We start from the raw sequence: 139,644 nt of genomic DNA on the forward strand, positions 1-139,644 counted from the left end.
GGTCCCGAGCAAGCTTGGTTAATAAGAGATTTATTATACGACTGAAGTTCAAAGGGACACAAGTGCGGTATCGTTCGGGACCATTCGGGACAGTGCCTGGTCCAATACTTAGAGAATATTGGACCGGCAATAGAGCATTTTGATTGGTTGATTTTAGTTATTGGCCTTCTGACTGCCCGAGTCGTGTAATAATGACCCTCACTGGTTATTTGTAAAAAGATGTTTGGCAGACGACGAACGACCTCTAGCTCACCAACATGTTTGAACTTAATGTTCCTCACGCTGTGTGGAAACGTAGTGTCTATCTTGTTGATTTACATCAGCATGGTCCTAAAATGCATAATAATCACTATCACTTTGCATTTAAATAGGTGTATGCTAGCTGTAAATATGACGAGTTTGAAATCGAAGATGTGTTTCGCAATGTTTCCTGCGGAAAGTGCCCATCTTGTCCTCCTGGAATGGGTCTAACACCACAATGTGGCACTTTTGTTAATTATGGTGAAAAAATTGAATGCAAACCATGTGAACTTGGAAAATCCTTTTCTCCTACTCATGATATTCGTTCATGCCTGCCATGTGGAATTTGCTCTGATCATGAAAACATCAAGAGGAACTGTTCCCTGATGAGGAATTCACAGTGTGAACATGGCTGTGGCAAAGGATTTTACTTTGAAGAATTAACTGGAGATTGTCAGCCCTGTTCCTTTTGCTTTTCGTATCTTCCCTCTTGTAACGTAAAAAATAGTGAGCAGGAAGGTTGCAAAGACATGCCGTTTTATCAACAATGCGATGCCAATGCGATTGGCTGTCAATTACTAAAATGTAGAGAAGATCAATACCTTGTTGTAACCCAAGAAAAAGGCAGTGCACACTGCGTGAATTGTAAAACCTGCCCAGCGGGAACATCACCCTTTCCTCCATGTGGCAAAGGAACTATAATAAATAGCATAGATGACATAAAATGTATCAACTGCTCTCGTGGCAAAACGTTTTCTAACGAGCAAAGTAAACAAACTTGCAAGGCATGCTCTACTTGTTCAGTTGGACAGAAAGAACTGACACCCTGCAACCTGACACATGATAGGGTTTGTGGTCAATGCGAAAAAGGATTCTATGGTAGTGGCGAAACAGGATGCAAGCCATGTTCTGCCTGTTGCAATGATAAAGACGACGTGCGAATTCCAGAATGTAAAATGATGACAAAAAACAAACAATGTAGTTATACTGACCGATCCATCACTGTGTGTCGGGAACAAAATAGTCACAGGAAAATTCCACAAGAGAAGTCCTCTATCATTGTAATACTTTCGACTGTGATGGCAGTACTTTTTACTATAATCTCGACGCTGGTGATGATAAAACTCGTAAAATACCGCAGAAGTAATAGGTATCAAAGATCCGACTCATGTGCTGCGTTGCTGACATCTGTAGAGGGAGGTAAAGTTTTAATCATCACCTCATAATTTATGAAAATGTAATGTGTTATTGAAAAGGTTAGTTGACAAAAATGATCACAAAGAAGTACGCAAAACTCTTCACGGCTGCTTGTAAGGTATGAAAAAAGGGGGCCTTTCATCACAGAAAACTACATACTGGAAGACTATAAGGTGACCCCTGGGTACTTTTACCTTTGGAATCAATTTTTTCAAATAAAGGAAATTTTAGAGTACCATTATAACTATTCCATATTTAAAAACCTAACCCTTTCCTTTCTTTAGCACTACAAGGTGAATCAATAACATTGGAAGATCCAACAACTCATTGTTCACAAAGGACATTACATTTTGATAAATCAGGTGTCATGATCCAATTCAATGATGCAAGCTGTTTCTTCAATGATTCTCAAGGAATAAGACTAGAAATATGTTGTGATGAAAGTTCTATGCATCGTGAGTCAGATGAAGTACAACTAAGTCCTGTGATAAAATTTCATCCATTTGGGAAGCAATTATCCGAGCCCGTGCAAGTCAGAATACCTCATAGTGCTTTGGTATATTTAAGTAATGGCTGGGACATCAAGCTAAAAAGCTCTATACCACACAAAGACTCAATTGCATGGAAGGAAGAAAACAAGTTTCAAGTCCACAATAGTGAAGTCAGCTTTCAAGTTGATAACCTTACCTCCTATGTTATCATCGGTACATCACGTGATAAAAACAAACCAACAAAGAAGCGCTTTCAATGTGCTGTTTTTGGTGGAGTGGGCACAGTTGGTGTGGACTACACAGTATACTTATATGTTTTTGATGACAGTGAGTCATCATTTGAGGTATCTAGATATCAAAAGTTTTTATAAATGGAGCAGGTTTAGATTTTCTAAGCTTCTTCTCCCCTTACCCTTCCATTGGGTAAAAACCCTCTGTTATTTGGAAGATGCAAACAACAACACCTAGGTAAAAAAATGGTCATTTTCTTAAACTTCAATACTGTATCAATACATGCGAAAGAAAATATGCAGTAACATTAACACTGAATCTTAGGGTTAGGATAAGGATATAATTTTTACAATGAAACGATTCTTTAAAAAAAATCCTTCCAGAAAATCATGCAAGCAGAGAAATCAACCGGTAGAACCTTGCTTGGTTCTCCTCAGTCCCTTTATATCGAGATTATCAGGATTAACACCAAAGTAAATATCTCAGTCAAACAACCAGTGGATGGATGGATTGTTGGAGAGAGAAGACCAGAGGTATTTCTCACTGGAGCAGTTTATAAGTTAATACTTGTTGTAGCAATGCGTTATCAATAAGGCATTTATGTAGCTGCACAAAAGAAGTGTATTTTGTTGCATGTACTAAGCTGAATTTGTTCATTCATTCAATCCTCCCAGCTTCACTTCTCTTTTCAGAGCCTTTAAAAGTGTGCCAATAAAAAATTGGTCTAAAAGAGAATTTTAAAATTCTTTATGAAAGAAAAATCACGGCTTCAGTTGCATTGAAAGAAATTCCTCCTATATATAGGAGACCTCCTGGCAAAAGGGATTGAAAATAGAATGATATTAAATTTACAAAAAATAGCAAACAATTGTAGTAATAAGTAATCATAGTTTAATGTCTTTACGTGGGGCATGGTTACCCATATTGCTCGAGCCAGAGGCTCATGAATGAAACGCAAGATAACAACCCACCCATCCCACCCATCCCACCCATCCCACCCATCCCACCCCAGGGGAGGACATCCATCACACAGTAATCTCGTGCGTGGGAAATTAATGTCTTCTACCCCTAACTCTGCAGGAGACGGGACCTCCATTTATTCGTCCCTATCCGAGAATACTAGAATATCTAAACCATTTCTTGGTATTATAGAAAGGCAGCATATTCTTCTCAATTATTTAAGACCTTGAGTGTTGGTCCGGCCGGGGCTTGAACCCTCGACCTCCCGCACATCAGTTCAGCGCCCTATCCATTGAGCTAACCGGCAGGCGGTAATGATGGTGATAATATAAATAAAAATAATAATAGTCACTGTGATATTATAATTTACATTAAGTCAAGCAAAACTGGTTTGCTTTAAAGGTGAATTAACTTTGTTGATTTGCCCATGCAGTTCACAGCATAGAATCAACCATGTATCCCATTACGGTTCCTCAAATTGTATTATTCTACACTCTCAATTCTTTCAATAATCTTTAAATGAAGTCAGAGGGAACTTACTTTTTCATGTCAGTGCAAATTATCCAGTAAATGTCAGTCATTTTTTGAGTAACTGTCTCAGTTCATAGCGAGACTATAAGTCCTCCTTGGTTGTTAAGCAATCTGATGTGATATTCATGTCATCTGTATGCTTTTGTTTAATCACACAGTTCATTACACAAGCAAGTTTAAAGGAATCTTATCAAACAATTCCCAGAGCAACGATACAGTTTAAACATGACAATGGCCGCAACAGAGACTTCCTTTGTATATTGGAACTTACTGCTGAAGATACAACAACAACAATTTGCGCAGTTGCCTCAATTAGAGAGGTAAATGCTTTTTTTCAAAAGACAGTCTAATTGAATTGAAATTATCAAAATAATGTTTGAAAAAAACTATATTATATAAATTTAGTCAATAGATTTATTAGCTAGCATGATATTATGCATATTAGCAGTGAAATTTGTGGCAATTGATTTTCGCAACTCTGAAGATCTTAAGTCTAATGTGACTTTCGTAGATTTTTTATTAAAAGGGTTAAGATACAATCATGTCACATATGATATATGTGTGATAAACTAAATACATGGCTCAATTGCACAATTCTAAATTTATGTTTCCTTCTTTGCAGGATCCATTTGGAAAGTTTCAAGGGCGCCAACCAGGATGTGGTAATGACAGTTATCCAATGGTGACTGGGAGAAACTTGTGTGGTAAGACCACAATGATTTTAGGACTGAGTTATTGGTACTCAACATCACAATTTAGCTACCCTGGGAAGCCAATAATAGTTATCCACCTCTTGTTTGATCAAAAAATTGAAATTTTGAAATGAAGTTTTATTTTCTAAAACTTAGTATTTCTGAAGTACAGATTTTACATTTTAACTCCAATAGCCATAATGTAGCCCTGTATTCTTCACAGAGAACCTGAGTGTACAGAATACAGCATAACATAAGCCGTACTGAGGTTATGAGTCGATATATGTGCGTAGTCATGAAATATGATTTGTACAAAAGTTATAATTCTGAGTTATCAGCTAATCAAGGGAAAACCGTATGAAGTGGTATATTATGGGTGGAATCGTTTTCACATACATCTTGATAGTGTATCAATCACGTACTAGTGTTAGAAAGCTCCCCTTCTTAATGATTTTCATTGTCATTCCTGTTATACTTTCTATAGTAGTGGCTTTCATTCTCAAGAGTAAAACCATGTTCAACCAAGATTTGTTTTTGAAAAAGAAATTGTGATAGAAAGATATAAAATTTAAAAATGCCAAAAGTTTCAATATTGATTAATTAGGTATATCTAGTTTTTTTTATGCTGTTAAGAAACTGGTCTTACTGGTGGAAGAAAACCAACACAAGTATCTCTGTACCTTTGACCGTCTGCCAATTAGACTACCCAGGGTTTCACGTCGGATGTTAGAAAAAAGTCTTCCTTTCCACTACCAGAAGGGAGAATTCCCTAAAATTCAAATGTAGACAAGTGAGAAACTCGGAGAGAAAGTTCAGTTTATTTAAAGATTTTGAGGATGTATTTCACTTTTTTTCTTAATTTAAATTTTGCAATTTACATTATTCCAAAACAAGCTCATTTATTGCAATGTAACCTACTTGCAATAAGTTGCTTAACTCAGCTGATTGATGCCATTCTAATGTCTTAAAGATCCACTGATCATCAACCAAGACAAACCATCACCCTGCCTGAAAGATCTTCCAAAAGAGGCGATTAAAGCTCTTTGTGAGAAACTCGATATGCCCCTCAAGGGAGTTGGCAATTGGAGGCATGTTGCAACAAGCCTTGGATTCACTGAGGAAGAGATTCAGATTTTCCGAAATGAAATGTTGACTTCGGATGGAAGTCCTTGCACTGTTTTGTTAGAAGCACTAATGGTGAAGTCGCCTCAGTTCACTGTGGCAGAATTTGTGCAAATTCTACAAGCAAGGAAAATTCAGCGCTTTGATGCTGTGGAGGTTCTTGAACCCCATTTACACAGCTATAGAGAATGATCTTCAAAACAATGAAGAGATATTCTCATCACTTCACTTTTAGACGGACCTGTCGAACTTTCTGGCTTATGTATTGACAACACGGATTGACCACAAAATTGAAAGAAATAAAAAAAATATAAAAAAATAAAAGACTCCTTAGAGCTCTAGCTTAAACAAAATAATTGTCTAAAAAATGAGTTTATGTCACAATTTGAAAGAGGACTGTTCGAAAATCAACGAAATATTACTTTATAAAATAATTCAAACAAGCCTCCTGTAAAAGCTTAAATTTCTGGCAAATTTATTCTTTTTACAGTCAATATCAAGTATGCTAACTCTCTCAGATTATTCGGTAGTCTCCATAAAAAAAAAAAAAAAAAACAAACAAAAAACAAAAAAAAAGAAAAAAAAGGAAAATCTCCTGGTCTCCATTACGGGTTAACAAATATCTGCTATTAAAGCGAACTCAGATCCGTTCCTCGCTGAAACCTAACATTTTATCTCAAAGTTTCAAATATTATCTGGTTTTGTGTTTAATCTTACAGCTCTTGTCTTTGTTGCATATTGCACGCACGCATCTTGCTTCTTCCTACGATCCAGTTCTTTGCAAAATCCAGTATTAGCAAAAATCCATATCTGGTTTCATCAATCGACTCGCTCAGACATCTCTGAAGATTCAAAACAAATGCAACTTTAACAATAATCTCAACTTCCCCTTATTGTTCCCAAAATCAATTCTTGGTTTGGGGCGTGCAGGATTACCGGGCTAGAGTTAATTATTGGCACCTGTGTCGTGGGAAACAAGCAGCAAAATTCTGTAAAACAATTATGTTCAAGAACAAAAGAACGTAATTTAGAATAGAAAAGAACAGCTCATGCATATTTTTTTGAACGTGCAACCACACGTCATAAAAGGTATTAGTATATACTAAAACAGTGGATAGCGTTGAAGGCGCGCTCTGATTGGCTAGTCAAACTCTGAATATCCTTTGCTATTTACCTCCGAGCAACTCGGGAAAAAATGGCGTCCCGGTTTGCATCCGTGACAAGCAAAGAAATCACTCAAATTAACGACGGTGGTGTATAATATCTCACTGTTTTAGTATATACTAAAATAACTATTCACCTCAGTGTCGGTGGTTAACGGTGGATATTTACCTTACCGCTTCGCGGCTCGGTAAATATCCACCACTAACCACCTCCACTTTGGTGAATAGTTGTTAACTATCGAAAAAAAAATGCGCGCGTGATCTTAGACCAGCGGTCACGGATTTGTGTCCATGACTGGTGGACTTTGGCTCATACGTAATTGTAATGTATGGGGACAACATTGCCCGCATGTCTTTTTCAAATAGTTCATTCTCCTATGTATCCCAGAGTCCCTTGGTTCAAAAGTAACTCTTTCCAATTCTAAAAATAAAAAAGTTAAAGAAAAAACCTTAAGGAACAAGAGGGCCCGAAGTAAATTTAGCTCCTGAATGTCTAGATATGTCGCTACACAAAACCTGACATACATAACTTATCTACGTGGATTCATGTAATTCTCTTATAATACCTTATTCTTCAAGATGTGATTTTAGTCTTGGAGCACAAACAGAAGGATTACAGAAACAATAAGTAATAACCGTACAAAATATTGGTAATCTTGCCTCTTGAGGCTATTTACGCGCTTTTTCGTTCATAACGGGTTACGCAGTGGAATATTAGGTATCATATTTCTCATGGCTCCTTTCCAGTCTCATGGAGTCCAAAGTACAAGAAGTTGTATTAAATCGCTTTCGAGGAGAAAGATTCGACACAACTCAGAAACTACTGAAGCTTCACAATATCTTCTGCTGCTAGTTGATTAACTAGACGAAACATGCAAGAATTGCAATACCATTTTCTCCAAGGAATCACCGACAGCTATCGTCAATATCAGCGCCTGTCAGAGCAAGAGGGTCAGTTCTACTCTTCCATTATCTCGCTCGATCTCTGGCTCTGTATTGAGAGAGATTTTTTGTAGCAAACCATGAGCGTGCTGGTGAATAATGTGTAAACATTTGTGTGATTTATTCATTTCGTATTCGTTTATATCAAGCGCCTCGAGGAATTTGACGTGAAGTTGAAGAATGCCTGTCCATTCCGAAGAAGACGTAGAGAATTCATTGCCATTCAACGGGTTCATAAGAATCTATAATCATTCTCATCAGCCGGGAATTTTCCCGCCAAATTCCTATCGATCACAAGCAATTCATGTGACTGGCCGTGCGCCCTTGGATGAACTTGGGATCAAAATAAGACACGTTTTTTGACTGGACGGCCAAAGAAAAACAAAGTCAAAGAATCAATCAAAGTGAGCGTAACATAATGTAAACAAACTTTAAATACCACTATTCGTTTCATTGACGTTATCTCGCTCTTACACCGCGGGGTTTGACGTTTTAGATTTTTCTAAGGCTATTTTTCTCTACTTCTTCGAACTTTTGGATTGAGTTAAGAATCATCTGAGGGAATAATGCAAGATGGATTTGTCACGAGCTTTACGCTTGATGACTTCTTCATAGCAGTTACTTCGGTAGAGATCTCGAACTCATTGAAAAACCACGATGCACTTAGGGAAAATGGTAAGAATCTCGTTGTATCTGTCATTATTCAAAAATAAGTTTTAATTCTTGCGGGAAATTTATTTAGCAAATCTCACAAAAACGCAGTACCCTTGATTCTAACGACGACTTCCTCGTTTGTTCATTATCAGGTGGTTAGGAGAAAAATTTACTACGCAATATCACAAAGACCATGGCAGTTCGCTAAACGCAGCTTTATTTCGCCTTTTTACTTAAAGGTAAGAAAATTACTCAAGATGCAATGGTTATAAGTTGTCTTTCCGTCGTCAAACACTATCAAAACTCTTTCTGCGCGTGCCATTCTAACTACTTCAACACAGGTTTCTAAAAGCTGTATTTTGTGAAAAATGTGCTGCATAATCATATCGATTGACAAATTACGTTTCTCAACCAGCTAACGGAATACAAGAATTCTGCATGATTGTGAATAAGTTTTCATTATGAGGGAGTCGTGGTAAACTTTATCCCATTTCATTTTAAGAGTATTCTTTTTCAAGACCTGCGTGAAACACGGTTTTATCGATTACAGGTTTACGCCACAACTGTCAAAACAGTTGATTTGGGTACAGTTCTATACCATATCTAACTTTTTTTTCCTTGGCAATTCACACACTTCTAGCTTGGCGAATACGTCATTCCTTTCCAATACAAGTCATCAAAACCGTGCGTTTGTTTCATCAAAACGATCGTGTTTAAAACGGTTCATGAAAATGAATATTGCATCAGCTTTGACCGCATATAAATGTAAACAAAAAAATTAATATTCATTGTCTGAGTTTGGGAAAACAAAAGAGTATTCAATAACGTAGGTGAACCTTAGCACGTATGTTTAAACGTTAACAATCATTCATGCTAACTTGTTTTGGCAGTTAGTTGGGATAATAGCCGTGGTCTTCTATCTTCTTCCCGTGGTTTCTACAAAGGTAAGATTTTTGTAGTTGGAATTTCATGAACATTTCTCCTTGTGAGGGCTGACAAAATTTACTATGCTCTTTTTACAGCATCTTATACCCTTAATATATTACATAACAAACTTCAACCAATGTCACTAAGATAGGAATCTACCTACTACACCTTTAGAAACAAGAACGTTTTCATTCTAAGCTATAACCGAAAATCGAGGGTAAAAGGAACAATTCTGCCTCTTATGTTCAAATTTCTTGACGTATGAAAAGAAGAGTAAACTAAAATAGTCAGTTTGGAAGGGGAAAATACAACAATACAGCTCCTTTGGAAAGAAAATTTGTCCTCACTCAACTTGACAATTCCGTGGCGCATTAATTCGCAGAAGAAACGTAGAAATATTTCAGTGGAAAGTCCGTAAAACACAGCTACCACAAATTTTTGGTACATTTAAAATTTTCCTTGTTTTACGAGAAAAGTATAGCCTGAAAAACCCATGGAAATTAGCCAAACCTACAATATCAACGAGACTTATATAAGAACGATCCTTCGCAGTAAGGATCCTTCGAAGGATCGTTCTTATATACGTCTCATAACCGCAGTTCACTCATATGTTTCATATGTTTGTTGTTGTTCAATATCAACGAGGTTGTCAATGGAAGCGGATGTTTAAATTACTCATACCTACTCCGCTCTTTTGCTCGAACAAAATTACCATAATTTTCATTCATTGGGCTCCGAGCTCTCCTATAGACTAAGGACAAACTTCTTATTAATAGAAAAACAAATTCTTAACATGAAAACAGCGACAAGGAAAGCATCGAACTGCACTTGTTTACATTTTGTCAGCAGACGCAAACACGCGCGTCAAGCCTCATAAAGATTGTTTACCTCAATTCTTTGCTTTCGGTTTCAAGTTACGAGTCCAAATTACCTTTCCAATCAATTGAAAACCCTTTTGGCTTGTTATCCTCCACAAAAGTCATGTTAAAAAACTTTGCTGTCGGTATAGGTCTGTTCGATGGTGATCAGCCATATTGAACCGTAATAGATAATGTTGCAACTTTACGTATGCTATATTGGAGTGTCCAAGCTCAAAAGATGTATTCCGTATTTGACTTTAAGGAGGTCGGAGATAATAAGGATAACAAGGACACAGAGACCTTTTTGTCTCTTATGGTAGCTAAAAGAATAAATTTTCCAGAGGAGTGATTAGGTATTCATTTACTGAATTGATACCTAGCTTGAATTTGAAAGGATAACGCGAAGAAGATGCATGAACAATAATCAATTTTCTTTTCTAATGTGTTGAAGATAATAATAATCTTTATTGAGGATATCAATTTCACTGATAAGTGATTTGCAAAAGCGACAGACAACCTTGACAACCTTGATAGTAATAAAAGCTATGCAGCTTAAGATGAATAAAGAATTAAAAATGATGCTTATTGAGCAAATGTGTTGTCCAATACAAAACAGTCATGCGGAACCGGATATTCTGCAGTTAAATGAGATTTCAATGACAGTTGAAAGTGGCCTTCATAACATACGAAGTAAACTACGCATCTCATTTCAAAACGGCGGAACTTTACCGTGTGATCCTCCTTTGATTCTTCCAAAGCCGTTATGATACCGAGAGGAACTTTTTTTAATTGCATTTACAGAATCATGCACAACCCTGTTCCTGTATAATCTCATATATTATGAATACAATTAATTGATAAAGAAAATAATGTTGAAAATAACAGCTTACATTTCAGATCAAGTCTCTTCTTCAAAATAGTACAGAATTAGCCCGACATCTTTCCTTGTGCTCACAAAGAGTACGTGTATTACTTTACTTTAAACTTTTTTTTGCGGATCCTTTTTCTAGCCGACACCAAGTCAGCCAAGTCCTTGCAAACTAACCCAGCACTGGGTTGAAGATGAAGATAGGTCACAGTTGTGCATTGATTGTAGAACTTGCCCGCCAGGACAGGGTCTGTCAACAGAGTGTGGCAGTTCTCAAATGTTGCCTTTTAATACCATGGTGACCTGTGTGCCATGCATCTCTGGAGTTTCATTCTCCAGATATGAAGATTCGTCCACATGCATCCCTTGTACATCCTGCTCCCAAGGTCAGGTGGTGGAACAAAGCTGTTCCCCCAAAATGGATGTCAAGTGCGCAAATAAATGCTCCAGCAAAGACAGGTAAAGCTATTCAAACAATTATTCATAGATTGTCTTGGAATTGATTATGGAAATTGTTGTCATCCTTATAATTAAAGGTTTTGGAAATTATTTTGTTCAAGCAAAGTATCTAGTTCTAATGATGAAATAGGTACAGACTCTGGAATTGGTTTTAAAAGCTGATCTACCGCCAATAATTTTCTTCAATATAAAAGCCATTGCAGTTTCTATAGAAAATTTCTTTTTGTTAGATGGCATGCAAGCAATGCTTTTAAAGTTATTAAAATATTACTTGTTCTAGATATTATGATGTGGACATGGGAGACTGTTTGAGATGTTCAACATGCTGTGGTAATGATGCAGATGTAGTGGTGGATGAGTGTAAAGAGAAGATTGGAGCTGATTCAAACACCGTCTGTTCATTTGACAGCAGTGTAAACCGCTGTGACCAAACAACACCTCAACCCACACCCACTAACAGCTCTGTTAGTCCCAAACATGATGTTCCTTATACCACGCAAAAGAGCGATCATTCCACCCAAGCAAAGGATCTGTGCTACTTGGCAGCAATTGTTATCCCGGTGGTGATAGTGGTTGTTTTGTTTTTTTGTACTTGTTTATGCTTCAAGAAAAAACTGGCTAAGATGTTGAGTTGCTGTAATCATAATATTGAAGAGGAAGACCATCATGATTTGCAGGACCGATCATCAAGTGACAGAAAGAGTGGTAAGGGTGTGCAGCTTTCCTTTTGCGTTCGTACTGATGGTGACTACTTTTGAAATATTGAGCTGATTTAGACACATGAAAATAATTATAAGAAGCTTGTCCAATCAGCTGTAACCAATTGCAGACTCTTTTTAACCCCATATAATTCTCTTCCCAAAAGTGATTTTTTAATGGAGTAGTTTCGTCAAAGACCTTGTCAGTTGGTCGCCTTACAATATTCGAACGAATGCATAATTCATGTAGCAACATAGGAAAAGTAAACACTTGATTCTAAGTCCTGAAGAAAGAAACACAGACCGAAAAATAGTTTTTTTCCTCTGTCGTTAACTGCAACGTGACGATTTTCCTAAAGTCTGTAGAGCTTCCTCCATGTTTGTCATACAGATACAATTTTTGTGTATATTTTGATATTTCCAGTAGACGACTCACAAGTAATGTTAGCAGAGAGTGGTAAATCAAATAAGTCTGGAAAATTTCATTCATGTTCAAAGGTACTCTTGTTGGCAGAGGTAAACAAAATAATATTTTCCCACCCATTAAAAGCTGCAAGTGGTATATTTATGATGAAAGAAAAGACTAACTCGTTATCCCTAACTAACTGTTCCTTTTAAATGCATAGCTGTGGTACAATTGTAAAGAAGCCAAGATTTTTAAAATATCAAGGTACAACTGAGGTACAATACAAAAGGTGCAGACATCAAAACTGAATTAAGATGAGCTAAAACATACGAAATGAATTTTTCAATTTTTCGGAGTGAGGTTTGTCCATAAAAGAGTCATAAAATTTCCCTTCATGGCTGTACACACTTAAATGGTCTACTTAAATCATAGTATTTGTTAATACTTATTAATTTATTTATAATTTCTTTTTTATTTAAGGGTACTCCTGAGAACTTGGACGACTCTGAACCCGCCAGAAAGAAAGGTGTGATAGACCTTCAGTAGGAATAATACTTTGGCGTTTATTAGTGTTTTTTTAGAATGAATTAGGACAATTCTTTTAGGCCACCATACCACTATAGTATACTAGTAGATATTATTAGGTCTAAGATTTCTTATCTAGTTTCTTACAGTTGAACTAATCAAAATTCGACGAATGAATCCAGGATAAAAGAGAAATCTCTTTGAGACGGTCTTATTTGTGACATATCTGCGTCACCCATGTAAGACTTCAGAGGAAAAAATGTTAGCTTAAAGCAATATCAAGTGAAGCTGTGTAATAAACTTAAAATGATATTTGGACAGAGAGGAGCCTAGGAAGTAAATTTGTTATGAATAAACTACTAGTATGGCCATTGTAATGTTGTCTGTTCTTATTCCTTGTTGCAGATTCGAAGCTACTTAGCAGCTTGTTGGAGAGTGCATCCTACCAGTACTTAAAGAAAATCTGTGAGCGATTGGACACAGCTATGGCAGGCGTAGGTGACTATCGTGATGTCTGTTCACACTATGATATTGATCATTATGAGAAGGCAGCAGTTTATGAGAGGCACAAGGATGGACCATCCAGAGCCCTAATTGACCACTTAGCAGCTACAAATGATCAGCTAACAGTGGCTGAGTTTGTAACTGTGGTGAGGAAAGTAGCAAAGAGAGGTGATGTTGCGAAGCTTTTAGAGGAATATGATTTGTTGTAAGAAAAAAAATGGCATGATTTTTCTTTACTGATACTTTCATTTTCATGTATAGATATAATCATTATTTCCAATGAGTGTAATTCTAAATAGTTGTACCTACTAGTGTAAAAACTTTATGTAGCTTTGTTTAATGAATAGGACCCAATTTTTAAAGAGATATCTTGATTGGCATGAATTCAATGTTATCTTCAATTTACTATTAATTTGGATGGTAGAGCTGTGTATATACCTGTAAACGAAAATTGCTGATTGTCTTATTGTTTTTGCCTTGAATCACCATTAAGGGGAAAAGAGGGCAAACACCTTTTCTACCATAGCCCTTCCAAGTAATTTTTAGATTCTACCGATTAAAGAGTAGTCTTTCATTCAGCGTCGCAAATCCAAAACCATGGCTACCTCACTGGCCAAACAAAACAGAGGTTATCAGCAGCCAATGAGAATTTAAGCTGGCAAGCTTCTTTAAGTGCAGGAATTCGCGAGTGTCCAACTTGCAATTGGCTATAGCTTTACATTTGATTGATTAACATGGTGGCGTACAGAACGAAGTTAAGCAGAAAAACAAATGCAATCGCAGTATTTTTTTTGAAACTCAATTATAAAACCGAAGATAATTCTTTAAACAGGGTTATCGAGGGTTATCTAGATCCTAGCACTATAAAGTCACTTAATTAAATACAGATGTTTTTCCTCATTTTTTTACCTATTTAATAGTTTTTCATAATTTTTTTAATTTTTCATACTGGTAAATTTATTTTTTTAGTTTACTGTTGTCTATCAATGATAGAGTTAATTATCTAAATATGAGAGCTAATTTACAGCCTCTCTGATAGTGACTGTATCTGCTTTGCAAATGTTACCTACTTATTCAAATGTTTTCATAATTAATTTGATTTTTACTGAAATATAAGAGCTAAAGATGTACTTGCAGCCTCTCTGATAGTGACTGCATCTGCTTCGCAAATATTACCTACTTATTCAAAATTTTTCATAATCAGTTTGATTTTAGAAGTTCGAAGGGCTCAAAACCTCATCAAAAGTCTCATGCATTAAGATTTGCTTTCCTTTAATTTCTATTCTTAATCTTATTAGCTTTTCTGCTTTCTAACTGCTGTAACTTTGCTCCATAATTTTCACCATTCGTTCTGGGAAATGTGTTGAAACTGTGATGAAAAGTTCCAAGATGTTTATAGACGAAATATGTTCTCCTTTAGGGTAAATTTCTTAAAGACCACTTAATTAACTTATTTTCTGCGGCAAAGTAGATAGATACTCTTAGATTGATATACTAGTTATACCAATGGTATATACTTCGTATTTACTTGTTACCAAACGGATGTCGACTGCTGTATTTTGTAATACAATTTTAACCTTAAATAACTATTTCATTAATCAATAGCAATTTACATTTAAGTCGTACAATAAACACATTTCATTTTTCTAAATGTTATTATGCATATTTCAGAATCTATTTTCCAACTTCCCTTTTGTTCTATACAACATTATTGGATGACGACGTCACATTTCCAAGTATTCCATTTGTTTAGACAATTCCAAATCGACAAATTTAGAGCACACGAGATAGCGGATTTGTATTATGATGTACAATGATTAGAATCGTACTTCGACGAAATGCTGAATTCGTCACAGGACATTGAGAATATTTGAGCTATGGCTCGCTTTCCGGAGCCATTTTTAATTTATGCTGCCTTCTTGCTAATTGCGATCGCGACGTAAAGTTGTTTCTCGCTATTTCCCTTGCAACACATTCGAAGAACCTGAGAATGTCGGCAGCATTGTCGATCCAAGCTTATGGCGGCACTATCAGCCCAAACTATGCCATTTTATAGCCCTTTCATAACCGATCATCCGTTTCATCTTCTTTGAATTCAAAGTACTCCGAGCACTTGGACATTTGAGACCGTGAGTTTTTAAGTAATAAGTTAAGAAGTCAGGCGGTGTGCGCACTCTGATTGCGTTACATCATAGTCGTTAAACAAAAATTGAGTCACTTGCATCTTGACGCGTTGGAGTGAACATCTTTGGTGGCAGCGAGATAAGGCGTGAATATACGTGGATTGTAATGGAGATTCACTATCTGTTGCCATTCCTTCGAAAGTTAAAACGTTTGACGGGCCTGCACTACTCCTGTCATTCCTGCGTGACGAATTCGTTCTTAGGAGGCAACTGACGTTATTTAAAAAGATTCGAAATTGCAATCTGCCTAAGAATCTCGACACAAATGGCAACAGTTACACTCAGAACCGATGGCGGGATGAATAATTTCAAAGTCAGTAATTATTTTCCTAGACGCAAGTTATTCAACTGCGAATTGACTTGCAAACGCATATTAGAGAGACAGAGACTTTGTAAAACACGAACTTTTTCCAACAAGCGTAAATACGGGATCTGTAAGAGGAGAAGTCCCACCCCTCCTAAGAACGAATTTGTCGCACTCCACGTTTAGTAAAAACGTACAGAGTTTCAAAATACCCTTCGAGAGTAGAGGAAACCTATATATAAAGGTTTTGAGAAACGTATCTCTGGAGATATTACCTCAGGAGAGAAGTATACTCTGAAACAAAAAAGATAGCGTGCGCACAGAAGAAAGTATTGCCTTTTGTAACTCAATCTCATCCGGCTTTGCCAAACCTCAAGAACATACAGATGGAGAATTATGACAGCTCAAAACTGACCCTTATCATCACATCGGCAAGGAAAGTCATTAAGAGATATCCTAATAAGAGCGAATGGTAGGAGACGCACAGGCCTATCAACACCTTTCAACAGTCGACTGCCTTTTGCTTTCCGGCTGTCCGGGGTGTCGCCTCGCGCAAGGTAGAGGCTTTCATGGAACAAGTGACTCTTTTCATTGCTCTAATTAAACTGTCCTTCATTCATTTATCAAGATAGAAGATTTACCTCACAACCTTCGCAATTATTTAATTTTCCTTCACTTAGGAAAGTAGATTTACAACACGATTGGTAGATGCCCTTGCAATAGTAACCCTATGTAACGCAACACACTAAACACAAAAATGGGCCTTTTCGCTCCACAAAAGGTTCTCAAACACTATCACTTAAAATGCATAGAACATTTGTACCATTGGAGTGCGTTTGAGCGCGTTTGGTAAGAGCTGTTGAAGAAGGATCAAAGTGGTCATACAAATCTTTGAAAGGCTTCAAACTACGACGTACAACGAATTTGACCTGCTCGATAACCGTTCTCAAATCACATGCCAAGATACAGTGCTTGCGTTTGTCCTTGAGAACGATATAATACGTGACAAATATGTACGAAAAATACTTCTACACATTCAGAATATATCAAATTATATTTACCTGTAGTGAAAGGAAAAAGAAACGGCCTAACTTTTACGGAATATTCAGTCAAACGCTACCCATTTCCACCGCTTTTACCGCCATATTGAAAATAACGCTAACACAACGCAATGCAATCGGAGTGCGCACACCGCCTGTTAAGAAGTATTGCCCTCCTCAGTAGCGGTCCCTTGTCTCGTTAATCTTGTACGGCGAATTTCCTTTCACTTTTAGCCTATATTGTAACGTTCTCTTTATCGCCTTCAAAGGGAAGTCCTTTCTCCACTTCTATTTCAGCTGTACAGGTTAACCTGGATCAGGATGTATGCTTGACCCCTCTGCTTTGGATGTCATTCCTGTATACGTCCACTGCATTCGGCCTTTGCAGTTCGAAATCGTTATCGTCGTCTTATTTTATGTCATTTCTCTACTTTCTACTCTGCAAGAGGTATATCTTCTTCTTGAAAACCAGAATTTACAGAATTTGCATTGCAAATATGTTTTGTTTTTCTGTTGAGATAACGATACAACCCAGACATTCGATGTCTGACCGAAACTAATTTTAATTGATCCTCTCTAATGCTCGTATCAAATTATGAGGATTATAATTAATGTCTACTTTATAGGTAGTTGAATCGATTGATGATGGAATTATGAATAAAAACGACGAGGGTTCTTTGAATTCTACATTTTGTTTTCTTTATAAAAAAATCTCTAATACTACGCTGCGAAGTGTTTGAGCATTCCGTGTGTGAATTTACGGTTGGTATCTGTGAAGCTTGGAAGTTTTAGAGTTTTGGTTATTTTGGATTTTCCGGTTGTCGTTAATCTCGCCATATGTTCCCACAGGGAAAGGAAAAATCCCAAAAAAAGTACATTACTTTCAGTCAAATCAGATCAAGTGACATTTTAAAGTCGGAATCGCTTGGAAGGTTCATTCACAAATAATCTACCATGTAGCTTCTCTCATTAGAACTCAACAGGTTAAAAAATTAAAATGTAAGGGTTCTTTCCTTGTTCATGTTATACTCACAATTAGTTTCCAGAAATTCTGCGATCTCGAACTACAATAAGTTGTTTCCATAAATAAATACGTGTTAATGGTTGTTCCCGTGTAGACATGAAAGCGATACTGGGTGCCACAACTTCCTGCTTTATTTCTTCACTTGCCTAAGGCCAAGCTTGGGCATGCAAATGTTTGAACAGCTGATTACAGAGTAATTTGAAATAATTTTTTACGTAAATAGATTGACTTCACATGTAGTCTAAGCTCCTGAAGATGTTTCGATCAGAGATTAGAAATTGAAGGAGGGTGAGAAATTGTATAAGACCTGGGTCAAAAGAAAGCTCGTGAGGGCGATTGTGATCGCTTTCAATAGAGTCATACGATACTGTTTTAACTCGCTTAAATTCTGATTATTTTTTCGATTGACTGATACCACCCTCCTCCCCTTTCTGTTTTACTCTGTGTATTTAATTTAATTTAGTCCATTTTCACTGCATTAAGTTTTGCAGTGGGGAAGGTCTAGAAAGGAACATAGGAACCATTCGTGCTAGTCCACCCTCCCACCCATCCCAACCCAGGGGAGGACATCCATCACACAGTAATCTCGTGTGTGGGAAATTAACGTCTCCTACCCCAACCCTGCAGGAGACGGGACCTCCATTTATTCGTCCCTATCCGAGAAGACTAGAATATCTAACCATTTCTTGATGTTATAGAAAGGCAGCAAATTCTTCTCAATTATTTTAAGACCCTGAGTGTTGGTCCGGCCGGGGCTCGAACCCTCGACCTCCCGCACAACAGTCCAGCGCTCTATCCATTGAGCTATCCTTTGGGATGTCTTTGGGATGACGTCAACTAGCTTTTTTTGGCAGTGTGAGATTACCCACATGGTCTAATCCAGTATCAACCAGTTGGCATTTTGCGTGTCAGCACATTTTTTTTAACAACTCGCTACTGTGCCAAAAGAATAAGCTTCTACTGATTCTTTTTATTGTAAGATATTATTTATGTTTCAAAAGTCACAGCCTATTCAGCAGGATTTGAAAACAAAGTGAATGAAGACTCAACCGTCGGTATATATAAGGTTACTGTTCTTTCAAAAATCTCAGTTTTCATCATTATACGATTTGAAACATACTTTGACCTGTCGTGTCATACTGTATCTTTTCATATCTCAAGCTTTGTAAATGAATAATTTGCTTCACTTGCAAGGACATTGCCGTTTTGGAGGTAAATATACTTCTAAACCTTACCCGAGTCAAGTGGACTAAAGACGTACTCCTGAACCATGAGCTCCGTCCGAATGTTAACAAAGACCGTAATTATAGCAGCCGTGGTAAGTTCGCATTTAGTTTATTTCAGGCTGGCAAAATTCAGGCGATAGGTGGTTTAATATATCATGGTCAACTGAATTTAGATAGTTTGTTTTACAACCAGTAGAGAACTGGGAAATCACTATTCCTCAATATTTCTTCCAATGACCTGTGAAGAAACTAAATGACACACACCGGTAGTATTGAGCATGTGAAATGAACTTCCCTTTTCCTCCTTTTTTATCCCTCTAGGAAACTAACTGGTTACTGTTGGATAACGAAAAATGCTGATCTGACGGTTGCAGCTGGGTGGAAGATAGTGTTTCAATAAAGAAAATTAATTTTCCTTCTTTTTCAGCTCCAAACACATGGAAGAAGTTGCTTGGGCTGCAGAGGTGATGAGATCACCTGGCGAAGCGATAAACCAGGACAGAAAAGCATGTGTATGCCATGTATTGACTGCCCAGACGGAATGGAACCCTCGATTCCTTGCGGCGGGACGGCCATATATGGAACACACCTACATTGTGTACCATGCAGGCAGGGAACCTATTCGGACAATTACGGGAAAGGGCCCTGTAGGCCTTGCTCCCTATGCTCCGTTGGTCGCACAGTGAAAAGGAACTGTTCTGCGGCTACGAACACTCGATGTGGCTCTTGTAAGTTTGGTTATTACCGGAAAGTTGTCATCATAAACATGGTTTACCATTGCCTTCCGTGTTCTGTCTGCTGTGAGGACGGTAAAGATCAGTTAGAGAAGCAGTGCAAAGACCAAGGGCTGCCAAGGCAGCGACTTTGCAAACTTAGAGCCGCGCCCAGCTGTCAACTGGTTTGGACAGCTCCAAAGACCACGTGGAGTACACCATTTTTAGGCGCAAATCACACGGTAAAGGAAGGGGCAAGCCAAAAGGGACAAGCAGAGGAAGCTACTTTGGCTCCTTTACGAAGAACACCGGAGCCGTTTGCAAGAACCACTGCCACGACCACAAGTGCGACATTTTCTTCTCAGGAAACGTTACCTACCTCTCAGTATCAAAGAACTTCAGCTTCAGAAGGATCCCACGGAAATAAATCAAAGGGATCTTATTCTGATAGAAGCGTCGATAGTAATAATCAAACTGTTATTGTTGTATATACCATGTGTGGTATTTCCACTATTTTCATTGTAATCATTATAATTGTTTTTACACGAGACAAGCTTGCGCGCTTCTTTGAAAGGATGAAGTGTAGTCCCATCCTGAGGTGTAGAGACTCTGAACTCGGTAAACAAACAGAGAGAACTCCGTTAGATGACATCAAACAATCGATAAACGCTGTGCCACTAGGAGGTGAGTGAATTTGCACTATTTTGAACAAGATCGAAGGATATAAAATACTCAGACCCTCCGTTATGGGATTAAACATTCAGGACGAAAACGCTGAGGAGGACGTCGATTAAAAATTGAATTTATACTTTTAGATAGAATTTTGCAGATGACTAGATGTGTTCACCGTCCCTTTCGGAGCCAAGCCTTAACTTAAGCATAATGTATGTGAGCAGTGCTAACTGAAGTTCCAAATGGTAACTTGAATATTTTGTCGTGGAGGCTTCCGTTCTTAGACTACGAAAGTTTGGTTTTGTTTTGCGGAGGACGGCGACGAAATTTCGAGAGTTTTAAATGCACGTGCTGAACTATTGTTTTGTACAGCAGATCTTTTGTTTTGCCTCGTTCTTGTTGCGCGTCCTTTTTGTCCCGCCAGCCAGAATCATTGGCGGAGGTCCTTAATATCAATTTATAGGTACAGTTGTTTCATGTTTGAGACAAAGATAATAATAGATATTTCTAAAAGCGAGGAATGACAGACATGTACCTCATGTAAGACTTGACAACACAGGTTTCAATTTTATTTTATTATTAATTAAATGGCAACACTGTGATATTTTCGTGATGGGTTTTGTTTCGAAGTTAATTATTGAAAAGTATATTTATTATAAATATTTAAAGAAGTATGGTTATACTAGGATCAGAACTTCAAAATTTGGTCTAACATTTTACGGGTACTCGAACCATGACGCTTCTTCGTGACCAGTATCCCTTTGTTTGCCCACGTAACGTTTTTTAACGTAGTTCTTCAGTTAGGCTAACAACATTATGACAAGTGATTTTCCTTTCGGTTTTTTAGTTCTGATCTCCTTAAAAGATTTGAAGTCCCTTTCATTTGACACATATACCAAAGTGTGGAAAAGACTAGACAAACAGGCGGAAGGAATGAGCAAAGGTGACTTTAGAGATGTGGCTTTACGGTTCTTGTATTTAGAAGAAGACGTTTGGGAACTGGAGAAAGAATTTAGATCTTCTGGTTCAGGAAGTCCTTCAAGACAGCTTTTAGAAGGTCTAGAAACTAGACGACCTGATCTTACTGTGTTAGAGTTTATCAAAGTTCTTCTGGAACCAAATATACTGAGGAACGATGTAGTTGAAATTTTGAAAGACTATCTTCATAGATAAGTGAAATTATTCGGTTTCAGACAGAGAAAGCTCGTAGGTGGCGAAAGAATTGGTGACGAAAGGCGTAGAATCGGACTTGGCAACAATTCCATGCCGGTTTAGTTTACTACTTATACTGGATTTACAACATGAGCGAAATTAAATGGAATCGGGTCACGACTACGTTCATTTCTCACATTTACACTTCCCGGGTGGCCAAAGCTGATGACACGAAACAAGAGTGAGCGACACTCTCGCTGTTGCGAGATGAGTTGTGTTGCATGTAGCTTTGTAGATTTTCCATAAGGACAGTTGTCATAAGGATGGTTTTTTCTGAATTTGATGCGATGTTTTTGCGATGTTTTGTTAATAAAACTGACTTTTGTTTTGCTACGTCTAAGGCCGTGTCCCTTCATGATAGATATCTGAGGGACAGACGTAGGGTGTCTCCTGCTCGACAACGAAAAACTGATGCTGTTTTAAAATGACCACAGGCCCCCATTCCTCCGTAAAACTAAAGAAAAGATGATGCAGTTTCTCATTGATGACTCCCTACGCAATTGATTTTCGCTTCCTGCACTTCGAAGCGATTGCTTTTGAGTTCGCTTGGTTCCTGAAACTCGAAAGAGGCTCGTCTAAACCATTCTTGAACCCTCCGATGTTCGAAAACATGTAACGCTACAATTGTGATGTAACGCGGTCTTCACGAACACGGGAGCTAAAAGGTTTCGATTCGTGACGACACTAAGATGCTGGTTACCCCCCGTCAGATTAATTTTAGTTAAAGGACACTCAATACAAAACGTATACGAGTCAATTGGTATGGTGGTTGTTTGAAAAAAAGAGAGAATTTTTTCTTAATCCCCTAACTGCTATGATGTTGGCATTTCGTTAAAAATGGGTGAACTTATCATAGATTAAATTCATTTACTTCTGTACGAGGCGAACTTTAAAATTCTTGTTAAACAAAATTCCTTCAGCCTCCCTTGATTTGATAAACATCTCGGGCAAAAAAAGAAAACATTTTTTTAACTTTGTCGTGAAACTTAGAAAGTGGTTAAGTATCACAAATCACTGGTAAAACTTACCTCTCTCATTTCTTTGTGAGTAAATAAGGTCAACTTAGTCCCAATTGCAATTTTCGACAGCCGGATAATGCTACAAAAGTAGACAGGACAGATTTGACAAGATTTATTTAAGGTAAATATTTAACTTTGAACTGCGCTACTCTCTATATATTTCACAAAGATAACTCCTAACAGTCAGCGGTGTTTAGGATTCAAAGGTAGGTGTGGACAAGGCGTCTGAAACAGATTGAGAAGACTGACCAATCTTTTGTTTTCGATTTTCTAACGGTTCTATTTTTGTTCTCTGGCCGAAGTCTAATAGTCAAGGCTTCAATGGGACTAATTAACTGAATTCTTATAGATAATTATGGCTACAAGATGTCAAAATTCCAGACGGTTTAACGCGTGGAGGTCAAGTAGTAGCTTCCCATAAACTGTAAAACTAACCACATATCTACATCGTTTGCATACTTTACACTGCCTCTTTAGGCTTTGCACGAAATGCATATGGTCAACCCGGTTTATATAACGTTCCTAAATATATCACCTAGTCGAGAACAGGTTACAGATAGGGGAATCCCCCAATAATGCTCGAAAACGCTGAAGGTCTCGTGTAGTCTACCATCGAATGGTAGTCGTTCAAAGAGTGAAAGAGTTTTAGTTTTTCTTCTCAAAGAAAATTAAATCAGCTGGTGTTTGAGAAAGGAGAAAACGTTTCACGCTTCTTCAATACGATGTCGATGAGATCGTGGACCAGATACAGCGGTGCTAAGATGAAACGTTTGTTGATTGTTTTCAATTTTGGAATGCTGGTAAGCAACAACATCTTGTATTAACAAGAATTCGTCGTTAGGAAAACCATTTAACTAATCACGCGATCACTGTTCTGACTTTTCAGTGCTTCTTTAGCAATTTTCCTTTAATTTGGATAAGTTCATGTATTGTTAGTCATTTTCACGATAAGCGGTGAAGGATTTAGTTGAATGTGCTTACGTGTCAGTTTTGAAGAATGATGACTCATTCTATTCTCAAGTTTGATACATGATCTCAACGGTTCTAATTCATGATTTTCCATTCTATAGTAATCTCTATGCACAAGGAAAGTTCTTGCTTTTTATAGTTGCTACCAGTTTACTGAGCAACAAAGTGTGGAATGGTGGAATTGTTTCGGGGTATACATTTCTGTTTTTTTTTTTCACCCGTATGGAAAAGTCTTACGTTGCAATAATCTACGCAACGAGCGCCAGTGCCACAGCAGAGGTTCAAATAATTTTTCTATCCCATCACATATCTACGCGGACTGGAACACAATGTTATTTTTCTTTCTTTTGTATTCATATACGTTCTTCGTTACCCTATTTTCTTGACTGACTCGATTCGTCAACATTCCTGTTCACATTGGTCGTATTGTTTTTCCATGGGAGTCAAAAACTTAATACATATCCGACGTAGAAGAAAAACAAAGTCCAAATTTGGATTTTATGGCTTACATTCATCAAGTTAGACGGCAGCGCACAGTCAAAAGGTAATTTGGCTCAGCTACTGATCCTCACGATCAGGAAGACTGCATGGTCACTTTCGATTATCGTGATAACTCGATGAACAACGCAATTGAAATACATTGCAACTCATTCATGTGACAAAAATGAAAAAAATATTTATATTTCCCTTCTTTTACAAAGATTCTGTATCCAAATTATTCAGTCAACATAGATTTCAGCGATCATTCCATTGCAAGGCTTGTAAATCTTAAAATACCCTCGATTACTCAGCCGATAGCAATGTTGGTGTCATATGTATAAACTGTCACGAGGTGGTCATAAGACTCAAGCTTAACTGCGCCTTGTCCTTTTATGGTGATGAGGTTTATTTCGTACATGTAACATGGTAGCAAATTGGACTTGAGCAAGAGAGCTAAGCGCACACGGCAACAAAGTTTTACCCAAGTCTCGGCGCTAGATTTGAATAGATCGTTGCTTGTTCATAAGTAGACTTCTTAACTAAAGTTGCCAATGAAGCCAACGAAAATACAGAATTAAAGCATTTCGACCAAGTAAAGCTCCTTGATGAAGGATAAAATCGTATTTTTCATCAGGTCATATGTCGGTGAGTCATATTGAGGGACGTGCCAACTGACGATTCTCGCTGAGCGGCCCTTGACGTCCATAAGTGAATTTCGAATCACGCAATCTTTCCAAGAACGGAGAGGTCGGTTACATTTGCGAAGGAGTCGCGCTCAATGTATATTTTAAGGGGACAAAGGGGGGTTAAAAAAAGTCCCCAAAGAAAACACTGCAAAACAAACTGAATGAGCGCAATGTGGGCTTGAATCGCTTTTGCAACCAGGTTCCTAACAAAATACTGTGACAATCATTTGACATTTACCTGAATAAATTCAGTTATATTCAGATGGATTTCAGCGGTTTCACAACACCGACAGATGAATATGGTGATGTATTTTTGTTTTGTTATCTCATTACAGATCTGCTGCGTCAGAGGAGGCTTTCCGTGTAAATCACATCAGATACACTGGAATGGCACAACTCAGAAAAAATTCAAATGTATAGATTGTCCTGACTGTCCGGTGGGATCAGAGATTTCTGTGCCATGTGGTACATCCGTAAAGTACGGGACACCTGTTCATTGCATCTCGTGCAAACTGGGAGAAACATATTCAGAAAAATACGATAAAGCACAGTGCAAGGCATGCACTATATGCTCTGTAGGGAAAGCTATGGTCAAGAACTGCACCCTGTTCTCGAACACTCAGTGCAGCAAAGAGTGCAAGCCAGGATTTTACTCGTTTCCGTTTAGTTTTTCCTGTTGGCCTTGCTCGGATTGTTGCCATGATGGTAAAGACGAGCTTTCAGAAGAGTGCAGCGGAAATTATTTGAAGAAGTGCAAAATGCGTCCATCGCCCTGTAGCTATGTACGCACTACAAATACCCCGACGCAAGCCGCAACGATGATTCACCGGGCTCCCACACAGTTGTCATCGAAAAGGAATACACAGACACCCACTCCAACAAAGGAGAAAGAAAAGTTTACATCACCAGCATTGTCCACCAACTCAGACGAGGCTCTTAAGTCTCGGATCAACCAATCCATTAGCACGTCCAAATCAGTGGAGTCTCCTAAAAAGGAGAGTGGAAATAAAGTACTCCTGGTTCTTTCCGGAGTAGGCGGAGTGTTAGGAATCGCAGGTCTGTTTGTTGTAATAACCGCGATGATTCGTCATGGTGTGTTCTGCCGGCCTTTTTGCCTCAGGGGGGGAAATTCAAAGAATTCAGTCGATATTCCGTTGGACGAACTGGAGATGAAGCCAACTTTGTCACAAGAGGAACTCAGGCCCGGTAAGTCGCTGTACTAAGCGAGACTGACTGCCTCAATTAACTTCTTAGATTTGATTTGTTTACTATATCACGAATCTATCCGATGATTGTTTGTATCAATCTTTCGTTCTTGCTTTGCCCTGTTTTAAACACTGGACTAGCCGGCGAACGCAGTCTTGAATAAAAATTGTGTAAAGAAATCACTTTGATGATTTTTTTCATCTGTTATTTGTAGATGATGTAACCCTTGAGGAACTGGAAAGAAACAGTATGGATTTGTTTGATTGGGTTTGCACACGGCTTGATAACGGAAGATTAGGTTTCCGGCGTGACTACGAGCGCTTGGCTGCCAAATACAGACTATTTTCTCTAGATTTTCGAAACTCCTTAAAAAATGAGTTAAAAATCGATGGTGGAAGCCCCTCAAAGGTGCTGATGAGCCAGCTGCAAACTATGTACCCCAACCATCCAGTTCGATGTCTTGTAAGAAAGCTGAAAGAGATTAGAAGAAATGATATAGCACAAAAACTAACACCCTACGCACTGAAAAATGTCAAAAACTAGTATAAGTGAATTGACGATCACTAGTTAGCCCTTGAAAAATGGACTTTCCGTGGCCCGATAGAAAAAGCTTTTCATAGGTTTTCTCAATCGAAAATTAATTGGCAATGACGCTAGACCTACTGTATGACATAAATTATTTTACGAATATGTGGTATTCATAGCTGATTATCAGCAATTTGTTACACACGCGGACATTAACATAATCGTGCAAAAGGACATAAACAACAATCCTCCGCCATTGTCAAACATTATAAGAACATGCACGGGACAATGCCCCAGGACCTGCTAAAGCGTTTCGAAGTGCTTAAGAAATGCAGAAACAAATTTGACTGCTTAGTGTACGAAATGCTTTTTAGAAGAGCGTTAAAGCCAAATCTCAACGTGCAATTAGACTCCATTCGTGCGAAAGTATTTTTATAATATTTTTATGATCTTCGCACCCTCTTATGTTAAAATTATTCGCGCCAAAAACGCTTTTTGTGTTGCAATTTGCACGATCTTTCATATTTTCCTTGATAATGGAGTCAGGACTACTCCGAAACGTAGGATTTTATCGTTCGTTTTTACAATCTTATGTGAGGTGGTTGATTTGTATTTCAGAGTGAGTGCGCGAGTCAGTCACTATAATTATGCTTCTCTCAAAAAAGAAACGAAAACTTTGAGTTTCAATTTACACGACATGTTTCGACATTCTCATGTCATCTTCAGTTGCAAATGAGCATTTAACGGTTGTACATTTGAATTGATATTAAGGTACGTTACAAATTATGTGTCAGAGCTTACGTTACATTTGAATGTTAAAAACGCGAAAAATGTAAATAGCGCGCGCTTGACTAGATCAAAAAAAATAATAAATAAAAGAAAATAATAATAATAACAATAATAATAATAGTAATAATAATAATAATAATAAAATAAAAGACCAAGGAACAACATAATTAAAAGGAAAGAGACAATTCTAGATGTTTCAATTGCTGATTAAGAAGGGTTTTTCCCACTGAATTTGCAATGCCTCTTTGATCTTAATTTGGTATTTTGAAGCGGCAGAATCTAACATCGTGAAACATTCAGTATCACAAGAGTCAAGACAGGCCCTTGATGATTGCAGGCGCTTGTAAATATGCGAAATTTTGTCCGACAAGAGGTGCTCACGAACTCGTGTACAAATGTGGCAAGTGGTCTCACCAATATAACTGACATTACAGCCAGCACACGAAAATTTATATACGACACGCGAACGTAGACCCAGCGGTACTGAATCTTTCACACTGAGCATGTTTCTGACTTTAAACGTATTGAAGACCAACTTAACATCTAAATCAGCTCTACAATAACGTTTGAGTAGTTGTCTTAACTTAGTCTGAGCGATGTTCGAAAACCGACCAACATAGGGAAGTTTATAATAGTGCGAAGAAGATTTACCGGAGTTAGAAGAGGCGTTCTGCCCAGTACGTAGGAGAAGGATCATTTTCCTAGCTAGATACCTGTAAATGATCTAGTCTATGACCCAAGATGGAAAACAATTTTTCCGTAGCAAGAAAATAAGTTTCTTGACATCCAGATGAAAACCAACCTAGGAATTATTAATCTTATATGCTCTGTCAATCGATGTTCTGACTAAACCTAATTTGTAAATGAAAGGGGCGAAGCTGAAATAATTAGTAAGAAGACCAGTAAACGTATTCTTGCGATATACACTAGTGACGATGGATGTATGACTGTTGTCTAACAATATGTCTAGAAACGATAATTTCTTATCAATTTCCTTTTCCATTGTGAAACGAATACTAGGATGCCTGGCGTTGATATAATGAAAGAACACGAGCGCGTCCTCCTCGCTATTGAACAAACAAAAGCTGTCATCAACATAGCGTCTGTAGAACAGAACTTTAGAAAATGAATAGTTATTCTAGCCAGGTTTTTTCATGATGTCCCATAAAGAGGTTTGCAATTACTGGAGCAAGTGGGGACCCCATGGCAAACCCATGGCAACCCCATCTATTTGATCATAAAACACACCCTTAAACAAGAAACCAGTCTCAGCTGTTGCGAAGGGAAAAAGCGTTTTCAGGTCAGCGGCGTTTATCTAAAGACCAGGTTTACCTTGATAAATGTATCTGATCGCCAGATCAATGCATTCATCAAGAGGTATACTACTGAACAAACTCTCAACATCGAAAGATACCATGAACTTCCCTGAGGTTGATAACTGGTTGATTTCATGTACAAAAGAAAACGTGTCGCGGACGTTGTATTCACGCGGGACATGTAGCTCTAGAAGATAACAAAGGAACTTAGCTAGATAAATTGTAATTGTAGGTACCTATTGAAGATACTATGGGTCGAAAAGGAAAAAAACTGTTTAAAAAACTGTCTCAAAAACTGTTTATCCTTCAATGTGTTTCCGAAGTTCATCAGTTTTCAACTGCCTAACACAAGTAGACATGATGTACATGCTATTCGAAAACGTCTATTAAGAAGTGCTATCGCCAAACGAAGAAAGGAACTCTGTAAGTTAACCATAGTAAGAGACAGATTAGCGGTGCATATCAATGGCATTGTCAGCAACATCGATGGATACATCCTCCATGGAACTATTAAATATAATGTCAAGAAGGCTGTGAAACGTGTTATCGCCACTCATGAGAAGAAACTTATAGGTTTCACGCGAAACGTGGTTCTACCGTTTGCTTGAACGGAAACAGTCACCAACCTTTCGTCGCACAATCTCACGTCCGAACAATTGGAAATACTTAAATATGGTCCTTCACATTCTATTTGTACTCCGACCATTAGCAAAACGGATGTCTTCTCTTGCTTTGAGCTTATTAATCGCACCATGGTCAGAAATCTACTCGACAGGAAGTTAAAGGGAAAACTGGTCGAAGACCTTTCTCATCTTGCCCATTCGTGACCGTCGTTCGAAATAACAGAGGAGAAACTATCTTCATTGATTGATCGGGGTTTTAAAAGAACCAGTGTTTCTTCGAGAACAATTGAGAGAAGAATGTCGACATGTGGATTGTCAACCACAGGTGAGAAGACTAGGCTTGCACCTACAATGGGAGTTCCCAGTTTTTTTTAAATAATAAACAAGACTTTGAACTTCGTGGTGGTAAAATTGAATGTTGAGAATTATTTATTTACAAAACTTTGTACCCCTTACACTCCTTTCTTTGCTAGGCGGAGAAGAGGTTATAGGGCTCAATCAGGGGTAACATGACACTTTCAGGAATCACCCTCCTGGCTCTCAGTAGAAGTTTTTACTGACTAATATGAAGCCACAACATCAAATTTGCTACTCTACTAACTAGTAACCATGGAAACCATGATGATGCCAGTCAGTCATAATTATGACATAAAGCCATACTTACCGTAAATCCTCTATTAAGTCCCCCAGGGGGCGTTTTTTTTAATCACTTTTGAGGGGGGGGGCTTAATAGAGGTGGGGGGGGGGGCTTAAAACTGAGAGGGGGGCTTATTTAATTTAGCCAAATGCATCACCTGTAGCAAAAATACCTTGGTATGAGACAGAGTAGACTTACGCGTTGTACAATTAAAGTCACTGTCAAAAGTATCTAATTCATTTGTGGGAGCTTAAAAGTAACAAAAACAAAATCCTTATTCTTCCAAAATGTGCTTTCGGTCTAATGTTCTTCGGTAATTTTTATGAGAATGTTTACTTGTATTGATTTGTTATACACAACTTACAAACGAAAATCTCTGGAGAACCCCTCTTAAATTTACATTTTTTTATCTCTTACATTTAATTAAATATTGGGGGAGGGGGGCTTATTAACTTTCTCCCTCTGAAAAGGAGGGGCTTATTAGAGAGGGGGGCTTATTAGAGAGGGGGCTTATTAGAGAGGGGGGATTATTAGAGAAGGGGGCTTATTAAAGAGGGGGGCTTATTAACTTTCTTCCTCTGAAAAGGAGGGGCTTATTAGAGAGGGGGGCTTATTAACTTTCTTCCTCTGAAAAGGAGGGGCTTATTAGAGAGGGGGGCTTATTTGAGAGGCGGGAGGCTTAATAGTGGATTTACGGTATATAATCCATTAACTTGTTTTTATGATTAACAAACAGTTTCAATTTGAAATTTTCACTTCAGGTTCATAGAGTAGGATTCCTAATTCTGATTTGGACAATCTAACGAGACAAGCACAGAGAGTACATCCTGGGATTGGCTTGCGGATGCTGAAGGGCTATTTCAGAGGAAAAGGATTGAGAGTACAATGGGAAAGAGTTCGACAGTCACTGCTAAGGACTGATCCTACTGGTGTTTATCAGACATGGACCAAGTCTATTCATAGGAGGAAGTATTGGGTTCCTGGGCCTCTTGCACTTTGGCATATAGATGATTATCATAAACTTATCAGGTACTAAAATGTACAATTTACAGTTTATCAGCTTACAGTTTATCAGTTTACAGCTGGACACGAAGGCAGGAGACTTTTGGACGCCAGGAGTAACAGCATTTTTCGACGTACGTGTAACGCATGTTAACTCCAGGTCCAACCAGGGCAAGTCTACAGCTACGATCTTCAAAGAACAAGAAAACGAGAATAAGAGGAAATACAACCAGAGAGTGATGGATGTGGAAATGGGAACTTTTACACCGTTGGTGCTTGGTACAAACGGAGGCATGGGACTTGACTGTCAGAACTTTTTAAGAACCCTCGCAAATAAGCTTTCGAACAAGAATGAACCCTATGACAGCTTCCTTTCCTGGCTACGAATACAACTTTCATTTGCCATATCAAGAACTGTACACAGATGCGTAAGAGGTTCTAGAGTTCCGTTTAAATCACTTCTGGTCGCAGAAGACTTCACCCTCGCTGTAGCTGGTCTACATCTGCACTCATAATTTTTAGGTCTTAATTATTTTAATAGTTTTTCCTATTTAGTAATGCTAATTTTTTTCTATTCTTTTAAAAATTTGTAAATAATTAGATATATGGTTTAAAATTGTAAATAATTGCTATCATTATTATTAAACGAAGCGGGCCAATTTTTATCATAATTTTTGTAAATACTTTTAGTGATTATAGTGAATAAAGGTTTTTCTTAGAAAATTGATTACTATTATCATCATTATTATTATTATTTAGTTCTTATTAACCGAGCGGTCTAACCAAGTCTACTTTGGTAAGCACTACGTAAAATCGGTTCAAATACGTAGAGAAAGCCGTTCACGGGGAAGAGAACTCTATTATGTAATGTCAATTTCAGAACTGAGTGGATGTTTTACTTTGAGTGCAATGCCTTTTAGGAGTTTTGTTACAAGTAGGACACGATGGGTTTCATTGCAGAATACTATAATAACGTCTGTCATGTTAGCTACATATTATGGTCCGTTCGTACATCAATCGTTACTTTCCCTAAGTGTATTTCAATATGGTCAAATTATCTTCGCCGAGTCTTTTAGAAAAAGGCAATATTTATGCTACAGCTATAGACCTAGATTAGTAACATCTGATGCGATCATGTGATTGTGAAGGTTTTTTTCTTCCTACGGCTGGGTTACAGAAGACTGCAGAAGACTGTTAAAAGTCGATAGAGGGCTTCAGTTTGTTTTACATTTTTACTCAACAAATGTAATCACTCGCTAAAACTTGCAACTACATATTCATTGCCAGAAATTTGGGTCAAAATGCCGGACGCGCGTGCGTATTGAGAAGTTAATGGCGGCGAAATCGTGTAAGGAAATGTATGGGATTTCCAGAAAAATACAAAATACCACAAATACGAGTAAGATTACTCCTTAGCTCTGACTCGAAACATGTTCAGTAGAGATTAAGCTGTACTTCTAACATAAAAATAATTCAAAAGCTGTTTGTCTACTTAATTCCAGCAAAGTCAGCAATGTTCGATATTCGAGGCTAGCCATTACCTCTAGTCTGTTTCAAATAAAGCGTAATCCATGGCAAAGGATCGCCGATTTGAGAAGCAACCCTCCAGGGAGTCAACTAGCTCCGACTCGCATTAAATAAAGGGAAGTTCGAAGTAAGCAAATCGTCCACAAAAAGAGACATTTCTTGACAATAAGATACTTCCAAAAGAGCTTGAAAATTGCTATTTTTGCTCTGTGGAGTCTGTGATCTGAGATCATCCTTGAGGACGCACCAGAAAGGAAAGAGTTAAAAGAAAAACCCTCCGCGAAACCTTCAAAACTGTCGCCATATTTGTTTTTCTAATTCAGCAATGTTTGACGGGAAATAAACTCAATTCAGACCCCCTCATACTAAAGTAGAGCCTTGAATAAAAATTTTCTCGCGCGAAAATTAAGAAGCAGATCAGAGAGATCTGTATTAGTACGTTCGTTGAACTGTGTTTTCAACTGGGAGAAAAAGCTTTTTTCAAGTACGATTTGCCTAGATCTTCCATTATTTAATGCAAGTGGCTTAAGCTACAATTTCCAAAATGACTGACATCTTAGACGATTACAAAAAAAAGCCAGTTTGAGTGGACATTGAAGCTTGGTACAGAGTGTCCCTTGCATTACATCAGACAGCAAATTGCTATAAGTCGCTTTGCCTTAAAAGTACCAAGAGATCAGTTCAAAATTGTTTTTCTTTTGCTTTTTTCTCAATAAAGAAGGTCCACAGAACTTAAATCGTTCAATATTTTATATTGAATTTGTCTTGACCGCCATCTTTGTTTTCATCCGACTGCAATCCGCTGACCAATGAATGCGGGAGCAAAATGTCCTCGATTTCTGGCGATGTGTTCGTAGGATTGTTTTCTGATGACTGAACTTTGGCAGGATGAGAAGAGAAACAACTCTCTCCAATTCCGAAGAAGGTAATTAACAATATTTTTGTAATTAATCTAGTAAGGCTTAGAAATATTGCCCCATGCAGTAGACATAGGACATTTTCTAACTTTTTATGTATTGCAGTTTTTTTTTTATCTTTTTCTCAGGTCCCCATTTAAATAAGTCCTAAGCTGAACTGGGCCAGCATGTTTTAATATTTACATATAGAAACATAGTAATCACAACGACGTTTGATAGCATATCTATAAGGGAAACGTGTCAAGTGTTGAGAGGGAAGGTAGAATAAGTGAAGGCGAGAAAGTCGTAGAGTATCTTTCTCAGTCGAATTTCAATATAAAGCGCCCTTTTTGGCTTATTAAACTGCTAAGTTATTTTTCAGTCATTATGAGCAGCAAAAGGAAAACGACAGGCGCTGGTGACGAGGCCTGGAGCTCTGAAGAGGATGAAGGTGTCAAAGAAAATGTGAGGAAAAAACTTTCAAAGAAAAAGAAAAAGTCAAAAGTAACACAGGGGTTTAGAATTCATTACAGTGGACTTCTAACAAGTGATAATATAAATGAAACCAGTCGCTAGACATTTTAATTTACCTAATCATTCTAAGCAACATATGGCAATCTGCGGTCTTTCCTTGCACTTAGGTGGCACGGAAAGCCGTAAAAATCTTGAACAAAAGCTCATCTTTCAAACCGGCAGTCTAAATCCCACAGGGATCAATGAACGCTTTTCATTCCACTAATTTATTCATGTTTTTCTCGTTGCCATGCACCCACCAATAACGTAGCTCCATTTTCTGCCTTTAAAAGCACACACAACCCACAATTCCTCTATTCGCTCCGACGAAGGGCTAACGCTCGAAACGTCAGTTTTTGTAATCATTACGGTGGCCAATTTACCATTTCAACTTTGTTGATATATCCAAATTATTTCGTTACTCCCACCGACGCAGCCCCAAACAGTTTCTTTCGAAACTATCAGCCTTTATTCATCGATAATATAAATGAACGAGGTACTGGCAAGACATCTACAACACTGGAACTGGATATGGACACAAGCGAGGGGGAAATAAGAAATTCAGGCTTATTTCAGAGTTGTTGCAGCTAAGAGAAAAAAGTGATTATCCAACAATTTCTTATTCCAAGAACATAGAGGGCTAATAAACTTTAACCACCTATATTTTGCTGAGGCACTCTTTGAATTTTTAATAGAATAATGTGCACTTTTGTCCCATGTGATCTCTTCTATGTGGAGTCAGTCTGTTTTACTCTACGCTTGCGAAAATTGAATTCCAGGTAATTCCTCACTTCCGCATTAACGACTTTTACCTTAAAAATGTTATAATCACCTTACATGCCCATGTCATTGTCATTGCTAATGCTACTTTCATTCGCTTTGTTTAGGATTTTTTGTGAGATCATAATGTAAATTCGATGCCACCAGGTGGGCTATTATCAAGTTCATTTTGTCACTCTATCGTGTCTAACACGATCCTTTTCTATTTGACTACTATAGCTTTAGATTCTTTACAAAGGATAGTCATGGGAAAGGGTATCCCTGGCCATGTTCACAAATGTGTGAAGCAAAAGATCATTCTCCAGCAGAGTGGAATGCAAGCAACATTGCCGTCGCGGCAAATGGGAACAGAACTGCGTATATCAAAACCGAGGTAGTAAGTGTAATGTTCAGGAGTTCGCTTACACAGTTCGCTCACAGTTCGCGTAGTTTGTTCGTTATCGTCAATTTTCTCACCACCGTTCTCACTCACAGTGCATAATAAGTACTCGAGTCTACGTCTCCTGGGGCCTTGGGCATGGAATTGGAGGCCTGGTTCCAGTTGTTCGAAGGCCGATTAGCGCTAACCCAGGGTTAAATTTTAATCCAGGTTTCTATATTTCTCTGTTCACGAGCCGTTTTGGGAAAAAATTTCCAATACTTTTCAGAGTATTCAATCATCAAATTGTAGACAAGTGGAATTAAACTAAATTTTCTTTTAAAGCTTTCAGATCTAAAATTAAATTTTACACTAACCCTGGGTTATCTTAACCCACCTTTGAACAACCCGGTCCTGGACACTACAGTAAGTACGTTTCGTTTATAACGACTTTTGTGTAATGTATAGATATAAGATTAAACATTGGTCAAACGAACGTGTAGAGTCCAATTCTATCTGCTTTTGTACGTTTTGAATCGGAGGACCGCGGAGCGAAAGTCCCATTCGTCAATCACGGGTACGATGTAAAGAAACAGAACTGAACCTTGAGAACTAAACCTTGATATGGCAATGAGATCTCAAAATTAAAATATTGTAAACCACCATAGGCGCGAGAAAACGCGAGTCAGCAAGTCACGTTTAGCTTAAGTTTTAATCTGATTGGTTAGGAGTGTGCCGAGAGCTTTTAGACCATCACAGAGGAAAGTAAAACGAAACCAAAGCAATCTCGGATTAGTTTTCAATACTCATTTGGAAATTGCTCTGAACCACTTGCACTGTAAGAAACGAACAGTAATTATGACCAGTGCTAATTCGAGGAGGACTACAACAAATAAAAAGCTCAACATCTGATTGCTGACCTAATGACCTACATGTAAAAATTTCATTGCGTTCATCGGCTGAGAACACGTCATTAATTAAATTGATTGACAGGTAAGTCGCAAAAGCAAAACAAAACAAAATGGTGGCTAGGTGAAGAGAAAGCATCAACGTTTTAATTTGGGATATTGAAAACAAAAACACCAGACAAAGGACAATCAACTAGCTAAGCCTCCATTCTGAACCGGAGGTCCTGAACAAAATTATCGTGAGGAGTTTTACGCAACAGCTCGTACAAAATATGGAGAAGATGACGAGCGTGATAGCTTTAATTTGTGTGAGCCATACACCTTATTCATAATTGGTGGACGCGCGGTTGATGCCTCATAAGCCTCGTTTCCGGCCTACCATTGCAATGGTTATCATAAACAATTCTGTGATTGGTGCATTCATTTGAAAGTTCACAATAAGATTGGTCGTTGTAACGGTCCGATTACAGATGACTGATTAGAATTAGGGGCCGACCTTTTAACTCATGAGAGGGGGGTGGGGGGGGGGGGGGGTGGGTGATTTTGAAAAAAACTTTCCTGCAAGCGCTTTTTGGAAGAAAAAATTTGCATGCAGCCCAAATGTATTAGAGAAAAAAAGCATTTAGAACGGGAAAAAAATCCTGCACAGCAGATTGCTAGAAAAAAATTCTTGATGATCAGAAATTACCCACCCCCTCCCCTCAAAAGTTAAATGGTCGGCCCCTTAGTAGTGAAAAATAAGGCAGCTTATCCACCATCACATTCAAGAGCTTAAATGGTTATATATAGCCTCCATTTGGCGCGTAAATATGCACTGATGCCTGTCCGCAAACACTATGAAACAATTGTTAAATATAAATTTTTCACTCTAAGCATAGCTGGTAATGAAGCCTAAATGCAGAAGAGGGTGGCTGAGCATTTTTGACCAAAATTGCTTTACCTATGATTCTGTTTTAGGACGTCCGGAATCTGCATGAATCTACAAGTGGTTATGAGACGACAGGCTTATCTGGTAAAAAGTGTTGTGTTTTAAAACCATCACCGAGACCCAGACGTTGTTATTTTAAAACCTCTTTCGCACAAATAACTCATTTCACTTTTGCGCTTTTCATTTCCCTATGCTTTTCCTTAAAGAACCCGCTCTTACCTCAATAAAAAAGCTCTTTTTCGGTTCCTTAACCGCTTAAATTATTCTACTCCTAGAAAACGAAGGACCACTTGACCTTTTGGAAGCTGAGGTAATGTTATTTTCCATGATTAGTTTTTGTTCAGTTCGATCGCGTGAAGCAAATTCGGCGATCGAGTGTAAAAAGGGCAAAACAATCGCAAATCCGTTCTGAGTTACAACCAAGTCGTGCCTTTCCAGCCCATATACCTTCTTAGGGCATATTTTAGTTTTTCAATTCCCATAACATCGTTAGTCGTGTCATACGACAAAATGCTAAACCACGTTATCACTTTGCGAGGAGGTTAATTGGTAAATGATATATCCAAGGTCAGATGTTTAGAATTTTAGTGAGCTGTAAAGGAAGAGTTTGACTAATAGTGCGGACCAGGGGCAGCGTGTTTAATTTGCTCAGTCCATATATACCAGGTAATCCACCTTGGGTGAAGTTAAAACTGAATATTGAAAAACATATGAAACGAGAGGAAGAATGTGTTTCGTGAGACAAGTATTCCGTAGACGAAGACCAAAACAAAAAATAATTCGCATTTTCCTTTTTTACACGTCTCTGATCTATTTTAATGCATATTAGTTATTGGGACGTGATATGGACCTAACATGAACGCTTTACCCAGATCTCGGCGCCAAAACAGTTGAAAATCGTTGAACATGACCTTACTTTTGAAACAGCTGAGGCTCATCACACCCCAGAGGCATCTGGAAGCTAGAAAACCTCGTTCTGAGCATGCGTCAATGATGGCGCGAAACATGATGTTGGCTTACCAGCGTAGCTTTCTTGTCTTGTTTGGTTTCTGCAATCAACAGTTTATTTCAATTTTAGACGCTCTTTGATCTGGGGAAAGTAGTGTCGTAGCTCGTCTGCATCTTCAGCAATATCTAGGAGATCTTGAAGACAGTGATGACTGGAACATAACGAATGGAGCTGATTTTGCACGTGTTGTTACATGTAATTCGCTTACTTACCTATCCTTTCAGAAGTTTCCGAAGAAAATCGATTTGCACGAAGCCAAGAAACCACCTCGTTTGATGAAAAAGCACGACTGTAATCCATGGTATTCAACTGAGGTCAAGGTTTGATCGCTTGGATATGAAATTCGCTTCCGAACACTAGATGTTAAGACAGCAACACCAGCAAGAGAGGACGAATTTTGGAGGGAAGTCGTTTTTATACCAAACTTTCAATCAGGAACGAAAGATTTAACGTTTAAGTCGAGTGACGAATCAAAAGGCTAAACAGGCCTCGCCCAAGTGAATGTTTTACGCCTCGGCCAGTTTCAGAGTATGGCAAGTGCACGCACGAGTTCCTTTTGTAAACGTCCATTTTACACGCATGAATCGCTGCATTTCACGCGGTAGCTGTAAAACTAAGATATGCGAAACGTTTGAAGAAAACTTGTTTTTCTCATTTATGGAGCAAATCTGCTACAAAAGGCGATCAGTCTCAGCCTCAGTGTCTCTTACTTACACTGTTACTCAAAGATGCATCAAAATCGCTGGGTTGCACGCGTGAGTTTTCGGTCACATTGCACGCGATGCACGCAGCAAAAAATGGCTCTGCAAACTGGCGCATCGGTATACACACTGTTAACTTTGTTTAATCACTAAGGTACTGTGCACGTGCTCAAAACCACAAGTCATGGGACTTTCGTGTAACATGTGCAATGCTGTCCTTGGCAAGTTTTCGTTACTAATCAGTCATTTCAAACGAGTGCACAGGGAAGATCCGAACTTTTTTGTTTTATGTGGCATTAATGGATGTGGAAAAACCTATAAGACATTTCATGGCTACAGAAGCCACTTAAACAGAACAGTCAAAGAACTTTTACAAATTGCACGTGAAGTTAAACAGCCACAGGATTTAGTACAAGATATAGAGATTGAAGAACCAGCTGGTGACGTATTTGGTGAGGAACCACTGTCAGATGAAGATGAAGACAATCCACCGGGTGTACAGCTCAGGTGTACTAGTGTAGCATAACTCGTGTGAGTTAGGGAAACACACAATCTCTCCCAAAAAGCACTAGATGACATTGTGCAGGGTGACAATACTTTGGTGTCTGCTGCTTTCAAGTTTATAGGTGTTAACTTTGCAAATCAGCTTCAGAATAATGCACAAGAGGAAAATGATGAGGAAGATGATGGGCTGCAAAACATCACATGGCAAACTCTATTTTAGCAAAATTCTGAAGAGGCAAGCCCATTTCAAAACCTGGAAACAGAAAACAGACAGAGACAAGCATTTAAAGAAATGTTTGGTCTTGTTGTATGAAAAATTGCCTAAATTGCAGAACACAGTAGTGGCTTGTCAAGGAAGTCGGTGATTAGTTTGAAATCCAGTGTAAACGAACACCTTACTTTGCTGTTGTGCAATTATGTAACCTGTCTTTTAAAGGAACCTGTTAAACGTGTCCTTGGCAATTTCCATGGTCAATGACAAAAAGGTGCAAAAAGGAGAAGGGTTCGACTAAATGATGAAGTCATGGAGATTCCTTTCCTTGAAAGCTTAGAGCAATGGTTAAACAACCCTTCAATTCTGAAACAGGTGAACAGAAATCTTACTGTATTTTATTATTATAAATCTTTGCTGTGTTACTGTAATTGATTGTTTTAACACAGGGTGAAGCTAAAGTTTGTTCCAACCCCATTCACAGCCAATGCCTGGTCCTCTCTGATAATGACGCTTAATATTTTAATTCATTTGATCTTGAATCCCTCTATTGCATGATTACAGTAAAATCACAGTAACTTTTGTCTTGAATATTAATTCTTTTCATTCGTGAAACTGGGCATGGCTGTCATTAGTAGCCAGCAACTGGCTTTTACTATGGGATACTAATAACAATAAAATCAGCTGGGTATCCCCACTTTGAAAAAATAAATACTATCAGTTAGAGGAAGATTTGTGTGAATTATGTTTGGCTACTTACTCTGATTGACTGGCTTTGCAAAAGTTTAATGACAGCCTTGCTGGGAGTGAACAGTCTGACTGGTCAGTGGGTTTTATTTCTAGGTAAAATATGTGAGTGACTTCTTTGTAGGTTATACAAGATTTTGAGATAAATGAAGATAGACAGTCATTTATATAATCATTTTTATTAATATTTCAATAAAGGTAGAAAATTCACATCAGCGCCGTGATTGGATGATTGCTGATTACTGTGATGGTCAGGTTTTCCGGCAGCACCCACTCTTCTCCAGGGACCCCTGTGCTTTACATATTATATTGTATCATGATGAGGTTGAAGTTGTGAATCCACTGAGCAGCAAAACTTCCAAACATAAAGTTGGTAATAAGATTTTGTTGTATTTTATTGTGTTAAGTCAATTAAATCTCCATATCCCAGGAATTAAGCAAGATACCAAGAAGCTGGAAATGCCATTCTTAATACTTTTACAAGGGTTTTCTCCAGTTTATTTCATCTCATAACGGTCAATAATCAAACCCTACTGAGCTTACTATTGAGTCTTACAACATTTGTGAGTATTATCATTTTCATTTTTAGGTGTTTTCTACCACACACTTGGGAACATCGACCCTAAGCACCGCTCTCAGCTGAAGGCAATGCAGCTGCTTGCAATAGCAAAAAGGCCTGTGATCAAGAAGTATGGATGCAATGAAATTCTTCGAACATTCATGACACAGCTTGATCAAATAGAACAGGTGAGACTCATTATTTATGATAATATTATTGACTACAATAAGTATATTATTTTAGTCAATTTATTAAAACTTGTAGCAGGGTAACCCATGAGTAGGATAACACCTTCAATGCTATGACTATTATTATCTATTTATTTGGCATTTTTTACTTTTTACATGTATTTCTTTTGCACTTATGTTTCGAGCAGAAAGTTACAGACCACAGCTCGACCAGTGATAGCCATTGTGGTAATTTATATGTATTTATTTTTATTTTTACAAACTTTGCACTTTGGTAATTGCATGGGGCTAGTCAATTGTGCTGGGTCAGGTGCTGGGTGCTTGAAAATTGTCTCCGTTTTGAATCATACTATATTTAATGACGATAGCTGTCTAAGTTCATTATCCTATAGTTAAAATTATAATACGGCAATCACTCTTACAGTATATATTGATGTAACGTTATACTTGTACAACAGCCACCACAAAGCTCCCATGCACACTTGTATTCGTCCTTCGACATTAAAAAAGTTAATTAATTAAATATAATTAGTTACAGAGATGCGTGTTTTGCTATGAAATACGAAATTATTTTGATGTAAAACATCACATCATAATAAACGGGCATCCTGTAACCATGGCAACCTTAATCAAACATCTCCTTGTCTTAGCGCTTCTATTCTCAGAAGTGATTGACATGTAACTTCTCCCCATAGTATCCATACATTATTTTGCAAACAAGTAATGAGAATACCCAAACTTATCAGGTAGAAGTTTTTATCCTGATCTAACAACAAATTCTCGTAACTTATTTACAAGGAAATGTCTAGGAGCTTGAGGGGAAAATAAATAATCAGATTTTGGGAGTCAAAGGGTTAATCATAGGACAGAGAGCACATTGCCTAAGGCACCAAACTTGCCAATTTTTATACAACACAAGTATAACATTACATCAATATATACTGTAAGAGTGATTGCCGTATTATAATTTTAATTATTAAAAACTGGATCATTGGATAATGCAATTCAAGACTTTTTATTGGCTCAGCCATTATGGTATATGAGCCAATATACCATAATCTAATTTCTGTACATTGTTAAATCCGGTTTCTTCTCACAAAATAATGTCGAGAAGATTTGTCTAATATATTGGGGGCGTTTTTTTAATAAAACAATTATTCCACTCTCGCTTGTTGGATATGAGATAATTATAGCCAACTCGGCGCTACGCGCCTCGTTGGCTATCTATCATCTCATATCCAACGTGCGCTCGTGGAATAATTGTTAAATATATGATAATGAACTTAGCCAGCTATAGTCATTAAATATAGTATGATTCAAAACGGAGAAAATTTTCAAACACCCAGCACCTGACCCAGCACAATTGACTAGCCTCATGCAATTACCAAAGTGCAAAGTTTGTAGGTCATGGATTGAAAAGTATTTACTTTAATTTCGCAAGATAAACAAGCAAATTTTGATGTACCTGTTAGAAACATTTCGAACACATAGCTGGAGTGGGATCGAACATTAGCCAAAGAATCGTTTTTCTCAGTCCTCCAAGGTCAATTATAGCTTGTGCACAAAATAGTGCTGAAATAATGATACAGAACATTAAATAGTAAATAGTAAATAAATAGTAAATAGTCTTTATTTCACCGATAAATTACATATCAAGTGTTACATATAAAGTCTAATGAGCTAAAATATGTATTAAGTACTTACAGCTAAGTTATGCTTAAAACTAAGTCTATTAATAAAAGAATTTTTAAAACGCTCAGTATTGCGAAGTGGATACATTGCCTTAACTTGCCTAAGGTAGCAGAGTTAATCCTGGGAAGGGAGTGGTGCAGTGGATGATGTTCCCACGCGCTTAATTTTTTGAAGATACCCATATCAGACTTATCTAAGCAATTGATAATAGAAACCGGAGAAGACGTGTATCTACGTTTGTAACAACGATTCAGGAAGCATTTTATGGTAGTAAGCTCTGGTGGAGATGAACCATATACTGATATTCCGTACGTAAGTTTAGGCAGAACCAGAGAGCTGAATAATTTATCCAACTCTGCCTGACAATAACCCTCCCTCATAAGAGTTCTAAGAATATATAGAGATTACTCCATGGAAAATGCGCGCGTACGATTTTTATTCACGAGTTGAGGAGTGTCAGAAAACGAACGAGTGAGCGCTGGGAACGAGTGAGTTTTCTGATACTCCTCAACGAGTGAATAAAATCGTACAAAGCATTTTCCATGGTGTAAATTGTTTATTTTATAGATATAGAGATTTATTAAAAGAAAAGTTGCTGGTTAATTTTATCACTTTAGTCGCGCATGTTTAGAAAACCCATTCAATTGCTATTATAAACTAAAATATAAAGTTCTCTTTGTCTTTTGAAATGTTTAATGAAGATAACAAATCCAAACATGTAGACGTAAATGACAACTCTTAGAGAAAAAAATTTGATTTAGATTTACAAGTCATAAATGTCGTAAATCAGAATGTCACTAAATCATGAAAACACGCAGCGTCATACGCTTTTACGCTGAATAACACAATGCAAACCTTAACCGATATCAGTCAAAAACAGTCTGCAACTTTCATGAAAATTCAAGGCAAACTTACAGTGGACATAACTTAGTCATCATCGGAGTCGCTGGATACTCTGATTCTCTTCCACTGATGCTTTTTCGTAATCTTGTCCTTCTTTTAGCTCTTTTAGCTCGGCGGGAGGAATTTTAACTATTTCACTTCGTGCTTCTCCTTTTGTTTGAAGGAACTCTGTAAAGAAAGCAGCGTCTCGTTTCGTTTTCTTCACTGTGTTGTGGTTTTCTTGTTCTTCAATAAAAGTCTCAATGGAACCTTCCAAAGAAGCAAATTTTGAACTAGCCATGTTGGATTCAAGAGTCGGAGTGAAACTCGCGGGCCACGATTGTGCATTAGTGAATTTTCGTCGTTGGCGTTTGTGATCGGGCGAACGACGTTTTTTCACTAGTGAAAATTCATCGTTCGCGTTTCCAATTGGCTAATGGATTTAACGTACTAGTTTTACGCGGGCTTTCTGTCGTGTGTAAATCTCAGTATCTATGAAATAAATAGGCATTTATTAGCTGTGGCCAATTTATTCTTGATGTGAATAGAGAACCTACTATTTTCTTGAAATGTAACTCCCAAAATACATAGATGTGAATATTGAGGGATATTCACATCTATTCATATTAAAATAAGAGCAATCCACCACAGAACTGAAACAATTGAGACGGTGAAAAGGGTTATGAAAACATTGACTGCCCTAAGCTTGTTCTCTCACGATTTTTTTTGTTTTTTGTTTTTTTTTTCAAGTAAGTTATAAAATATTGTAGAGCTGTAAGGTTCAGTTATCATAAACTCAAGACATATACAGAAAAAGTGTAAGTAAAAATATTTAATGTAATGAGTTGAACTGTATGGAATTTGCAGACCTTCATCTGGTGGAGATGAACCATATACTGATATTCCGTACGTAAGTTTAGGCAGAACCAGAGAGCTGAACAAAAAGGCATTGCGGTCTCTTTTCCTTGTTATATTCTGTATCTCATCCAAGTCCCCCCTGTCGAAAATCTTGTGTTGATAAAGGTGATCAGAGATTGGATTCCCAATATTCTCCAGAAGAGAAACATGGGAAGAACGCAACACTTCCCTTTCTTCGTCGAGCATGAGAGTGACTGCATTGAGATTAAGAGGTTGGGAAATTAAAGGAGTTTTAAAGAGAAGTCTGTAGATATCCATTCAGAGAACCCAACCTTCTTTTAGTTTATAAGTTTATACTTGCATACTTTTCTAAAATGCTTAGAATTTGGCACAAATAGTCTCGCTAATAGTTTTAATACTTCCTGGCGAAAAAACACACGTTGGTTTGCAAACTGCAAAAGAAGAATTTTTCGGTGCACAGTGCGTTATGAAGGTCCCAGTTATAGAGGGGTTAGAAGCCCTCTATAATTGGAATGTCTCAAACACCAAGCACTTCCCTTTTTCAGAGACTTCTAGAGTTTTAAGTTTTACTCAGCGAATTCAAAACCTTTTAGCTACCGACGTCATAAATTGGTCACTTTGTCTACGGTGGGTAAACGCGCGCATATTTTTTAGAGCCCGCGGAGGTGTTGAAACAGTTTTAGAAATGGTTCATTATTGTTGTTTGTACGACTGTCAAAATAGCTCTTTAGATGAGGGACTTTCTTTTCACTCGTTTCCCAAGGAAAAAGCTTCCAGAGGTAAGTAAATATCGCTTTTCTTCTATTGTCTGGACAGTGTTTTGCTCTTGAACTTTGACATCGTATAATTGTCTCAATTTGCTGCTTTGCAACTTTTGCTTTTTGTTTGACCCCTTATTAATTGTTCGATGATTAGGTATGGATATTGAGAATACGTAGAGATCCAAAGAAAGACTTCAAGATAACAGCCAGCACAAAAGTTTGCTCTTCTAATTTCTTAGAGACGGATTTTAAATTCTTGGATAGCAAGTGCAGACGACTAAAGGAATATGCACGTCCCTTGGTACTTTCGTGGTCAAAAACGTAAGATTTGCGGTAATAATTCAATAATTTAACAAATTTAGCTATCTAGTGATTCGTGAGTTTTATTTCGCTGATATGTAGGCGAAGAGAGAGGTCTTTGGCGGGAAAATTACACCAAATCCGAAGAGAAAGGGAAATTCTTGAAAATGAAGAGACTGAGTCAGCTTCTGAAGGCGAGGGATTTTATGACATGGCCTCAGATCCGCACAGCAGGCCGTGGAAATCAAACTGAACTTGAAATCCCATGCTGTCATCAACTATCAGTTAACATGATAAAGAAATATACTTCCAAGAAACAGGATAAGTTTTTTGCACATTACACATCATTCAGAAACTCCTCTCAGTTTAAAGAATTTCCTGAATTTGTACTGCCAAATTCAAATAGAGCGAACATAATATATAGACTTAGCCAAGCCTAAAAGCGGAGCTCCCAATAAGTAAAAATTTGCAATAAAATTTATTTACATATGTTAAAAATTTTTAGCCAAAAATTCATTCAGTATAGATTAAACCCATTGACACTTACGTGTAACACGTGCCCGTGAAAAGTCAAAATTTTGGAGAAACCAAGAAAGGAAACACAATGCACAGTAAATTTTTAAAAATCATCTTTTCTAAAAAACAAGCTCTACTGAAAGAAGACTATTTAAAGAACTTATTTCCGACGAAAAAAAGCGATAGGTGCATATAACGTTTTAACTAAAAAATCAAGATGAAAGATAAAAATCGTTAAATATTTTCGCGTGTGTGCAAATGGGCAGGTGGAGGGTGTGGACAAAACCCGGCCTAGGCCATGGCCTACCCTGTGGCCTACCCTATGGCCTACCCTATGGCCTACCCTGTGGCCTACCCTATGGCCTATCCTGTGGCCTACCCTGTGGCCTACCCTGTGGCCTACCCTATGGCCTATCCTGTGGCCTACTCTATGGCCTATCCTGTGGCCTACCCTGTGGCCTACCCTATGGCCTACCCTATGGCCTACCCTATGGCCTACCGGTGGTCAGATGTGTAAGAACATAAAAATATAATCAGTGAGAGTCGAACAAATACGCTGGTGTACAATTATCTGTCTCTGAAAGGGGTATACTAAGAGGTCGCTAACACGATTTTCAACGTTCGAGGGAACGAAACACTGCAAATATCACAGCACTCATCCGTAACGGTAGGTTAAGGGGGAGGGGAGAGGAGGGGCCAATATTGCGTGGTCGCAGAGGATATACAAAATGGCTTTATGATGCAGGCCGTCAGTTGGTAACGTATAGTGGAGTGCTTGTGTAAAATGTAATGAAGGGCGTTATATTGGAGAGCATACATATCCAGGTAAGAAAACGCAAACATTACGTTGCAGGCCAATTTTTTAGTGCCCTCAAGTGCTGTAAAGTATTGAATTTGCAACGAGCACCCCGGGACACGCACGCATCGCCGTCGTAAACATTTCGCAAACTTTACTTGCTTTTCCAAAGAAAAGGCCAGTATTGCACTAATTTGAGAGGAAAGCTGATATGATGATGTTTGTCCAAAAGTTGCGTTGAACCGGCTTCTTTTCCTCGATTTCCTTATTCTATCAGAAGGTTAAGAAATTTTGATCGGAATCTGGCCGCCAAAACAGCAGAAGAAAGTCGTTGGTAAGACAGTACTCAGGAAAACGTTGAAAGGTTTCCAGCAAAGCTATCCTTTTAAAAATCTGACCACCGGTAGGCCATAGGGTAGGCCACAGGGTAGGCCACAGGGTAGGCCAGGTTTTGTCCACACCCCATGTGGATCATATTTCAAACTGGAATATGCGACTTTGTCCGTGAGTGAAGAGATCTCAAGTTCTGTGGAATCTATCAATAGGAAGCAAGACTAAAATGGCCCAGAAATATTTCGGGACGACATATTAATTCAAAACAGTTTTGATTTGCTGCTATAAGCGAAAAACGTACGAGTGTCTTACGTGTACAAAGCCCACGCGGGAAAATTCATCATGCTCAGATCGTTGTTTACTTGCCTTCAAGGCCAGAAATTGTGCAGCGTTGTGGTGAAAATTCTGAAAAAACTTCGATTTGACGCAAAATCTTCTATTAAACAAAACTTTTTCAACACATTGTTACTCAAACATAATATTTACCGGGCCATTGAATCGTCGAATTGTCGCTAGGCCCTGCTTGAAGTCCGAAAGTTCGGTTTTCACTTTACGTCCATAATTCGCATCTTCTTAGAGAATCGTAGTGTCGTTGACTCCAGAGCTTATTCTGTCACCTTTTAAGACCTTGATATCCATTCTTTTCCAAGCAGAGTATTCTGTAGCATTGTTACTTTACATTCTGAGTTCCACAAGGTCTAACTCCATCGCAAATGAACGAAATATCCGACCTGAAAATTTTGAGGGTCGGCCGCGCGGACGCCATATTTTCAAATTTGATCATATAGTATTTTCGTGATAGCATACATGATAGAGGGCACGTACGTACGCTCGGTCAGTCACGTGACAACCAGACGAAAATAGGTTGACCACATTCCATGGGAATGGGGCTCTGCTCCATGCGCGCGAAGCGCGCGTGGCAGCCCCGCTAATATATTGGAGAACAGTTCAAGCCAAAAAAATTTACATAGACACTTCATCTTTATTCCATGATAACAGTCATGATAGTGATGATGAAGATGATGTAGATGATGTTGTAGAAAGTGATGATGATGATGATGATGATGATGATGATGATGATGTACTAAATACACAAAGTCAGAAGCAAGAAAGAAAACACAAGCTAGGTATTGAAGATGAATTCTTATTGTTTATGAGAATAAAGTTAGGTCTAACGGCAATAGATCTCAGTTTTCGTTTTGGTATCTCTGAGGGGACTGTAAGTACTATTATAACAACATGGTTGAACGTCTTGTACATTCGTTTAGGACAACTTAAAATATGGCCGCACAGAAATATCCTACTAAATAATATGCCATCTGACTTTAAGGAAAAGTTCCCAAATAATATTCTTATAATCGATTGTACTGAACTAAAGATAGAAACCCCATCATATTTAATAAGACAGTCACAGAGTTATTCATCTTATAAAAGTACCAATACACTCAAGAGCCTTGTAGGTGTTGATGCTAAAGGAGGGTTTATATTTGTATCCCAGCTTTATACAGGGTCCATGTCGGATAAGCAAATTGTAACAAGATCTGGTTTTTTGAATGTTTTAGAGCAGAAAATATCAACAGGAGAAATATTAACTAATGACTCAATAATGGAAGATAAAGGCTTTGATATTCAGTGCGAATTACAAGAACTTGGTATAGAATTGAACATACCTCCTTTTCTAGGTTCAGAAACTCGATTTGAAGAGGCAGATGTCCTAAAAACGCAAACTATTGCTCAACATCGCATACATGTAGAGAGGGCCATAGGTAAGTTAGGTTCAGTATTTTCTTCAAGCCATTACCTATCTCCCTCCTTGGTTGTGCTAATCGACTTTGGACAGTGTGCTGTATAATAAGTAACTTTATGGATCCTATTTTAGAGTAGTATACCTCATTAGAGCTGTAAAATTTAATTTGTGATATAGGTAAGTTAACACTTTGTAATAGCGTTATAGGCTATTTAAGGCAATTCCCAGGTTTATGGTTAAGGGTGTTCAACAGATGAACCTGCACCAAAGCTCAAACATTTTGAAAATCATGAGAAGTTATACATTAGACTATATACCATATGTTGGCTTTTGGAGTTCCAAATTAGGTTGAAGATAACAAAATTTAAGCTTTCAGTGAAAATGAGAAAATTGCAAACTTATTTTATACTAGTTTAAATTGATCATTGAATATGAAAGAAAGTATGCAATCAGTGCCTTCCATTTTGTCCTCTTTGTTACTTTAAGTTTAAACATGTACTGCAAATAGAAACACAGAAGCAGGATTAAACACAAGAAATGAAACTTTTTCCACCTCATTCATAATTCCATTGCTCTTCTTAACGAGGCTTAAAGTACATCCTCATCCCCAGCAAGAAACCGAATGCCATACTTGAAATAAAAGTCCTTCAACTTTGGCAACACAACTTCATTCCAGTATGGTCTATCAAAATATATTCTTTTGGCACTCATTTGTTTTGAAGCTGTAAGGTAGACTATGAATTCACACCACTGTAGTCTAGACAAAGCCAACTGTCCCTGTACCTGTGAGTAATATCCAGATTTGTGTTCTTTCTTTAAGCTACAATGCCCATCAACAGCTGTACATGTACACATGAAATTTGGATCCTTACAGGTATCTTCAAAGGTATGATTCCTCCATGCAAAAGGACACTTGATCTCTATAAGCCCAAATGGCTCTTTCTCAGTTGGGTCAAATACCTTTCCATCTGGGCTTGCTCCAAGGTAAGGCAGCGAGGGGTTTACACAGAGTCCCGCCTCATACACAGTAAATTTTCTGTTTTTCCTCTGCATTTCTCTTGAGTAAATGCTCCATGCCTTTAATTCATTTTGGCGATCATGCCGTATAGAGGCCATATTTGAAAGATCTTTACGATTAAAAATGTTTTGAAGGAATGGTTCTGAAGGTTGCTTTTTACCATACTGCACCAATTAAACCAAAGTTTGATGCTGTTAGCCTTTTCCTCCTAGCTTCAGCTTCAAACCATGAAGTAGCAGTTGATTGTCCAACAGTTGTATCAAAAAGTTTCTGAGCCTCACTTGGATGAATTTGAATAGATGATATGAGTCTGACTTCATCTGGAGCGAGATTATATGGAGGAATAAAGGGAGCACTATTGATTGAACTTAGTGGTAAGCTAGGATATGATTTGATATGCTTCAATATTTCACCCCCTTTTCTGATGTTTACTTGATTTCTGCTAAAAGAGAATTGTATTTCATCATTGTTTACATCAAAAATTTGATATGCCAGATACGAACCAACTGGTACATTGCCAACAACAGTCTTAGTAACAAGATTTGGCTCTTGATCTAGCAAAAGGTAAGATGCAGGAGGTTTCTTTTCTCGATTACCAAGTCGAGTGCATTCATTGAACAGAGCTTCAATCTTTTCTCCAACCTTCCATTTCAGTTCAGCAGATCTAGCATCATAAAACTTACAATGAACAGGTAGTTTCTTTCGTTGGAATTTCTTATCTGTCTCTGCAGAAGCAAAAGTGCAGTTCATCAGGGGTTCAGGCTGAATTTGTTCGCCTCTAGGTACATGCCAGGACTGTGTCATGCTTGTACAAGTCTTGTCAGCTGGTGTCTCAGTGAGTTGTAGCATAAACCAGTGATTCAGAGTGAATAAAACGCTAAACAAGGGATTACAATGTCCTCCATCCTTAAAGAAAAATCTATTTTAACAGTGAATCCCTCAAACTAGCACTGAAATTGAGTAATACTATCTAACTAAAGGACAAAAGTACTTAAAGATAAATGTTTGTGGTTTCCTTTCTTACCCTGATTTGCAAGTGCATTCAGATTGGATTATTTTAGCTTTATTTTCTTCAGGCCTGACCTCAAACTCGATTGAATGAGGAGAATCATTCTCTTTTTGGCTTCAATGGCATCACGCCTTTACTTTGGTACTTGAAGATCCAGGTTTTTTCGCAACATGCACATCCGACGAAGAATTTCTAATCTTTCTCGCCAATATCTTTCTTGGCACAGCCTTTTTAGTACTCATCTATGGTATCATAAGTTATCCTGGGTAAAATAGTAAGAGATTTTATTCAAACAACACCAGAAACCGGCGAACTACTTTTGGGCGCGTTTGGGCCTCCGCCATATTTGTTTACCCAACACAGACCACGTGACCGAATGGCTGACTTGGTCTATTGCAAATGGACTGTAATATCATTACCTGCATGTGAATTATAAAGCCAAGGTGATATATTTGCTTCGTAGTACTGAACAAATAATAAATAGAATCAGGTAAAACATAAATATTTCTGTTCATAGGTGTATAAGTTAAATGATCAGTATTCTCCTCAAAGACAAAACAAAACAAATAGACAAAACAAAACATGTTTTCTTTTCAATATATGCGAGGTAATCCATAATAGAATAAGCTAGGTCGGTCAGCACAGGAGAATCTTAACCTCGATCGCTGGTACAGACCGAACGCAGTGAGGTCTGTACTGGCGGCCGAGGTCAAGATTCTTCCATACAGACCTTCCGCTCGGCTAATAAGAATTAACTATTTGTTAGAAATGTCGGAAGCGCGGCAAAGTAAATTTACATGCGGTCTCTTTTCCGTTGGAAGTTTAACTGGCCGTATCAAACGAGAAACGGAACAAAAGGTGTAGCATTCACAACGATGGATAAAACAACAATTTTTTTCACTTCAATTACATATAAAAACATTGTAAACCCATACAATAGACCCATTTGACCTTTACTCACCAGATAATCGTTGTATATCGTCACCATTGGGTCGTCGTGTGGTCGACAAGAATTTCGCCGCGTTGACCCCAAATTTCGTGTTGGGGAATATTTTTATCCTGCTGTGGAGAACTAGTTGATATCTGTAAAGATGTATTTCGGATAGGCCGTGCGAATGGATCTCTAGACCTTGAATGTACATCAGGCTGACTGTGGGTTCTCATGGGAAGCTCGTCTAAATTTTCTAGACTTACGGGATGAATCAAAGACTCCTCCATACGATCAAGGTATGAACATCGCTTTTGATGCGAATGCTCCCACTCATGAAGTAAACCTTCTTCCCTGTCATTACTACTTCGCCAGACTTGTACGTGGTGTGAATTACTATAAAGTCTAGAGAAACGGCCGGTCGCCTCAGCTGGCGATTGATCTATACCCAAGGACAATGACCGTAAATTCATCACTGAGGTTGCTTCTTCCACGGTTTGTAGTCCATTCTTACCAGTTACAGTACCAGTGTTATACTGAGGATTCTCTTTATTGTCCATGCGTCTAGCTCAAGGAAACGAAAGGATGATCAAACTGCCACGATATAGTTTTTAAGTTATTTTTTAACCCAATGCTCCGAAGATCTATTCCTTACACAAACAAACTCAGTTCCAGAATGAATTTTCCTAGCATTTGCACTCGTATGTAAAAAACGCTTTGCAGAGCAACATTTGGTTTTTGTAAAGGAGTGCCATTTTTGACCATTCACAGCTTGAATTGCTACCCACGTGAATGGAATTTGCTTGGAACAAGACTAAGTGATTGGTCTACGAGTGCTGTGTTTGGTGGTCATGTGAGGGGGAAGCCCCTTCTCTCATCTTATGAGAACTTTCGCTAACTAAAGGTGTTTCAGTAAAGTTGGGGTTCGTCGTTGCTTAAGGGATCCTGCTCCTGAATCTCTTACTAATCCTGTCATGCGAAAGAGTCGTAGGTACATATGAGCAGTATGTGCTTTTAAGTAAGTAAGTAAGCAATTTATTTCAACACGTAAGCACCAAAGAGTCAACAAAAACTCGTCATAACGCCACGTATATACTTCCCATTATTCGATGCCTTCCAAAGCAACAAATACATGTTCCAAAAGTTCGACAACGTATACGATTTCAGTTGAAATGATTAACAGTGGAAGCAGAAGCGGTGAATACTCTCGAATTCTCTAACAATGAACTTTGTTATTGCTAGCTGAGATTATGCATCAGCAATCAATTTCGGATATATTTCATTTTCACCTTTGCCCCCACATGTATAGGTTTTACTGATCATGGGATTAAGTGATACGTTATCGTTCAAGTACTGCCGAACTTGTCTCCACAGTGATTTCTTTTTTTTACAGATTTGAGGGAACAGGATGTCTATTCTACACCTTTATTTACAGATTATTTGACGTTAACTATTGCACTACACTTTCAATTGACCACATGTGTAAGCATATGTGAAAAATGTTAATCAATACAAATAACTATAGAAAAGCTATCTCGAGGAAAGGTTGCAACCTATGTCAGTATAGAACCCAACATTTATTTTGGGCTTTCAAAATCCGCAAAACACCACTGTTTGTAACTGAAACTTATAACCTATACCGACGAACATTATAAGATAGTAGTGAAAGTTAGAGAAAGCACCAATCCTTTTTGTTAAGCACAGTTAAGTGAGCGTAAACCAATCACGTAGATTGTTGCCGGTAAGCATCAGTATTTAAGAGAGAGAGAGGCAATACTGACCCTCACTGGTTATTTATAAAGGGGTGTTTGGCAGACCGGTACCACCTCTAGCTCACTAACATGCTTGAAAAAGCTGAATGTTCCTCATGCTAAGCTTTGGAACGTAGTTGTTATATAGCTCCTATAAAGAAGTATTTCTTATTTGTTTACATCAGCATGGTCCTAAAATACATAATAATCACAGTGACTTTGCATTTAAATAGGTGTATTCTAGCTGTAACGATGACGAGTTTGAAATCGAAGATGTGTTTCACAACGTTTCTTGTTGAAAGTGCCCATCTTGTCCTCCTGGAATGGGTCTTACACCAAAATGTGGCAGTGTTGTTAATTACGGTGAAAAAATCGAATGCGAACCATGTAAGCTTGGAAAATTCTTCTCCCCTACTCATGATATCAGTTCATGCCTGCCATGTGGAATTTTCTCTGATCATGAAAACATCAAGAGGAACTATTCCCTGACGAGAAATTCACAGTGTGAAATGGCTGCGGCAAAGGGTTTTACTTTGAAAAACTAACTGGAGATTGTAAGCCTTGCTCGTTTAATTTTGCTATTCGTATCTTCCCAATTGTAATGTAAAAAATAACTTGGAGGAAGGTTGCAAAAAGGCATGCCGTTTTACAAAAAATGCGATGCCAATGCGATTGGCTGTCAATTACCAAAATGTGGAGAGGATCAATATCTTGTTGTAACCCAAGTACAAGGCAGTGCACACTGTGTGGATTGTAAAACCTTCCGAGCGGGAACATCACCCTTTCCACCATGTGGATATGGAACTAGAATAAAAAGCAAGTGCTCTCGCGGCAAAACGTTTTCTAACAAGCAAGGTAAACAAACTTGCAAGGCATGCTCTACTTGTTCAGTTGGACAGAAAGAACTAACACCCTTCAATCTGACACATGATAGGATTTGTGGTCAATGTGAAAAAGGATTCTACGGTAGTAAAGAAACAGGATGCAAGCCATGTTCTGCCTGCTGCAATGATAAAGACGACGTGCGAATTTCCGAGTGTCAAAATATGGCAAAAAAACAAACAATGTAGTTATACTGACCGATCCATCACTATCTGTCGAGAAAAAAATAGACACAGGAAAATTCCTCAAGTGAATTCCCCTATCGTTATGCTTTCGACTGTGGCCGGAGCACTTCTTATTATAATCTTGACATTGGTGATCAGAAAACGCGTAAAATGCCGCAGAAGTAATAGGCATCAAATAACTGATTCATCTGCTGCGTTGCTGTCATTTGTAGAGGAAGGTAAAGTTTTAATCATCACTTCTTTATAATTTATTGATGTAATGTTTTATTGAAAAGGTCAGTTGACAAAAATTTATCACAAAGGAGTATGCAAAATTCTTCACGGCTGCTTGTAAGCTATGAAAAAAAGGGGGCCTTTCATCACAAAAAAGTGCATACTGGAAGACTACAAGGTGACTCCAGGGTACTTTAAACTTTGGAATCAATTTTTCAAATAAAGGAAATTCCAGAGTACCTTTGTAACTCTACCATATTTAAAACTCATCCCTTTCCTTTCTTTAGCACCTTAGAGTGAATCAATAACATTGGAAGATCCAACAACTCATAGTTCATAAAAGACATTACATTTTGATATATCAGTGTTGGAAACTGTACGTTACATTTATTAATCTTAAACATAAGTGATTTCGTTTACCTATTACATAACCAAACCGCATGTATGCAGCACGTGTCTTATCGCCCCATATATGGTGCTGTTCCACGTGCTTACAATGAGATGTGTGTGTGTTTTCGTGAGAGTTGTGAGTGGGAGTTAATTGGAGTGTAATAGCAAAATCGAACCAAGAAAATAAATCGTGAGTACGCTAGCATTTGCACGTTTTCGACATCAAGTGTCTTGATCCAATTCAATGATGCAAGCTGTTTCTTCAATGATTCTCAAGGAATAAGACTAGAAATATGTTGCGATGAAAGTTTTATGCATCGTCAGTCAGATTAAGTACAACTAAGTCCTGTGATAAAATTTCATCCATTTGGGATGCAATTATCTGAACCAGTGCAAGTCAGAATACTTCATAGCGCTTTCGTATATTTAAGCAATAGCTGGGACATCAGGCTAAAAAGTTCTCTACCACACAAATAATCAATTGTATGGAAGCTAGAAAACAAGTTTCAAGTCCACAATAATGAAGTCAGCTCTCAAGTTGATAACCTTACCTCCTATGTAATCATCGGTACGTCACGTGATAACAACAAACCAACAAAGAAGCGCTTTCAATGTGCTGTTTTTGGTGGAGTGGGCACAGTTGGTGTGGACTGCACAGTATACTTATATGTTTTTGACGACAGTGAGTCATCATTTGAGGTATCTAGACATGAAAATTTTTTATAAACTGAGCAGGTTAGATTTTCCAAGCTTCTTCTCTCCTTAACCTTCCATTGGCTAAACGCGCTCTGTTATTAGGAAGATGCAAACAACAACAGCTTGGTAAAAAATGGTTACTTTCTTAAAACTGCAATGGGTGCAGATACATGCCAAGGGAAATATGCATTAACAATAACATTGAATCTTAAGGTTAGGATAAGGATTTAATTATTACAATCAATCGATTAAAAAAAATCTTCCAGAAAATCATGCAAGCAGAGAAATCAACCGGTAGAACCTTACTTGGTTACCCCCATGATCGAGATTATCAGGACTAACACCAAAGTAAAGATCTCAGTCAAACAACTACTAGAGAGATGGATTGTAGGAGAGACAAGACCAGAGGTACTCCTCAATGGTGCAGTGTATTAGTTAATACATTCTCATCCATTCAAGGCTCCTAGCCTCACTTCTCTTTTCAGAGCCTTTTAAAAGTGTGCTAACAAAAAAATGGTCTAAAGGAGAATTTTAAAATTCTTTATGGAAAGAAAAATCAATGCTTGTTTGCATTGAAAGAACTTCCTCCTATGTACAGGACACCTGCTGGATAAACTGATTGAAAATAGAATGATATTAAATTCACAATAGTTAGAAAAATGATAGTAATGTTATAAATAATTACAATAGTCACTGTGATATTTCATTTTGCACTAGGTCAAACAAATCTGGTTTAATTGCTTGAAAGGTGAATTTTATTACATTACGTTACATTACATAGGTTAATTGACCACTCCCCATAGGGGCATTTCAGGGTCAATGCCGAGCAACACCCGCCCATCCCACCCAGGGGAGGACATCCACCACACTGCCCCTGCAGTTCGCAACATGGATATGAATCAACCATGTATCCCATTAGTTCCTCAAATTGTATTATTTTACACACAATTTTTTCAATAATCCTTAAATGAAGTCAGAGGGAACTTACTTTTTCATGACAGTGGCAAATTGTCCTGCAGACGTCAGTCATTTTTGAAGTAACTGTCTCAGTTCACAAAGAGACTATAAGTCCTCCTCGGTTGTTAAGCAGTCTGATGTAATAATATTCACATGTCATCTGTATGCTTTTGTTTAATCACACAGTTCAAAACTCAAGAAAGTTTAAAGGAGTCTTACCAAATAGTTCCCGGAGCAACAATAGTTTAAACATGACAATGGCCGCATCAGAGACTTTCTTTGTATATTGGAACTTACTGCTGAAGATACAACAACAACAATTTGCACAGTTGCCTTAGTCAATAGATTTATTAGCTAACATGATATCTTTTATTATTATAATAATAATAATGATAATAAAGTCTTTATTAAGCATTCTAAACAACAAACGTGTTTAGTTACAGATATGAACTCAGCAAGTATAAAACTAATGAACTAACTAAATTACTAACTGACTAACTAATAAGAGAACAAACATCTATCAACAAAAGTCCTCTTGAAACGTTCAGTTCTGACAAGCGGGAGAATATAATTATGGCGCCTCTTACGTAGCGTAACCATTGGTCGCTTAGGTGGCAAAAGGTCGTCTAAAGCTGTTGTAAAATCGCTGTCGGTGATCTTGGCCCACAACTTCTTATCTTTTAGAATAATAATATTTTCAATCGAAAAAAGCTCTTTACAGTAGCCAAGCTTAAAAGCTCTCTTGAACAGCCTGTCTATGCGACTCAGATACTTATGATAATACGCGCAGCCCCATACTTCTACAGCATATGTTAATATAGGTAGAATAAGACTGATAAAAAGAAGATGAAGATTATCCAGCGGCAGTCCATAGAATTTACAAACACGTAAGATGTACAGGCGACTACTGGCTTTCGATATAATATTATCAAAATGTAAAGCCCAGTTACACAGTTACATTATGTATCTTAGCAATGACATTTGTGGGAATTGATTTTTGCAACTCTGAAGATCTTAAATCCAATGTGTCTTTCGTAGATTTTATATGAAAAGGCCTAGGATACAATCATGTCATATATGATACCTACGTGATAAACTAAATACTTTGCTCAATTGCACAGTTTTCACTTTCTGTTTCCTTCTTTGCAGAATCCATATGGAAAGTTTCAAGGGCACCAACCAGGATGTGGTAATGACAGTTATCCAATAGTGACTGGGAGAAACTTGTATGGTAAGACCACAATGACTTTAGAACTGAGTTATTAGTACTTAACATCACAATTTAGCTACCTTGGGAAGCCAATGATAGTTATCCACCTCTTGCTTGATCAAAAAATTGAAATTTTGAAATGAAGTGCTATTTTTCTAAAACTTAGTATTTCTGGACTACAGATTTTACATTTTAACTCCAATAGCCACAATGTGAACATAGCATAACATAAGCATAAGCCGTTCTGAAGTTATAAGTCGATATGTGTGTATTCATGAAATCTGATTCCTACAAAAGTTATAACTCTTAGTTATCAGCTCATCAAGGGAAACCCGTATGAGGTGGTATATTATGGGTGTATTCATATTCACATATATCCTGATAGTGCATGTATCAATCATGTACTAGTGTTAGAAAGCTCCCCTTCTTAATAATTTCCTTCCTCTTTCCTAAGTTATACTTTCTATAGTAGAGGCTTTCATTCTCAACTGAGTAAACCATGTTCAACGAAGATTTATTAAAAAAAGTTGTGAAAGAAAGATGTAAAAATTAAAAATGCCAAAAGTTCGAACATTGATTAATTAGGTACATCTAGTCTTTTAATGTCGTTGAAAAACTGGTCTTACTGGTGGAAGAAATCCAACACAAGTATCTGTGTACATTTGACCATCTCCCAATTAGACCACCCAGGGTTTCACATTGGATGTTAGAAAGAAGTCTTCCTTTCCACTACGAAAAGGGAGAATTCGCTAAAATGGCATGTAGACAAGTGAGAAACTTGGAGAGAAAATTAAGTTTTCAAAAGTGTTTATTTAAGATTTTGAGGATGTAGCTCACTTGTTTTTTTTTTAATTGAAATTTTTGCAATTTACATCATTCCGAGACAAATTCATTCATTGCAATGTAACTTACTTCCAATAAGTTGCCTTAAGTCAGCTGATTGATGCCATTTTACTCCCTTAAAGATCCATTCATCAACCAAGACAAAACCATCACCTTGCCTGAAAGATCTCCCAGAAGAGGCAATTGACGCTTTTTGTGAGAAACTCGATATGCCCCTGAAGGGAGTTGGCAATTGGAGGCATGTTGCAACATGCCTTGGATTCACTGAGGAAGAGATTCAGATTTTCCGAAATGAAATGTTGACTCCGGATGGAAGTCCTTGCACCCTTATGTTGAAAGCACTGATGGTGAAGTCACCTTAGTTCACTGTGGCAGAATTTGTGCAAATTCTGCAAGGCAGGAGAATTCTGCGCTTTGATGCTGTGGAGGTTCTTGAGCCCTATTTACACAGCTATAGAGAATGATCTTTACAACAATGAAGAGATATTCCGTAACTTCACTTTTAGACGGACCTGTCGAACTTTCTGGCTTATGTATTGCAAACACGGATTGACAAAAAAAGTGAAAGAAATAATAAAATATATAAGAAAATAAGGATTTCCCAAGAGCACTAGCGTAAACAAACTATTTGTCTGAAAATAAGCTTATGACACAATTTGAAAGAGAACTTTTTGAAAATGAACGAAATATTTATTTTATAAAAAAATTCCAAAAAAACTCCTATGAAAGCTTAAATTTTCTGGCAAGTTTATCGTTTTCGCAGCCAATATCACGTATGCTGACTCTCTCAAATTATTCGGTAGTCTCCTGGAAAAAACAAAAGCAAAAATAAAAAAAGAAGCAAATCTTCTGGTCTCCGTTACGGGTTATCAACTATCCCCTATAAAAGCGAACTCAGATCATCAGTTCCTCATTGAAACCTAATATCTGGTTTTACGTCAAATCTTATTGCTCTTGTCTTTATTGCATATTGCACGCACTCACCTTGCTTCTTCCTACAATCCAATTCTTTGCAAAATCCAGTATTAGCAATAATCCAGATCAGGTTTTCTCAATGGACTCGCTCAGACAGGATTCAAACAAATGTAAGTTTAAAAATAATCTCAAAATCCTCTTATTGTTCTCGAAAACAACTCTTGGTTTGGGGTGTGCAGGATAGAATTAAAAGGCGCCACGCTCGTTGAAGATATTTACCTGGCTGGAATTAACCACTGGCACCTATGTCGTAGGAAACAAGCAGCAAAATTCTGTAAAACAATTTCAAGAATAAAGGAACGAAATGTAGAATAGAAAAGAACAGTTTATCCGTATTATTTTGATTATGCAGCCACACGTTATAAAAGGTGCTATCGAAAATAATAATAATAATAAAAAAAAAAAACGTGCGCGTGATGTCAAACCAGCGGTTACGGATTTTGTGGTTAGTACTTGGTGTAATCCTTAATGTAAGTTAATGAATACAAATGACCTTGTATTCCCATATGTTCTTCTGCATTGATGCATATTTGAAGGATTTCAGCGATCGAGTACCTACAATTTTGTGTCCATGACTGCTGGACTTTGGCTCATACGTAATTGTTATGTATGGGAACATAATATATCCCGCCATGTCTTTTTCCAAAAGTTCATTCTCCTATATATCCCGAGTTCCTTGGTTCAAAGTAACTCTTTCCAATTTTAAAGAAGTTAAAGAAAAAACCTCAAGGAACAAGAGTTCCCAATTGAAAGCAAATTTAGCTCCTGAACGTCTAGATATGTCACTGCATAACACCTGACATACATAACTTATCTACGTGGATTCATGTTATTCTCTTACAATACCATATTCCCCAAGAAATGTTTTTAGTCCTGAAGCCCAAACAGAAGGATTACAGAAACAATGATAAATAACCGTACAAAGTATTGGTAATATTGCCTCTTGAGGCTATTTGCGCGCTCTTCTGCCCTTTAGAGGTTAAGCAGTGCAGTGATACGAATCATATTTCTCATGGCTCTTTTCCAATCCCGAGGAGTCCAAAGTACAAAAAGTCATATTAAACCGCTTTCGAGGACAAAGATTCAACACATTTCAGAAACTACGGGAGCTTCACAACATCTAGTGCTGTTGATTCACACCGATTTTTTTCCGGGCAAGACTTGCAAGAGTTGCAATACCATTTCCCCACGGAATCAGCGCCAGCTGTTGTAAATATTAGCGCCTGTCAGAGCAAGAGTGTTTCTACTATTCCTTTTATCTCATTAGATGTCTGGGCCTGTACCGAGAAAGAGCGTGCTGGTGAATAACGTGTAAATATTTGTGTGGTTTATTCACTTCGTATTTCTTTATGTCAAAGCACCTCGAAGAATTTTACGCGACCTTGAAGAATGCCTGTCCATTCCGACGAAGGCGAAGAGAATTCACTGCGATTCAACGGGTTTCTAAGGATCTATAATCATTCTCACCAGCCGGGAATTTTCCCGCCAAATTCCTCATCGGTCACAAGCAATTCATGTGACCGGCTATGCGCCCTTGGATGAACTTGGGATCAAAATAAGACACGTTATTTGACTGGACGGTCAATATAAACAGATTCAAAGAACCAATAAGGTAAGCGTACCATAATGTAAACAAACTTTAAAGACTGCAATTCGTTTCATTCACTATCTCGCTCTTACGCCGCGGGATTTGACAATTTAGATTTTTCTAAAAGACTATTTTTTCTCCGCTTCTTCAACTTTTGGATCGAGTTAAAAATCATCTCACAGAATAATGCAAAATGGATTTGTCACGAGCTTTGCGCTTGATGACTTCTTCATAGCAATCACTTCGGTGGAGACTTCGAACTCATTGAAAAATCATGATGCACTCAGGGAAAATGGTGAGAAATTTGCTGCATGTTTCATTATTAAAGGATAAGTTCTAATTCCTGCGGGAAATTTAGTCGGCAAATCTCAGAAAAACGTAGTACAATTGTTCTGATAGCGACTTCCTCGTTCGTTTAGGGGGTTAGGAGAAAGAGTCACTACGCAATACCACAAAGACCACGACAGTTCGCTAAACGCAGATATGTTTCGCGTTCTTACTTAAAGGTAAGAAAATTCTTTAAGATGTTATGGCTATGTTGTTCTTCCGTCGTTAAACACTATCAAACACTTTTTCTGTGTGTCAAATCTTAATTACGTCAAAGTAGGTTTATAAAAGCTGTATTTTGTCGCCGAATGTTACAAAAAATGTGCTGCGTAATCACATCGATTAACAAAATGCGTTTCTCAACCAGCCAACCAGGTTTGCTAGAGTAGAAGAAATCTTCATAATTATGAACAAATTTTCATTTTAAGAGGTCTTGGTAAACTTCACCCCATTTGAATTTAAGAGAAAATTTTTTCAAGACCTGCCTCAAACACGGTTTTATCAATTACAGGCTAACACCACAACTGTCATAAGAGTTGATTTAGGTACAATTCGAGACCAAATCTAATCCAATTTTTCCTCGCCAACTCACACAATACTAGCTTAGCGAATACGACATTCCTTTCCGATATAAATGATCAAAATCGTACGTTTGTTTCATCAAAACCATCGTATCAAAAATGGTTCATAAAATTGAATATTGCATCAGCTATGATCGCATTTGAATAACTTCACGACACAACCAAAACATAATTAACATTCATTGTTTGAGTTTGGGAAAACAAAAGAGTATTCAATAAGGTACGTCAACCTTAGCACATACGTTAAAACATCTTCAGTCATTTATAACTTATTTTGGCAGTTACTTGGGATAATAGCTGCGGTCTTCTGTCTTCTTCCTGTGGTTTCTCCAAAGGTAAGATTTTTGTAGTTAGAATTTCATGGACATTTATTCGTGTGCGGGCTGTAAAAATTACCATCACCTTTGAACAGCATCGTATCGTTAAATAGATTACATAACAAACTTCAACTCATACCACTAGGGCAGGATTTTAAAAACTACACTTCTAGAAACGAGAAAGTTTTTCACACTAAGCAATAACCGAAAATCGAAAGTAAAAGAACAGTTCAAACTCTTATGTTCTAATTTCCTTAAGTATAAACAGCACAGCAAACTAAAATATTCAGTTTGGAAGGGAGAAATACAAAACTGTAGCTCCTTTGGGAAAGAAAATTGTCCACATTGAACTTCATAATTTCGTAGCACATTTATTCGGTAGATTTAGGCGAAATAATTTGGAAAAATATTAAGTCCGTAAAGCACAGCGACCTCAAATTTTTCGTAAATTTAAGAGTTTTGCCTCTTTCTTTTCACGGCGAAAATATAGCCTGAAAACCCCTCGGAAATTGAATCTACAATAACAACGAGGCTGTAAATAGAACCGGATAGTTAAGTTACTCGTGTCTACTTCCCTCGCTTTTGCTCGAAAAAAAACCACCATAATTTGAACAAGTACGGTTCCAAGCTCTCTAAATAGACTAAGGATGAACTTCTTATTAATAGAATTCTTAATTAAACATAATGGTGATTAAATGAAAACTGATGAAAAAGCATCGATTCACATTTGTTTACACTTTTTCAGTAGACGCAAACACGTGCGAATCCTCATAAAAGATCGTTTACCTTAAATTCTTTGCTTTCAATTTTAAGCTTCGAGTCCAAATAACCTTTTCAATCAATTGAAAACCCTCTTAGGTTGTTATTCTCCTCAAAAACCATCTTCAGATCTTTGAGGCTAGGAGAGGCCTATCTGATTGTGATCCGCCATATTGAAATGTCATGCGAGATGATATTGTGTGTTCACGTAGGCTACACTTAACTGTTCAAGCTCAAATATGACCAAGCAACTTCCTGTGTAAACATTTGCATTTAGGGTCGGAGGTAAAAAAACGTTTGAGTTGTTTTTCCTCCCATGGAAGCTAAAATAATCCCTTTGCCCTAGCGGCGGTTACTTATTCATTTATTGGATTGATACACACCTTGAAAATTGACAGGATCATGAGCAGGTAGAACAGGCTAACAATATGATCATAATTCTATTCAAATGCATTGTACGTCAAGTGCCTCGAAATAAAATGAAGTGATTCCTGTTCTGCAGAAGTATGGTTTCACAAAACGGGAAAACGGCACATGTTTGCTTCATAGGTGTCTCCAGATGACAGTTAGATGTGGCCTACATGGCATATGAGGTGATCTACTTCGATTACAAATGGCAGAACTCGAGTGAAAATCCGATGAACTTCTTCCGATTTTCAAAAGAAACTCTTATGATGCATTTGCAGAATCGTACACAACAACATATCCGCATAAACCCATTTCTCAAATTATGCATAAGGCTATTTGATCAAGAAAATAGTGAAGAAAACAATAGCTCACCTTTATGACTCAAGCTTTTTTTCACAATGGAATGGAATTATGTGAATCTTTCCTCGTACTCAAAGAGACTACTTTACCCTCCGCCACTTAGTGTCATACCTTTTTCTTAGTTTTTTTTAATTATTTTCCCAGCCAACGCCAAATCAGCCTTGCAAACCAACCCAGCACTGGGTTGAAAAGGAAGATGGCTCACGCCATTGTATAGATTGTGGAACCTGCCCAGAAGGGCAAGGTCTCTCAACAGAGTGTGGTACTTCTGAACTGCTGCGTTTTAATACCATGGTTACCTGTGTGCCATGCACCGGAGGAGTTTCATTTTCCAGATATAAAGATTCGTCACAATGCATTCCTTGTGCATCCTGCTCCAATGGTCAGGTGGTGGATCAAATCTGCTCGCCAGAGCAAGATATTAAGTGTGCAAATAACTGCTCTAGCAAGGACAGGTACAGTTGTCATTATTGGGATTATAATTGTTTAGTGAACAAACCCGAACTGAGTTGTTTGTAATAATTTTGTTTACCTAAGTCTTTAGTTTCATTGCTGAAATAGGTGAGACTGTGGGAATTATTAAAGCAAATCTACCGTTAGTACTTATCTTAAAGCCAGCGAAGATTTTATATAATTTTTTTTACGTTAGTTGGTATGCAAGCGATGCAATGTTAAAGTTATTATTTATACTGGTTAGGTATTATGACGAGGACATGGGAGACTGTTTAAAGTGTTCAAGATGCTGTGGCCGTGATGATACAGATGTGGTCGTAAATGAGTGCCAAGAGAAGTTGGGAGCTGGCTCAAACATGGTCTGTTCATTTGATAGCAGTGTGAACCGCTGTGATGACACAACACCTCAACCAACACCCAGTACAAGCTATGTCAGCCCTGAACATGACGGTCCTTATAGCACTCAAAAGAATGATCCTTCCACCCAAAAGAGTGATCATTCCACTGAAGCGAAGCCTCAGGACAACCTAGTAGTAATCGTTATTCGTGCTGTGGTGATAACGGTTGTTTTAGTTGTTTGTTTATACTTTTTCAAGAAGAGACTGGCAAAGATGTTAAGTTGGTGTAATCGTGCTGTTGAAAACGAAGACCATCACAATTCTTTAGTAATGAAGGGAAAGTTAACCTCTCAACCTAAAGAAACTGCTGGTAAGGATACAAAGCTATCATCGTTTGCGTTCCCACTGATGATATTTACTTTTGAAATGTTGAGCTTTCTTACAAGCTCAAGAATAGAATAAGTAGAACATGGTGACTGAATTGCACTGAAGTGTATATGTCAGAATCTCTTAAGAATTATTTGCTCCGGGTAAATCGTAATCGTGTTAACTTGGTTATTTTAAAAGTGACCAAAAACAAAGATCATTCAAATCCTTGATAATTAACTTCCATACAATGTCTACGTCTTTGCAATCATTTCTGGTCGTTTTATTCAACAAAGCTGCATTTTATCAAATTTAATACATTCTGGAGAGAAATGGGAATATAACGCCTCCAGTCAAGTAGTTTCTCTGTCTTATGTTGATATCAAGTAACTAAAGAATGATGCAATTATTCAATTCAATTGTTCTGTTTTTTCATTTAGAAAACTCATGCCGAAACGCAAGGGAGAAGGACAAATCAAATAAGCTTGGAAAAGCTCTTACAGATTCTAATGAACCCTTACTGCATTTAGAGGAGGTATATTAAAAAGATCATTGTTTTACCCCTAAATACGTAGATTAACTTTATAACTGGTACATGTAGGATATGTGACAAGCTTGGATCGTTACAGGTATTCATATGTTACATGTATATATGTGTATGTGTGTGTGTGTGTGTGTGTGTGTGTGTGTGTGTGTGTGTGACCATTTCATATTTGACGAGACTTAGCAATTGTTAAATCAGTCAAATCACCGCATATGTCCAGACCTTTAAACGTTGCTTTGATACAGAAGTAAAGACTTTATTAAAGTATCACATCACCAAAGATGAGTATGTAGATGTCAAAACTGGATCAAGGTAAATTTAAACATGCACACTAAAGAGAACATCATGCTTGAAAAACTAGTTACGAAAATTGTCCTGCACAATAGCAGCACTCTTTAATGCCCTATCTGAATGAAACTTATATAAAAATACTTGGTAGTCGATTGTTTTCTTTCTTTATTACCTTAGGGTATTGTGGAAGACTTGGAAGACGCTCAAACCAGTGAAAAAAAAGGTGTGATTGACATTAAGTTTAATTCGTAGTCTTAAAGGTTAACCCTCGATTGTTTTTGATAACTGGAATATCTCTTGACTGTCACCACACCGTCATACCACAAAGTTACCGAAGCCATCAGGGACGAGGCAGTGTTATCCTAAGTTATTATTTGTCGAGTTACAGGTGCGAGTTTTCTCATCGTTATTATTTGTATAAGCTAATAGTTTGAAATAATTCAAAGTTGAGACAAAGTCAATCCAGAGGACGAGAGAAATTCCTGGAAACCGTTTACTATTTTAAGAGTGTTATCACTTGACACTTGACACTAAAACGATTAAGTTATTTTCTCTCTTGTTCTATGCGTGATGGAAATCTAGGGCTTATAAACAAATTAATAGATTGAAGAGTGGAAAGCTTTCTGTTCGGTTGGAAGTACATGTGAGATGATAATTTTTTTGAGAGGGGGAGGGGGGAAGGGGAGAGCCAAGAAGACGAATCTTCTATATACTGCTATCGTGGTAGTTGTCTGTAATGTCGTCTTTGTTTGATTGTTTCTCCTTGGTTTAGATTCGAAGCTTCTTAGCAGTTTGTTGGAGTGTGATTCTTACCAGTTCTTAAAGAAAATCTGTGAGTGTTTGGATACAGCTATGGCAGGCCGAGACTATCGTGATGTCTGTTTTCACTATGGCATCAATCGTTATGAGATTGCCTCAGTTTTGGAGAAGGAGAGGGATGGGCCATCTAGAGCCCTTATTGACAAATTGGCAACCTCACATTTACAGCTAACAATAGCTGACTTTGTAAGTGTGGTTAGGAATGTAGCAAAGAGAGGTGATGTTGCTAAACTGCTAGAGGAATATGATTCGCAGAGGGAATGAGTGGCAAGGCTTTGTTTTGTTTTGTTTTTTTTGTAATTATTGGTCAGCCTACTTCGCTCTTACTGAGGGCTAAGACTTGCGACCCAAGTCTGCTTTGGATTATAATACTCTTTACTTTGGCCAATATACTTTATCAATTCAGTCGATAAAGCAAATTATCTTGTGGTAGCCCCACTTACGCAGCACTTCAGTTTCGTGAGAAACTTACCCCAATATTCTAAATAGTTGTCTAGTATTTTGTAGAATCTTTTCGATGTTGATCAATCTTTAAGACATGTTTTAATCAGCATGACGTAAGTTTCATACATGTGTCGCATAAAATTTGAACGTGATAGCTGTCTCTATACCTAAGCCCCAAATGCAAAATTTTAGTAAACCAACTGTTAAAAACCATAAAAAATCAAATTTTTCTAGAAGACTTTCTTAATTTATGTTTCAACGGTCATATCTATAGTCACTATGTTGCATTTTTTGTATTTTTTTTATATCGAAAATATTTTTAAAATGTTCGTTTTGTATTATGGACAATGTTTCTTTAACAATCTTAAAATTTGAGATTTAATTTTAGTTTTTTTTTTGCTGTGCAATATTAAAGTACATATATGTTCATTTATTAATAGTTAATTCAATTTAAAAAACCAACATTCCAAGTTGTGTCCCCAATTAGCTTCAAGCTAAATACCCCTGATACATTATAAAGTTTATTATCATTATTATTTTAAAAGGCAGCGAAAGCTGAAAATTCACTTAAGATATTTTGAAGTGTGATGGCTTTTCCTTCGACTTTCATGATCAAGGTTTTTTTTATTCACATTTCTAGTGCAATACATTTTCTTATTGATTTAAGAAGAGAGTTTGTGGCAAACATTTGTTTTTTACTCTTCGTAAAATTGTCAGTATTTTGCCTAACAGCAAATAAATTCCCATGTTGTGCTAATTAGGAGAAGCAAAAAAAGCAATAAAATGTTCATAAAATATTACTTTTATGTAGTTTTCTATTCTTCTTTGCTCATCATTTATCTTTTTAATATAACCCACATGTTTACAGCATTGCATTCTTTCATTCCCTTCCTTTCGGTCTTTACTTTCAATCTCTCATATGTCTCCTTTGATCTTATCTATTCACATTTTTTTCAGTCTTGCCAAATATCAACTTAAATTCGCTGAAGAAGACACTCAGTCAAAATAAACCTCATCAATCACTGATTTTCACTAAACGTCTTTGATAAAATAACAGTCAACAAATAATTGCGGCAGTAAATTCTGTTTAGAAACTTATTATATGCCAGAAGTGCTATAGGCTAAAAATGCTAATAAGATACCAGGTAACCACGGTATTCTGTCTATTGAGAGAGTAAAAAAGCAATTACTGAAGACACAAAAAGTGATAACTGTTTACAGTAGATTTCCAACGAATTTTGTATTTAGTTACCCTTTGCTACTTTTTTCTCCCAGTTTCGAATTCTGGAACCATAACAATATTGATGACACTTCTTCTTGGCTTTGAACACAAATCGCTCAGATTCACAGGAAGACTTAATGGTTTTGTCGGCAAGACTGAAACAAGACAAATAAATTAAAAGGGAAAAGATAATTAAAAGAAGTTTGGTCTTTATGGTTAGGACTCAAACTAGCAACTATTTAGGATAGGGATTTGGTCCTACATCTGACCGCTAGAAGTATGAACTGAGGCTAATTAAATTGTGAGGAAAAATGAATCGAGCTCTCTTCACACCGCATGAGGAAGACTGGTTCAACAATAGCAGATTTGAACAATTTAATTTGATTGATATTTTTACATATTATGATCGTGTAGTTAAATGCCCTTGTTTTGGTATGGAAAACATAATACCAATCATCATTTTGTCAGTAGCTCAATAATTATTATTATCGTTATCAATGCCATTGTCACTTTTATCGTTACCATTAGAATCTTGATCACATTATCACTATTATTGGTAGTACTATTATTAATTTCATTATGTTTGTTTTTACTTCAGGAGTATTATATTTGTTGAGCATTAAATTACCAATATTGGGAGAAGCATGTTTTGAGTTATTTCCCCATATTCCGTGGTAATCCTTATGTGTCCTTCGCATAATTTGCCCACCGGACCAATGAACTCCACATCCAATCGTGCTTCAGCCCCAGGTGACTGCAAATATGGCTGACTCATACGCCGTATCTGATGCACAGTTATAACCTAAAACGAAGGTTGTAAATAATTTGAAAAAACTCCTGAGTAACCAGGAGCAGTAACAGTATAGCATTACTGTATTTCGGGTTTTTTCGGCAGTTAACATTGTATATCCATCGTGACAAGACTAAATGGATTAAAATGAATACAGCGAAATAGGACATGTTGTAGCCTCCTCTATCGCTAGAAAGAAACATGACTGGAGACATTATTAGCTTGTGAAAAACTACCCAGAACATCGAAAAAAGAATCACCCGAGACTTACTTGTTCCACCATATCTGGGTTAATTATTCTCAAGTTCTGTTGTGCTTGCCCCAACATTTGGAACTTAATTTTCACTTGGTCTTCTATAAATGCATGATTGAACCAGCGAGCACTTCCTTGCAGGCCGTTGTATTCTACACAAAAGGGTAGATGCTTAGCAGTCAACTGTGCTTCTATTCTGTTGACCAGGGCATAGATTTCTCCCTGAAAAGGTTAGACAGTGAGATAACAAAATTCTTTCTGGAGCCCGCCAGCATGGTGAGAAAGTGCAAATTGTTATTTATAAAGTGTAAATGTTATAAGGAGACATCCTAATCTGTGAAACGCGATTGACATATCAAGAACACTTGTGACAGAATCTTGATTTAATTCATAAATAATATCTTAGAAAAAATATTGACTGATGCTTCAAATATCCTACAATTTAAGGTTCCATCCCATAGGTTTTATTTACATCAATTTTTCAAAATCAAATACGAATTTACAAGCAGCAGTTTTGCTCGATAGAAACTCAATGATCTATCTGAACAGTCAGTTGAAATAAATCCCCATAACTTCAGGGGGAGGGGGCTGAAATGTTAGACTAGTTTTTCATTCTTTTGATGGTAGTTTTTCAAACTGCAGAGGAACGCTATGTAATAATATTTTGATGGGGTCAGACTTAAAAAAAACGTGTAATCATAATCATCGGAGACGCCTTTATAAGTGCTGATGTCTTTGGCTAGAAAGTCAAATAATATTTTTAGGTCGTTTCTTAATTGGTAGTGACTACCCTTCAGTTTATTGTCTAGTACATAATAATTATGTGACTTCTATTTAGGAAAAAAATAGATATGCCTCCCATTCAAATGAAGGAGACTATATAGTAATATTACCTGAGTGAATTGTTCGGAAGCTAATAAGTGAATTGAAACAAGCACTTCATCTGCAAAACCACGCTGTCTTGCTAAGAAAAACAGGGCTGTATTTATTCCCTGGAACGGATCTTGCATAGACAATCCCGCAAAGTCTGTGTGAAAACAAGCAAACACATCATTGCTAATCGAAGAAATCAAGAAAATACAACTTAACCTTTAAATAATAAATCTTCGTCACTATTGCCGCTGTTAGCTGTGTCGTCCAGCAAATCGTTATGACAGCCTAGCATAACACGCAGCACTCTTTAAAGCTATGCGACTGATCGTATTAATGAAAAAACTGAACTCATGGCTTGCATGTTAATTCGATGCTAGTAAAAGGGGTAGTATTTTGTACATCTACGGATGAGACTGATCAACTCAGAAATCTTTACAATGCGCATGCAAGAGCACAAATACATGTAATTAAACACGACCAAAACTAAAACATACCCTAACGTGTCTTTGGAATTACTAAGCCATCGAGCTGAAATATGCAGCTCGTGGTGTTGACGAGAACAACACGGATGAACTCGGGTTTTTCAGGAAATTAGAAATGTTAGACTCACCGTGAACAGGACCTCTTCTTTTCCATTTTCTTCCGTCGCTTCGGCCTGTCACAAGAGCTGTGCTTTTCCAAGAACTGGTGGTCTCCTCGGTAGAAATATTTTCTCCGATTGTTAATATGGGGATATCATCCTCCACCTTACTGTGAAACGTTCGATTCCATTCACTAACTGAACGTGACTGCATTGGTGTGAAAGGAATTTTCTGACGAACTCCATCGTCAGTCCTGTCGATCCGAACTTGTTGAAACCTATTAGCATGAACTTTTGCCGTTTTCTCGCCTGTAAATAACTTGGCTCCCATTTCTCTTCTATTGAAAGCACTTTGTAGTTGACCCTCTCGTTCCTGGGGAAATGGGCTTCGTTGCACCAAATCCAAGGATGCAAAATCTCTTCCCCTGTGGCTTTTATGTCCTCCGCTGCTGATCCGACCTTGTACCAAAGCGTTCTCTTGCCTACCTGTGATGATTTTGATGCTATTGTTTGCTCCTTCTTCTTGAAAAGAATAATCCATCGCTCCAATACCATCTGCTTGATTCGGGCGAACTCGCGGCCTGACAGATTCATCCAACGTTCCATCGCTTCGATCATGACCGTCTCCTTTACCGAAGGTACTCTGTATTTGATTCCCGCGTGTTTGGGGTAGTGAAATTTGTTGCTCTAAATCCAACGACCCTGAATATTTTCTCTGGTGGTTTTCATGGCTTCGACCGTGGATCTGAACTTGTTTTGAAGCATTCTCTTGCCTAGTAGAGGCTAATTTAACTGCTCTTTCTACATGACCCTCTTTTACACTGAAGCTACTCTGTATTTGAGCATTTAATACCCTGGGCTGTGAACTTCGTTGAAGTATATCTAAAAACATTCCTGCTCTTCTCTGTTGATTAACATGACTTTCTTCATCAGCAGTGGCTATTTGAATGATGCTGTGGCCTTTTCCTTCCAGAACGGAATTCTTCGCCGCTTGAATCTCGACACTCAGGGGGAAGGAGCTTTCTTTGGTACATTTTGAGAGCAACTCTTTGCTTCTGTTATGACCCTCCTCGCCTTCATCATCTCTTTCAGAGAGTTTACTTACACAATTTTCTCTACTTGCGTGGATCTTCTTGTCGTCTATACGGGAACGCTCCTTCTTCACTTCATCTAAGAATTCAACAGGCTCGTTTGATTCCGATTTAGGTCGGTTGAAAGGGCTTATTAGCGGTTCTGCAGCAGAAACTTTTAGTTTTACCTCTCCATCTTTTTGCTCTCGACGAGATTCTTCATCCATTTGAATGTGTCCGTCATCTTCTTCTTCTCCTGTCTTAAAAATGTAGAGAGGAGGCTCATTTCAGAATAGTGACAGCCGTCAAATGAGAAAATGGTCGCTTAAATTGGCGACAGACATGTTTCGTTTTGAAACTTGTTTTGATTTACTTACTGAATTGGTTCTTTCGTCAGAGGTTGCCATTACCACGAGGCTTACGATCACAAACTAAACCTTTGCACTCTCGATTGAATATAATTGTGTTATTTTTAGACTTTGGACTAGAATCATTTGAGTTGTCAAAAAAAAAAAAAACGTGAGTGATTGGGTATGATAAATACAGCATTCTCGTTATATTATTTGGACCTTATTCTCAATTTGTGTCGAAATCGTCGACCGTGTCCCTGAGTCCTTCCCTGACAGAAAAAAATAAGCGGATAGCGTAGCCCAGGCGACCCTTATTATATGTTTTAGACAACGTTTGAAGGAATTCAGAGACGTGTGCAACCTATTGTCTGTATGTCGTCGAAAAATTTGTCTTAAAGTGTGATGTGACACAATTTAGAAAATTGGTTTCTCTTACGTATGTATCGCTGGGTTCCTAGGTCTAATAATAAGCCTACAGGCTTTGCTTAGGCAAATCAGTCAAGCCCCAACATGCTTGGAGAGGTAAATGTTGCATCAAACCTGCCATACACTACGTACAACACGGGAACGCGTGATTCTTGCAGAAAACGTCATCTCCCAAGATACAATTTCCATATTTTTAGGGCAAAAGAAGTAGGATTACACAGACTAATTAAAAGCGTTCAAAATATTGAAAACCTTGGTGTGTGACTGTTCGTGCACGCTGTTGTTCGCAGAACTGACCAAACCATATAATACAAGGAATCATATTTCTTTTGACTCCTTCCCCTGAGTCCCGTATTTTGGGTTCAAAGTACAATAAGTTGATTTAAAGGTCTTTCGGAAACAGAGACTCGTCACAATTCACAAACTACGGGAGCTTTACGAAGTTAAGTGCTATCTCTTGATTCACAAGGACTGCTGGCAAAACTTGCAAGAAGTATGGGATCACTTTACGGCGAAATTACTGCCGGCTGCCATCGTCAATATCAGCGCCTGTCAGGGCAAGAGAGTTTCTAATTTCTTTTATTCCGCTCGGTCTCTAGCTCGATCTCCTGCCCAAGATCAGAGAAGAACGTTCTGTAGGATACATAGAACGTACAGGATGGGTAAACTTTTCCCAGGTTTATTGAATCTCTATCTCTCTGTAACTACAAGCGCCTTGAGCCGGGCTTTAGCGAGATCTTGACGAATGAATTTCCATCCGGCGCAGGCGGCATGTAAAGAGCATGCAAGAATCCAGAATGATGTCTCATCTCCCGGGACTTTCCCGCTTAATTACGTATCAGTCATGAGAGGTTCATGTAAATTTCGGAGGTGTCCTTGAATGAACTTGAATGATACACTTTTTATGAATGGGTGAAAACCATGAAAGAAAATCAAAGAACCAATCAAGATAAGCGTACCATCACTGATGTAAACAAACCTAACTAAACCTCTGTCCGCACAAGTCACAGATCTCACTTGTACTCAGTGAGATTTGATTTATCCTTCATCTCTCCGCATCCTTGCGGTTCGAAGTAAGGCTCGTCCAACAGAAATATCATGCAAGATGGATTTAGTACAAGCATCGCGCCTAACGGATTCTTCCTAGCAGCCATTTTGGTGGAAATTTCGAACTCATTGAAAAACCATGATGCCCTCAGAGAAAGTGGTAAGAATTTTGTTACATCGCCGTTTGATTTTATTCTAGGTTAAATTTTAATAATTTACGCAAATTCAGCTTTTGAACCTCAGGACGACTTAGTTATTTCATTTTTTCTTTGCTTATGTACAGCTGGATAGCAGTAAAACTAATGACGCAATACTACAGCGACCGCGACTACCCCCTAAAAGCAATGATTTATCGTCTCTTTATCCGAAGGTGAGCAAGAATCAATAAACTGTTATGCCTTTTGATTCTTTTACCATCGTTAAACGGAATGAAGCCCTCTTCTTGCGTGGGCCGCTTTAAATTGCGTAAATTAGATCAGTAGAGGACCTACTCAACCGCCACCGATCGAAAAGTGCTGCGTAATCACATCGATGTAGATAAAGGGTTTCTCAACTAACTCATAGTTTCCTAAATGAAAAAAAAGCTGATTGCGGATGAGGTTTCATTTTGAAGAATTCCATTGTAAGCCTTGGCCTATTACATTTTGGGGAGAAGTGTCGACAACAACGTTAACTACGTCACACGTGGTTTTAACAGTTCAAGCGTTCGCGACTGTCATTAGAATTTCCTTTAGTTCCCTTTGATACCAATTTTGAACTCTTTTATTTGATCTGGCAATTTGCAGCGAACTAGCTTGACGAACGCGAAACTTATTTTGTCAAAACGTCATTTCTGACGCCAGCTAATGAAAATGTGCATTGCGTCACCTTTGTTTACGTTCGAGTAGCTTTACGTCATTAAGAGAATTTAATATTCAATCTTTGATGAGTTCGATCGAAAAATATAGAGTAGTCAAATAGATAACACGTAAAAGCTTAGCCTTTAATAGTCGTTCATATTAATTTATTTTTGCAGTTATTTGGGATCATAGCCGTGGTCATCTTTTTCTTTCCCGTGGTTTCTGCTAAGGTTGGATTATATGTATAGTTGTATTTATAACATACCTTATAAGTACTCAATTTTGCATTTTTCACGACTGTTAATAAATAGCGAAATCATTTGCCTAGACCGCGAACAAGAATGCTCGCGGAATTTAAACAAGCAAACTCTCATACTACAAAGAGCTGAAATTCAAATCAGAAGAAGAAAAAAAAAAATTAACATGTATACACCGAATGCAAATATGTAATAATCCTTTTGTGTTTCCACGTGAAGACGAGGCTAGTGAGTCCAGAACAATGGCAATTCAAATTGGATGCCATATTTGCATTCGGTGTATAACATCACTTGCTCCTTGTTTATCTTGTAATTTTAAAAAGCTCAGAATTTTTGAGAAATAAAACGAGGTTGAGAACGCTTGAATCGTGAAATTCAAATGCTCAATTTTCGTATTTGTCATTTGAAGTTGTGGTAATAAAACCGCACGAAATACTTTCTCACCAAATCGCGAAATTAAGTACGAATAATAAAAATGTTGATAGTTTTCAGCTAGTATTACTTTCGTTTAAAAATCAGAGCACAAAAAAAAAAAAAATACATTTTTCATTCTAAGCTAAGCCAAACGAGAAACTTTGATAGCAATTCCACTCGTTTACTTTCAACATCTTCTTACTTGGAAGGGCAGAATATGATGTTTCTTTCATCAAACTAATTTTTTTGAAAGTCATTTTAATACTCGATAAGTGTTGGGAAGTGCAAATGGTAAACATTTTGAAAATTGTCTGGCAAATGTTATCATGTGAAACTTGGAAATACCCACTGAAAGCCATGCAAATAATGGCGAATCTTGAATTACTATACGAGGTCTTTTCAATACCGTGAGTTGCATCAGAAGTGTGCGTACGTTGAGGTTACTCTTATCTACTCTGCTGGCTTTCACAAGAAACAAGTCAGCATAAAACAATCCTATAATAACATTATTGAGCGCTACGCCCCGAAAAGGTTCGTACATATTTCCTAAGAAAACAAACAGAAAAAGAGGTCTTCCCTGCCCCGACAACTAAATGGTGATTTTAAGAACATCGAGTCTGATTACTCGTAGATTGAGGAAATACGAACGAGGCTTCATCGGAGGTCGTTTACCCCAATTCTATGCTGCAGACTTCGAGCTACTTTTTAAACTAATTGAATTCCTTTTAGGACGTGGCCCTCTAGTCATCAACAACCATCTTCAAAGGCTCTGAAAAATCTGTAGCGATCCGCCATTTTGAATTTGAATGTAGATTAGCGCCTTGCCTCGTATATGGTACATTTAATTGTCCCAGAAAAATATCGCCTGCACATTAGGTAAACGTACCAACTTCCGCTGCTCCCCCCTCAAAGAGAATAGGGGTAACACTGAATCGGCGATCTGTGGTTACTGGTAAGAACTGTATACGAAAGAAAGTTTTTTTGCGGCATATAATCGAGTAAATGAAGGCGTGAAGCGAGCGTAAAGGGCGAGTCACTCCCGTGACGCCTGTTCTGCTATTGCGTCTCTTTGATATAGCAATTGTTTTTTTTTTCTGCGATAGTGAAGTATGGCTTACATGACATCAAGGGTGAGCTGACTCTTGCTCAACACGGTGGAACTACGTTGGACAAAATTCTTGCGAGTTTTGATAATGTCACCGCCGTTACGATGCAAATTGCGAATAATATGTTGCTTTTTTGGAATGTTATTGATGATGAGTACGGATAAGACTGCCATTCATTTGTTATTAACTTTTTTCATGCGTTTTCTTTTTCTAGCCGACGCCAGGCCAGCTAAATCCCTGCAAACCAAACCAACACTGGGTTGAAAAGGAAAATGGCTCACACTGGTGTATAGATTGTGGAACTTGCCCAGAAGGACAAGGCCTCTCAGTAGAGTGTGGGGGTTCTGAACTGCTGCCTTTTAATTCTATGGTGAATTGTGTGGCATGCATCGAAGGAGTTACGTTTTCCAGATATGGAGATTCGTCCAGTTGCCTTCCCTGTACATCCTGCTCCAAAGGTCAGGTGGTAGAACAAAGCTGTTCGCCAAAGTGGGATATCAAGTGCGCAAGTAACTGTTCTAGCAAGGATAGGTACAATTTTTCTTTCAATTGTTTATTGATTGTCCTTGAATTGATCATTTAAAGTGTTTTAACTGTTGAGTGAATATGCTTAAAGGTTTTGACGATTATTTTGTACATGAAGTTTATAGCTAGAACAGGTGCAGAGTTAAGAATAGTTAAAGCTGATCTATCACCAATACTTATATCTTAAAGCCATCACAATATTTACAGAAAATCATTTTATGTTAGTTTAGTAGCATGCTAGTGATTACTTAAAAGTCATAATTATTTTATTGGTTAGGTATTATGATGTGGACAAGGGGGACTGTTTAAAATGCTCAAGATGCTGTGGTGATGACGCAGATGTAGTGGTGAAAGAGTGCAAGGAGAAGTTGGGAGCTGGCTCAAACATGATCTGTTCATTTGACAGCAGTGTGAATCGCTGTGACCAAACAACACCTCAACCAACACGCACTAACAGCCATGTGAGCCGCAAAGAAGATGTGCCTTACAGCACTCAATACAGGGATCATTCCGCTCAAGCAAAGGATCAGGACTACTTGGCAGCAACCGTTATTCCTGTGGTGATAATGGTTGTTTTGGTTGTCTGTGTTTGTCTGTACTTTTTCAAGAAGAGACTGGCAGAGATGTTAAGTTGGTGTCATTGTGCTGTTGAAGAGGAAGACCACCATGAATTAGCAGTCCTAGAGGACGCATCATCGACTGACGGTAAGGACGGTAAGAGTGGGTAGCTTTCCTCTGAAATCGTACTGATGATGTCTACTTTTGAAATATTGACCTGAAAGAAGCATACGAAAATTATTTTAAAAATCCTGACCACTAAGACGAACCCGATCGCAGAGAAAATCTTAGTATCTCCATCGAGCTCTCTTTCCCAAGGTGTTCTTTTAGTGAGCAGTTTCGTCCAAGACCTCGTCAGCTGATCGCCTTGAACGTTAGTTTACCTCATATAGCATCGTAGGAAAAGTAAGCATTCGGTATTGCGTTTGGATACAATATTATTTCTTCTGTTGTTAACTACGACGCGACAACAGTCCTCGAAATGCACACGAAATTCCACTCCCTTCTCTATGTGATTGGCCTTCTGTTATCAATCTCTTTAATGATAACCGACTACGTGACGTCTCCAGAAATTGCTTTCGTCTCATTCCCCATGGTCTAAAAAGCTTTCTTCATGCCTGTCAAATTTCTGAAGCAAGAATTTTTTTGTATGATCTTTCTAATAGATAACTCAAAAGGAAATTTAGAGGAGGGCGATAAGTCATATCAGCCAGGAAAAATTATTTCAGATTCAGAGGAACCCTTGTTGAAAGAGGTACACAAAAGAATATTTTCTGTCCTAAAGTGCAGCATAATATATTTAGCTCCTCCCGTCAAATGTATACCTGTGGTTCTTTTACAACCAGTCCAAACATCAAGCACGTTTAGAATTTAACGCTTTGCCTTGAGGTAGAAGTATTGTCAGAAATCAAAGTACAATTGAGATATAACTGAGGTACTACCAAATATGTGTAGACGTCAAAACTGAATCAAGATGAGCTCAGACATGCACAATGTGTAATTGCACTTTCCAGAGTACGTTGAATCTTATAAAGGAGCCATAAAAGTGCCCTTTATTGAAGCTCAGTTACATACTCTAGTGATCTTCTTAAATTGAAGTAATGCCGCATGTACTCATGAATTGAATTTAGTTTTCTCTTGTCTCAGAGTGTTCCAGAGATCTTAGACGACACTGAAACCATCAAAAAGAAAGGTGAAAGAATTTCAGTTGGAAGGAGACTTTGATCTTACTATCAGTGGAATTCATGATTACTCGAGACGATTCTTGACTGTCACCATCAAAAAGCCACCGATACCAACAAATTTAAGACAGTCTTCTCTAAATGTTTTTGTTTGTGTCAATATTATTAAATCTGAGGTTTATTATTGTCATGATTTGTTTGACCAAAATACTTCCAAATGCTTTGCAAAGATTAAAAGTTCGGACAAAGTGAACCCAGAGAAAGGGATTAAACGTTCAACTTTTTGAAAAAGTTGCTTCACCAATATAGGCTCTCGGTGGAAAAGACAGTGGAAAAATTTAGAAGAGTGTAAAACTTTCTGTGTGGTTGGAAGAAAAAGTTCAATTATATTTTGTTTAGAGTGAGCCCAAAATGTAAATGTAATATGAATAAACCCCCATAGTGTTCTCTGTGTTTGAATACCTCTCCTTGTTTTAGGTTCGAAGCCACTTGGAAGCTTGTTGGAGTGTGAGTCTTACCAGTACTTAAAGAAAATATGTGATCGTTTGGATGCACCTATGGCAGGCGTTGGTGACTATCGTGATGTGTGTTCATCTTATGGCATTGATCGTTATCAAATTGCCTCAATTTATGAGAAGCATAGGGATGGACCATCCAGAGCCTTGATTGATCACTTGGCAGCCACACATGAACAACTAACCGTGGCTGAGTTTGTAGTTGTGGTGAGAAAAGTAGCAAAGAGAGGTGATGTTGCAAAGCTTTTAGAGGAATATGATTTGTTGTAATAAGAGAGGGGAAGGATTTTTTATTACTGAAAGTTTTGTTTTCATGTATTGTTATAATCAGTATTTCGCATCGGTAATTCTAAATAGTTGCACTTACTAAATGTAAAGACTTGATGGAACTTAGGGTAATGAAAAGGAGCCATTGTTTAAAGAGATGTCTTGATTGGCATGAATTCCATTTCCTCTTCGGTTTAATAATAATTTTAATGTTAGAGCCATGTATAAACCCGCAAACGCAACGTTTAGAGAACTGATTGTCTTGTTGCCTTTGCCAGTGAAGACAAGAGGAAGCAAAGGCCTTTTCTACGTTACTTTTGAGATTACCTACCTGTCGCGTATCGCGAGGAGACCGATCTGCGAATTCATTAGATAGTCCTTACCGGAAAGGAAATGCTTTCCAAGTAGTTTAAGATTCTACCAAGAATAGAGCAGTCTTCAATTTAGCGTCGCAAATCCAAAACCATAGCTACCACACTACCTAAACAAAACAGAGGTTATCAGCAGCCAACAAAGTACCCGCAGGCAAACTCTTTGAAGCGCGTGAGAACGCGAGTGTTCGAGTTGCGATTGGCTTTGGCTTTATGTTTCATTGGTTGACGCGGTGGCAGATAGAGCAACATTAAGCAAAAAAATAAAACGCAATTCCAGATTTTTTTGACACTCAATTATAAAACCGCGCACAGTTCGTCCCACAGGATCTGTTATATCTAGATCCTAGCATCGAGAAAGCACTCTTAATTTAAAACAAATATGTTTCCCTTATTTTTATCTGTTTTTTATTACTTTTGAGTATTTTTGTATTTTTTATACTAACTAATGAATTTTTAGTTTTTGTTATGTATCAATGATAGAGCGTCTAAGAACTTAAGATGTATTTGCAGTCTTTCTGGTAGTGACTGTATCTGCTTTGCAATACCTACTTATTCAAATGTTTTCATAATCAATTTTATTTTTAGAAGAGTAAAGGGCTTAAACCTTATCTACAGTCTCATGCATTAAGATTTGTTTTCATTTAACTTTTAAGCGTAATCTAATTATTTATTCTGCTTTCTAGCTAACGGATGAACATTTGCTCAATAATTTTTCACTATTCGTTCTGGGAAATGTGTTGAAACTGTAATGATAAGTTCCGAGGTGGTTATGGATGAGATAGGTTCTCCGTTAGGTAAACTACTAAAAGACGTTGTAATTCACTTTTTCTCTGCAAAGTGGATTGCTACTCTTAGACTGATGTACTAGTTATATTAATGGTATGTATTTTGTAGTTTCTTGTTACTAAATTTTTCGAATACCGTGACATTTTTGGAATTTGAAAAAGACGGCAAGATATCGACTGTTGTATTTCGTGATACAATTTTTGTCCTTAATTAAGTATTTCATGAGTGAATAGCAATTTACATTTAAATTGTATTAATACACAAATTTCAGTATTCTAAGAAAATGTTATCATGTATATTTCAGAATTAATTTTTCATATTCTCTTTTGATCTATATCACATTATTGAACGACGACGTCGCATTATCCAGTTCCATTTATTCCATTTGTTAATACAATTGCAAATAGAGACATTTGGAGTACACGACATGGCGGATTTGTATTGAGGATGATTAGAGTTTTACAAGGCTGAATATATCACAGGAAATTTAGAATATTTGAGCTACAGCTAACCCGTTGAATTGGAACCATTTTTAATTTTATGCTGTTTTCTTGCAAATGGCAATTTTGATGTAAAGCTGTTTCTCCCTATATCCCTTGCAACACACTCAAAGAACTTGAAAAGGTCGACAGCGTCGTCAGTCCAAGCTTGTGGCGGCACTGTCAACCAGAACTATGTCATTTTATGTCCTTTTCAGGATCCATCTTTTATTTCGTCTCATTTGAAAGTAGTCTGAGCACTCGAACACTTAAGACCGTGAGTTTTCAACAACTAAGTTGCGACTACTCCCTTGTCTAGTTAATTTTCAAACTGCGGATTTCCTTCCACTGTTAGCTTATAGTGTAACGTTCTCTTTTTCTCCTTCAAAGGAAAGTCCCTTCTCCACTTTCCTTTCAACTAGACTGGCTGGCCTGGATCAGGATTTACGCTTGACCTCTCTGCTTTGGATGGCTGTTTACGTCCACTGCATCCAAGCCTTTGCAATTTAAAATCGTTTTTGTTGTCATATTCTTTGTCCTGTCTCCACTTTCTACGCTGCAAGAAGTATATTTCAGTCTTGAAAACGAAATTACAGAAGTTGCATAGCAAATAGTCTTCTATTTCTGTCTTCTATTTCTGTCCGCTGCTGAGATAAAGATACAACCCAGACATTCTATGGCTGACCGAAACTAATTTTAATTGATCCTCCCTAATACTCTTATCAAATTATGAGGATTACAATTAATGTCTAAGAGTTCAATGGATTGATGATGGAATTAAGGATAATAACGACGAGGGTACTTTCTACACTAAACCTCTGATGCTACGCGAAGTGTGACTTTACGGTTGATTTGAGGAGCTTGGAAATTTTTTAGTTTTGGTTTTTGTGGATTTTCCGGTTGTCCTTAATTCCAACTATACGTTTTCAAAGGAAAAGGAAAAATCCCCCAAAAAGTGCATAATAATCAGATCAAGTGTCATTTTGAAGTCGGAATGGCTTGGAATGTTCAATAGCCTACCATGTAGCTTCCCTCTCCATAACTCAACAGGTTTGAAAAATTTGAACTGATTTCAGGATTCTTTCCTTGTTTACGTTGTACTCAGTATTAATTTCCAGAAATTCTGCGATCTCGAACTACTATTAATTGTTTCCAAAAACATGCACATGTTAATGATTGTTCCCGTCTCGACATGAAAGCGATACTAGGTGCCACAACTTCCTGCTCTACTTCTTCACTTGCCTACAGCCAAGCTTGGGCAAATCACGGTTTCAGCACTTGATTACAGAGGAATTTGAAATAATTTGTTACGTAAATAGATTAACTTCACATATACTCTAGCCTCACGAAGATGGAAGATATAAAATTCCCCTGCGTATGGTGTGAAGGCGTTTCGATCGGAACTTAGAAATTGAGGGAGGGTGAGGAATTGTAAAGTACGGCTTGGTTGAAAGAGTAGACCCGGGTCAAAAGAAATTCAGCGGGGACTATTGTGTTCTCATTCAATAGCGTCTTTCGATATCGTTTTAACTCGCTCAAATTCTGTGATTCTCTATTCATGTGACTGATACCACCCTCCCCCCCCCCCATTTTTGTTTTAATCTGTGTCTTGTTGCCTTTTGGATGTCTTTGGAATGACGTCAATTAGCTTTTTTTGGCAGTGTAAGATTCCACACATGGTCTATTCCAGTATCAACCAGTTGGAATTTTGCGCGTCAGCAAATTTTTTAACAACTCGCTACTGAGCCAAACGAATGACCTTCTACCGATTCTTTTCATTGCAAAATATTATTTGTGTTTCAAAAGCCTCAACCAATTCAGCAGGATTTGACGAGAAAGTAAAGGACGACTCAACCGTAGGTAGCAGCGTTACGGTTCTCTCAAAAGTCTTTTGATCATTATACGATTTGAAACATCCTTTGACCTGTCATGTCATACTGTATCTTTTCATATCTCAAGCTATGTACTGAATAGTTTCCTTCACCCGTAAGGAGGTTGCCGTTTTGGAGCCAAATATCCTTGTAAACTTTACCCGACCAAGTCAAGTGGACTGAAGACGTATTTCTGAACAATGAGCTCCATTCGAATGTTAACAAAGATTGTAATTATGGCAGCTGTGGCATCGCCAACTATTTCGGTCACGACAATTCAGCGCGCCTTACGTGACACCCCTCTTACCGCTGTTCTTCTTCTTGTATCAACGGGCTCATATCGCCGCGAAGTGAGGTACAGAATATATTGTTTATATAACCAAGATTTTAACACATACGATAGCCGCTGAGGAAAATAACTTGCATCGAAAAACGTAGTCCACAAAATTAGCTTTCAAACGAGAGCTTTTTCAAGAAATTTGGACAAAAGACAGTCAAGATATCGTCATTCGAAAACAGGGGATTTTGCAGTTTTATCGTGGACTTCGGTTTGTTAATTTTCTACTGTTTTGCGGCCAAAATTTGAAGGGGCTGAAAAATCGCTCTGAGCTTCAAAATTTAAATTTTCAACCTGGAGAGTGTCTACTACAGAGGTCCAGTCCGGCGAATGGAGCACCTAGCTCTGGAAATGATTTATGCCATGCTGATGCTTCGGATTCACGCGTTTACGCCACCTAAATTATAAGGTTTGTATGGAATATACCTTCGTTTTCGAGAGATAGTAAAAGGAAGGGTTTACCACACTTGTTTTATTGTTGTTTATTTTTTAAAAGATTGCTTTTACTTGTAGTATCAATATCCCGGTCCGACAAATTGAAAAAATATTTCATGATTGCGAATATTTACAATTTTTACGTGCCTCCCATACATTTCTCTATAAAATCGGCAGCGATGTTTACAGACATTTTGTTATGAAACCGCCTGCCTACGGCAGGCTCGTGACCGGAATAGTTGGCGATGTAAGTTGGCGATGTAAGTTCGCATTTAGTTTATCTCAGGCTGGCAAAATTCAGGCGATAGGTTTAATATATTATGTTCAATTTAGATAGTTTTTTTTTTTACAACCAGTAAAAAACTCGGGAAATCACTATTCCTCAATATAGCCTCCAATAACCTGTTAATTAAATGACACACACCGCTAGCATTGAGTATGTCCAATCAAATTTCCTTTTCTTCCTTTTTTATCCCTCTAAGATACTAGCTGGTTATTGTATAACGAATAAATGTTTATCTGACGGTTGCAACAGGGAAAAGATAGTGTTTCAATAAAGAAAATCAAGTTTCCTTCTTTTTCAGTTCCAAGCACATGGAAGAAGTTGCTTGGGTTGCAGAGGTGATGAAATCACCTGGCGAAGCGATAAACCAGGACAGAAAAGCATGTGTATACCATGTATCGACTGCCCGGAGGGAATGGAACCCTCGATTCCTTGCGGCGGAACCGCGAACACACCTACATTGTGTGGCATGCAGGCAGGGAACCTATTCAGACAATTACGGGAAAGGGCCCTGTAGGCCGTGATGCTCCCTATGCTCTATTAGACGCACAGTGAGAAGGAACTGTTCTGCGACTCGGAACACTCAATTTGGCTCTTGTAAGTTTGGTTATTACTGGAAAGTTGTCATCATCAACCTGCTTTACCATTGCCTGCCATGTTCTGTCATGTGAAGACGGTAAAGATCAGTCAGGGAAGCAGTGCAAAGACCAAGGGCTGCCAAGGCAGCGATTTTGCAAACCCAGAGCCGCGCCCAGCTGTCAACTGTTTTGGAAAACTCCAAAGGCCACGTCAAGCACATCATTTTTAGACACAAATCACACGGCAAAGAAGGAGGCAAGCCGAAAGGGACAGGCAGAGGAAGTTTCTTTGGTTCCCTCGCGAAGAACACCGGAGCCGTTTGCAAGAACCACTGCCACGACCACAAGTACGACATTTTCTTTTCATGAAACGTCACCTTCCTCTCAGTATCAAACAACTTCAGCTTCAGAAGGATCCCACGGAAATAAATCAAAGGGATCTTTTTCTGACTGAGGTGTCGATAGTAATAGTCAAACTGTTATTGTTGCTTCTCCCATGTATGGTATTTCCATTATTTTCATTCTAATCGTTATAATTGTTTTTACATGAAACAAGCTTGCACGCTTCTTTGAAAGGATGAAGTGTGGTCCCATCCTGAGGTGTAGAGACGCTGAACTCGGTAAGCAAACAGAGAGAACTGCGTTAGATGACATCAAGCAATCGATAGACTCTGTGCCACTAGGAGGTGAGTGAATTTGCACTATTTTGAACAAGATCGAAGGATATAAAATACTCAGACCCTCCGTTATGGGATTAAGCATTCAGGACGAAAACGCTGAGGACGACGTCGATTAAAAATGAATTTATACTTTTAGATAGAATTTTGCAGATGGCTCGCCGTGTTAACCGTCCCTTTAATTTCGGTGCCAGGCCTTAACTTAAGCATAATGCATGTGAGCAGTGCTAAGAGTCCAAATAGTAACTTGAATATTTTGTCGTCGAGGCTTTTGTCATCAGACCACGAAAGTTTGGTTTTGTTTTGCAGAGGACGGCTACGAAATTTCGAGAGTTTTAAATGCACGTGCTGAGCTATTGTTCTGCGAATCAGATGTTTTGTTTTGCCTCGTCCTTGTTGCGCGTCCTTTTTGTCCCGCCAGCCAGAATCATTGGCGGAGGCCCTTAATATCAATTTATAGGTACAGTTGTTTCATGTTTGAGACAGATAATAATAAAAATTTCTAAAAGCGAGGAATGACGGATATGTACCTCATGTAAGACTTGATAACTCAGCTTTCAATTTCATTTTATAATTAATTAAATGATAACACTGCGATATTTTTGTGATGGGTTTTGTTTCGAAGTTAATTATTGAAAGGTCTATTGATTATAAAAAAATTAAGGAAGTATGGTTATACTAGGATCAGAACTTCAAAATTTGGTCTAACATTTTACGGGTACTCAAACCGTGACGTTTCTTCGTGACCAGTATTCCTTTGTTTGCCCAGGCTGACAACATTATAACAAGTGATTTTCCTTTCAGATTTTTAGTTCTGATCTCCTTAAAAGATTTGAAGTCCCTTTCATTTGACACATATACCAAAGTGTGGAAACGACTAGATAAACAGGAAGAAGGAAGGAGCAAAGGTGACTTCAGAGATGTGGCTTTACGCTTCATGTATTTTAATAGAAGAAGACGTTTGGGAACTGGAGAAAGAATTTAGAACTTCTGGTTCAAGAAGTCCTTCAAGACCGGCTTTTAGAAGGTCTAGAAACTAGACAACCTGACCTTACTGTGTTAGAGTTTACCAGAGTTCATCTGGAACCAAATATACTAAGGAACGATGTCGTTGAAATTTTGAAAGACTTTCTTCATAGATAAGTGAAATTTGTCGGTTTCAGACAGAGGAGGCTCGTAGGTGACGAAAGACTTGGTGACAAAAGGCGTAGAATAGGAGTTCGTGGCAACAGTTCCATGCCGGTTTAGTTTACTACTTATATTGGATTTAATATTTCCAGCATGAACGAGATTAACTGGAAACGGGTCACGACTACATTCATTTCTCACATTTACACTTCAAGGGTAGCGAAAACTCATGACACGAAACAAGAGTGAGCGTTACTTTCGCTGTTACGAGATGAGTTGTGTTGCATGCAGCTTTGTAGGTTTTCCATAAGGACAGTTATCATAAGGATGGTTTTTTTCTGAATTTGATGCAATGTTTAGCGATGTTTTGGGAATAAAACTGACTTTTTTTGCTACGTCTAAGGTCGAGACCCTTACATAGATATCGGAGGGACAAACATAACGAAGCACTGCTTTCTGGGTGTCTCTTGCTCGACGACAAAAAAGTGATGCCGTTTGAAAATGACCACAGGCACCCATTCCTCTTTAAAATTAAAGTAAATATGACGCAATTCCTCATCGATCACTCCCTACGCAGTTGATTTACGCCTCCGGTACTTCGAAGCGTTTGCTTTTGAGCTCGCTTGGTTCCTGAAACCCGAAAGAGGCTCGTCTTAATCACCATTCATGGACCCCTCCGTTGTTCGAAAACACGCAACGTTACAATTTTGAGGTAACGCGGTCTTCTCGAACGGCAGGAGCTAAAAGGTTTCGATACGTTTCGACACTAAGATGTTGGCTACCTCCCGTCAGGTCAATTTTAGCAAAAGGACATTCAATACAAAACGTATACGAGTCGATTGGTATGATGGTTGTTTGAGAAAAAAGAGAATTATTTCTTAAGTCCTTAGATGCTATGATGTTGGCAGGCCGTTAAAAGGGGGTGAACTTATCATAGAAAAATTCCTTTACTTCTGTACGAGGCGAACTTTTATATTCTTGTTACTCAAATTTCCTTTTGCCACCCTTGGTTTGATAAAAAAGAAAAAAGAAAACATTCTTTTAGCTTTGTCGTGAGATTCAGAGAGTAGTAAAGTATCACATATTACTGGGAAAACTTACCTCTCTCATTCCTTTGCGAGCAAATAAAGTCAACTTTGTCCCAATTGCAATTCTCGAAAGCCGGATAAGGCTACTAAAATAGACAGGACAGATTTGACAAGATTTATTTAAGGTAGATATTTACCTTTGGACTGGGCTGTTCTCTATATATTTCACAAAGAGAACTCCAAACAGTCAGCAGTGTTTAGAATTCAAAAGTAGGTGTGGATAACGCGTCCGAAACAGACTGAGAGGAAACCAATCTTTTTTTTTCGATTTTCTAACGGTTCTCTTTTTGTCCTCTGGCCAAAGTCTAATAGCCAAGATTTTAACGGGACTAATTAACTGAATTCCTATAGATAATTATGGCAACAGGATATCAAAATTGTAGACGGTTTAACGTGTGGAGGTCAAGAAGTTGCTTCCCATAAACTGTAAAACTAACCACATATCTACATCGTTTGCATACTTTACATAAAAACTTGAACTTTATTTTTTTTTTTACCTCTCGAGGCTTTGAACGAAATGCATGTGCATGGTCAAACCGGTTTATATAACGTACCTAAATATATCATCTTGTCGAAACCAGGGTCCAGTTGTTCGAAGGCCGATTAGCACTAACCCAGGTTTAAATTTTAATCCACGTTTCCTTATTTCTCTATTCAAGAAATCTTTTTGGGAAAATTTTCCTTATTCTATTCAGAGCATCCAATCACAAGATTGTAGACAAAAATAATTATACTGAATTTTCTTTTGAAGCTTTCAGATCTGAAATCAAATTTTACACTAACCCTGGGTTATCTTAACCCACCTTTGAACAACCCGACCCAGGTTACAGAGCTGTTGAATAGGGGAATCCCCAAATAATGCTCCGAAAACGTTTGAACGTTTGGACGTTTCGTGTAGTCTACCATCGAGTGGTAGTCGTCGGTTTAAAGAGTGAAAGAGTTTTAGTTTTTCTTCTCAAAGAAAATTGAATCAGCGCTAGCTGGTGTTTGAGAAAGGAGAAAACGTTTCACGCTTCTTTTTTACGATGTCGATGAGATCGTGGACCGGATAGAGTGGTGCAAAGATGAAACGTTTTTTGATTGTTTTTAATTTTGGAATGCTGGTAAGCAAAAACACCGTGTATTAACAAGAATTCATCGTTAGGAAAATCATTTAACTAATCATGCGATCTCTGTTCTGACTTTTCTGTGGTTCTTTAACAATTTTTCTTTAATTTGGATACGTTAATGAAGTGTTAGTCATTTTCACGATAAGCGGTGAAGGATTTAGTTAAATGTGCTTACGTGTCAGTTTTGAAGAATGATGACGTATTCTAGTCTCAAGTTTGATACATGATCTCAATGGTTCTTATTCGTGATTTGTCATTCTATAGTTATCTCTATGCACATGCAAGGGAAGTTCTTTCTTTTCATAGTTGCTACTAGTTCACTATTGAACAACAAAGTGTGAAATGATGGAATTGTTTCGGGGTATACATTTCCGTATTTTTTCCCTGTATGGAGAAGTCTTACGTTGCAATAATCTACGAAAAATGCGCCAGTGCAACAGCAGAGGTTCCAATAATTTTTCTATCCCATTACATATTTACGCTGACTGGAATACACTGTTATTCTTCTTTCTTTTGTTTTCACATACGTTCTTCGTGGCCCCATCTTCTTGCAATTGACTGACTCGGTTCGTCAACATTCCTATACACATCGGTCGTATTGTTTTTCCATGGGGGTAAAAAAACTTAATACATATCCGATGTACAAGAAAAACAGCGCCCAAATTTCGATTTTATGGCTTACATTTCACCAAGTTAGACGACAGCGCCCAGTTCAAAGGTAATTTGGCTTAGCTATTGATCCTCCTGATCAGGAAGACTTGTCACTTTCGATTATCGTGATAACTCGTTGAACAACACAAACGATTCCTCATAACAATGGCTGCTTTAAATACGATTGAAAAAGATGCGACCTCTGTCAGAATTTCTTTGTTGAATCTAAATCATTTCTCAGCTTTCAGACGAGCAAAAATTACACCATTCATTCTAGAATCTCCTGTGATTCTAAAAGTGTGATTCACTTGGCTTCTTGCAAGAAATGTCGCCTGCAATACATGGGATCACTACTGCCGACTTTAAAGTTAGGTTTCGAAATCACAAATCTGCTATGCGCACAAACAAAACAACTTGTGAAGTAGCGATACACTTTAACAGAACCCCACACACCCTAGGTGATTTTTCGTTCCAATGTATTGATAAGGTACAGGCCTCAAGCGGCTCTGAAGATATCGATGGGCTTTTAATCACAAAAGAAGCTTATTGGAGTGCTCAGCTGTTCTCTTTGGCACCCCATGGTTTAAATAAAAGAAAAGAATTTCTTTCTAAAAATAGAATTTGCTATAATTAATTTTCCATCTTATATTAGGCGTTACTAATTAATCGTTCAAAGGCCCTTTTCTGGGATTTTTTCAGTCTTTTGGGTATTGATTAGACTCAGAGGCCCTGCCAAGGGATCTTATTATGATTAATATCATTTAAGGGCCCCTCCAGGGATTTTGTTGCTAATTTGCCCTTTCGCGGGCTCCAAAGGCCTTGTTTTGGGATTTTGGTACGGTTTACAGTTGTACTTAAAAGTGGGTCTACCCTTTTCTAATGCTTGCCGCATTGCTTCTTCGGTTGCGCCACTCATTTTAGTTTTTTGTCATCTTTTTATTAGCACCAGTTCATTAGTCGTTACCTGTAATTACGTAATCACTAGCACTTCGATCTTATTTGAAGCCCTTTTTTATTTCAAAAGTTGTAAATAACTGAAGAACGTCTCTCACCGAAACGTTTTTATAATAATTTTTTTATCTTTTTTACGCCAGAAGTTGTCCATCCGCGCATTTTTTTTTAACTTACTTTCGTGTTTGCTGTGATGTTTGGACTGCGAATCTTTATTGATTCTCCTGGCGCGGTGCACCTTGGCCTGAGAGTTCTACTAACGACTTCTGTATATAAATATTAGTTGAAGAATCAAAGAGGACGCATCGATTCTCTGTTACTCTTGAGTTTCGCGCCGAAGCGCTCGTCAGACAGAATTTTAGTCAATAAAGAACATACCTCCTTATATATAGCAGTTAATTAATCCGCTGGTGCGATGAAATAAATAAATAAATAAATAAATATTCTCTGGGGAGCTATTATTGGCGGCTTGTGAAATTTGTGAAATTTGATTTGTAATATTTATTCTCGTGTCGGCATTTAGAACTAAGTTCTAAAAGCCGTTCTAAAGACGGCTTCTTAGCTCTAATTAGGTAAAGTTTCTCTGTGAGGCACAAGTAGCACCGCTTGCTTTTGTTGTTGTAGGCAGGGGCGGTCGCTGAAGTTGGTGTTGCTGTCTTTGAGTGTCCAGATATACTTTGATAGTTCCGTGCTGCTTGAATAGTTTCTGTTTCAAAAAGAAAGTTTGTGCTGCGTGTAGCGTTGTTTAAAGGTTCCTTCCGTTAGTCCAATGTAATTCTTTCCGGTTGTGTCATTTTCGATTGTTACGTTGGCGTTGTAGACGACGCTTGAAGTGAGGCAGTTGTTTCTCAGAGGGCAGTCGTTTTTTTCCTTGCAGTTACAGTTGTTTTCTGTGGGGGGTGCCTTGCTTGTCTCAAGGATTTTCCTGTTGTGTTTCTTAATTATGGTTTGCAGGTTGTCAGTGCAGCTATAGCTAATAGCTACAGCTGCACTGACAACCTGCAAACCATAATTAACCGAGACTGACTGCTTGAATAAACGTCTTAGATTTGATTTGTTTACTATATCACGAATCTATCATTGTTTGTATCATTTTTGTTCTTGCTTTGCTCTGTTTTGAACACTGCACGAGCGGGCGAACGCATTCATGAATACAAATTGTGTGAAGCCTTCAGTTTGAGGAATACTTTTATCTGTTATTGTAGATGATGTAACCCTTGAGGAACTGGAAAGAAACAATATGGATTTGTTTGATTAGGTTTGCACACGGCTTGATAACAAAAGATTAGGTTTCCGGCGTCACTAGGAGCGCTTGACTGCCAAATACAGACTATTTTCTCTAGATTTTCGAAACTTCTTAAAAAATGAGTTTAAAATTGATGGTGGAAGCCCCTCAAAGGCTTTGATGAGCCAGTTGCATACTATGTACCCCAGCCATCCTGTTCGATGTCCTGTAAGAAAGCTGAAAGAGATCAGAAGAAATGATATAGCACAAAAACTAACTTGTTGAGAGAGGTAGGGGCAGTGTTGAAGAAGGTTGACTGCGTTGAGTGATGATTTTTAATTCTCTCTTCTTACTCATAATAAGCCGGGTTTCCTCTTCAATGAGCTATATTATCCACTTTACCTGTGTTCTGGATAAAATATCTGTAATGTAAGAAAAGGTTACACATCGATCACTTACGGGATTCAAAGGTCTCACCCACGGGATTGTATAACCATAAGAGTAAACATAGTTAATCGAGGGAATTCAGTAACACAGTTAGATACCCTGAAACCTCTAATGAGCACCTTCATTACATGGTCAAATTTAGGACAGGGGGGGGGGGGGGGTGCATTTTATAGTTTTTCCTAACTTACATATTAACTTTCCCAAATGTTACAGAAATTAAAATATGCTGCAAACTGAAATTTTTGGGTTTATTTCTTGTCTCTAGATCTGAGACACTTCAGTGTAGATCCTCAAAAAAGCATACTTTACACCTTAGCAATGAATCACCAAGGACATACTGGAAATTTATATAACTTGGCAGATATTCCAAGGTGGCCTGCCATAAATTATTATAAATTTGAACATTGTCATTAATTTATGTGGGAATCTTTTTACAATCAGCTTCTCATGGCATTTCATAATCATTCCTTTAAACAGCTGCTTTACAAATATATTTCAAATATGTGTGAAAACACAGAAACTGAAGAGTGGTAACCACTATAAGGCTCATAAACAAAAAACCTGGAAGAGTGGTCGCCAAAGAGAGGTATTTATTGGCTAGGATACTATTTTGAACATTTTACCTTTCATATACCCTGCTGTTCACAAATGATGGGGTCTGACAGATGTTCAGTGTTACCAGACTGAGTACACCCTCAAGTACACTTGATCAATGGGAGGGAAGCTATTTCCCATTGAATGTCTTTATTTTGGCACTTCAAAATTGGATGGCTTTGAATATAGACACATCTAAGGGACTATGTTCTTATTAGAGAAATTGTTAAATAAGTTAGGTATTCTGGTCTGTATCTAGAGCCTCCCAAGAAAATCTTTGTAAAATAAATTTGAAAAATATTAAAATGTGATGTGAGATAAATGATAGTTTGTATGTACCATTTGATGAAAAAAAAAAAAAAGGACAAAGAGACCCTATATTATAACATGCTTAAGAATTCCATTCTTACAATGGGTACACACATATATATATATATATCAAGAGAAATTAGTGATTTGGATCATATTTTTCATTTGAAGTCCTATAACACCCTTCTCATGCCTGTTTAATTTTTTAATTTTTTTTAGAAGTTAATGAGACGAACTACAGCACTGGAGCTGGTCAACTGGGCCAACCAGCATGAAAAGGGGAGAGCAGCAGAGGTTCTTGTCATGGAGGCAATGAGCAGTGAGGAAAGCTGCTACGAGGATGCCGATGGAAATACCTCAAAAGTAACAAAATACTCTGTGCATCACCTTCAGTGGGAAAGTAGGAGAATGAAAAAAATTGAAAAGAAACTTGACAAGGCTTATAAGAAAAAGCTCACTTCAAGAGCTAAAGAGAGAATCTGCCCAGGGTTTATGGGCAACCTTTTCTGAGATGCCCACCTACTGAAAATTTTCCAGAGTGGGCAATAATACAGTGAGAAAGTTGTTTTACTAATCAATGAAATCGAAAATGTACAAAATATCAAGCCAAGTCTAGAATGAGGTTATTTCGCATGCCTGCATGAGGCTTCTTTTTCATTGAATAATTATGGTCTCATCTAAAGTAAGTGATCGTGAATTCTTCAGTGTTAATAAATTTCCTCCACATGAGATACTTTTTTCTATACAGATGTACACATCATTTTTGTATATCAAAGTTTCAGCTGCATTTTAGAGTAAGAGAACTGTTTTCTATCACTTGTTTACTAAAAGAAATTAAGGTATATGATCATGTTTAATAAGTATTACAGTTGTAATAATGTAGCAAATAACTGAGAGTTATTGCAAATTTAAGTCGATTAAGAAAATTTTTCTGAATTTTAGATTGATAGGTTGAACTTATATTTTTTATTGTTAGACAAGTATCATTTCAAATCACATTTCTTAGTAGCTGGATTTGAGAGTACAATTTGTGAATCAATAGCTTTTTGTGTAGTTTGTTACTACAGCTAGTTATATAATTTGTGTATTTGTCATACTTTTCTAGTGGTAAATATTCTATTACCTGCATGACTAAGATTATATTATACATTGACGAAAGTGAAACAATTTTAATAAAGTATGTCAATCAGTAATTCAAACATTTGGACATCTCTTTTTTTAATTATGTACGGGGCTCGACTGGGATATCCTCAGCTTCATTGTAGGTGATGAAAACAAAACTTGAAATTTAAGAGAATCAGAAAGTACAACTAAAGATGAATTACAAGAAAACCTGTAACTTTAAGCAGTACTTAAAGGGAAACAAAAGATTGAAGAAACCTTTAAGATGCATTTAAAAGTGGAAGTTTTGGTTGACTAAAGTTGACTTTACAAGAATTAAGAGGATTCCTAAATTCAATTAAATGGTTATTTAGGTTTGCTTTCATGTGATCTTAAAGTGTTCATGAAATGGTTATTTAGGTTTGCTTTCATGTGACCTTAAAGTGTTAACTAAATGGTTCATAAGGACACTTAAATTGACTTCGCAAAGTTCAATTAAAGATACATTTCAGAACTTTCGTATGTCACCTAAAGATGACTTAAATACTTCTAATGTTAACCTTTAAGTTACCTTTAAGGAAACTTAATTTAGTTATTTCATCCTGTGCATATTAGTGTACTGTATAGCATCATCAACCTTTATGTACGGGTCTGTTCATTTTCACTGGCTAAAGATATTATTGAGCAGCATAAAGTCAAAGCTAAGAAAACTAAGTCTAAAGCTCTATGTAAGGATATAAGCAGAAAATGTTATGACACAGAGCAAGATAATGAAAGACAAGATTAGCAAGCATTTTATCATACTTTATTTACAAATCATCATCAACTAAACTTTATTCAAGTTGTAATTTTACAACTTGAACATTCAACTCATTAAGTTAACTGTGAAGTAGCCCTAATCAGGCATTGAACTACCAGGCCCTGGGTAGCCATGTACTGAGCAGAGTCTATTATGTATGGATTAAGTCTAATATAAGAACTTAATGAATGTAAGATACCATACTGTTAAAGCTAATTCGTTGTTTTCTGTATCATTTATTTACAACAAGTTATGCAAAAAAAAAAAAAAAAAATTGACTAAATAAAAGCACAGAGAGCATTGAACTTGAGGTCTATGTACAACAATATAGTCTACCATGAACTGTATTTGTGTTGAACAAGCACTGTATTTCATATTTACTCACTTAGATGCCATCTGAAATAAACACCACCATCAAATAAATGCAACAGTTGATGTGCTTTGAAGAGCAAATAAGCAATCTTATTGTGCAAATAGTATGATTCATAAAAAAATGAAACTATGAATGCCAGCAATATATAATATTTGTGGGTGTTGTCTTTCAAAAAATGCTATATAGCTTTTCTACTTGTACAAACAAGAAATGAAAACACTGTGGCATCTACACAAATAAAAAACAAGTAGTTTTTTTCAAGATTTCTTTGGTTTCTTTCTAGCAGGTAGAGGAGCATTGGTCACATTGACCCAAGCTCTGCGCTTGTCCTTTCTACCTCTTGTATTCCCACTTTGACAGGATACTGTTCTTTGTATTCTAATGCTGTTGTCATTGTAGCCAAAAGAGTATACATCAGGGTTGTCATTCCGTCGTCCTAATTTCCGCTGATTACCGAAATACTCTTCAACTGGATCCTGACAAAAACGTTCTGTCAATACATATTCCATACCTTTGCTAAGTAGAAATTTAGTGGCTTCATTTGCAGAATAGACAGTTATTTTGAACCCTTCATAAGTTTGCCGCAGTAAGAACATCCTAGCTCGAGCATTCTTTGTAAAGTTTCCAGGCCTGGCATCAGTACTTTCTTTCCAGCTTTTCAGGTAGGCTAAGAAGTCCAACAACCACTGGAATCTACAATAGAATAATAAACAAGCTTAGCCAATAGTTAAAATAATTATCAATAATACTGATGATACGTATATGTGCACGATCCTTCGCAGTAAAGCACTATTTAAGCAATAGTGAAAATCAGACCTGAAAAAAATTCAGGCCTGTACGGGATTCGAACCACTGACCTCTGCGATACTAGTGCAGCGCTCTACCAATTGAGCTAACAAGCCAACAGGGAGCAGGCCATCAAATTAATTCGACATAAACCCGTAGATGATAAATCAAACAACAAACATATGAAATAGATATATATGAACTGCGGTTATGAAACGTATATGTGCACGATCCTTTGCAGTAAAGCACTATCTAAGCAATAGTGAAAATCAGACCTGAAAAAAATTAGGGCCTGTACGGGATCCCGTACAGGCCTGAATTTTTTTCAGGTCTGATTTTCACTATTGCTTAAATAGTGCTTTACTGCGAAGGATCGTGCACATATACATTTCATAACCGCAGTTCATATACATGTATTTCATATGTTTGTTGTTTAATACTGATGATGATAGAGTATGTGTATTTAATCTGTGAGAGAATTATTGATACTATTATTATTACTTTGTAAAAAATAATGTTGATTACACAAAAGAAAACAATATGTAACAGATGAAATACAAAAAACAATATCAGATTGGCCATTCAACTGTGCTTTACACTATAACTCAATTCGCCGGTAACAAAACGAAAAAGGGCCTGGGATCGAATGTCGATCGCAAAGCATGCATGGATTGATTGGCTGGACAGGAAGACATGTTGACATACATGTGTTGTAATTTATCCTGTTCAAAAGAGACTAATTCAAAGCTGTTTTGAAGGAAAATGCCACATCATTTTAACTGTTGTGTGCCCCAGTGTACCAACAACTTTAGAAACAAACCAAATCTGGAATATTACAGGATTCCCAAGTGCGAAAAGGCTCGGAAATACTACAAAGTATCGCTTAGAAACGAATCGCTAAAGCTGGATTCTTCCCAAACGAGAATCTGTTCTGAACACTTCGAAGGTGGCCAAAAACTCAGCAGAAATCATCTGCCAACAATATTTCCATGGACAAAAGAGAGAAAATCAAGGAGAGAAATCTTTAAGCATGACTTTGTGCCAAAGAAAAGGAAAGTCTCATCAGTTGTTGTATCTACTACTGATACTGACAGCAGTTACTCTGACAACAATGCCAACATTGTAACCCAAACAACACCGACCTCGACTGAATCACTGCACGAGGATCCATACTATACGAGAGAAGTTCAACCTGAGGAAATACTGAATAATTTTTGAGAAGAACAACATCAATATCTTTCTAAACACACTCAAACTGACATAGATTTGGCATCATTGGAAGAGGTATTGAATGAGGTATCTAAACTCAAAGAGGAAAACAAAAAATTGAGAGATAAATGTGACCAGTTAACAAAAGAAAACAAACATTTGAACTTTATTTCAAGTAATAGTGAAGTTTTTAATATTGAGAAGTACAAAGATAATCCTGATGACATTGCATTCTACACTGGACTCTCTGATTATGAAATGTTAACGATGTGTTACAACCTAGTGAAAGACTCAGCTAAGAATATAAGCTACAATTATGAAAGAATATACTGTGACTTAGAAAGTACAAAACAACCTGGCAGACCTAGAGCACTATCAGCATTCCAGGAATTCATAATGACTTTGGTGCGAATACGACTGGGATTGTTTGAGAGAGACTTGGGCCATAGGTTTAATGTTTCTCGCATGTCTGTTTCAAGGATAACTAACTCATGGCTGAGATTTTTGAGGTCAGAGTTCGAGCCACTTATACAGATACCACCTGATGATGTTTTGAAATTTCATATGCCGAAAGTCTTCAAAGAAATCTGTCCTGACACTGTTGTCATTGTAGACTGCACTGAGTTCCAGATGGAAAAGCCATCGTCACTCGATGCCCAATCTGCCTGCTATTCATCCTATAAGAGCACTAACACAATGAAAGCTTTATTAGGAATCACACCAAGTGGAGTTGTCTGTTTTGTTAGTGAACTATTTCCAGGAAGTACTTCTGATCTAGAAATAACAATGCAAAGTGGCTTTCTTGGCAAACTTAAAAGAGGTGACGAGGTAATGGCTGATAAGGGGTTTAATTGTCAAGATGAGTTAGCATCAGTTGGAGTTGTGCTAGTTAAACCTAATTTTCTAAAAGACAAAAAGCAATTTTCTACCAAAGAAACAGAACATAATAAAACAATTGCAAGTCTCCGTGTCCACGTGGAAAGGTTAATGGAACGTATTAAAAACTGGCATATTTTTGATCGTAAAATTCCCATTTCAATGTCACCTGTTGCCTCTGATATATTAATTGTGGTGGCTGCTCTATCAAATTTTCTTCCTCCCTTAATAGACTAATTAGATTTTGTACATGTTCATGGTAGAGTGCATTTCATTGTTGATGTGTGAAACACTTTGAAAGCAAAATTGTGCAAATTAGTGCATGTTTCACTCTTATAATGAAATGCACCCAAGGTGTAAGATAGAGCAAAAACACGAACTTTGAAATGATATTAAATAGTTATTGACAAATATTTAGTATGTAGTGACAAATTAATGATATCACTGGACCAGAATAGTTTTTAGTCTTGCTATAAAACAAATGCAATTGACAGAGACCACTTTAAATATATGGTACTGTCATTAAACTGTTCAGGATTGAGCACAAAGCAAAATGAAACAAAACTATTTATTCTAAACATGAACAAAAGCTGCAGAATATAATACATTACATGATAATATATTTGCTTGACGTTTTGATCTGATAAATCTTTAAATTGTTTTCCACACATGTGCAGTCTACACTTTGATGCATTAACTTTAACTATAACTAAATATATTATACTTTGCCTCTTTTGTATTCTTTTGTCCAGTGACAACTATTGTGGTTTATTAAACTTTGAAATTACAATAACTGCACAGGTATTTAAAAGCCACTTATTTCAATAAATAGTGCCTGTTATTGTTGTTAGTATTTTAACCTTTTTAAAGGTTACACTACATGTAGACCCATTATGTCCAAGATAATTAAAATTGTGCAACTTATATTCAAGACTGCAAGGTTTTCTTTTACACTGTTCTAAATGAATTCATTTAAATCAATTTAGGCACAGTCTATTCAAATCTCAACTGACATCTTGCTAACCCATATTTGACTCGAGGATATGACATCTCTGGTAAAACTTGTAGTTGAAAGAAATTGCAAAGTTTAGGAAGAACACTTTCCCAAAACTCAGAGTTGAAGTTGACTCGCTCAATGTATAGCTCATTTCCTGTTGATCCCTTGACTACAAAATCTGTCCATTTACGCTGGGTTACAAACATCTGTTGTTGTATTTGATAGAAATACTTATGTCCAGTGTTCATCTTTAGATGGTTGTCACCACAGTCCTTACATATTCTTCTTTGAAGCAGACCTTGTCTAAGACTCTCACTGTCATTTAACTGTATCAATTTCATTTCAAGAAGTCCAAGTGGTTGGGAAACATGAGGATCTGACACTAGACCATCAGGGGTGGCAGCTAAGAAACCATGGCTTTGGCTAATAAAAAGCCCACATGGCTCAACTGAAAGATTCCTGTAGCCTGAGTTATGCTTAGATGTAACATATAATCTTTCAATTTCTTCTTCTTTCTCTAAATCCTGATTCATTGCAAAACTCTGATACTGTTTATTATACTGTAAGACATCTGCAAGTGCCTTTGTTGGTGATGTAGTGGGCTTCAAAGAGGCAACCCGGTAACATTTCGAAGCTGTTATTCTACACTTTCTGTGATAATTCCAAAGCTTGTCCTCTGATTGTCCTCTAGTCTTTTGCTCAACTTTGGTAATTTCCTTTTCCTCTAGATTCAACTTTTTCTCAATTTCTTTGCATTTTTCACTTATTTCCCTTAGGGATGGTGGAAGGACTTTGAGCGGCGAAACAATGGTGTCTTCTTCTTTAACCTCTTGTGGCAGTATGTGACTCCAGCCAACAATGTTACCACTTTTGGTTTGATAGTCTTTGATAGTTTGTAACATATTGTTCACTTTGGCATCTGACCACTCTCTCTGATGTATAGCTCGAACATCTTTCCCTTTCTTGATATTTGGTGTTCTGTCAGTCTTAACTTGTTTGCTGTAGTCATGTTTATGAAATGACATGGCTGAGATTGGTGATAGAGGACCTTTTCGTTTCCTTGGGATATTCCATTTACATGGTTTAGAAGTACATGATTCTATGGAGATCTTTTCTCTTTCTTTGCAATATTCAGCCAAGGCAAAGAGAGTTGCAGACACATGATTACATCTTCCGTCTATTCCTGCTGGGCAACCACAATATGCTTTGAGTACTCCTCCAATACTTGACATTACTATTTGACATTGGTATATTAAGTTCTTTTTCATTGATGGGAGAACTTGGCTCTTTATAAAGTGCTTCCCACTTTCCTTTAAATGGTGAATAGAATGTACGTTCCCAGACTTATAAAAATTGAACCCCTTTACAAGAGGTTTAGCAGTTGAGAGTTGTTTTTTTGAGTCAACTGAGTCGATCATGTAACGCCAGATGGTTCCAAATGACACTTTAGGGAGAGCATTGAGATCAGAGTTGAAACCTTCTTTTGGAAATTTTCCATTTGTTTGAGGCTCTCTCTTATCAAGCAAACCAAGATCTGCTTTTTTCTTCATAATATTAGCGCCGTTGTCGGGGTCTCTAAGATATTTCTTGTCAAGGCCATTTTCTACATAGTGTTTTAGCCTATGCAAAACGATTTTAAATAATGTTAATGGAGTTCTAAGCAGACGATTTAATGTATAAAATCTTTAAGTGAATATGTTTTCCATCAGAAATATTAATGGTTTTTATGTGAGCAAAAGAAAGAGCTACAAAAAAGCTGAATTTGACCCTTTACCTGCTGACTAAAGCTGACTTTTTACCACTTGTTTTCGCTCCCCTACAAATCAGCCAGCGCTTTAGCTGTACCACACTGCATGCCTCTACATTTCTGTTTTGCAAAACAGCCCCAGGTATATCGTCTTCAGTTAAAATAAAGCCTTCTTCTTTAGTTTCTGAGAGCTTACTATCATTCGCAATGGACGCCATTTTGATTTCTGTCCAGCCAAACAATCCATGCATGCTTTGCGATCGCAGTTTCAGTCCCAGGCCCTTTTTCGTTTTGTTACCGGCGAATTGATTGTTCAAATTTTACATACCTTTCGTCATCACTTCTAGAGTAGGGGGCTAAAAATGGCTTCCTTTTCCGTTGATGTTCAGACAAGCTCCTCACATTCAGGCAATCAAAGAACTTATCTACCATCTCGCACAGTTTTGCAGTACCATGTGATTCTGGTGGACCAAATGACTTTAGGACAGCAGACACTGAGGCACTTAGGACTTGTGCTGCCAGGTTGACTCTCATAACTGAGTATGAGTTGGGATTGATGTGCTTGTAGGTTAGCTTGGGAAGGAGATTAAGACCACTGTCAATGTCCTGGTAGAACAATTGAGCAATGTGTTGCTATAAAAGGTACACGCCATTGTTCCACATGTACCTTGTGCATGTGCTTGATCCAGAATGCAGCAGACAGCTTCTTGTTGTCTTGATTAAGTGTGGAGCATCAGCAAAGAAATACAAATAGCGATGACGAGCAAATAGGTTAATAGTGCGATAGCACACATCCTTGTCAGATCCACCATCAAGAAGCTTATGTAATCTATAAAGCTTCCTATTCTGTGATGCTCCATCTGAGGTTGCACCTATGACCCACAGATTGCAGTTTGTCTCTAGGATGCATACTGCTTCCCAGAAGATTGGCATTATTTGGACAGCAGTAACCTCTCTCATGGAGAAGTGTGCCAAAGCAAACTTCAGTTCAGTGCACATGCCACGCACTAGAAATAACAAGATGTGAAAAGCAATTTCATATGCCTTCTCTAGTACAGCAAAATTTACATTGGGATCACCAAGATCAGTAAAGCCAATGAGCTCGCCAGTAACTTTGTCCATTACTAAATTGGCTTGAACCTTCATCTCGTCAAACAGCAAGACAACATATCTTTGCACATCAAAGTATGCATTGCTGATGGTCTTAAGTTCCTCTATGACTTGCTCATTGAATCCCCTCTGTGGCTTTATAGCGTTTCTGTAGTCCTTAAGACGCAGTTGACTGGGAAGAGTAAGGAAATCACTGTTTCTTAACTCTTCATAGCACGAGGGAGACTTTGCTGCCAAAGACAGGCAAAAGCGAATGATCATTGGGTGATATCGCACTCCATATTTACTTGAGGTAGCCATTCGTTGTTGTTGTTGCCAAAAGAGGTTCATAAATGGTGCAACATCTTTGTCAGCTGAACTGAAGAGTTTAGCAAAATCATTACCCAGTTCATGATCAGTGTTTATGCTAGACTTTTTGAGCTCATTGCGCATCTCATCTAACTGGTGTTCAAGCTCTGAGCAGCGTAGTCTCTGCTCTTGAAGAGTGAGCTTAATTCTTCTTGGATCTGTAACAGACACTGGAGCTTTCACATGAGCTGGCTTCAAAGTGCCACTTTGTCTTGGCTTTGCCTTCTGAGCAGCATGCTCTTTACATTCAGGACAGACTGAATCACTGGCATAAATCAAGCAGCCTTTAGCCCTCCAATATCCTTTGTGTGGAAATTGTTCCGAGTCTGACTCACCTGAATCTGAGCATGTTGGGATAACATGGTGCAGTAGCTTACTACAGTCAGAGTCATTTAGCTCTACACCACAACAAATAATATAGCCTTCAAGTTCATCAACCAAGCGGCTGATTGTTATGTTTCTCTCAGAGCGACGGTATTTCATGTATATTGGGTGATCCTCGGGTAAATAGCAGCCGTAAACTTTAACTGTAAAGGTGAGACTGTCTGCCACAATAATCTCAGTCGTGGGCAAGACGTACTGACCATCCATCTTTTTGAGTACAAAGTATCTTTTCTTCAAGAATCCTCTTTTCCTAATGATTCAAAGATTTGATATTGGAAAGTCTTCTATTGAAATCGGTGAGAGTTTTGTAGTACGATTGAGGCCCTTGAGTGCATTCATTGGTGACTTCAGTACGAGTAATCGGAACTCTTGGTGATGGCTTCGGCGTCTCGTGGCTCTTTCTTGGCATATCAATTGTCGGGATCGCTCCAAATCGTGGTTTCTTTTTCGTCATCTTTTCACTTCGAACTATAAAACAAAGATTGGACTTATATTTAATCTATGTTTCGTCATATTTTCTACGTCAACACGAGATCTACGACTGCAACAAGACCGAAGTGCCGCGCCGTAAGCCCTACACACTGTTTGCGCGAGTACATGTTTGTAATAGAAAGTTTCATTGTTATTACTTACATATCTCGATATCTTCTGGCTTGAAATGCTTTTCTCAAGTGTAAACACGATCTTTCTCTATTAGATCTTTGAAATGATGATCGATCTCTCGTGTTCGAGTGATTTGCTGTAGCCATTCGTCGCGCCATTTCTTGTGCGCTTCGTCCTTCGGCTTTGGAAGCTTCCAAATTCCCATGCCTTTCGACCTTCTACAGGTCCCACAACCAAGAATCGAACAATTCTCACCGGGCATAATGCACTAGAACGGTTTTAAACCGATCGGAATTACATTTGGTGCTTAATTTCACCGTTTTAAACTAAAATATTTCGAACACACGCTTCTCTATACAACAACTGTATTTGGAATGTGCAGGGTCAATGTCACGTGACTAGTGAAAATCTTAACAATAACATGCGCCTTCGAAGTTCGCCGGCCTTCATAACCATTCCCCTCGATTAACTATGGAGTAAAGTATAAAAAGTTGGAGTAACGTTTCCTCTGTCTGGTAAATCTGACAATTGTCCCTGCTGTCGAAAAGGAGATCTTGAGTACTGATTTATCTTGAAATTGTACAAATCATAATGAAACAGAATAAAAAATCTACTTTATATGGATGACCGTAGACAATAACAACTGAATTTTGATAATTACGAGTGCCAGAATTTCAGGTCAATCCGATGACCGAAGATAACCACAGTTGTCAAAATTTTAACCACGTCGGCTTTTTCTTTTATAATCTTTATTGAGATTTTTTCGGCATATAAAAGTATGGTTTTCTCTTTGTAACTGATTTCTTTTAGCGTGTTGTTGAATAGCTTCAAGGGTGATTTTAGCTCAAGTGATGTGCGACCTAATTTTAATAAATTATCGAGCTTTTTGAGAATACCTCTGCGGTTAACTAAACATTATCTTGATTGTTTTCTCTCCGTCTCTTATTCATGTGCGCAATTTTGTTTTTTTTACAACACAAAACTGTCTCTCTTTATTTTCCATTTTAATTCCCAGAGTATCATACTCAGCGAGGGGGAGTCAATACCCTTAACTCACTTTACAGAGAGTTATGGCTATTTTTAATTTCGTGAGCTGCATGGCTGAGTAAGCACGGATGCTAACTAGGGTACTTTTTTGAACTACGCTTAAACTGAAAGACGTCTCATTTAGGCTGTTTAATAGAGAAGGAAAAAAAAGTTCAATATTAATATCAGTCTCATGGGAGGTGGTTGATTTGTATTTCAGAGAGTGAGTGCGTGAGTTAGTTACCATAATTATGCAGCTGTTTTATTGGTGGTAGGGGTGATTGAGTTATATGCATAAATTTGAGCAGAGCTGAGCGAGTCCGATCTGCTTCGGTTAGCACTACCTCACAATCGATACACATTTTTACAGCCTGCTTGCAAATTCTCAAGGCTAGAGATCAACCGACTGCAGAGAAACAGGTCTGTTAATGTTCAGACCTTGATGGTTTTCCTTTCGTGAAAACCAGCCAACATCTAAGGACTGGAGGTTAGGGTCACTTAGTCTCTTCATTTTATCATAGTTAATATTTTCATCCTTTAGAGAAAATTAAGAATTGTCAGCAACTACTCCCTGTTTAACAGTACATTTGCTGAAATTAACTTTTGCAAGGAATGTTATTACGCTGATGCTTTTACCAGGCTACCCGAAAGTTCAGTATTAATACCGATCTACAGTGAGGTGGTTGAGGTGTATTTCGGAGTGTGAGTGCATGAGTCAGATCCTATAATTACGCTGCAGTTTGATCTGTGGTCACGTGATTGAGTAATATGCATATATTGAAACAGCTACTGAGTGAGTCACAAATCTGCTTCGGTTAGCACTTCAGTGCGATCAATTCATATTGTTACAGACTGCTTGCAAATCGGGTCGGCCAGAGACCTACGGCTACAGAGAAACAAGTCTGTCAATGTTCAGGCCATGAAGGTTTTCCATTTGCCATAAACAGCAAACTGTAACACCCAAAGACTTCAGGTGAGGGAAATGTTATTTTCATCGTTAAGCAAACTTGAGATCGGAAATAATTCATTTTCACTTTTTGCACCCGGACGACATTATCAAAACAACTACTTAAGAGCATTTCAGATGAGACGCAAGACCTTGGAAAGGCATCGACATATGTTAGCACCGTACGATTTGTGGTATATCTTCAAATCGCTCCAGCACACCGGGTAAACTTACGCAAAAAGTAGTTCCGGTTTTCTTTCTTGCCAAAGCCGCTCATTCTGTATTGCTTTCTACAGTGTGTATTTGGTTTTAATTTATGCTTTTATAAGTCAGGTAAGACAGTCAACGCACACAGTTCTTATCAAAAGAAAATCATTTTATCTGTTGTCGATGTCAGTGCTGAGCGAATGTTTTATTTCGTATTTATCATCCATATTCCTTCGCTACGAAACCATCCAGGTGTCACGCGGTCTTACAAGGTAAGAAGAACACGATGGTGCGTCAATTTAGAATACAGTTCTATAATAGTATTTGTCATTCCAGATTTATATCGTGTGCCATTTGTACATTAATGGTTGCTTCCTGTAAATGTATATCCACGTTGTCAAATTATCTTCGCCGTTTCATAGAAAAAGTCAATATCGTCTATAGGTGGTTTGCACGTTACGTCATTGCCGCCATGTTGGTGGACGCAAACAATAGATATCTCGTTAGCTTCTTTTGTTCGTCCACCAGCATTTGTTCCTTTCACCATTGTTACCCGTGTCTCTAGAGATTGGTTGCAAACCACCTATTAATGCTGCAGACTAGATTTGAAAAATTTGTTGCGATCACGTGATCGAGAGGGTTTTTTTTTAGTCTGAGCTGGTGAGTCAGAGTAGACTGTTGAATTTCAATTAGGGCTTCAATTTAGTTATTATTTTTTTTTTTTACTGAATCAAATACAAGACTTAAATCGTATCGGATTAGCATTTCACCACGCAATTGTCTGCGAAAGTTGAAAACGTAAACTAATACTGTCCATAGGCTGGTTGTGTGAGCTTAATTCAGCCCCTTGAAACTACTCAGCTGTACGTTTAACCGCAAATTAATTGAACTACGGTTTAGTAAAGTTGTTTTCCTGGGCTGTTTCTTTAACAGGCTACCAAAAACCTCAATATTAATACCAATCCCGTCCGCTATATACCCACACACCACACTCAGAAGGTTTACGATCTCTTTTAACTATATATAATCCCTTTTCTGGATTTCATAATGTTTTACTCTAAACTTACAAGCACGAGTCCTTCGAAGATTAAAATAAAACCACTCACGTATTGCCTTAAACCTTCTCCTATTTACTGAACTTCATCTTCCACTTCCTATGTAATTATAAGTTACTCTACGCCTACATTTCACAGTCACTTCAGGTCGGCGATTAGTATAAACATTTGCCTGTACCGAGAAAATTAAAATCCCAGTAATTTCAGCGGGTATTTGAGGTGTATGTTGGACGATTGGGTGCTTGAGCCAGATAATGTATAATGATCCTGCAGTTTTATTGGCAGTCGTATGATTGAGCCTTATGCATAAATTTAATTAGCAACTGAGTCAGTTGCTAATCTGCTTTGGCAAGTACTACCGTAAAATCCATTCAAATACGACCCGATTATGTTTTCATTCGAAATATATATAAAACGTTTGAACTGTTTATCCTCATTTAAACTGCTAAAAAGGACTCTTTGATACTGTCGGAATCTTAAATATCTCAAAATGCTGTAATCAAATATCCAAATCGTTTAAAATTCTAATTTCGTAGAGGTCAACGAATATCAAACTTGCCAGCCATATTGAAATGGTTTGTGACGTTATACTGGCAGTGATTTACCTTGGAGACGCCCCCTCCCTACTGAGTCTTACTTTATACAGTGAGGTGGTTGAGGTGTATTTCGGAGTGTGAGTGCATGAGTCAGTCTGTTTTGTGGTCACGTGATTGAGCATTATGAATAAATTTAATCTGTAATTGAGTGAGTCACAAATCTATCTCGGTTAGCACAACCTTAAGATCTATTCATATACGTACAGACTGGCTTGAAAATCGTTCGGCCTAGAGTCCTGCCGACCACAGAGGAACAGTCTGTTAATGTTCAGACCTTGATGGTTTTCCATTCGACATAAACAGCTAACATCCAAAGATTTTAGGGAAGGGAAACTTTATCTCTTTATGTTATTTTCATCGCCGGTTAAGCAAACTTGCGGTAGTAAATCATTTATTGTCACGATTTGCGCCCCGGCAACATTGTTGAAACAACTCCTTTAGGGCACATCTTAGAAAGGCATTGGCACATGTTGGCACAACACGATTTGTGGTATATCTGAGAACTACTCCAGCGTACCGGGTAAACATACATAAATAGTGTTTCCGGTTTGCTTCCTTGCAAACACCGTTCATTCTGTGTGGTTTCTACAGCGAGCGTTTGGTTTTAATTCATGCTTTTATTTATCAGCTAAGACGGTCAATGTACATCGTTTTTAGCAAAAGGGAATCCTTTTATCTATTGTCAATATCAGTGAATCAGAGTGGATGTTTCATTACATATTGATCGTCCATTACTTCGCCACGAAACCTTCCAGGTCTTCCTCAGTTTTGTCACGAGCTAAGTAGGATACGATGGCTCGTCAATTTAGAATAAAGTACTATAGTAGTATTTGTCATTCCAAATTTACATCGTGGTTCATTTGTACATTAATCATTACTTTCTGTAAATGTATTTTCTCATTGTCAAATTATCTTCGCAGTCTTATAGAGCGGAAAGTCATCACTAGCTATTAGCAATGCACCACATTTGTTGCGATCACGTGATTGAGAGGGCTTTTTTGTCCATTTTGGTGAGAGATAGTGGACTGTTGAATTTCAGTGAGGGGCTTCAGTTTTATTTTTCTTCTTTACTGAATCAAATAAAAGACTTAAATTGCAACGGATCAGCAATTCACCTCGCTATCGTTTGCGAAACATTGTCCACAGGTTTGTTGCTTGGCAATTGAGCTCAATTCAGCCCCTAGAAACTATTCAAATGTACGTTCAACAATAAATTCATTGAATTTAGCTTTAGCAGAATTGACTTGTCCGGGCTGTTGCTTTAACCTGGGTATAATTATTAACAGGCAACCAAAAACTTCAATATTAGTATACCAGTACCGTTCGCTATATACATGCATTAGTATACACTGAAGTGTTTACCATTTTTTTACAATATGACTTTAATACATTGTAGCAAAAGAGTTCCCTTTTATCTAATACGTACTGAAATCTTACCCGACCTGAAAAAAATAAGCGCGTGGAAACTAGTCTTTGCATTTGCTGACGTCGGCAGCGTACACTCATCGGCAAATGGTGGACACTGAATTGACCAATCAGAGCGTGCTATACTTTGGTTATGTCATAGCTAATTCTATTGATTGAAAGTCATCTACCATTTCCGATGCAATTATAAATAACTCTGCGCTAACATTCTACAGTCGTCTCAAGTCGGCGATTAGGTATAAAACAGTCAAGTCAAAACATGAACAGCGAGAAAGTAACATCCCAATAATTTCAACGGGAACTTGAGGTGTATTTTGGAGAGTGAGTGCTTGGGCCCGATACTATAATAATGTTAAAGTTTGATTGGCGGTCATGTGATTGAGCCATATTCATAAATTTAAGCAGCAACTGAGTCATTTGCAAATCTGCGTCGATAAGCACTACCGTAAAATCAATTCAAATACAAGGAGACAAAAAAGCTGCGATGGATTATGTCACACAAGAGTGATTTTCCGAAAACTTCGGCACATAAGCTAGCAAAAATTTTGATGTTATCTTAAAAAAAAAATGGCCACAATTTCAGCTATAGATTTGTCACGTCTGTTATGATCACGTGATTGAGAGGGATTTTTTTTTTCATACTGGTGGGTCACAATAAACTGATGAATTTCGACAAAGGGCATCGGTTTGTTATCCTCTATACTGAATCAAATCAAGATTTAAATTGAAGCGGATTAGCATTTGACCATGCTATCGTTCGCAAAACTTTGCTGATGAATAATGTCCACAATCTTTATTCGGCCCCTAGAAACTACTCATCTTTTCAGCGATAAATTTACATTTACATTTAGTTGAGCATTATCATTTACACCTGAGTGTAAATGACTAACGCTGCCAAAACGTTCAAAATGTAGATGTATTTCTGAGAGTGAATGCGTGAGCCAGATGCTGTAATTATGTTTAGTTTGATTGGTGGTCATGTGATTGAGGCATAAATTCAAGCAGCAACTGAGAAAGTCACAAATCTGTCTCGGTTTGCACTACCGTAGGATCCATTCGCGGACGTGCCGACTACTTAAAATCGTGTGGCCTGAAGACTTACCGACCAAAGTGATATCGGTCTGTTAATAGTCGGACCTTGATGGTTTTTTTAAAACTTTAAAATGTTGGATCTGACCCAATACCGCTAAAAAAGGTATGAAAGCTAAATCTTCGGTAAAATGACAACGTGAATAATTAATTTCTTATGCTATTTCAGTGTTTTGAGGTCAGATCCAAAATTTTAAAGTTTTAATCGTGAATACTGACCGCCCATGCAGTATTGCTGGTTTTTTTACTTGTCAAAAACAACTCACATGAAAGACTTGAAGTATAAGATATTTAATCTCTTAATCTTATTTTCATCGGTCAGGCAAACTTGAGACTGTAACTCACTTATCGCCCCTGTTGGCGCCCTGACAACAGTACTAACCAACTACTTTTTACCATTGGGCACAAGAACGAGGAATATGTTACCACCTTAAGCTCTGAAGTATATCATTCAGTATACTTACCGGTGGGTAGCCTGCGAACAGGCTCCCGGCACGTGTGATTGAATGGGAAGCCTGTTCGCAGGCTAACCGGTGGGGACTTATTACACTCTATGTAATAACAACAACACGTATTCGGTTGAAATGTATGCTTTTATAAATCGACCAAGAGAGTCAACGAAAACTGTTCTTATTGAAAGAGTATCCTTTTGATCTATTGTCCTATTCAGTGTAGTTTTGACACATTGGTTCTTTAGTTCATATTACCATGATAGTGTTTGTCATTTCGGCTTTACATATGGTCCTTTTGTACATCAGTCGTTCCTCTCTGTAAAATTTATTTCCTCATAGTCAAGTTATCTTCGCAGTCTTAAGGAAAGAGATAATATTTTCTATCTGCATTGCAGCTATGTAATTGTCACGTTTGTTGTGATTACGTGATTGTGATGTTTTTCACGCAATCGTTCAATGTATATCGTGTACAATCTCGTTGTATGGTAATTAATTGAACGTAATTCAGCCCCTAGAAACTTCTGATCTGATATATTTGTTGAACTAAACTTTAGCAAAGAGTTCATACTTCTGCTGATGCTTTAACCTAGGTATAAATGATTTACGGGCTACCAAAAAAGTCATCAGTTAAAGCAAATCTTGAGTAAGGTGCTAGAAGTATATTATGCTGGAGGATGATTGCGTGAGCCAGATTCTTAAAATATGCAGCAGTTTGATTTGTGGTCACGAATCACTTGCATTGACCGAGCCAGGAGAGAGACTGAGACTGAGTTAATCGCAAGTCTACTTTAGTAAGCACTACGTAAAATCGGTTCAAATACGTAGAGAAAGCCGTTCACGGGGAAGAGAACTCTATTATGTAATGTCAATTTCAGAACTGAGTGGATGTTTTACTTTGAGTGCAAAGCCTTTTAGGAGTTTTGTTACAAGTAGGACACGATGGGTTTCATTGCAGAATACTATAATAACGTCTGTCATGTTAGCTACATATTATGGTCCGTTCGTACATCAATCGTTACTTTCCCTAAGTGTATTTCAATATGGTCAAATTATCTTCGCCGAGTCTTTTAGAAAAAGGCAATATTTATGCTACAGCTATAGACCTAGATTAGTAACATCTGATGCGATCATGTGATTGTGAAGGTTTTTTTCTTCCTACGGGTGGGTTACAGAAGACTGCAGAAGACTGTTAAAAGTCGATAGAGGGCTTCAGTTTGTTTTACATTTTTACTCAACAAATGTAATCACTCGCTAAAACTTGCTACTACATATTCATTGCCAGAAATTTGGGTCAAAATGCCGGACGCGCGTGCGTATTGAGAAGTTAATGGCGGCGAAATCGTGTAAGGAAATGTATGGGATTTCCAGAAAAATACAAAATACCACAAATACGAATAAGATTACTCCTTAGCTCTGACTCGAAACATGTTCAGTAGAGATTAAGCTGTACTTCTAACATAAAAATAATTCAAAAGCTGTTTGTCTACTTACTTCCAGCGAAGTCAGCAATGTTCGATATTAGAGGCTAGCCATTACCTCTAGTCTGTTTCAAATAAAGCGTAATCCATGGCAAAGGATCGCCGATTTGAGAAGCAACCCTCCAAGGAGTCAACTAGCTCCGACTCCGATTAAATAAAGGGAAGTTCGAAGTAAGCAAATCGTCCATAAAAAGAGACATTTCTTGACAATAAGACACTTCCAAAAGAGCTTGAAAATTGCTATTTTTGCTCTGTGGAGTCTGTGATCTGAGACCATCCTTGAGGACGCACCAGAAGGAAAAGAGTTAAAAGAAAAACCCTCCGCGAAACCTTCAAAACTGTCGTCATATTTGTTTTTCTAATTCAGCAATGTTTGACGGGAAATAAACTCAATTCAGACCCCCTCATACTAAAGTAGAGCCTTGAATAAAAATTTTCTCGCGCGAAAATTAAGAAGCAGATCAGAGAGATCTGTATTAGTACGTTCGTTGAACTGTGTTTTCAACTGGGAGAAAAAGCTCTTTTCAAGTACGATTTGCCTAGATCTTCCATTATTTAATGCAAGTGGTTTAAGCTACAATTTCCAAAATGACTGACATCTTAGACGATTACAAATAAAGCCAGTTTGAGTGGACATTGAAGCTTGGTACAGAGTGTCCCTTGCATTACATCAGACAGCAAATTGCTATAAGTCGCTTTGCCTTAAAAGTACCAAGAGATCAGTTCAAAATTGTTTTTCTTTTGCTTTTTTCTCTATAAAGAAGGTCCACAGAACTTAAATCGTTCAATATTTTATATTGAATTTGTCTTGACAGCCATCTTTGTTTTCATCCGACTGCAATCCGCTGACCAATGAATGCGGGAGCAAAATGTCCTCGATTTCTGGCGATGTGTTCGTAGGATTGTTTTCTGATGACTGAACTTTGGCAGGATGAGAAGAGAAACTACTCTCTCCAATTCCGAAGAAGGTAATTAACAATATTTTTGTAATTAATCTAGTAAGGCTTAGAAATATAGCCCCATGCAGTAGACATAGGACATTTTCTAACTTTTTATGTTTTAAAATCGATCGAAAAATCTCAAAGAATTGTAAGCACCATCTCGTTTTAAAACTGCTAGCGAGAGACAAACCATAGACCACTTTCATAAATGGCTGCCGAATTAATATTATTTTGTTTAAATTTAAATTAGCCCTTCTGGCCTCGCATGAGATACTGTATTCTTTTGAATTTTTTACTGGAGAACGAGGCCAGTAGGGCTAATTTGAATTTAGACAAAAGAATATTAATCCGGCAGCCATTTATGAAAGTGGTCCTCATAACAATAACTGCTTTAAATGCGATAGGAAAAGATGCGACCTCCGTCAGAATTTCTTTGTTGAATCTAAATAATTTCTCAGCTTTCAGACAGGCAGAAGTTTCACCATTCACCCTGGACTTTCCTGTGATTCTTGCACCACCAGATTAGTGGAGTCTCTAAAGGAGGAGAGTGGAAATGAAGTACTCCTAGTTCTTTCCGGAGTAGGCGGAGCGTTGGGAATCGTATTTATGTTTGTTTTAATTACCGCGATGATTCGTCATGGTGGGTTCCGCAGGCTTCGTTTCTTCAGGAGGGCAAATTCAAAGAATTCAGTCGAGGTTCCGTTGGCACAACTCGAGCTGAAGCAAACTTTGTGTCGAGAGGAACTCAGGCCCGGTGAGCCCCTATATCAACCGAGACTGACTGTTTGAATAAACCACTAATTGTTTCTATCATAATTTCTTTGAACAACAACAAACATATGAAACATATGTGTGAACTGCGGTTATGAGACGTATATGAGCACGATCCTTCGCAGTAAAGCACTATTTGAGCAATAGTGAAAATCAGACCTGAAAAAAATTTCAGGCCTGTACGGGATTCGAACCACTGACCTCTGCGATACTAGTGCAGCGCTCTACCAATTGAGCTAACAAGCCAACTGGGAGCAGGCCATCAAATTAATTCGACATAAACCCGTAGATGATAAATCAAACAACAACAAACATATGAAACATATGTGTGAACTGCGGTTATGAGATCAGGTTTGATTTTCACTATTGCTCAAATAGTGCTTTACTGCGAAGGATCGTGCTCATATACATAATTTCTTTGTTCTGTTCCAAGTACTGCTCCTCGTATATAATGCGAACGCGGTCTTAATCTATAATTGTGTGAGCTTTCATCAGTTTGATAAATTTTGTATCTCTTTGTAGATGATTTAACTCTGGAGGATCTGGAAAGAGACAACCTGGAGTTGTTCGATTGGGTTTGCACTCGTCTTGACAACGAAAGATTAATTTTCCGGCGTGACTTCGAGCGCTTGGCTGCCAAATACAAACTTATTTCCCTGGAAGTGCGAAACTCCTTGAAAAAGGAGTTAAAAAGTGAAGGTGGAAACCCCTCTAAGCTGCTGATGAGCCAGTTCCAAACTAAGTACCCCAACCATCCTGTTCGATGTCTTGTAAGAATGCTAAAAGAGATCGGAAGAAATGATATGGCACAAAAACTAACACCCTACATGCGTAAAAATGTCGGAAACTAGTCTTGGCAATTGATGATTTTTGTACAATGAAAACGGGCTTCCTGCGGCCTAGTAAATTAACAATGCTATTCATAGGGTTTCTCAATCGAGAATGAATTGGCAGTGATGCTCTGTATCCGCTGGATGACAAACAGTTTTACAAATACGTCGGATCCCAAGCTGAACAACCGCAATTTATCGAAGGAAGAATATCCAGGGTGAGAGCTTGAAATTTTGAAGAGGGCTGACTGAGTGATCTGGTTCGCAATTCTCTCTTCTAGCTATAAAAGATTTCCTTGTAAATTTTTAATTTGTTCTTTCATTAAGGTGTAGCTTAATTTAAGTTCAGATAATTTTGTCTATCCCCTTCTTCTGTTTCAAGGATAATGTATTTTTGATATAAGGAGAGGTTACACACTGATCACTTCGGGCCATTCAGAGGTAGTAGTAATGTAAATAACGCTGGAGTAATGCTATTTTGTCAAGTAAATCTGACGATTGTACCTGGTATTAAAAAGAGTTCTGGAATACTGGTTTATCGTGAAAATTGTGAAAATTGTTATACTATAGAAGGAAATGTACTTAACGTATGGATGACCGCAACGCAATAAAACTATTAAATTCTGATAACACAGTCGAACCTTAAGCGGGAACTTATAAAGCGGTCAGTTGTCAAAGTCACCTTTATTAAGCGGTCACGAAGGGCTATTTAGCTTTGACGAGGGGCTCACGCTCAAAACGTCGGTCTTTAAATCCTTTGCGGTGGCCAATTTACATTATCAACTCGGATAAAACTAAATTATCTTGTTTTCATTGTCCTCCACCTGTATTAAAGCGTCACTGAAAGCGAAATCACTCAAATAAAATTGAGAGTAATTTTTTAAGTAATTTTGTAATCCATGTTTCTCTGACAAAACGAATGAATAACGCACGCGCAAGCGCTAGGTTTTGGCGCCCGGCGAATAAACGGAGTTTGAGTCGTTCGCATGGTAGATTTACTATTCAGTTGCTTCGTAGGGTTGTTATCCTTGCCGCTTTTTCTTTTACAGAACAACTTCCAAAAACTTTGTACACCCCATAAATATTTTCGAAAATTAATTAATTTTCTCAAATTTCGCTCAATATTTAACCTCGCACGCTTGATCCCACGTTGTTCACCGCATACCTTTGACATAACATTTCAAAATCAAAGTAAGTTGTATTTCGAACGAGATTCTGTGCATTAATTGGTTATTTGTGGCACAAAGTGGCGTTATTTATCGTTTTTTATAATACCCCTTAAAGCCAGCAATCCAGGTTGACCTGATCTTTGGAGATGATCATTGTGATCTGTGTTGTTAAAATTTAACGAAGTGGACTTTATGTGGTAGTTCCTTTAGGTTGTTTACAGCTAACATCACATATTTACGACATGTTGAAGGATGTACGGTGGAACTTGTATTGAGTCTTCATTGGGTTTCAATTTTTGTACTCTCTTCTAACTGTATTGAACGGTCGCTAAGAGCGAAGCCACTCAATTACAACTAAGAATAATCGTTCAAGTCAAATTTATTCCAGATTTATAGCATTTTTATCGTTCATTATAGCATCCCTGGAACCTGCATGGAACCTGCATCAAGCGGAACATGCATGGAACCTGCATCAAGAGCTCAATCTGTTTCTGAGGCTATTCCCATTGGTGATCGCCAAATACAGGTTCCACTATACTATGTTGAACTTGAGATGTCTGAACATGGCTGTTACCTAGACGTACAATCGGCGACAAAATGGTTGACACCTTGATCTTTTCAACCCAAGTATTACTTCAATTTTACACGTTTAGTCTCTTTGAGTTATGATTCGTCTCCTTCCCCCCCCCCCCTTCCTCTGAAACAATGTCGAATCGTGATTCCATGAACTTTTAGCCAACAGTGAACGGGAAGGGATTTGTGAATAATGATGAGTGCATTAGAAATAGGACTGTTATTCTTTAGATTAAATAAAATCTTCAATCATATGTTAACTAACTTTGACGCTGATTGTAGGTTCAAATTAGTAACGGGCACCAAAAAGTTTGGTTTTGATAATCTTGAGTGAGTAGTTGAGGTATGTCTCGAGTTGAGGGTACGTGTCCCAGATACTGTAAATAATGCAGAAGTTTGAGTTGTGGTCATGTGATTGAGTAAACTCTAATAGGCATTAATTATGATAGACCAAAAAATCTGCGTCGATTTGCATTTCCGTAAAATCAATTCATGTGCGTAGAGACAACTTGAAATTCTTGTTCTGGAGACGTGCCGACTATAGTAAAGTTCGGTTTTGATAATCAAAGTAGTTGAGGTATGTCTTGAATTGTAGGTGCGTAACCCAGGTACTGTAAATAATGCAAAAGTCTGAGTTGTTGTCATGTGATTAAGCCAGTTCCTAAAGGCATAAATTATGATGGTCCAACAAATTGCTTTGGTTCGCATTACTGTAGAATCGCATAGCTTAAGGTAAACACGCGCTCTGATTGGTCAATACGTCAACCGGAAGAGAGGGTATTTAGCGTGGAATCGCTCTAACGCATAAAGCGATATAGCTGACGTGAGTCGCGAGCAAAAATTATTGTTACGTACGTAATTAACGTAAATACAACTAGTGCTACGAAAATATGAACAAATATGAACAAATTTATAGAAAACGAATGTCTTCCAAATTTTGAATTGAAATTGAAATTTCTAGAAAATTGGAGGAAACCACTTACGCTCAAAAGTACGAGAAAACGCATAGCAAAAAATCAAAATGCCAGAGACGAGGGAAGAAAGCGAAACGACAGTTCTCGCCGAGGAAAACCAAACAAGCGTTACGAAAGAAAACCAAAACAGGTATCAATGCCGAAAAGGTTCAAGCATCTTTTCCCGAAATCCAAACCATTGTAGCCTATACAGACGACGAACTGGCCTCTTTTAGATACAACATGGTTTCAAAAAACACTAGACGGCAAATTCACAAATTCGAGTGGTCGCAAAACTGTCATCCAAGCGCTCAGTGATGATTTCGATCCAGTGGAGATATCAGAGCTCACTGGCCACTCCAATCCGGAATCCATATCCAGATACAGCCATAATCCTCTAGAAAAACAGCGGCGAATGTCGAATAAGTTGGCCGGTTTCAACCCACGCCAAGCACGACAACTACCAACGGCTATTCAAGTCATGCTTTACGGGAGATTGTTCCCAATAGCTCAGCCACGCCAAGCAACACAGCAGCTACTAGTGACCTTGACAGCAATGCCAGTCGTTCTAGTTACCTGATGGCAGGAGCAGTTGGCGGAATCTTTACTGGAGTAACTTTTGATAATTCTCCAGTAAATATTTCCATAAACTTTCAGTCCAACATTGACACCAACGAGCGACTCCCTACGATGAAAGAAAAACAGTTAAAATTGTGACTTTTAACTGAACTGTTTTTCGCCAGAGTTTATCGAGAAATTCCAGTCTTAATCATTATATTTTGAATACACTTTTTTTTACAACTGTAAAGCACTTACCGGTTATTTGTAGATCTTGCTTTGATACCGGAACGCTTGAAATTTTCATTAAGCTTGAGGATTTGACCATTCAGTTGTTGATTGTCGGCGCCACATTCTGCCAAGTGGAGTGGTAGCAGGCAAATCTCTGTCTTAAAGAACTCCGTATTGTGTACTTTTAGTTTTTTTACTGAAGATTGTAAAATGTGAGGCACCGCTTTCTCCACGAGTTTGAAATAAGAGTGGTTTTCATTCTAAAAATATCTTATTCCCTCTATTCGCTAGATATTGACACCTGACTTTGAAAGGGTTTCCATTGTTTGCGCACTTGAGTGGCGCACAAAATTACAAAACATCTGGTTTCGCCAAGTGTCTTGGTGGCTTTAGCTATGTGATGCAAAAAAAATTCACGAGGTACAATTAAAATTGTCGACGGTTCAAACGTGAGCGACTTACCTTGCTTTCCATTCCCTTAACAATGACAGCTCTGACAGTTGACTTTAAAATGGCTTTCTTAAGGGCGCGCTTACGGAATAAAAACAAACAATAACATTGCCGTTTTAATTTCTTGTTTTCTTATTTTTATTCTGTTATGCGATTCAAGAAAAATTCACTACCTGACTCGTGAATTCCACGTTAAATTTCACTTGAAAAATCGATATGGCACTCATCGCTTTGCGATTCGTGCGATATCGGTTTTTCGCGTGAAATTTAACGTGGAATTCACTGGTTAGACAGTGAATTTTTCTATAAAATCAGTTCATGTGCGTACGGACAACATGAAAACCTCTCGCTCTGGAGACGTACCGACTATAGAGAAGTTCGGTTTTGATAATCTTCAGAGAAGTGTTTGAGGTATATGTCTCGAATTGTGGGTGCGTGACCCAGATACTGTAAATAATTAATGCAGAATTTTGAGTTGTGGTCATGGGGTTGAGTCAACTCTTATAGGCATAAATTATGATGGGCCAAGAATCTGCTTCGGTTTGCATTACCGTAAAAGTAGTTCATGTGCATAGAGACAACTTGGAGACCTACCGACCATGGAAAAGTTCGGTTTTGATAATCTTCGGTGAAGTAGTTGAGGTATGTCTCGAATTGCAGGTACGTAACCTACATACTGTAAATAGTGCAGAAATTTGAGCTGCGGTCATGTGATTGAGCCAGTTCTTAAAGGCATAAATTATAATGGGCCACCAAATTGCTTCGGTTTGCATTACTGTAAAATCAGTTCATGTGCTTAGAGACAACTTGAAAATCTCTTGCTCTGGAGACGTACCGACCACAGAAAAGTTCGGTTTTGATAATCTTCAGAGAAGTGTTTGAGGTATATCTCGAATTGTGGGTGCGTGACCCAGATACTGTAATTAATGCAGTAGTTTGAGTTGTGGTCATGTGATTGAGTCAACTCTAATAGGAATAACTAATGAAGAGCCACAAATGTGCTTTGGTTTGCATTACCGTGAAATCAATTCATGTGCGTAGAGACAACTTGAAAATCTTGTTCTGGAGACGTACCGACTACAGAGAAGTTCGGTTTTGATAATCTTTCGAGAAGTGTTTGAGGTGTCTCAAATTGTGGGTGCGTGACCTATTTATTGTAAATAATGCAGCAGTTTGAGTTTTGTCCTGAGATAAGGTCAAATCTTAAAGGCATAACAATATATTGGGTCGTCGCAAATGTGCCTCATTTAGCGTGACCCACATACTATAAATAATGCATCAGTTTGAGTCGTGGTCATGTGATGAAGCCAAATCTTATAAAGGCATAACAATATACTGGGTCACAAATGTGCTTCGGTTAGCGTGACCTACATACAAGAAATAAGCATAGGAGTTGTGGTCATGTGATAGTCTAATCTAATTGTAAGTGTGCTTCGATCAGCGTTACCGAAGGATCATTTTATGCGCTAAGAGACAGCTTGAAAACCACCCGTTCTGGCGACTGACCTCATGCAATTTTGAGAATATGTATCTGCTTTCTGAAAAACTAGGAGTAAAAGATTTTATTTCTGGGAGGGAGCTTTAATCAGCCGGCGAGAAGCGCACACGTGAGTCACTAATTTCAGTAGTTCGTAATATGACTTCGTACGCTATTTTTAAAATTATTACGTAGAAAGCTAGTGTTCCTTACCTCTCACTTTAAACACCTGACTTCTGTAACTTAAAGTAAGGAAGATATATCTATCTCTGTGGCAAACTTGAGAACGTACATCGTTTATTAAAGATAACTTGTTTCGTGGTAGTTCGCACACTGACAACACGGCGGCATGACGAGCTTTGCTCAAGAAAAAAATTCTCGGCAGGCATCGTAAACTGATGCCGAGGTTTGGGGAAGAAGGTGTTGGGTGGATGTCATCGCTTTAATTATACCACTATGTAATTGCACAGATTAGCGCCCACGAATCCACTAGAGATACGCGATTGCGTGCGAGTTAACGCGGGGTCCTCTGTTGGCAATGAATATCAAAATCATGAAATGAAATGAAGGTTGCTGTGCGCGTAATGGTCATAAAATACTGCGTTTTCTCTGTTTCTGCCTGTTTCCTTATAACGACATTTCTAATCACGTAGTCTTTCTAGGATCCTTCCTTTTCACAGAAGAGGCAATACCTGCGAGGCACCGTATTCGAAAAAGCCTCTCTTTCGATTATTTAGGTATGATTCTTTCGCTTGGTTTGCCATAAAACGGTAACAAAAGATATCGCAATTTTCATGTGCCGTACGACCTGAATAACAACCGTATCGAATTTCCAGTATTGAGTCACTTGGTGGATCGATCAGTGTTCACGCTTTGTGATCGTAGTACACGATATTATTGTTTTTGTACAAAACCTGTGGCGATCGCACGACTTGGCCTCGTATCCTGATTAAATTCTTACCAATATTATAATATTAAACCTCGACGAGATATTTAATGTCGAAATGTCGAAAAGCATCATGTTTTCGATTTCGAAACCATTCGAAATGAAGTCAGAGGCAGTCGGATTTTCGACGTGCGGCTTTCCACCGGCTAACTTAACCACGCAGAGTCTTTGCAGGATTACAAGTGCATTGGTATCTACTTTTGAAAGAGATATGTGACGTTCCTTTGCGTAAATATTTCATACGCGATGTATTAAAGATATTTCCCGACGAAATCCAAAGTGTGGCGGCGCGGGAACTTCAGCCGGCCAAATCATCTTTCGGAGTTGTGGGGTTTAAGCCAGGATTCCCGACCTCGTTCACGTTGTGTTCACGTTCGGTCTAATAGCTGGTCTATCTTCTTCGTAATAAAACAATCCCCGACGAACTTATTAAATCTGCGGGATTTATGACTATCGTAAATCTGGTGAACTCCGCCACACTAGACTTTGAGCCCGAAGGAGCGAAAAATTTATCTTTTGGCGCCAAACTCAGTCACGACTCCGAAGAGCTCGCTTCCTAACTTACCGAAAGATCAGCTAGAGTAAATTCCCTTGGAGGGGAACTGAAGAAGCTTCGAACCCGGATTTCTCATCTCGAATCGAGCATGGAGTCAAGTTTAAAGACCCCTTTTTTTCCACCTCAATGTTCGTACCTTGTCGTGGTGAGGTGGCTTGAGTGCCTCAGTCAATGACCAATTGGAATAAAATTCCTATAAAGAATTCAGCTTCAGTTGGTGGGCTGTATTTTCTGCAAGGTAGAGGCCAGACTAACACGGACTTTGTCATTGTAGTTGTTGTTATGATTATTATAATTATCATTATTATTAATGATTTTGTTATTGTTATCATTATCATTACCTTTATGATTGTGATTGAATCATTTTCAAAATGAAATAGTCTGCTCAATGAGGATGGCATGCTGAGGCAAGTAGATTTCCATTTAATTACCCCCCCACTCCCCCCAAGTTGAAATTCAAGTGTTTCTGATAGTTTTTCTCTTCAATAGATTGTTAGAATGCAGCAGATTTTCTAAGACACATTGTACAGAGGGCTTGTCTTAAGTAGTTGTTTTCTGATTCAAAACCACCTGCCTGCTTCTGTTTCTCTTGGGTAGTTAGTCCATGGACTGTTGTTAGCTGATGGCAGAACTAACAGGTGGATCTGTTTCTCTTGGGTAGTCAGTCCATTATGGGCTGTTGTTATCTGATGGCAGAACCACCAATCTTTTCTGTTTCTCTTAGGTAGTCAGTCTATGGACTGTTGTTATCTGATGGCAGAACTAGTCCCAATTTTTTTCAGCTCTATGCTGTCAGTCTTTCATGGACAGTTATTTTTATCTGATGGCAGTTTTAGCTTGCTCTTTTTGTTTTGAAAAATGTGTTGCTAATGCTGTTTGTCACATATCATCTGTTATTAGTCATTGGGTGACTTTGGTCAATCAATGCTATCATTGTCCTTAGTATTATTATTATTAATTCAGCTGCTACTCTTCTGTCTTTGACACAGGGCCCACTACAGACAGCTCTAGCTTAGTGAGGTCCCAAATGAGCCAACTCAAGAATTGCAGTCCTGAACAGTTTTTGGGGTTTTTCTGTCTTTTCTTAATTTTTTTTTTGCCCCAGTTTCAATCACTTGGATACTCATTCAGCTAGACTAACAATAACACCGTTTTGTCCGTAGATAAACATTGAAATAATCATAATAGTAATATAAATGATAATACTAATGATTTGTTATTGTTATTATTGTTATCTTTACAATTGTGATCATCAATTTCAAAATGAAATAGGTTGCGTAATGAGGATGGCATGCTGAGGCAAGTAGATGTTCATTTAATTTCTCCCCCTTCCCCCCAAATAGAAATTCAAGTGTTTCTGATAGTTTGTCTCTTCAATGGAGTGTTAGAATGCAGAAGATTTTCTAAGACACATTGTACTGAGGGCTGGTCTTAAATAGTTGTTTTCTGATTCAAAACTACCTGCCTGGTTCTGTTTCTCTTGGGTAGTTAGTCCATGGACTGTTGTTATCTGATGGCAGAACTAACAGGTGGATCTGTTTCTCTTGGGTAGTCAGTCCATTATGGGCTGTTGTTATCTGATGGCAGAACCACCAATCTTTTCTGTTTCTCTTGGGTAGTCAGTCTATGGACTGTTGTTATCAGATGGCAGAACCAGTCCCTATTTTTTCAGCTCTATGCTGTCAGTCCTTTAGGGGCAGTTATTTTTATCTGATAGCAGTTTTAGCTTGCTGTTTTTGTTTTGAAAAATGTGTTGCTTAATATGCTGTTTGTCATGTATCATCTGTTATTAGTCATAGGGTGACTTTGGTCAATCATTGCTATCACTGTCCTTATTATTATTATTATTATTATTATTATTGATTCAGCTGCTACTGTTCTCTCTTTGACACAGGGCCCACTGCAGACAGCACTAGTTTCATGAAGTCCCAAAACCTTTCACAATGGGTCAACTCAAAAATTGCAGTCCTGAACAGTTTTTGGGGTTTCCTGTCTTTTCTTGAGATTATTTTGCCCCAGTTTCAATCCCCAGCTAGACTAACAATAATGCCATTTTGTTCATAGATAAATGCTGAAATAATCATAATAATAATATAAATGATAATAATAATGATTAGATTAATGGAAATAATCATAGGAATTATAACCATCAGGATAATGAACATTATTTCTATAACTATGGTAAATATTTTTATTATTGTTATTATTATTATTGTTATTATTATTATTATTATTACTATTATCATTATTATTGTTGTCAATGTTATTATTATTTTCATAATGAATTATTAGAGATGCTTAAAAATCGAAGATTTTCATGGTTTCCCTAACTTCGTATTTTTCCAAATTTGCTCTTTTGCATGTTATGCTGTTTTGCATTTTCTTTCACGTATAATTTAGTTCAGCGTCGATCATTTATCATCCTTAGAAGAAAATATTTTGATCTTTACGTTTAACTGTAAAATGCTTTGGCTTACATTGTGCGCATAAAAGGAGCGTTAAAGTAAACATGAGTTGATTCCACGCGAGGGTTTTACCTTGAAAAATGCCTGCACACGAGTGACACCGACATTACCGCGTGTCCCTTTCTGGAAAACATTCGTGTTATGACAAGAAAGGTCAGCTTAAGGGTTTTGGGTTACCCAAACTATGCAATTTTGACGCCGAAAAGTGCCAAAAAGTAATTACAGAAACTTCATCCGCAACACCTTGAACGTGCTGTGGGCGCGAACTTAGATCTTCTCTTACAGTTAATAATTTCCAGGCGGAACTCAGATCCGGCTTAGCCTGATTTGCATAAATTTTTTTTGTGGGCAAAGCTCGTCATGACAACCACTCGGACGAGAACCATTCATACTCAGGAGCTGATAACACCAAACATGTCGGCGTGCCTTTGCACCATATGCTCTTCAGTACACTTTAAAATCACTTCTACACAAGGTAACCTTGCCTTAATTAGTAGTTCCACTTTACTTCCGTCATGATCACGATTTCGCCACCCATTTGTACGTGGCTTATTACAAAGTGTATTTCAGGTTTCACTTTGAGTCAAAACTAGACTTTCTTAGTGAAAACAGAAATGTGTCAGATGTGTCACGAGATGTGTCACGCAGTTGTGATCACATGACTAAGGTGTTTGTTTATACGAGCGGTCTACAATTCGGTTAAAGGCATCCGTTTGTTTGCTCTTCTTCTTTTTACTGTGACCGCAACCGAACATAGAACCTCACCAAACAAGGAGTATTTCAGCGCTTAATATATATGATGGCAAACAGCAAACAAAAAGTTTTATTTACTTTTTGGTTTCAAGTTAAAAGTTTCAAAATATGCCTAACCCGGTCAGTTTCGTGGCTTGGTGATTTATGTGTGTCGTGTGGACCTTTTGGCGTCTTTGTCAGACGTGACAATGTGTGCAATGCCAAAAAAGTTCGGTCGTACACATTGTACATACTTCTCTCAAATAAGTTAATGTTTCGATTTAACTACAGATCGGTGAGGCTTGTTACTTCGTGGCTGAGCTTGATTTAGCTCTTAGGAACTACTCAGCTGTTTATAATCAATTTCAACGCTCTAAAACGTTGCCCTTTATACGGTACTGTGAGGTGAGGAACTATTTATGGGAAGCCATAAAGTTAGATTTATTCTTCGTTATTTTTCAGCTAGAATGAGCTGCCAGCTTAAGAGAAAAACGGCTGACATCAGTCACGACACCTGCAGCTCTGAAGAGGATAAAGGGGGCAACAAAAAAGTTGGAAAAAAAAACGCGAAGAAAATTAAAAAGTCAAGGATAGAACAAACTTTTAAAATTCACTACAGTGAGTTTCTAACAAGTGCTGACAGAAATGAGCGAATGAATTCTTCTGTAAAACTGAAATTGGATATAGAAACAAACGAGGATGAGATAAGGAATTCCCTTATTTCAGAGTTACCGCAGCTGAGAGGCAAAAAGTGAGTGTACAACTTGTAAGTTTCATCCCTCTGACAAACGAGGCAACAGACGCTCCCATCCAGGGGGGTTTCTTGTATTCCCGTTTTCAGTCCAAGATGGTTATCTAGTTTGATAATATGAATATACGAAAATTGTATATTTGAATTGTGGGTTAAAAAATGAATATTAAAGCGATCTTCGCAGTAATTAACACTACTTGAGTGGTAGTGAAAATAAGGCCTGAAAAAAATTCAGGCCTGTATGGAATTTGAGCCAATGACCTCTGCGATACCGGTGCAGTGCCCTACCAACTAAGCTGAAAAACCAAATAAGAGCTGTTCATAATGCCGAGGTGATGCCTTTCCTTTTGCATTAAAAATCAGTTAAAAAAAATTAAAATGAAAATTTTCACTAACTTTCGAAAACATCCTTAAAACAGGAGGTCAAATAGATTTTTTGCCTTTTAGCAGGTCGGTTATGTCTAACTTAATTTTTTTTTTCAAATTTCATAGCTTTTCGTTTTTCACCAAGGATAATGATGGCAGATATTACAGCTGCCCGTGCAAACTCAAATGCGAAGGAAAGGATCATATTCCAGCAGAGTGGAATGCAAGAAATATTTCCAGGGCGGCAAGATCGAATAGAACTGTATATATCTCAATCGAGGTAAGAGACTTAATCAAGTGTCCTTGTCTGGAAAAGTGTTCCAGGAGCCAAAAGTGGTGCCCGACCGATTCAGCTGAAACTTGGCACAAAAGCTGGGTGTGAGAAGATCTTTCAAAACCCGCTTTGGCTCACCTCTCTGACTGTTTGTTTTGGAGTTTCAGGGGGGTCCCGTTTGTGGCCTATGGAGCACCAAAAATTCATCCTTCTAGGTGGCATTTTGAAAGTGTTGTAAAACTCCATTGGTAAATTATGCTGCCAAATGAGTTTGAACTTGGACTCTACTATAGTAGAGCTTTTACTTTTAAGTGTAACTTTGTCCTCAACTGATTAGACTAAAGTTAGGTCTAATTTGAGGTCAAAATCAACACTCAAAATTGCCATTTTTCATATAATCGCAAAATTCAACTGCCTTCTTGCATAACTTCCATACCAAATATATCATGTACTTCAGTGACCCATTTATCAACATCAGTTGAGAAAATCTTGGCTTATTAAGGTTTGTTAGGTTTTTGGCACAAACTCTCCATGCCCCTCTAAGGCCAAGAAAAATGGAATTTTGAGCATAATTTGTGTTGTAAACAGACCAAATTCTTGACATAAAGCCTTTATTTTGTATTTAGTGAGCGAAAAGGAAACATTAAAGCGAAATCAGATATGACAATCTTTTTAAAATATTCTTGAGTTCTCTCTCATCTATGTTTGTTAGGCCATAGATCTTCTGTTAACGGTCGTTTTCTTTAAACTCACTTCATTTTGCTTCATCTTCACTTCATCTTCATTCAGTTCACAAATGGGATCCCCCTGAAACTCCAGAACAAACAGTCAGAGAAGTGAGCCAAAGCGGGTTTTGAAATATCTTATCAAACCCAGCTTTTGTGCCAAGTTTCAGCTGAATCGGTTAAGCACCACTTTAGCCCGTGGAAAACTTTCTCAGGCAGGGACACTAAACACGTTATATTCTTCGATTTCATCATTATCTTTGTTTTTTATTTTTTTCCCTTTTTTTATTGCACACGCTTTCGCTTAAAATTCAATCTCTGTATAATTTATTAGGTATTCCCGTAGATGACACTTACACCCCAAAATCACACACGGTACGCTCAGGCCGCGTGTGCTAACTTATTTGTGAGTTACAGAAGTTGATCCGGAAATTAAGGGCGTTTCTAAAAGGCTGTTAACTTGCAATGAAAACCATAAAGATCAGTAACGTGGTCTCAGAATTATGGGAACTTACTGGGTAAACGAAAACTTGCGCCGACATCGATCCATCAAATAGCTTGTGTTTTTAGAAATTATGTAAACAGCTTTTAAATTTATTTCGACCAGTTTCATTTTACATATTTGTTTCAGATTGACAACATGGCGCCTTCCACAAGTGGTTGTAATGGAGACCCAATAAGTATGCTTATTTTGGATAATTATGCCGTTTTAAAAGAGAACATTGAATAAAGTGTTGCAAGATGATTGGACCAATCTTTGATTTTATAATGTCTGTTCCATGACTGTTCCAGGGATTTAAGCAACATATTCTTTTTTTAATATGTGGTAGTAAATATTCTCAATAACTTTATAGAGCTTGCTGCCCACTATTCAATTCGGTCAGCCACTCCTCTGAGATAGCATGAACTTCCGCGTTATTTAGCCTCAAAACGTTCGTCTAAGTCATTGGTACAATAAACGTACCTTTTTCTCATTTGATTGCTAACTATTGCCCTGTTATGTAACAACTTGCCCAAAAGCTTAAAAAATGCTTCATCCGTTGTGCATTTTAGAAAAATATAAAAAAGGTAGCTGATATATCGGATTCCTACACGGAAATCGTGTAATGCAGTTGTAATTAGTCTTAGTTTTTAACTTAAGCTTAACAGATGAATTCCCGTGTTTAAATGGAGGTTTACATACACACAGACATCGTTTTACCTGATCGCAATCTTTCGATGCTGAATAAAGGAAAACAGTTCCTTTATCATCATAACCACTACTACCACTAAAGGTCTTTGACTAATTCGAGGCACATAAAAGTTAATTTTATTTTCATTTTCAACAGAACCTCCACTTGAAATCAAGGAAATTGTTCCTAATAACGGAGACGTAAAGGTAAACATCAAATCTGTTCTTAATTGTAATTTAGCTTCCTAAAACGCATTGAGACTGAAAGCAATGACTATGTGTTGTTCATCACAAACCCTACATCGACTCTGCAAGTTTGTTCGCATTCGTTATATTTTCTTCACTGCCGATTTATTTTGTTCGTATTTGGTATGTTAGGAGGGTTTCAATGGGGTTAACCGTCAACAGTCAAATGGCCAAATTATTAACCGTTAACCATCAAAAACGCAACATTTTTATTGTCAACCGTCAAATAAGCAAGTGAACGTAAGCCCATCCTCGGAGACCCAGGGGCTGTGAGTCGATTTCAAGTTAATCGACTCATAGCCCCTGGGTCTCCGAGGATGATGTAAGCCGTGAAATGTCTCAGATTGGTAATAGATCCATTACCCTCAGATATCCGTAATTAAGAACTAGACGATTGCTTTAAGAGGGGTCAAGTTCTGTTTATAAATGAAAGTTTTGATATATCACAAAATACATTTATTTAAGTCCTTAAATTTCTAGTCGCGAGTAAAATTTGGTGGCAACATAACTTACTTCCGGTATGGAAACACTTCCGGTGTCGTAAAACGTTAGTCAGTTAGCAATAAAAGGTGTTATAAATTAATGGTTCTTTACAAACGCGTCATTATGAAAAATTACGGTCAAATTCGCACGTTTCGTTCGTTTTATAAACGACTTTCCAAAAATATTAACTGTCAACCGTCAAATGACCTAAAATTTAACCGTCAACCGTCAAAAAGGCCTATTTTTAACCGTCAGCCGTGGACGTGAACCCCCCTCCCATTGAGACCCTCTGTCAACAACTTCACTGTGATGTTGTACCCAACCTCGTTTCCAGGCTTTCTCATCTTCCCGACCCCTAGAGCGAGCGAGGAGAGACCCTGGTTTAGGCTGGTCACGTGTTCATAGAGCAAAAAATTCCTTTGGGACGAGTCGTTTTTTTGCTCGATTTTTGCCTCATTTCCTTTGTGATCTTCAAATCGACGCTATCGTTGTTCATGTCGCCATGTTTTATAGTAGCCTTCAAGTCGCTATATCTCGGAGTTGGTATTGTAATCTTAATTTAAAACCCAAACAAGTCCAGTGTTTAGAAGCGATACATTCGGGCAGAGATGTCGTGGCCGTTTTACCGACGGGACTGAAGGTAAATCTTTGATTTTTCATCTTCTTTCTTCACTCTTCTTCGAGAAGTTAAACAGTCAGCGACCTGTACCTTCCTTGTCATTTCGTCCAGTTGTTATTTTTGTTTCGCCTTTGAATGCCTTTATTAAAGATCAAATAAGAACGAGCACCGGCAGCCGTAGATGACACTTACACCCCAAAATCATACACGGTACGCTCAGGCCGCCTGTGCTAACGTATTTGTGAGTTACAGAAGTTGATGCGGAAGTTAAGGGCGTTTCCAAAAGGCTGTTAACTTGCAATGAAAACCATAAAGATCAGTAACGTGGTCTCAGAATAATGGGAACTTAGTGGGCACACGAAAACTTGCGCCGACATCGATCCATCAAATAGCTTGTGTTTTTAGAAATGATGTAAACAGCTTTTAAATTTATTTCGACCAATTTCATTTTACATATTTGTTTCAGATTGACAACATGGCGCCTTCCACAAGTGGTTGTAATGGAGACCCAATAAGTATGCTTATTTTGGATAATTATGCCGTTTTAAAAGAGAACATTGAATAAAGTATTGCAAGATGATTGGACTAATCTTTTATTTTATAATGTCTGTTCCATGACTGTTCCAGGGATTTAAGCAACATATTCTTTTTTTTAATATGTGGTAGTAAATATTCTCAATAACTTTATAGAGCTTGCTGCCCACTATTCAATTCGGTCAGCCACTCCTCTGAGATAGCATGAACTTCCGCGTTATTTAGCCTCAAAACGTTTGTCTAAGTCATTGGTAGAATAAACGTACCTTTTTTCATTTGATTGCTAACTATTTATGCCTTTGAATTGTAATTAAACCGCAGATAGTCACTTGAATGAGCAAGAGAGGGATTCTGCCTCCTACTTGCATCAGAGTGTAAGATGTTGTTATAATTTATATTAACCTTGTTTACTGTTTCAGAGATTGCGGAATAAAAACTATCCACATATTTTAGACTTACTTGATGTTGACGTTAAGTTCAGAGAAAATCACCAGACCTACATGCCTCGATTTTGGAAGATACCCTGCTTATGATCAATTCATACTGAGCATTTACTACAGTTTCTCGACTACTAGGTGAGCTGTCCAAACCTGCCATCAGCCGGTTCCACTGGGCTAGAGGACAGGACAATGACACGATTTGTGGGTCAAAATAACTCTGATCTTCGACGGCAGCAATTAGAATTAACCCAATTCCCACAAGCATGTCCGGTTGAAAGTGACAGACCTGGGGACCGGAACCGAGGCAACGCGGTTCGTATCTAATTTTGCTTACTATTTTTTCACTTAAGATTTGCTTATAGGAATGTTTTATAAGTGTCATGAGAATTGGATACAATAATAACCATAATGATAAAACACATGTATTATCGTTGGTTTGACGACGCAGTCACTTATGATGTGAATCGCGAAGTTCCGACTGCATACTAGTAATCTTCATCAGGCGATAAGATGGACTGGTTTCCGGTCTTGTTAACGATAACCATCTCTATTACCCAGGTTTTGAAAATCAATCATATCACGACTCAACCTTGAATTGAATTCTTTTCTTTTCAAGGGTGTCCAAGAATCATCATCTGCATCTTCAAGAGGTTGGGAAACAACCTTACCAAGTATGATATGATGCGTTATAATACTACACACCGATACAAATACAAAACAAATCTTTTCAAATTATTCCTCTTTCAAGTAAAGTTTTTGAACCATTGTCTTCTTCAAATAAAACGCTCTTTGCTAGTACCTTTTTGTCAGGTGCTCAAATTGACCATCAATTCTATGTTTGACCATAAACATTACATTTCAAAGATCTATGAAGCCCCACATAACCGTTCGTTTTCTGTATCTGCATCCTCCTAGCTCATTTCTCTTACTTGCTTTCCTTGCCCAAACCAATATTATAATTGTTTTTGCAGGGCAGGAGAACAGGAAGTTTAAATCACTTGAAAATTTAGATAAAATTGCTCAACCAGAACAGATACAAATAACCCACTTGCAACGGGTTCCTCATGGGGAAACAACTGATAGCTTTGGAGAACAATGCCAAGAGGTATGAATCTTTTTCAATGATATCTACCCGTATTCTAACACGAAACATAGTGAAGGAAGATTTGTCATACTTTTCGTTGCCTGCTTTCACCTTTCAATTACCCAGTCCACACGGAGGTTATGTCAAACTATTTTTGTTACCAGTAGATCCCAGAAAGAGTAGGAGCCCCAACGGTTGTCTCAAATCCTACCAGTTCGCCAAACTTGTGGAATATTAATAGACTCGCATATTGGAAACTTAGAAAATCCAGCTAATAGTGTCAGTTTATCGCCTTTAACCAAACTTCATACCCCAGAGAACCTGCATTACTTAAGCGAGTATTTAAACCATTTACATCATTCATAGGTGTTCTTACCCTCGAGATGATTTGTGCCGAAAGGTGATTCGTTCTAATCTTCTCCTGGTAAATCAAAAGGAAGCCTGACTCTTACCGTTTTTGTACACTCTCGCGGCATATCAGGCTGGGTTGGTCTCATTATGGATATCTTGGTTCGACCGCGTCTCACCATTTAGCCGTACATGGCTCGACCAAATTCGTTTGATATGCCACCGAAGAGTAGCAAAAAGGTGCGACTGGCTCCAAGTATTATTCTTACCTCAGTTGCATAAAGAAGGCCCCAATACTGACGGAGAGGGGTAAAACTTATCTATCCCACCCAAATTAGCGTTACTGCTTAATTAACCTGGAATTGAATTCTGTTCCAGGGGGTGCCCAAGTCATTAAATGCGTCTTCAAGTGGTTTTGAGTCAATCTCAGGAGGTATACACCCAGATTTATTCATTTTTTATCCTTATATTTAGATCTCGTGTTAGTCTTTACCCTATTATTTTCCTATGGGACGTCATGCTTTATGTTACTTTAAAGCAGAAGCTCCCACGGGTGATAAGTGAAATTTTGTCTATACATAACTGCTGAAATGATTTTTCTCCTAGAGAGCAGTCACAGGCCATCGGCCAATGTGCAAGACGAGGTACTCTAAACGTGAATATGTTTATTTAATTTGATTGGTTAAAATGATCTTGATGATGTACCGAAAACAAGGAAAGAAGGTGCGAGCGTTCATATATGTCTTACCGTTACTGTTGGATGACATTTGAGTTTCCTCCTTTCTTACAAATTTTTTTTATGCAACCATCACCGAGGTTCACATCACACAAAGGGTGTTGAGAATCTGGCAATCAATGATCTCATAAATATCACTTAGCATGGGGCTAAAAGGAGGAATTTTCCGGAAGTAACCAGTATCTTTTAACAACTCAAAATCTCTATCCTTCCTCTGCAGTCTACCTCCGATTTCGACTCATTTCTGGAATATCTGGAGAGCAAAGGTTGGTGTTACTTAATATATACTATACGATGTGACCGTGATAAACACCTCATAACTAAGCAAGGAAAAGGTTCCCACAACGACGTGGTTTGCTCATCGCGGTCGAGGTTTAGTCATTGCTTCCCTTAACATTAAGGCTCTGTCCACACTAATCCGTTTTCAAACGAAAACGGTGCTGTTTTGCTCCGTTTTCAAAAAGATGTGTGTCTACACTTATCATTTTCGTATCGTTTTCGCCAGTCCATACTACAACACCGTATCCGTTCTGAAAACGCTTTTATACCCTCAGTGCGCATGCTCATATGAACTCGACGCATGCGCATTTCAATATATCGGCACGCGAAATTCTGGATTCTTTGTTGTTGAGTGTTGTTGTGGCTTAGAGGTCCTACTCATGCAGAAATTCATGCGAAATTCTACTCTTCCTCCACTACTTTTCTAGCGACAACGTTGTCCCACCAAACTGAAGTTCGTCAAGGTCTTTTCCAAAGCCTTCGAGGTCTCGGTGGACTTCGAGAGAGTCGTTTTATCTTCGTTTTTCCCTAAGCTGGCAAGGTCAGAAGCCTTGAATTATCTTGCTCCCTTCTTGTGAAATCTAAGTGGCGCCTCAGCAGAGTTAAATGTGCTTGCAAGAGCACTCAAAAGACTGTAAATCATTCCGATCAAGAGAGAAGCCACATGGCCTGAGCGTCTGTCGGCCATTTTGGATACTCATGGTCGAGTGGTCTGGCGCCCGGTGGTCTCTACTTTGATGACGTCACCGTTTTCAGATAGCATCGTTTTCTCCTTCCACACTAGAAAACAGCGTTTTCAAAAAGTATCGTTTTCAAATCGCTCCACTCTGGAGAGCGTTTTCGAATGGCTCCGTTTTCGGTGATCGTTTTCGGCGTTGTAGTTTGGACGATAGCCGTATCCGGAGCAAAACAGCTCCGTTTTCGTTTGAAAACGGATTAGTGTGGACGGGAGCTGATAGTTTCGAAAGAAACTGTTTGGGGCTGCGTCGGTGAGAGTAACGAAATAATTTGGATATATCAACAAAGTTGAAATGGTAAATTGGCCACTGTAACGATTACAAAAGCTGACGTTTCGAGCGTTAGCCCTTCGTCGGAGCGAAGGGGCCAAATAGTCTGTTGTCTCGTATTGATGAACTTAGAGTTTTTATGCCCTCTTCAAAAGTTGATGTTTTACTCTTTAACGAGTCAAAATTAGACTCGACAGTACCTGATGACGAACGTTACATACCTGGCTTTGAAATAGTCAGAAAAGATCGTGAAATTAACGGAAGGAATGGAGGTGGAGTATGTACATACATACGCACTAATCTTAACTATCGAATACGTAATGATTTAAATAATGATCATTTAGAATGTCCATTTGTTGAAATCAGTAAGCCACGAAGAACACCATTTCTGGTCGGCACTTGGTATCGACCCCCAAGTTTTCCACCTAATCTATTCAGCGAATTTGAGAATATTGAAATTGGCGCGTGAAACTGAGGAGTTATATTTACTCAGTAATATCAACTGCAATTTGTTGCCTGAAGCAATTACAGTTAATTCTTCCTATCTGACAAACATTTTCGATATTTATGGTCTTAGTCAGTTAATCACAGAACCAACACGTGTCACCCCGGCCTTAAAAACATTAATTAGTCTATGTATAACAAACTCCCCAGAGAAGGTTACAAATTCGTGTGTTTGGCATAAGTGAACATTCTCTTGCTTTTTTGTAACGTAAGACTCAATACTGTCGTATTGGCCCTCGCGTGATTGAAACACGACAATTTAAACACTTTAACAAAGGAAAATTCTTAAGTGAACCCAATCAACTGCCTTGGGCTAATGTTGATTTGTATTCTGATCCAAATGAAATGTGGCGTGTACAGAAAAAAAATGTTTCTTGGCTGCGTCGATAAACACGCACCGCTCAAATCGAAAAGAATTCGAAAAAAACCATCTCCTGGGATTACTAGAGAGTTGCTGGGTAAAATTCTAAAACGAGAATTCCTTAAAAAGAAGGTAATCTCCTCCAATAATCATGCTGTATGGGATCAATTTAGGCCACAGGCAGCCCAAGCTCACTACTAGAAAAGCGGACGTGACTCTTACCGTGTTGCGCAAAGTTTTATATTGGGCTGCTTGTGTTTAGGCGTGCAAGAAACCAGGCAAACAACGCAATTAAACTCGCAAAGAAACTCTACGTTTCTGACAACTTTGAAGCCAACAAAGGTAATTTGCGCAAATCATGGGATGTTCTCAACGAGCTAACTTCACGTAACAGTGATAAGTCGACGAATATTTTGGAGATCAAGTTAGATAATAAAGTAGTAAGTTACCCTATGGACATTGCGGGAACTATTAACGATCACTTTACAAACGTTGCGCAAGTATTAGCACAAGATATTCCTATTGTTGATGTTAATCCCGAGTCTCATTTAGAGCCCACTCATCATTCGTTTTATCTGCAAATTCCGAGTGTTGATATTATTTCTAACATTTTGTCGAAAATTGACGAAAAGAAAGCCACCGGTCCTGACATGATTCCGAGTAACTTGTTGAAAGTGGCTGCTTGTGTCGTCGTACCCTCTCTTATTTCAACATTCTCAAAGTATTTTCTCACGGGGATATATCCAAACGATTAGAAAACGGCGAAAGGGACTCCACTTTTTAAAAAAGGGCATTAAATCGGATCCTAACAACTATAGGCCAATATCTGTTATCCCTATAATTTCGAAAGGTTTTGAAAGAATTATTTACAATCAACTTTTCCATTATCTAGATGATAATAAATTGCTGCTAGGTTACCAATCAGGGTTCCGTTCTCTATCAATTATCAAGAGAGTCGACAATACCAAATCCTTGGGTCTTACCATAGATTCTCAACTCTCTTGGGGTAAACACATTGAAGAGATTTCCAAGAAAGTCTCCTCAGCTATAGATGCCCTAAAACGTGCGCGGCCCTTTATATCCAAAGAAACTGCAATTCAAATTAATTTATAACGCTTTAACTATGCCTCATTTTGATTACTGCAGCGGCGTCTGGGACTTTTTGAGGGGTTACTTGAGTGGTAAGCTCCAACAATTACAGAATCGTGCAGCCAGAGTTACTAAATTACCCTTTGATACGAGCTCAAACCACCTTCTCTCCACCCTCGACTGGGAGAGGCTTTCTCTTCGACGAAAGAAACAAAAAGCCCTAATGAGGTATAAAACCATTAATGACCTTGCTCTCAAATATCTACAAAGTCTTTTCTCTCAGCGTTACTCTGCTTTCAACTTAAGAAAATCTGAGGGAAGGCTGACCGAATTAGCACCAATTATTTGTAACGAAGCTTCTCTTACAGCGGGGCCCTGTTATGTAATAACTTGCCCAAAAGCTTAAAAAATGCTTCATCCGTTGTGCATTTTTAGAAAAATATAAAAAACGTAGCTGATATATCGGATTCCTACACGGCAATCATGTAATGCAGTTGTAATTAGTCTTAGTTTTTAACTTAAGCTTAACTGATGAATTCCCGTGTTTAAATAGAGGTTTACATACACACAGACATCGTCTTGGCTGATCGCAATCTTTCGATGCTGAACAAAGGAAAACAGTTCCTTTATCATCATAACCACTACTACCACTAATAGGTCTTTGACTAATTCGAGGCACATAAAAGTTAATTTTGTTTTCATTTTCAACAGAACCTCCACTTGAAATCAAAGAAATTGTTCCTAATAACGGAGACGTAAAGGTAAACATCAAATCTGTTCTTAATTGTAATTTAGCTTCCTAAAAAGCATTGAGACTGAAAGCAATGACTATGTGTTGTTCATCACAAACCCTACATCGACTCTGCAAGTTTGTGCGGATTCGTTATATTTTCTTCACTACGGATATATTTTGTTCGTATTTGGTATGTTAGGAGGGTTTCAATGGGGTTAAACGTCAACAGTCAAATGGCCAAATTATTAACCGTCAACCATCAAAAACGCAACATTTTTATTGTCAACCGTCAAATAAGCAAGCCAACGTAAGCCCATCTTCGGAGACCCAGCAGCTGTGAGTCGATTTCAAGTTAATCGACTCATAACCCCTGGGTATCCGAGGATGATGTAAGCCGTGAAATGTCTCAGATTGGTAATAGATCCATTACCCTCAGATATCCGTAATTAAGAACTAGACGATTACTTTAAGAGGGGTCAAGTTCTGTTTATAAATGAAAGTTTTGATATATCACAAAATACATTTATTTAAGTCCTTAAATTTCTAGTCGCGAGTAAAATTTGGTGGCAACATAACTTACTTCCGGTATGGAAACACTTCCGGTGTCGTAAAATGTTAGTCAGCACTAAAAGGTGTTATAAATTAATGGTTCTTTACAAACGCGTCATTATGAAAAATTACGGTCAAATTCGCACGTTTCGTTCGTTTTATAAACGACATTCCAAAAATATTAACTGTCAACCGTCAAATGACCTAAAATTTAACCGTCAACCGTCAAAAAGGCCTTTTTTTAACCGTCAACCGTGGATGTGAACCCCCCCTCCCATTGAGACCCTCTGTCAACAACTTCACTGTGATGTTGTACCCAACCTCGTTTCCAGGCTTTCTCATCTTCCCGACCCCTAGAGCCAGCGAGGAGAGACCCTGGTTTAGGCTGGTCACGTGTTTATAGAGCAAAAAATTCCTTTGGGACGAGTCGTTTTTTTGCTCGATTTTTGCCTCATTTCCTTTGTGATCTTCAAATCGACGCTATCGTTGTTCATGTCGCCATGTTTTATAGTAGCCTTCAAGTCGCTATATCTCGGAGTTGGTATTGTAATCTTAATTTAAAACCCAAACAAGTCCAGTGTTTAGAAGCGATACATTCGGGCAGAGATGTCGTGGCCGTTTTACCGACGGGACTGACGGTAAATCTTTGATTTTTCATCTTCTTTCTTCGCTCTTCTTCGAGAAGTTAAACAGTCAGCGACCTGTACCTTCCTTGTCATTTCGTCCAGTTGTTATTTTTGTTTCGCCTTTGAATGCCTTTATTAAAGATCAATTAAGAACGAGCACCGACAGCCGTAGGTTTAAAGGTTTATTTGTGACTAAATTGAACACTGGCACGTCAAATTATGTAAACAAAGGAAAGCGAACAAGTACGCTCAATCGCATACGCATACTTTTCCTTTTCTGAAGGTAATAGGTACTAGAAAAAGAGAGATCGGTTAGATGAGCAAAAACCGAAAAAAACGAATTTTCATGGTCATGGACAAATTGTTCGCAAACATATCCAACAGCGGCTGGGTCAATCGAAGGTAGCTCATTCTGAAAGAAATTTGTCACCTTTCATAAAAAATATTCGCAACTCAGAAGTGGTAAACAAGTATTTGGGACTGTCGAGACGTAACAAAAAAAACCCAAAAAATCTGGCAGAACACTATCGAAGATACAGTTGTTTACCTCTTTTCCAGGAAAAGACTGCAATTGTGTTGGTACTGTTGCGAAATTTAGACCGCGACGGCTTCTCTCAGATTCCCTTGCATCGTGGCCAAAGGTGCGTGGCACAGATTGTGATATTTCTGTTCACTGCTTCGCCGTTTCGATAAAACTTTGACTTTCACTGCACACCGTTTTGAAAGAAATAAAATATGTCAAGCGTCTTTCCTAAGGCCTACATAATAGATGTGGAAAAATTTTTCTTTTCTCAACGGCCGGCCATAAATGTCCTCAGCAGCAGCGATGCGCGATTTCCTTTTCCATAGGTGTCCTTCGAGCAAGATTCGTCTCCAACTGATTTACAAAGCTTGCAACAATTGATATTTACCGTAGTGGAAGATTTACTGATCTTTTTGCGCTTATGCTGAATATTCTCAGTTGACATTCGGTTCGAAGCGCTTCACGTATAGTTTGTTTAGATTGCAGACAAGCTACGCTCGCCAGTGGACTGGGTGGAGAGAAATTCCCACTTACCTGTCCCTCCCTCAAACCCCTTATTTGAAATCTGCTGAAATCTGGAAGACACGTGACCAGCCTAAACCAGGGTCTCTCCGTCACTCGCTCCGGGGGGTGGAAAGATAAGAGACCCTAGGAACGAGGTTGATGTTGTACTGTGATTCATTACTCTATCATTTTTGCTAACATTAGGGAGGGTTTACGTTTTATTTGGAGCTAACGACTCGTTGTAAAGACGATTTTGAAGTTCAGTTTGGCCAGAACCATCCGATCAACGTCCAACGAATTGACGAGACGCATTACAAGGGGACGGTTCCAGAGAATGGTAGGGAGTAAGTCTTTCTTTTAAGGTGTAAGGGGAGATTCCTTGAATGATGACCCTTTCTCTGTCAGCAAGAACAATGCGTATTCATCGCGCCTGTCAAAGTTTCAGGTGATAAGCTGTAAATTTTCCCAGCGGGGCAGTTTTTACGCCCTACCAGGGATATCGTGTAGGTGATTGTAATGTGTAATGTGTAATGTTCTCTTGATTTCTTAAGGCCACACAATGGTACCACCGAAGTTGTTGAAAAAGAAAAATAGTTAGTAGAACTAAGTCTACAATAGACTTTAGAGATGCCTGACAAAGTGCATAAGGATCAAGTTCAGACAGCATTTTTTTCGTTTCGTCGTTTGTTTTTGTTCGGTAAGCTGCATTGGCAACTCTCAAACTTTCGCAAACATTTTAAGAAAGTGAAAGGCAGTCTGGACCATAGACAGTTTTGTTTATAGAATCTATGCCATATCCTGTGATAGAATTGGTCAAGACAAAACAAAAAGAAACTGATGTGGCAAAGAGAGGATTGGGACGATATTTTTTTCTTGCTAGCTTTTTCGTGGCGGCCACGTTGTAATGCGATTTAGACGGCAGGACAAATTCAAATTTTCAAAAGAGATGATCTTTGAATTATTTATCTCTGTATTACTGTGATGCAAATCTAATTTTCGACAAACATGTCTACTCTTGTACCCTGCTATGTATCGCACGTACACGCATTTTGCTCACATGATTTTTATTATAAAATTCTGTCTATTCTAAAGACACCCAGTGGAAGGTAGTGATCGATAATATAACATATATACTTCAATCACATTTGCAATTTCCACATGAATGCTAAAGAAAATGTCTCCTATTAGAAGTAGTTCAGCAAGAATTTCAGGGAACACACTTCGACCAGCTTCCGCTGGCGGTTATTTGTTTCTTTTATTGGAATGGGAGCCATCTAGCACTCTCACACAAAGGCAGTCTTGTTCGCGATGAGATGTCTAGTACAAAAAAAAGGTCGTTTGAGGTGTTTGAAGTC

At 38.0% G+C, this 139,644-nt stretch overlaps 14 protein-coding genes, 1 long non-coding RNA gene, 1 other non-coding gene and 3 pseudogenes across 39 annotated transcripts in view; 15 read left to right on the forward strand and 4 right to left on the reverse strand.

The window, feature by feature from the left end:
• LOC111337444 (uncharacterized) overlaps positions 1–5,788 on the forward strand; it is a 6,765-nt gene extending 977 nt beyond the window's left edge. For both annotated transcript variants that reach the window (XM_022943735.2, XM_022943733.2), the window contains exons 3-8: positions 372–1,440; positions 1,722–2,272; positions 2,543–2,692; positions 3,809–3,970; positions 4,273–4,354; positions 5,313–5,788. In XM_022943735.2, coding sequence (XP_022799470.2) covers positions 372–1,440; positions 1,722–2,272; positions 2,543–2,692; positions 3,809–3,970; positions 4,273–4,354; positions 5,313–5,656 — 2,358 coding nt within the window. In that variant the 3' untranslated portion in view covers positions 5,657–5,788. The remainder of the gene's footprint in view (positions 1–371; positions 1,441–1,721; positions 2,273–2,542; positions 2,693–3,808; positions 3,971–4,272; positions 4,355–5,312) is intronic.
• Positions 5,789–8,036: 2,248 nt separating this feature from the next.
• Positions 8,037–15,121, forward strand: LOC111337468 (uncharacterized). 4 transcript variants are annotated; one of them, XM_088732725.1, is made up of 8 exons: positions 8,037–8,244; positions 8,376–8,462; positions 9,114–9,167; positions 11,021–11,337; positions 11,618–12,042; positions 12,463–12,533; positions 12,922–12,967; positions 13,372–15,121. In XM_088732725.1, the coding sequence occupies exons 1-8, from the start codon at positions 8,227–8,229 to the stop codon at positions 13,677–13,679; spliced, it is 1,326 nt and encodes a 441-aa protein (XP_088588851.1). In that variant the 5' UTR covers positions 8,037–8,226; the 3' UTR covers positions 13,680–15,121. The 4 variants fall into 4 exon arrangements, with proteins under 4 accessions (XP_088588851.1, XP_088588849.1, XP_088588850.1 ...); XM_088732723.1 differs by having other exon boundaries at positions 8,038–8,244; positions 12,463–12,551; XM_088732724.1 differs by having other exon boundaries at positions 8,039–8,244; positions 12,460–12,533.
• A 3,757-nt stretch (positions 15,122–18,878) lies between these two features.
• On the forward strand, positions 18,879–22,184 carry LOC111337457 (uncharacterized). Of its 3 annotated transcripts, none has more exons than XM_088733067.1 (4): positions 18,879–19,087; positions 19,216–19,339; positions 19,675–20,644; positions 21,480–22,184. In XM_088733067.1, the coding sequence occupies exons 2-4, from the start codon at positions 19,292–19,294 to the stop codon at positions 21,803–21,805; spliced, it is 1,344 nt and encodes a 447-aa protein (XP_088589193.1). In that variant the 5' UTR covers positions 18,879–19,087; positions 19,216–19,291; the 3' UTR covers positions 21,806–22,184. The 3 variants fall into 3 exon arrangements, with proteins under 3 accessions (XP_088589193.1, XP_088589194.1, XP_088589192.1); XM_088733068.1 differs by having other exon boundaries at positions 18,879–19,076; XM_088733066.1 differs by having other exon boundaries at positions 18,879–19,339.
• A 1,147-nt stretch (positions 22,185–23,331) lies between these two features.
• On the forward strand, positions 23,332–28,447 carry LOC111337475 (uncharacterized). Of its 2 annotated transcripts, none has more exons than XM_022943784.2 (3): positions 23,332–23,663; positions 25,334–26,204; positions 26,419–28,447. In XM_022943784.2, the coding sequence occupies exons 1-3, from the start codon at positions 23,586–23,588 to the stop codon at positions 26,745–26,747; spliced, it is 1,278 nt and encodes a 425-aa protein (XP_022799519.2). In that variant the 5' UTR covers positions 23,332–23,585; the 3' UTR covers positions 26,748–28,447. The 2 variants fall into 2 exon arrangements, with proteins under 2 accessions (XP_022799519.2, XP_022799520.2); XM_022943785.2 differs by lacking the exon at positions 23,332–23,663 and adding an exon at positions 24,668–24,957.
• Positions 28,448–38,006: 9,559 nt separating this feature from the next.
• On the forward strand, positions 38,007–42,189 carry LOC111337469 (uncharacterized). The gene is made up of 4 exons (XM_088733079.1): positions 38,007–39,806; positions 40,377–40,551; positions 40,768–40,925; positions 41,114–42,189. The coding sequence occupies exons 1-4, from the start codon at positions 39,744–39,746 to the stop codon at positions 41,201–41,203; spliced, it is 486 nt and encodes a 161-aa protein (XP_088589205.1). The 5' UTR covers positions 38,007–39,743; the 3' UTR covers positions 41,204–42,189.
• Positions 42,190–45,063: 2,874 nt separating this feature from the next.
• LOC148724021 (uncharacterized) lies at positions 45,064–48,968 on the forward strand (annotated as a pseudogene).
• Positions 48,969–49,088: 120 nt separating this feature from the next.
• Positions 49,089–51,555, reverse strand: LOC148724022 (uncharacterized). The gene is made up of 2 exons (XM_088733072.1): positions 50,874–51,555; positions 49,089–50,755 (listed from the first exon to the last, which is right to left on the reverse strand). The coding sequence occupies exons 1-2, from the start codon at positions 50,889–50,891 to the stop codon at positions 50,006–50,008; spliced, it is 768 nt and encodes a 255-aa protein (XP_088589198.1). The 5' UTR covers positions 50,892–51,555; the 3' UTR covers positions 49,089–50,005.
• A 2,000-nt stretch (positions 51,556–53,555) lies between these two features.
• LOC148724023 (uncharacterized) lies at positions 53,556–60,179 on the forward strand (annotated as a pseudogene). The gene is made up of 3 exons (XR_015991664.1): positions 53,556–54,822; positions 58,010–58,091; positions 59,036–60,179. The product of XR_015991664.1 is annotated as an uncharacterized LOC148724023 (transcript).
• On the forward strand, positions 54,942–57,645 carry LOC148724024 (netrin receptor UNC5C-like; annotated as a pseudogene). Its single transcript, XR_015991743.1, has 3 exons — positions 54,942–54,995; positions 55,388–55,906; positions 56,170–57,645. The product of XR_015991743.1 is annotated as a netrin receptor UNC5C-like (transcript).
• Positions 60,180–61,528: 1,349 nt separating the features above from the next.
• Positions 61,529–68,283, forward strand: LOC111337473 (uncharacterized). The gene is made up of 8 exons (XM_022943782.2): positions 61,529–61,771; positions 61,896–61,982; positions 62,666–62,719; positions 64,373–64,683; positions 64,926–65,389; positions 65,826–65,920; positions 66,398–66,443; positions 66,993–68,283. The coding sequence occupies exons 1-8, from the start codon at positions 61,751–61,753 to the stop codon at positions 67,301–67,303; spliced, it is 1,389 nt and encodes a 462-aa protein (XP_022799517.2). The 5' UTR covers positions 61,529–61,750; the 3' UTR covers positions 67,304–68,283.
• Positions 67,564–73,316, reverse strand: LOC111337472 (uncharacterized). Of its 3 annotated transcripts, none has more exons than XM_088733060.1 (6): positions 73,058–73,316; positions 71,232–72,531; positions 70,642–70,775; positions 69,767–69,970; positions 69,334–69,507; positions 67,564–68,860 (listed from the first exon to the last, which is right to left on the reverse strand). In XM_088733060.1, the coding sequence occupies exons 2-6, from the start codon at positions 72,496–72,498 to the stop codon at positions 68,840–68,842; spliced, it is 1,800 nt and encodes a 599-aa protein (XP_088589186.1). In that variant the 5' UTR covers positions 72,499–72,531; positions 73,058–73,316; the 3' UTR covers positions 67,564–68,839. The 3 variants fall into 3 exon arrangements, 2 of the variants coding, with proteins under 2 accessions (XP_088589186.1, XP_022799514.2); XM_022943779.2 differs by lacking the exon at positions 73,058–73,316 and adding an exon at positions 72,649–73,028; XR_015991662.1 differs by lacking the exons at positions 67,564–68,860; positions 73,058–73,316 and adding an exon at positions 72,649–73,044 and having other exon boundaries at positions 69,367–69,507; positions 69,767–69,900.
• A 580-nt stretch (positions 73,317–73,896) lies between these two features.
• Positions 73,897–81,342, forward strand: LOC111337474 (uncharacterized). The gene is made up of 8 exons (XM_022943783.2): positions 73,897–74,254; positions 74,378–74,464; positions 75,110–75,163; positions 76,925–77,241; positions 77,513–77,940; positions 78,459–78,547; positions 78,940–78,985; positions 79,452–81,342. The coding sequence occupies exons 1-8, from the start codon at positions 74,234–74,236 to the stop codon at positions 79,757–79,759; spliced, it is 1,350 nt and encodes a 449-aa protein (XP_022799518.2). The 5' UTR covers positions 73,897–74,233; the 3' UTR covers positions 79,760–81,342.
• Positions 81,343–83,011: 1,669 nt separating this feature from the next.
• LOC111337455 (uncharacterized) lies at positions 83,012–87,116 on the forward strand. 2 transcript variants are annotated; one of them, XM_088733080.1, is made up of 5 exons: positions 83,012–84,012; positions 84,623–85,246; positions 85,456–85,585; positions 85,886–86,036; positions 86,381–87,116. In XM_088733080.1, exons 3-5 carry the CDS (start codon positions 85,477–85,479, stop codon positions 86,559–86,561), a joined length of 441 nt encoding a protein of 146 aa, XP_088589206.1. In that variant the 5' UTR covers positions 83,012–84,012; positions 84,623–85,246; positions 85,456–85,476; the 3' UTR covers positions 86,562–87,116. The 2 variants fall into 2 exon arrangements, 1 of the variants encoding a protein (XP_088589206.1); XR_002695503.2 differs by lacking the exon at positions 85,886–86,036 and having other exon boundaries at positions 83,025–84,012; positions 86,381–87,112.
• Positions 87,117–88,692: 1,576 nt separating this feature from the next.
• On the forward strand, positions 88,693–94,322 carry LOC148724025 (uncharacterized). The gene is made up of 3 exons (XR_015991666.1): positions 88,693–88,895; positions 92,653–92,761; positions 93,298–94,322. It is a non-coding gene; the product is annotated as an uncharacterized LOC148724025 (long non-coding RNA).
• A 648-nt stretch (positions 94,323–94,970) lies between these two features.
• LOC111337464 (uncharacterized) lies at positions 94,971–103,817 on the reverse strand. The gene is made up of 3 exons (XR_015991661.1): positions 103,442–103,817; positions 101,295–103,276; positions 94,971–96,044 (listed from the first exon to the last, which is right to left on the reverse strand). It is a non-coding gene; the product is annotated as an uncharacterized LOC111337464 (transcript).
• On the reverse strand, positions 97,485–101,284 carry LOC148724026 (uncharacterized). Its single transcript, XM_088733062.1, has 2 exons — positions 100,994–101,284; positions 97,485–100,839 (listed from the first exon to the last, which is right to left on the reverse strand). The coding sequence occupies exons 1-2, from the start codon at positions 101,215–101,217 to the stop codon at positions 99,216–99,218; spliced, it is 1,848 nt and encodes a 615-aa protein (XP_088589188.1). The 5' UTR covers positions 101,218–101,284; the 3' UTR covers positions 97,485–99,215.
• On the forward strand, positions 97,605–99,148 carry LOC111344810 (uncharacterized). Its single transcript, XM_022952071.2, has one exon. The coding sequence runs from the start codon at positions 97,605–97,607 to the stop codon at positions 98,457–98,459; it is 855 nt and encodes a 284-aa protein (XP_022807806.2). The 3' UTR covers positions 98,460–99,148.
• A 954-nt stretch (positions 103,818–104,771) lies between the features above and the next one.
• Positions 104,772–114,757, forward strand: LOC111337467 (uncharacterized). Of its 5 annotated transcripts, XM_088733076.1 has the most exons (6): positions 104,774–104,924; positions 105,289–105,410; positions 105,843–105,862; positions 112,501–112,653; positions 113,085–113,380; positions 113,920–114,757. In XM_088733076.1, exons 4-6 carry the CDS (start codon positions 112,598–112,600, stop codon positions 114,246–114,248), a joined length of 681 nt encoding a protein of 226 aa, XP_088589202.1. In that variant the 5' UTR covers positions 104,774–104,924; positions 105,289–105,410; positions 105,843–105,862; positions 112,501–112,597; the 3' UTR covers positions 114,249–114,757. The 5 variants fall into 5 exon arrangements, with proteins under 5 accessions (XP_088589203.1, XP_088589202.1, XP_022799511.2 ...); XM_022943776.2 differs by lacking the exon at positions 104,774–104,924 and having other exon boundaries at positions 105,236–105,410; positions 113,148–113,380; XM_022943774.2 differs by lacking the exon at positions 104,774–104,924 and having other exon boundaries at positions 105,237–105,410.
• A 3,934-nt stretch (positions 114,758–118,691) lies between these two features.
• The window catches only part of LOC111337459 (uncharacterized), a 51,562-nt gene continuing 30,609 nt past the window's right edge, over positions 118,692–139,644 (forward strand). Inside the window, exons 1-16 of one of the 8 annotated variants that reach the window (XM_088733054.1) lie at positions 120,613–121,378; positions 122,130–124,080; positions 124,800–125,088; positions 125,581–125,734; positions 127,085–127,133; positions 127,782–127,831; positions 129,439–129,487; positions 129,828–129,880; positions 130,082–130,258; positions 130,563–130,596; positions 130,918–131,051; positions 131,757–131,811; positions 131,985–132,022; positions 132,335–132,380; positions 136,066–136,115; positions 138,494–138,626. In XM_088733054.1, the coding sequence (XP_088589180.1) occupies positions 123,966–124,080; positions 124,800–125,088; positions 125,581–125,734; positions 127,085–127,133; positions 127,782–127,831; positions 129,439–129,487; positions 129,828–129,880; positions 130,082–130,258; positions 130,563–130,596; positions 130,918–131,051; positions 131,757–131,811; positions 131,985–132,022; positions 132,335–132,380; positions 136,066–136,115; positions 138,494–138,626 (1,426 nt within the window). In that variant the 5' untranslated portion in view covers positions 120,613–121,378; positions 122,130–123,965. Of the gene's footprint in view, positions 118,822–119,525; positions 119,769–120,612; positions 121,379–122,129; positions 124,081–124,799; positions 125,089–125,580; positions 125,735–127,084; positions 127,134–127,781; positions 127,832–128,166; positions 128,994–129,438; positions 129,488–129,827; positions 129,881–130,081; positions 130,259–130,562; positions 130,618–130,917; positions 131,052–131,756; positions 131,812–131,984; positions 132,023–132,334; positions 132,381–136,065; positions 136,116–138,493; positions 138,627–139,644 lie in introns of those variants that run through there. The other 7 variants (XM_088733052.1, XM_088733057.1, XM_088733055.1 and 4 more) reach the window with 7 other exon arrangements.

Source organism: Stylophora pistillata, chromosome 9, assembly GCF_964205215.1.
Source record: "Stylophora pistillata chromosome 9, jaStyPist1.2, whole genome shotgun sequence".
NCBI lineage: Eukaryota > Metazoa > Cnidaria > Anthozoa > Scleractinia > Pocilloporidae > Stylophora > Stylophora pistillata.

Coding starts and splice junctions, on each gene's coding strand:
- LOC111337468 (XM_022943777.2), top strand. Junction 8,463..9,113: donor TTTCGCCTTTTTACTTAAAG/GTAAGAAAATTA, acceptor TTGTTTTGGCAG/TTAGTTGGGATAATAGCCGT. Junction 11,338..11,617: donor AAATGCTCCAGCAAAGACAG/GTAAAGCTATTC, acceptor TACTTGTTCTAG/ATATTATGATGTGGACATGG.
- LOC111337457 (XM_088733066.1), top strand. CDS start 19,292: ATGAGCTCCGTCCGAATGTTAACAAAGACCGTAATTATAGCAGCCGTG. Junction 19,340..19,674: donor CCGTAATTATAGCAGCCGTG/GTAAGTTCGCAT, acceptor CTTCTTTTTCAG/CTCCAAACACATGGAAGAAG. Junction 20,645..21,479: donor AAACGCTGTGCCACTAGGAG/GTGAGTGAATTT, acceptor TCGGTTTTTTAG/TTCTGATCTCCTTAAAAGAT.
- LOC111337475 (XM_022943784.2), top strand. CDS start 23,586: ATGTCGATGAGATCGTGGACCAGATACAGCGGTGCTAAGATGAAACGT. Junction 23,664..25,333: donor TTTTCAATTTTGGAATGCTG/GTAAGCAACAAC, acceptor ATCTCATTACAG/ATCTGCTGCGTCAGAGGAGG. Junction 26,205..26,418: donor ACAAGAGGAACTCAGGCCCG/GTAAGTCGCTGT, acceptor TGTTATTTGTAG/ATGATGTAACCCTTGAGGAA.
- LOC111337469 (XM_088733079.1), top strand. CDS start 39,744: ATGGAGATTCCTTTCCTTGAAAGCTTAGAGCAATGGTTAAACAACCCT. Junction 39,807..40,376: donor ACCCTTCAATTCTGAAACAG/GTGAACAGAAAT, acceptor ATTTCAATAAAG/GTAGAAAATTCACATCAGCG. Junction 40,926..41,113: donor AGCTTGATCAAATAGAACAG/GTGAGACTCATT, acceptor TGTTTCGAGCAG/AAAGTTACAGACCACAGCTC.
- LOC111337473 (XM_022943782.2), top strand. CDS start 61,751: ATGATGCACTCAGGGAAAATG. Junction 61,983..62,665: donor TTTCGCGTTCTTACTTAAAG/GTAAGAAAATTC, acceptor TTATTTTGGCAG/TTACTTGGGATAATAGCTGC. Junction 66,444..66,992: donor TCAAACCAGTGAAAAAAAAG/GTGTGATTGACA, acceptor TCCTTGGTTTAG/ATTCGAAGCTTCTTAGCAGT.
- LOC111337472 (XM_022943779.2), bottom strand. CDS start 72,678: ATGGCAACCTCTGACGAAAGAACCAATTCA. Junction 69,508..69,766: donor ACCCAGATATGGTGGAACAA/GTAAGTCTCGGG, acceptor CCTTCGTTTTAG/GTTATAACTGTGCATCAGAT. Junction 68,861..69,333: donor ACATGCTTCTCCCAATATTG/GTAATTTAATGC, acceptor GTCTTGTTTCAG/TCTTGCCGACAAAACCATTA.
- LOC111337474 (XM_022943783.2), top strand. CDS start 74,234: ATGATGCCCTCAGAGAAAGTG. Junction 77,242..77,512: donor AACTGTTCTAGCAAGGATAG/GTACAATTTTTC, acceptor TTTATTGGTTAG/GTATTATGATGTGGACAAGG. Junction 78,986..79,451: donor TGAAACCATCAAAAAGAAAG/GTGAAAGAATTT, acceptor TCCTTGTTTTAG/GTTCGAAGCCACTTGGAAGC.
- LOC111337455 (XM_088733080.1), top strand. CDS start 85,477: ATGAAGTGTGGTCCCATCCTGAGGTGTAGAGACGCTGAACTCGGTAAG. Junction 85,586..85,885: donor AGACTCTGTGCCACTAGGAG/GTGAGTGAATTT, acceptor TTTGTTTTGCAG/AGGACGGCTACGAAATTTCG. Junction 86,037..86,380: donor CCCTTAATATCAATTTATAG/GTACAGTTGTTT, acceptor TTTTCCTTTCAG/ATTTTTAGTTCTGATCTCCT.
- LOC111344810 (XM_022952071.2), top strand. CDS start 97,605: ATGTTAACGATGTGTTACAACCTAGTGAAAGACTCAGCTAAGAATATA.
- LOC148724026 (XM_088733062.1), bottom strand. CDS start 101,217: ATGCATGGATTGTTTGGCTGGACAGAAATCAAAATGGCGTCCATTGCG. Junction 100,840..100,993: donor AAGTCAGCTTTAGTCAGCAG/GTAAAGGGTCAA, acceptor CGTTTTGCATAG/GCTAAAACACTATGTAGAAA.
- LOC111337467 (XM_088733077.1), top strand. CDS start 112,598: ATGACTGAACTTTGGCAGGATGAGAAGAGAAACTACTCTCTCCAATTC. Junction 112,654..113,084: donor TCTCTCCAATTCCGAAGAAG/GTAATTAACAAT, acceptor ATAATTTCTCAG/CTTTCAGACAGGCAGAAGTT. Junction 113,381..113,919: donor TCGAGAGGAACTCAGGCCCG/GTGAGCCCCTAT, acceptor ATCTCTTTGTAG/ATGATTTAACTCTGGAGGAT.